This window comes from Carettochelys insculpta, chromosome 3 (assembly GCF_033958435.1).
Source record: "Carettochelys insculpta isolate YL-2023 chromosome 3, ASM3395843v1, whole genome shotgun sequence".
Taxonomy (NCBI): domain Eukaryota; kingdom Metazoa; phylum Chordata; order Testudines; family Carettochelyidae; genus Carettochelys; species Carettochelys insculpta.
This window is the reverse complement of record NC_134139.1, coordinates 143,920,225-144,064,403: the sequence shown is the minus strand read 5'-3', so window position 1 is coordinate 144,064,403 and position 144,179 is coordinate 143,920,225. Positions and strand designations below refer to the sequence as shown.

At 42.8% G+C, this 144,179-nt stretch overlaps 2 protein-coding genes across 4 annotated transcripts; one reads left to right on the top strand and one right to left on the bottom strand.

Annotated features, from left to right (window-relative positions):
- The first annotated feature begins 1,369 nt into the window (after positions 1–1,369).
- On the top strand, positions 1,370–19,242 carry MRAP2 (melanocortin 2 receptor accessory protein 2). The gene is made up of 3 exons (XM_074988859.1): positions 1,370–1,496; positions 10,161–10,260; positions 18,700–19,242. Exons 1-3 carry the CDS (start codon positions 1,370–1,372, stop codon positions 19,091–19,093), a joined length of 621 nt encoding a protein of 206 aa, XP_074844960.1. The 3' UTR covers positions 19,094–19,242.
- A 17,337-nt stretch (positions 19,243–36,579) lies between these two features.
- Positions 36,580–115,009, bottom strand: CEP162 (centrosomal protein 162). Of its 3 annotated transcripts, none has more exons than XM_074990953.1 (27): positions 114,894–115,009; positions 110,172–110,281; positions 99,783–99,921; positions 91,417–91,569; positions 90,874–91,060; positions 89,579–89,640; positions 86,072–86,187; positions 83,872–83,899; positions 81,663–81,782; positions 80,598–80,792; positions 77,783–77,864; positions 76,899–77,196; positions 75,888–76,155; positions 74,616–74,764; positions 69,196–69,423; positions 67,053–67,190; positions 59,363–59,475; positions 56,807–56,912; positions 54,473–54,599; positions 54,006–54,169; positions 52,592–52,696; positions 51,644–51,871; positions 49,438–50,108; positions 48,012–48,153; positions 46,268–46,366; positions 41,379–41,513; positions 36,580–38,209 (listed from the first exon to the last, which is right to left on the bottom strand). In XM_074990953.1, exons 2-27 carry the CDS (start codon positions 110,229–110,231, stop codon positions 37,991–37,993), a joined length of 4,332 nt encoding a protein of 1,443 aa, XP_074847054.1. In that variant the 5' UTR covers positions 110,232–110,281; positions 114,894–115,009; the 3' UTR covers positions 36,580–37,990. The 3 variants fall into 3 exon arrangements, with proteins under 3 accessions (XP_074847054.1, XP_074847055.1, XP_074847056.1); XM_074990954.1 differs by having other exon boundaries at positions 80,598–80,789; XM_074990955.1 differs by having other exon boundaries at positions 89,582–89,640.
- Between the last annotated feature and the right edge of the window lie 29,170 nt (positions 115,010–144,179).

Here is a 144,179-nt window from a genome sequence, read left to right as displayed (position 1 = left end):
TATTTTCAGCTTATTTGGTTTTTAAGCAGCACCCAAACAATATGACTAATTTGAGTAACTGAAGAAAGGCTTTTTTTTTTATAACAAAAGCATGACAATTTAAAAGCTCCTCTCATTTAAAGAATAATTTTGATATTGTTCCTTGATTATATTGTTTGTTTTGAATATGAGTCAGCTCCCTACTTGGATTCAGCCTTTAGCTCCTAAAACTAGAACTATCTTATTCTGGTTTAAATCATGCATGGCTTACTGTTGGAGCTATAGATCAAAATGAACACACAGGACCAATTTTCTTTGGAATAACAACACTGAATCAATGTCTCGGAAGTCTACAGATGGTATCACTTTTTCTTTATCACAATAGGACTTGGCACTTGGATCTTTTTGTTAACATCCAAAATAATCTTTTTTGTGCATTTCTTTAAAATGTGTGGTTCTGTGAGCTTTAAAGGAAATACCTCACTTTAATTTGTTTCATTCATTGTATTAGGGAAAAAAATTCCAAAATGCAAATTCAGCACTCAAAAACACATGGTGGGCTTTGACTTCCATGGGACTTAAATTAAGCACTTTTTGTCATTATGTCCATAATGTGAAAACTGAGCCCGTTTTTTTTTTTTTAAAGGACCTTTTCCTTCCCCACCTGAGGAAGCTCCTCCTCAACTCCACAAAATTTAAAGCTAGCCAGGAATTTTCCTTCGGAATGATTAGTCTTCATCCAAATTTCCTTCTATGGAGACATACTGAAGACAAAGCCTGGTGCAATTCAGACGTGGTCTGAGGTGTGAAAAAAATAGTATAGCAACTGCTAGATTGATAGAAGACTGTTGCTACTGCTTCTTGAGGGGTAGGTTTCCTACAGTCACAGAGAAAAACTATACGCCACAGGGGCATATCTGCAACTGTCCCACTGTAATGCTCTAAGACTACACTCTCTAGCCTCTAGACTTTCATTCCCATGGCTGATGATCATTTATATTTACTGGATTCAGCCTAGGGGAGGCATGTTCTACCTCACGTACTCTTGGCAACTTTTGTGTGTTAATAGGAACATTTATGGAGATTCTTATATGTTCCACTTTTCTATTAAAAGTGGAATTTATGCACATTGGTGATTGGAGTTGAGAAGGGGTATGGCAGGGAAGGAACAAGATGAAACATGGTGGCTGTATCTGAGGGAGCACTGAAACTGGCTTTGAAAGACCACGTGGGATATGGCCCCTTATGCAAGTGTGAGGCATTGCCTGTGAAGAGCGTAGGGGAGAAGGAAAAGATGACAAATGATTTTAAAATTACAGCCCTTGTTAGACATATTTCTACACACTAACATGTTTTGTGTTTGCATTTCATGTATCTCTACAGGTTAGCGATGTCTGCCCACAGGTTAATTTCCAACCGAACATCTCATCAGGCTTCATCTAATTCTGATTACACTTGGGAGTATGAGTACTATGAGTATGGACCAGTTTCCTTTGAAGGACTGAAAGCTCATAAATGTAAGTCCTCTCTGGCAGTTCTGTACTTTAGCTGCAGTTTGTTCGGTGCTTTGAAGTTTGGATGTATTCTTAACAGAGAGCTTTTTTCTGCAAATTGATTATCCCACACACAGCTCCTTGAATGAAGAGCATCATTGAGTTCTCTTGTGGTTTTTCTTATTCATCTCAGTACCTTGGGATAGCTTGGATACCAGTTCTTTGGTTCAAACATAAATTTTCCCATGCTTTATGATCCCCTGCAGTATCTAGTTATCTCTAAGGAGAAGAAAACAAGTTTTCAGTGGTAAGAAACATGGCTGCTTTATTCTTGATAAAACAGATAACAAAAAACTTATTAAAAGGTTTAAAACATTGACAAAATCCTCTTTCAGGCAAGTCATTATGTGTTTGCTAAAAGTGGTGAGTGTTAAAACAAATGTGTATTTAAAAAAAAGAGAGAAAAGACCAAATAAATGGTCTCGAGGGTTTGGGAGATTGGTTATAGGATACAGCAGTCTGGCTTATTGTGAGCTTTCAGTGAGAAGTGTTGGTGGCCTGTCTCCAAGATACTGGTGGTGCCAGCTAGTTCCAGTTGTCTGCTAGCAACATAATCTGTGTTTCTTCTTATAAATCAATTAATAGAGGGAATTTTTTTTTAATTTGTATAATCAGTTTTGAAAAAATATAAGATTATAGTTCTTTAGATCGTAGATTTGTATTCAGTCAAATCAGAATTACCATATATGTAATAAACTATTGTAAGTGTAATTAAGTATGAGAGGTAGGGAGAGCAGCTCATTTCAGACAGCATGCTGGAACAATGTGAAATGTCATGTGTTTCTTATTTATTCAGTTTTTATCAGAATGAAATCAATGTCCTGTGTGCTCTACAGGATACCGTATAACCTCTTTTGAAATGTTATTTGATAAAAAGGAATATATCAAGGTAAGGACCTGCGTACCAAGCTATTGCAGAGATCTTGTTAGGTTTGTTATTAACATCTTCAGTGATCTGAAGAGGGCTAAACAATATGATTAGTCCGACATTTTACAGACGTGAGCATTGTTTGAGTTGCTGGCTGGAAAAAAAAAAGGTGTAACAAAGATGAATGAAAATGAGTTTGAGCTTGAACAAATATAAGCTAATACAACTGGGAAACATAAATCTAGTCAGTGGACTTGATTTTGAACTTTCTTTTGCTTGTTTTACAGTATCTGACTAATATATGAGCATTCTCTAATTCTGATGAGTTTAATATTATTGTGCAGACAACAAGTCCTAGAGGCTTTAAGTTCTACATATCTGTTTTACATGAAGCGAGAGTAGGTTTTAATGTCAACTCAACTATCTTCAGTAGAATTCACCCTCTGGCCAGAAAATCATTTGCAAGACAGGTAGAATTTTAAGGGACCAGCTCTGTATTACAGAGCTAAAATATGCACTACGTTCTTGCCCGCTGCAGGAAAAGCTTCTGAATAGGTACACCCATGTGCTGCAAAGCAACGTTAATGTAGGTCTGCATGCAGGCACCAAGGTAAGAGAAGGTGCTTTGGTACTCCAGTGATGAGGGCCACCTGGGTGGATTGATGCTCAAATTTCAAACAGAATTTGTTTGCCAGGGAATATAAGCAACTTTAAAGGGAGAGGCCAATATCTGAATTTGCATTTCAGCCTTCATTATAGCAATGCCTCACTGTGCCAGCTGTCATTGTCAGACCCTTATGGTTCATTTGCTTTTTTATTTGTAAAGAATTGTTGACAAAAGTAGGTTCTTAAAGTTTTCCCTTTAATGATATTCTCCTCAATTTTTAGTCCATTCAGTCAGAGACTGAATTGGGAGGTACTGATTTAGAAGATTTGCTACATTAGCTCATTTAGTCATGTATTAGACAAAAGTAAAAGAGGAAAAATGTAACTTATAATTGTCTCTGGGTCTCTGAGGCTGTGTCTACACTAGCTCCAAACTTCGAAGGGAGCATGGTAAGTAGGGTGTCAGGAGACTGCTAATGAAGTGCTGCGGCGCATATGCAGCACTTCATTAAGCTAATTCTCCCCTGTGGCAACTTTGAAGTGGCAAATTTTGAAGTACTGGCGGGTTAGCTGCAGCTACACACGAGCCAGCACTTAGAAGTGCCTGGGCTACTTCAAAGTCCCTTTACTCCTCAAAATTTTGATTGAACTTTGCATGTAATTCCACCTTTAGATCCAACATTTTGAGGAGTAAAGGGACTTTGAAGTAGTCTGGGCACTTTGAAGTACCGGCAGGTTAGCCACGGCTATATGCAAACCAGCACTTCGAAGTTTAACACTTTGAAGTTGCCATGGGGGAGAATTAGTCTAATGAAGATTACTTCATTAGTAATCGCCCAACACGCTACTTACCATGCTCCCTTCGAAGTTGGGAGCTAGTGTAGACACAGCCCAAGTCTAGCGGGACTCTGTTTAAGCTAATTATCAAGACTGGCATGGCAAAACAGCTAGTTTCACACTCAGATATTTTAAGGAGTTCTTGGGTAATTAATTCAGCTCAGTTCTAAGTTAACTTTCAGTTGCCATAGGTAACTGTCTTTAGCGTGCATCAGAGCAATCCAGTGTCCTGATATTACCAAATGTATTGAATAAGACTTAATCATGTAGCCCTGATTCAGTTGCAATGGTAAAAGATGAAATTCTTTTGAAATCATGATGAAAAGCGCACATGACTCCATTAATTTCAGTAGAATTATGTCCACTTTCTCTGGTTCTGATTTGTGTCCATTGCCACCAGAGGGAACTTTTGGAGTGACCAAGGATGGAAGGATCTTCTCTAACCCTTCACTTTAGTTGATTTTGGATACATGGCAGTACTGTGTGAATGCAGCAGGTTGACAAGAGTGCAGGGGTCCCCGTTACACAAGAGTTAACTTCAGCTCCTTTGTTCGCTTGCCCTGTGTAGGGCCTCAGGGAAGAGAGAAGAGGACAGGCATGATGCTGATGGTTCCATGTTCAGATGGTTAGTGTACCCTAGTCTGAGGAAGTTTTTGGTTGTGCATGTGTTTGATGATGGTAACTTGATTTATGCTAATAAAGATTTGCTCCTTCTGTTTCATTTGTGGTGACTCACCTTGTTTACAATCAGTTTATTAAGATTGTGTTCTGTTTTTATTTATTTTTCATCAGTGTCTTCCAGCGCTTACTAGAGGTAGGACCCAGTGTCTGACCCTGAACTTTGCTTACGTGCTTCCATTCTAACCTTCTTTTTCAAAGAAATAACTTTTGTATTTCAGGATGAAGTTTTCCCAGTGTTTGTCTCTGTCCAAAGGTGGAATTATATGCCAAGGTCAATCAACAGCCCACCCCCCAAAAAATCAGCCCATGTAGTGCTTCAGTATGCAGAAGTATTAATGGTGGCAGTTTTCAGAAGTATTAGAGAAGAGACTGGCTTAATACTTCCTCTGGCATCTGTCCTCATTAGTTTATTAATATAGAGAGTTGTTGGAATGGGTTGCAATGAGCCTAGTTATTGATTGGTGGAGGGGGGAGACAGGGACATTCTGGGAGTAATTATTAAATTCATATTAATGTTTGATTCCAAACAATGAGCATTACCAAATTAATCTAAACACCTTGGAATTATTAGCAGATAGGCTACACTTGAATACACTGCAATGTTGGATTACAAAAAATGGAAGCCAGCTATAATGGATGCCATTTTGCTTACCTGGGGTCTAAAGCAATATGGAATGAAACATGAGTTCTTTGCATAGAATATTATGGTGTCCCTCATGCCAGTAGCTTGTAATAACTTTGGATACTAATAACAGCGGATACTTATTACAATACTAATGTTCTTGCAAATGGTTTAATGGATCTCTTTAATGGTAACCGTAGTTAGGCAGAAATTGTGGGAGTTAACAATGCTGTTGTTAGATCTTTGCCAGTTCCTTTAGTAGGGACTGTGGTGTTTCTCTTGTAAGCTCAGAGCTTTTAAGCTCTCAAACACACACAACCCCATTAACTTCTCCCTCATCTAAGAAAACCTATTAATTTGATGACTGCCAAATGTATCCGTCTTTATAACTAAGATGCCTATCTTGCAATTCCTTGTTAATGCAGTCTGTTTTATTAATCCTTAATGCAGGCAGTCATCAACACTTGAATCAGGGGTATGAAAATATGACACTGAACAAAGAGAGTAAATATTTAATTAAAGCTGAGTCCCAGCACAAAAGCCTGGATTTCAGCACACTTCCACTTCAGAAGGTGGTAAAATGGGAATCCTAATCTGTGCCCAGATATCAGTAGCCCATCTCTGTAATGACCACGGCAGGAACCCTTCTGAGCATTATGGCTTTTCAGAGCACTGTGCCTTGTGGCAGGTGCAGCTAAGGAAGCAAATTTGGAACAACTGTTCATTCTCTCTCTCTCTCTCTCTCTCTCCCTCTCTGTCTCTGAATCCTGAGATTTAAGGTTGAAGTCTTCTCAATGGAATCGTACAGCATTTAGAGTATTTTGAGAGTGTAGGTAGGAGTCGTGGCTACAATGCACTTAACTTCTTCTCTTTGTGTGACTGAGGGGGATATCCTCCATTTTAAAACAGGTTAGCCTGCATTCATGGTGTATAACCGGGGGGGGGGGGCGGGGGGAAGCAAAAAAGGGAGAATATTGAATATAACAAGAAAAATCCTATCTAAGAATGATAATGCAATTGAGAGCCCTGCAGGCTTCCGAAGCAATTATTTGGTACTGCAATACTTTACACTACTCCCAGTTGGGCAAAGGGAACCATATATTTTTTCCAGCTACATATTAAATCTGGAAAGTGAGTTAAAAAAAAAAAATCCTCCAGGCAACTATGTTTCAAGCACTGTGCAGCTTTAAGTTTCCATAAATATTCATCACTTGCCCAACAGCAATTCAGGCTGAAGTTGCTTTTATAGAAATCTGTATTTTAAGTCCTCTGAACTGGAATCTGGTTTTGTCGCCACATGGGGTGTGTGTGTGTGTGTGTGTGTGTGTGTGTGTGTCCTAAGATACATCCAGTATTCACTAAAGTCAGTGAAGAGACTTCTTGTGATTTTTAGTAGCCATGGGATTGGTCTCTTGTGGCTGTGGCAATAAGGCTGTTGACAAAGTTGTGTCTTCCTGGCATGCACAGTTTTGTTTTCTGCTGAACGCTAGCAGAGTGGCCAGTGATGCCCACTTCAGTTTGCACAAGTTAGAACAGTCTGTCCTAAGGATCTGGGAGGAAGGAAGATGTGGTAGAATATCTAATAGGCCTCACCCCCTGCTTGGCACAGCACATTGCAGGATCTAGCCATCTTCAATCAATACCATTGAGGCCAAGAGCATGGTAGTATTCCAAAAAGGGTTAGACATTTACATGGATGACAACTTTTGCCTCATATTAGAAAGAATGACAGATTAAAATTTAAAAATCTTTATGCTTCAGGCCATAAACCATCTACTATTGGGATAGGTTCTTGTCCGCTGTCAGTGTCTTGCACTTTCCTTGGAAACATCTGGTCCTGGACACTGTTAGAGGAAACACTGAATGAGTCGGACCATTGACATCATCTGGTATAGCAACTCCTGTATTCCTTTGATATCTGAAGGACACTAGCTGTTTCTTGGGGCGATTCAGAGTGATACTGACCAATGTAACGCTTGGCTGCCCAGTTACTGGCACTGAAAAACAACAGGATCATGTAATTAAGGCTCAGAGTGGCAGATCCAGCATGGTGCATAAGTCGGCCCCTTTAGCTCTCAAAGGTTATGCCAACACGTTGCAGCTTTTATTGATGAGCCCATGTTGACACAGCCTTGTCACTAAAAATCAGCATGTGGGAATGTTGTCTGCTAGCATTTTTGTTGACAAAATATTTCCACCCCCCAATGAGCCAATTTCACTCTGTCATCAGGAGAGTACTTCTGCCAGCGTAGCAGCATTCACATGTACACCTGCTGTGGCAAAACTTGTCGTCCATGGGGGGCATCAAGCACCCATGAATGAAAAAAGTTTAGTCAGTCTAGTGCAAGTGTTGACATACTATTAAGAACAAGAGATGACTGTGTGATCAAAACATTCCTGAATGGGTAGGGATCAGTGTTCTACCTAACAAAGACTAATGCCAGGAGGGTGGTGTTACAGATTACAAAATTAAACCAGAGAACATCATGAGCTACTCCTTAAGTACTTGTGTCAAAAGAAAAATTGTGGGGTTATGTTGGACTTCCGTGTGAGATACATCAGTGTTCTGAAGTAATGAGTTGCACAACATCACTGAAGTTTCTAAAAATTATAGATACTGCACCAAACACAAGGTAACGCTAATTAAATTAATCAGTCAACTGAAAAATGGTGGCTATCTAGGGACCAACAATCACAATCGGTTTATGTTCAATATGGGCAAAAAGAGGACAGTCCCAGCAAGTGTAAAATATGGACAGTTGGTGCTTCAAAAAGGTGAATTTCCAAAAGCTGAGGAAACTCAGGTGAAATTCAGTGAATGAGAGAAAAATGTTTCACAAAATTGTGAATGAAAATTGGGAATTAAGATGAATTTATTAGATGGCTAAAAACTGTAATTCTGCAGTCACACAGTAGGGCAATTTATATTAAAATCCCATTCTGAATTAAGCAAATAGACAATATTTGCAAGTGTATGTGACTGCATTAGGCAGCTGTTTGTATCAGAAGGTCATTTGCGGATCGTGATGAAACATGAGTAAATCAGCGTGGAAGAATATAATGAAAAATCATCTGTTTGTTCCTTTTTTCTCTTTTGACGGCTGGAAGTTGCCCTTCATTCAGTGTTTTCCTGAGCTCTGGCACACTCAGGCTGCTGGTGAATAAGTCACAATGGTTACGTCTACATGAGCCCCAAACTTCGAAATGGCCACGCAAATGGCCATTTCGAAGTTTACTAATGAAGCACTGAAATGCATATTCAGCGCTTCATTAGCATGCGGGCGGCCGTGGCACTTCGAAATCGACGTGGCTCGCCGCTGCGTGTCTTGTCCCGACAGGGCTCCTTTTTGAAAGGACCACACCTACTTCAAAGTCCCCTTATTCCCATCAGCTCATGGTAATAAGGGGACTTAGAAGTAGGCTGGGTCCTTTCGAAAAGGAGCCCCGTCAGGACAAGACGCGTGGCGGCAAGGCGCATCAATTTCGAAGTGCCACGGCCGCCCGCATGCTAATGAAGCGCTGAATATGCATTTCAGCACTTTATTAGTAAACTTCGAAATGGCCATTTGCGTGGCCATTTCGAAGTTTGGGGCTCGTGTAGACACGGCCAATAAGACTATCTCCAATGTTAAAAACATAACTTCACGTTGTAATGTATTATCTGTGTTCCTTAAAAGAAGAATTAAATACAATTCAACAACCTTAAAATGTTGTTTTATGTGCAGTTTTGTTAAGCGCTTGAATGTTGAATTTCCTTGAATGTCAGGAAGAGCCACAGCCATTGTCTGCGTAACTTTAATTCTGCCTCTGTGGCATCCAGCCTATGCAATGAATGAGTCAGGGGTCTTAGAGAAAAAAGTGTGGTTGTGAAGTTATAAACTTTATTGTCAAGCATATGCACAAGGACTGAATTAAGTTTGTACAAGCCGGCAACAAAAAAAGGCTAATATGTTAAGATGGGAGGCATTACAACCATGTACTGAAGTCTGAGATGGTTGTGGGGAGCCAGTCTGATATACACATGTTCTTTACCCTCATGAGCTGTGGGGAGCACCTGCCCAATATCTTACCTCCATGGGAGATGAGGACCATTGGGGTCATGTGCTAGATCTGTAGGCTGGGGAGATCTCGGTCCACCTGTATTCCCCAAACTCCAGTTGCTCTTCGGTGTGTCAGTACAGCATGTGCTGGCGCTGCTGCTCCGGCAGTAGTGCAAACTCAGCTTAGAAAAATTGTCTTGTAGTAGTTATTCAGGCAGGTTGCCAAAAGTTTCCTACCGCACGCACGAGAAGGGAAATGACAGTGTCTTAGCAAACATTGAATAGACTTTGGGACAAAAACAGGAGTGTCTGTAGATTGAGGGCATTCCCCTTGTCAAATATCAAAGGCCTGCTGCAAACGAGGAAAGCGTGAGAGCTTCTTAAAGACGTGGTTGCAAGAATATTTTATAGTGGTGTGTGGTAGGCGAGGTAAATATAGGGATTGCTACAAGCATCTGATCCCATAAGGCTGTGCATTTAGTTCATTTATTGCTAACTGTTTTTGACCAACAGCATTTCCAGTTATTCCAATCAAATATAACTATTCAGTACATCCATAGTAACACATAGATTAGCTGTAAGTAAGCTCAAATGATAGCAGTACAGGGCACTTTCTTGAGACTGAGTGACTGAGTGGGTTTGTTGAACCTAGAACACCAAGCATTGGCCTGTCCTGAGGTTTTATTGTTATAAAACTGGAAGTTTTTTTTTTTTTTTTTTTTTTTTTTTAAAAAAGGTTTCTGCATTCACTGCTGTGCATGCTTGATGTTTTTGATGCTGAATCAGTCACTCTTATATCCATTGGCTTTTTTCCCAGACCCATGCCCGGTATATTGGCCAGTTAGGATGTTGAATGTGTCTTGTAATAAGAAACAAAGCCTTTCTGAACTCTGAGTCATGACACATTTTGTGGGATGGAACCTGTTTACAAGTGGAGGTGGAATACTAATCAGCTTATTCCCTCTCTTCTGCAGATTCCATTGTGATTGGATTTTGGGTCGGTCTGGCAGTTTTTGTCATTTTCATGTTCTTTGTGCTCACCTTGCTGACGAAGACAGGAGCCCCGCACCAAGAGTGAGTCTGATCAGTTTACAACGGCAAAGTGATATGCTGATCAAATGATTTCCTGTTACAGTGATGGTACTGTCTATTGAGTTATTTGTAAATGGGACTCTTGGGTGCTAAACTGGCCAGAATCTTTCTTGCTATTTAAAAAAGGGAAATTTAAAAAAAAACAACCTTTCTTCTTCAAAATGTCTGCCTAATGCCTGCCTGTTCAGAAGCCAGAGGAGCATAATTTTTAGTATCGGTTGTCTTTTTGTGGATTAGACACAAAATCCAGGGTGCTTGTTTCTGTGCAGTCCCAAAATGTGTTTTGTTTACATGTCTTTTTGTTGCAACCAGGTGAGTGGCAACAAAACATTCGAGAAGTGTTGTTTTCAGACACGCATGCCTTCAGCCTAAAAGAAAGATAGTCGGTTACATTTTAGGCCTCCAAGCCTTGATGAAGTTCCTTTGGAGGTTTGTCTACATTGCATGCCCCTTGGGATGGGTAGAAATACCAGTGCAGATAGGCAGGCTTAGGTGTTCCTGAACGTTGTGGGGATGTACCCTGCAGGGCTCTGTACTTGCCCAAGCAGTCTCTCCCCGTCTGCTCTGCCGTTCTTGGCAGTGTAGCACCCTCTCCCCGATGCCCCAGCCATTCACCCCTGCAGTGAAAGACTGGCAGGAGGGAAGCAGCTTTGAAAAGCTTAGGGAGTTCCCACTGCCAGAGCCTTCCACGGACCCATAGAACCAGGCCTGCTGACAGGAGTTCTGGCCCCAGGGTAGTACAAACAGTGGCACCCTGGCCGCTTCCCTTGGACAGAGCCAAAAGCCACCTTCCACCCAGGGAAACCCAAGCGCCCCACTCAATCAGAGGACCCCTTGGTTGGTGGCAACTCCATCCCCCAGCTGCCTGGAGGTGCCCATGCCACCCTCCTTCCTGCCTCTGCTACCTCAGTCACCCCTGCCCCCAGAAGTCCTGTGCCAGCTTGGCTCCTTCCCCTCTCTGCTCCCCCAGCCCAGTTCTGCCCCACAGCATTCCTGTGCCAAGCTCGGCCCTCTTCCCTCGCTGGCCCCCAGCCTGCTTTTGCTCCCCCCTGGCTCCTTTCTCCCAGCCATCTCTTCCTACCTCTGCCTCACCTCTCCCCTCTTTTCCTTTCCCAGCCCAGTTCCTCTGCCACTCTGAGCCCTCGCTCCCCGCAGTCCCATCCCTGGACCTCCTAGAGAGCTAAGCTCCTGCCTTCTTTTCCCAGCCTCACTGCCTCCTGGGTTCCCAGCCCAGCTCTCCCCTCCCTGCTCACTCACACGGTTACTACCTCGGAGCTCCCTTCTGCCCTGCAGCTCTGTGGATCCCGGCACAGTCCTACCACTCTGCTACAGTGGCAATATTTAGAAGGATCTGGGCGAGGCTACAGCAGCAGCGGTGGCAGCAGCATGGGCCTGCATACGGTAGCTACCTAGTACAAAACTGATGCAGCCTGCTCTTTGCTGTGGGGCGTAGCTGCATGTGCCCTATGGGCTACCGCAAGGGGCGTGTGGCCACGAGGCTACATGTACTGCACAGGGCTAGGGTTAAGTAAATGGGGTGTAGTGACAATAGGAGCATGTGGATGGTGGCCAAATGAAGCACCAGTAAAATGTAGTGCAGGTGTAGCCTGTGGGAAAATTGTTGTATCTTAATAGCGCCTTCTGAGAAGCAGAAAGTTACAATATGGCACTGAGGGTTTGGGAGTTGTGCTGCTTCCCAGAGGTACCAAGGGTTGCGAGATGCCTGGCAACGCATGCACTTAGCCTGACACAGCTTTGCCACTACCCTCTGTGGGTGAGTTCCACAGCCAGCATCTGGCATCACAAGCACCATCTTCCACTCCTTGCTCTCTTCACTGGTAAGCAGGAGGTGCACTCCAACCCCCAAGCATCCCTCGGTAGCCTTTGGCCTCAGAGGAGGAGGAGAAGCTTGCCCTCCAGAGGGGGCAATTAGATGAAAATCCTGATCCTGTGGCTTCAGATGGGAGAGGGGGCTGATTCAGTGCAATTTTTCAAATGTGGTCACCTGGTACTTGGCCCCTGTGTCTTGGACCAGCCATCCTAAGAAGGCATCACTCTCCCTGTGCTACCATGGCACAGCTGCAGGCAGGAGAGGTGCCTGTGTGAGGTTCCCATCAATATCGCCTGTCTGGCAGGCTGTTTGGTATTAGGGCCCGTGGATTCTTGAATGCCCTTTTTCCTGGATCCAAAAGGGCCTGCATTTGTTGATTGATGGTGACTTTGGGAGGACCCGTGTTCTTCAACCCTCTTCTGAAGAGGCAGAGAGATGCGGTGCTGGCCAAAATATGGGGTGATACCATTTGATTATGAACTCCTACGTGGTGAAAGCGGGGAGCTGACCGGCCTACTTATTTGGTTTGTAATTTGAAATATCTGGCTGGACACTTAGAGCTTGTGTCAGAGGAACATTATGTTCTAAACTGAAAGACTATGAATAGGTGGCCTGATTTTCAAACAGTGAGCTCCTGCAGACCCCATCACTCAACACCACATTAGGTTATGTGAGCTCCGCTCTCAAACCACAAGTGAGATAAAAAGCCCCCTCTGTGGAGTGAGGCCACTCCCAGACCTGCTGTAGTGGATGAGGGATTTGGCTGTGAAATTGTCATAGTGTTTGTCATCTCATCTCACTTGTCAAACTCTCTGGACAATTTCAGACTCATTTCTGTCTATTTGAAGGGAGCTGACGGGATTATTGAAACCAGGGGGGCCTTGTTGAGATTCGCAGAAGGCAGAGGAGAGGTAGTGACTTTTGTGAGTCTATCACCGGAGAGTTGGAGGAAAGGCAGCATGGCCTCATCCAGCACCCATGGGCCCATCCACCAGGTCAGGTAACTCATTGGTCATTGCAGCCCCACGGGAGAGGATCTAAATCCTGTCCCTCCAGTCCTGAATCCCCTGTCTCACCTTGATGCAGGTGTTTTGAGCAGTTACTCATTCAGTGAGGGGAGGGAGGGCAGTTCCCATATGAACTGGAATTGGACTTAGGAGAAGCCATCCCCTAAAGAACTTAAGTGATGGAACTGACGCTTTGAATATCTGGAGGAAACCAGTGTTCTCTGTAAGCTGTGGTTCCCGTGTTTCTACCAGTGGTGCACATTCACACATGCTGTAGTGCACATAAAACTTTATTCTACACATGGATGGAAAAAATCTGCACATGTGTGAAAAAGATTAGAGGGACCATTGGAGACAACTGTCTTTTCCCAGGCCTTAACTCTCAGATGAGAGGAGGTGCTTGAGCCGTCTTTTGAAGGAAGAGGGGCTGATGGCATCCCTGTCGGGCAGAAATGATGAAGAAATAGTGACCTGGATTGCATGAGTTGTGGCTGGATAGTTCCCAGATGAGTTTATAAAGTTGCAGAGTTACACTACATCCACCCATGACACAGTGGGCTAAGGACTGTCCCCCTTATAATACAAACAGGGGACACTTTGATCTAGAGAAGATCTTTTAGTCAATATTAAGTGGCAGGTCCCTTTAGTCTCTTTTATTTTTAAAATAATTATTTCAACTGCTGTCAGTGGGAAAAGTGCCTATTAGCCCCATTGAATAATGTAAATTATACAGAATTCAGAATAAAATTCCATTTTTCAGAAATTCTGTTTCATGTGAAATTTTGAAAAAACTCGTCTTCCTTCTGATAAGGAGTGAATACAAGTACTGATATGCTGAAATATCTCAGGAGATGGAAACTGTGTGTGTTCAGTGAAGGTGGGAGCTAACATACAGGAGGAGCATGAGTCTGACTACTGCTTGTTCCACCTTTACCTCACCGTCCTCCCCTTCTGTTTGTTCCATCTCCCTGCTCAGTTTCGTCACAGTACAGAGAATCCTCACCCCCAAAAAATCAGTGTCTTTGCTTAAATGGCTGAATAGTACTTGGCTTGCTGGAGCAGTTATCCCTGATTCGATCCTGTGTATGCTGCTGCTGCAGTCCAAGTAAATAGCAGGGGAAAGGAATGATTGGAGTGAACATGATGCAAATGAACATGTAATGATATGGGTGTGTCTCAGCACAAGCGTGCTATGAGAAAGGAATGCTTACAGAAGACACCTGAAGTCTGTATGTACCTATGTATAAGTGAAGAGACTTCCCCCAACCCTCTCCAGACATTGGTGCACCTAGTACTCCACTAACTTTTTAGTGGGAATCAGCTTTGATTAACAATTGTTAAAATTTACATGTATACATGTAGGTTTGGCTGCCTAACTTCTACCACCTAAACTTCAGTCTAGGTGTGGGAAGCTGATTGTGAGCTTCTCCTGCACCAGAGACGTATTATTAGCAGGTTGTTCTGTTTCATTGTAGAGGCAGTGTGCAGAGTGGTTTTAAATGACCATTTGAGATGTCCTGTATCAGTTGCTCTGCTCACTTACACTACAATGGTCAGTATCTTGTAAAGTCTTTAAGTTATCATTGGGCAGGTGTCTATTGCAAAAGTGATGGTGGTGAGTCATGGGAGCAAAGCACCAGATGGCAGCATGATACCTTTAATATTAATTGCTGTATAGTCTGGAGCCCAGATCTTTAAAGGGTCTTACGTGTCTAACTGCCTCTTCAGACACAAGTTCATTGTTATGCATCACTGACCTTTTCAAAACCCCGTTCAGCTGCTGCAGCGTCCTAAACCGATAGGTACCTTTTGTTTCTGCCAGCAGCCATGTGCAAAGCCACCTTAGTCCTGACACCACCCAACAACTAATGAGCTGCTCAAGCTAAAGCCCCAGAGATCCCCCAAAGTGAAAATGTTAAACTAGGCGGAGAAACACCTATTTACATGTAAAGCCTGATGCTGTAGGAATACTCTAAGCATGCCTAAAATCTGATGCCAGTCGGGTCACTGATGGATGGGGGGACAGAACTTGCATCCACAAAAAAGATAGCTGCAGAGAAGGTGAAACAAAGGTGATTGGGATATAAAGCTTTAGATTGGGAGATAGATAGTTTTGACTGCTGTTTTATGGGTTACATAAGCCACACTGGCTCTTTTAGGTGCCTAACTCTCTGAGCACATTCCTAGCTGAGGTTCCTGAGCAGAGGGAAGCACTTATCTGTGGCCCATCAGTCAGATACAGCAGGTCATCCAGTTAGGTGCTTAAGACTTGCTCCTCAGCATTTCACTCCTAGCTAGCTCTGCAGTTCCCGTCAATTTACTGGCTTCTGAAGATCCTTTTCTTATCAACTTAAGATTTCTATGCACTGTATGGAGAGCCTGGGAGCCTATCTTGGGGCTGAGGATTCCACTAGGTGGAAGGCTGGCTAAGCAGAGCAGTGCCTAAATATCAGAGTTGGAAAAAGTACCCAAAAAGTTACTTGAGTAAAAGCGCAGCATGTCGGGGAGGTGTACTTACATACAAGTTGCTAGTGTCCCTCTGGAAAATGACTTGAGTAAAAGTGCGTGTGCATAACCCCTCTCCCCCCCAGTTGTGATCCTACTGTGCTGGGGGCCATATTAGCACCTTAGCACCCACATAGGCAGTACAGTGCTCATGAATGTCATACATTGAGGATTCCTTAGAAATTAGAGATTGTAAAGACCGACAGATCTTGAGACATATATTCCATACCCCTCTCAATGCAGGATTACATAAGAATGGCCATTACTGGGTCAGACCAAAGGTCCATCTGCCCAGCAACCCATCTGCCAACAGTGGCCAGTGCCAGGTGCCCCAGAGGGGGTGCGCTGAAGACAATGATTAAGCAACTTGTCTCCTGTCATCCATCTCCAGCCTTTGATAAACAGAGGCTAGAGACACCATTCCTACCCCTGGCTAATAGCCTTTTATGGACCTAACCTCCTTGAATTTATCTAGCTCTTCTTTGAACTCTCTTATAGTCCTGGCCTGCACAGCCTCCTCTGGCAAGGAGTTCCACAGGTTGACTGTGTGCTGTGTGAAAAAACCTTCCTTTTATTAGTTTCTTTAGCCAGTTTCTTTAGCCTCTCCTCATATGGGACCCATTCCAAACCCCTAATCATTTTAGTTGTCCTTTTCTGAACCTTTTCTAATGCCAAAATATCTCTTCTGAGGTGAGGGGACCACATTTGTGCACAGTGTTCAAGATGTGGGCGTACCATAGTTGTTATAAAGGGGCAGTAAAACATTCTTTGTCTTATTTTCTATCTCTCTTTTAATAATTCCCCACAGTACATGCATAATATCTCTGTTCACTACAGCATGAATATCTGTGGTCTTCAGTCATATCCCTTCACTGCCAGACTTCAGCACTATAAAAGTTCCCCTCCTATCCAACCTTCACCATCCTGTGTTCAGTTTCCTCCTATTGCGCTTGGTTATACTTTCACTCTGGAACTGGCTTACCATTAAATAGTGCTTCGGGGTTAGTTTAGTTCAGTTTGCTTTGATGGAGCTGGGATTTCATCCAGAATCTGAGAAGTGTGAGTACCTTAACCACAGGGCCCAAGTATTGGAGTCAGTCTCTCATGTTGAAGCTGTTGCACTTTGTATAAATAATTAAATAGTATTTGGAATAGAAACTTGACTCTCTCAGGGGAGTGCCCTGAGAGTAGGTCTATAGAGTAGGCGCACTGTCTGGCACAGTGACTGTTTTTCCATAATAGAACAGCTTTGTCAGGAGATAGTGAGAGAACGAGCTACCCCAGAATATTTCATAGCCCAGGGGTTAGGATACTCTCACTAGAAAACTGAGAGATGTAGGTCCAAATATGGCTCCATGTCAGGCTGAAAGGGGCTTTGCACCATGGTCTGTGACATCTGAGGTGAGTGCTCTATTCCCTGGGGTAAGGTTGGTGGGGACCCCAGTGCCTGCTCATTTTTTTGGTAAGAAAGGCCTTAAGAACTCCGGGAGTGGGTTTAAGGCTGTGAACACAGAGCAGAGAGGCATTTTCCTTCTGGCTCAGACAAAGGCACCTAAGCCCTTTTGAAGGGATGGGAACTAGGCCCACACCCCTTATGTCATTTCCTGGGAGGAAGTCCTTTCGCTTTGGGTTTTAATTTTTTTTAATGTCCTGGGAATTTTCTGTTTTCTATTGTGAGAAAACTCAGCAAAACAAAACAAAGGTTGGTGGGAGGCTAGTTGCAGCCTGCGGGGAGGGTGAGCGTGGGTAGGTAGGCATCCTTCAGTCTATGTAGACTATGGATCGCGCCCTTCGTAGTTCCATTTGGGATCATCATTTGCAGCGTTGACTGTGACTGTGAAGGCCCACACGAGAGTGACAGTCCTTGCTGCATCTGTTGCATGTGTAGTGGGTGTCTGGCAGGTCCTTACTGAGCTTTCTGTGGGCTCGCTTCTCCTCTGCTAGCTGTCTGATCCAAGGGTGGGTGTACATACCATGGAACAGCTGTGGAAGCTTCTGCTCCCATCTTGCAGTTGTTGGGAGTCTTGGCTACAAGCTTGGCTCCTTGGGCATCTCTCTCTCCATCCCTGGCCTAAGTTAGGAGGGGAATAAAAGACTGTTTCCATGAGGTACTAGGTCCCCTTGCTGGGCAGAGATCCCTGCAAACTCCACTGCCCCTTTTTGTGCAACCCCCCTCTACTTCTCTTAGAAGACAATTCCTGGGTCTCAGAAAAATGACAATTAGGGTGAACAGCAATATAATCTGAATGTGGGCTTTAAAAAAAGAAATGTGGAATTTTTGGGAGAATTGGTATATACTAATAATGAAGATCCTTACCTGTTGCTTAGCTTAGGTGGTTCACTGCTAAGCATGCTGGCCTTTGTGAATTCCATTCTTAGCCACCTGACTTCTCCCCCTCACTGTATTTGCCTGAATTGCCTGTGCACCTAACTGAAGGCTATGGATTCCACTTGGCAGCAAGGTCTCCTAAACGTAGGCATTACGGTGTTGTGTATACGTCACCTTTTTAAATATCGCCCCTTAAACTTCAGCTTCGTACATGCCTTTGCTGACCACCAGCTAGTCAAGTGATTGTTAGTCACAAAAGACACAGAGGCCGTACCCATTTCATACATCCCACAGGTATCAGTAAATGCTGTGTAGAATACTCTGAAAAGGTTAAGTGCAGCTGTAATTATTACTGCTATTACTCATAATACTAAATAGTGAGAAGTATTTAGGGGTGGATTAGATGAAATGGGAAGACCAGGGTTTTCTAACATATTGTATATTAAAATGCAGTGTAGGAATGCTGATATTAATCATCTATTCCAGCACTACAACATCTATAAGGGGTGGAAAAACCTTCAAGCATTTTACCACAGGAAATATGAAGTAAACAGTTTGTCTTTTAAATGCATACACTAGGTAAATGAATATTTTTGCATTTGTTCCCAATTTTGATGCCTGTAGAAATTACATTTGTTGCTTGTTGAAATTACCTTACACCAGAGGTAATCATTTTAAAGTCTAATAGTTATTTTTATGTTCATGGTTATTTTAGTACATATATTTTTTTCTTTTTTTCCCCTTCCCAGCAATACAGAGCCACCTGAAAAAAGATTTCACGTGAGTAGCTTTGTGACAGACTTTGGAAAACCTCCAGAGTCAGACAAGGTCTTTTCACGTCAAGTAGCTGAAGAGTCCAGGTCTCTCTTTCACTTTTACATTAATGAAGTGGAGCACATGGACAAAACAAAACAAAGCCATAAAGCTCCAGGCGTGGACAGTAATACTCGCTTCCAGGAAGTAGCTAAGAACAGTGGAAGGCTGGAGGAGGAGCTGAATTGCCTTAAAAAATTTAACATCCCCAACTTCGTGAACAGTGATCAAAATTCTTTGCTGGGTGAAGATGATCTGCTGATTTCAGAGCCACCAATCATCTTGGAAAGCAAACCAGTTATTCAAACCTCTCGTCAGATCCTTGATTGAAAAACCTTGATTCCTAAAGAAAATGGCTTTATTATTTCTGTAGTATCAGGAATGCTTATCCAGCTGCTAGCATCAGATCTTTTTGCCTATATCAGTAGAAGGTATTTCATATCTTATCCTTGTGTTTTGTTATAAATATAGAGCTAAGTACTGACTTCATTTTCATATAAAATGAAATACTATGTCAGGAGACACATTTATGTCACTTTAAGTGTATCCTAAGGTCAAAAGTCACCTTCAGCGTTGCTACTGTTGCTTGCTACTTGTATTTGACTAGCCGTAATGCTCATCTGCCTCGGGTCAGAAGAACACAACTAATATTATGTAAGAGTTTCAATGCACTCAACTGCTTGTGTGGGGATTGCTGCCAGTGCAAGGAAGAGTATCACTTGATTCTTAAAGGAGTAGCGAGTGGACAGTCTACTCAAGTCAAGACTGAATGGAGGAATAAGAAGAGAATCTTCCCTCCAACTTCAAAGGGCAGATTATTTTGAAACATAATCAAGATAATGGAAATATGCCTGCCGTTAATCTGCACTCAAGACTCCTAAGCAGCTTTTAGGGATTGCTGAAACCCCATATATCAAAATTATACAGATGCCATTTTGTGCATTGTTTAGTTATGGTTTGCCTATAATTACTGAAGGGTCGATGAGCTGGAGGTTGATCTTCTGGGATTCGATTTTAGTGGGTCTAGTAAAGACCCACTAAATCAAATGCTGAAGGCGCCCCCATTGACCACAATACTCCTCACAGTTGACCTCCTACTGTGTGGATGATGTAAAAAATTGATGTAAGGTACATTGAGTCAAGCTGCACAATTCATATAGCTGGAGTTGTGTATCTTACATAGATTTTTCTCCCATATTGTAGACATGGCATTAGTGTTTACAAAATACTGTTACCATCTGCTTCTGGAGAAAAACAAAATTTGTAGCCATATTCTCGTTGTTTCAAAAAATTTCATGTTGCAGCAGTGGATGAGTGGGTACGAGTGCCCTTGAATGAATGTGTTCTGCATTCAATTAGTAACATGCAGTTTTGTGGACTTAAATCCTGTGCTCACATTGGACAATAAATAAAGAAAAAATAGGAAACAGGGTTGAAAATGTTCCCATTCTGCCCACAGTACTACAGCTATAGACAGTTCTTACAATGTATATTGATACGTGGTGCTACTGTACTTTACTCAGAGAAAGAAAGAAAGCAAATGGCTGCACAGTAATTGCAATTGTAGAGCTCTCACATGCTTTTCTTTTTTTTTTTTTTGAGTGGGGGAACAGGGAGAGGAACTTTTGCAAAAGCACTTAGATGCATATTGTAACAAAGAGTTTGATAAAGATTTAGTTATATTGGAACTTTTTGTTCAGACTTTTAAAACTTTGGAAGAGAAATTACTCTGAGTTGACGATTATGTAGAATCACAAAAAGTAATAAATAGCCGTGGGCCCAACTGGAAAGTGCTACCTAAATTTAAAATTTGTAGCATTGAACACATATATGATGGTATTAGTGTCTGGGTAGGAGGTAGGATGCAAGAGTGGGATGGGATTGGGGTGTAGTAGAAAAGTCCTATTTTAGTTTATGTATGAATGAGAATAAAAGAGTGTGATTAATAATGCAACAGGTATTAAATATATTGATGTATTTTATGATTATGATTTGTTGTACCATGCCATCCACCCTTTCTGAAAGCAAAAAAGTATGTCACTGGGAAAGATGCGTCAGTCAGAATCTTGTGTCTGAAGCTGATTTCCAGGCAGGAATAGACCCTGATGATCACCACTTTGTTTTAGGTTTGCAAGTAGCATTGTGACATAAGTAAGAGAGTGTAGTGACTGTTTTCTTTAAATGGTAACTTGATGCTCCTGCTTAAATGTTCATATTTCTGTGTAATAATCAACCCTGTTTTGTGGATAAATGAGGAGTATGAGTTGTAGAAGACAAGTGTGAAGGCCATCAGAGCAGATGTTCCAGGGAGGGACTGGAAACTGAGGGGTGCAGAACAACTATCAGATGTGTGTCCATAGCATTGGGTGACTTATGAGGGGTAGATTGGTGACCCTGAAGTTAGCACTCAGCACTCCCAATGTGTGAAGGTAATAAATCTCATCAAACTAGGGTGGGGCAACACCCAGAAAATTTCTCAGGAGATGGACATTAAACAACAATGAAAAAATCTAAACAAACGTATGTTGCAAACTGACTTATTACAACATGATGCAGCAAAATCCCTGGATTTGCATGAGGAGGGATTCCTGTAAAAATGTCTTGCATGGGTCTTTGGGTTCCATCCTGCCAAGAGCCTGGAGCTTGGGTTCGGACCAACAGAACCCAGCTACTTTCTACCCACAATCAATCTAGCTGGTCACCAGGTTGATCCAGCCCCTGGACTGGTAACTATAATATGGCCTGGTGGGACAGTGTGTGTTTGTCTATATGAATATGTGCTAGGTGCTTTATTACTGTATTCTTAAGAAGTGTTAATATTGCCTTATCCCCAAAAAAGATCCCATGCGCTTCTTATAAGCATAACAGGGGCACTTACTTGACACAGCTCCTGTTTGGCAGGGAGGCACAGGCGACTCTGTGCTGTTCTGTGCTTGCAGGCACCACCCTCCACCTCTCTAACTGGCCATGATCTCTGGCCAATGGGAGCTATGGGAGTGGAGTCTGCCGGTAAACATACAGAGCTTTCCTGGTCTGACATTCCCCCAGGGGAGGGAAACACCAGTGCACAGAGCTGCTGCTTCCCCTGTGCCAGGCAGAGCCAGACAGACACCCTGCTGCTTCCCCCTGCAGTGGTGAGACGGTATTCGTGCTTCCGTCATGTGGGGGATGTGGAGGCTCGGAGACTCATTGCGGGTCTGGAGCACCAGTGCAAATCTCAAGCCACTGGAGGTGGGTGACAAGTCCCATGCCTTGCTACAGGCTGGGTCAAGGCAAGCTGGGGTGCCAGATCCAGCCTGTGGGCCATAGGTTCCTCATCCCTGAACTGCGCCCTTGAGTTGTGTTTCATGACATCCTGAATAGCATTTGGGAGGAAGAAGAAAAAACAGACGACTTCAAAGATGCTATTATTGTATCGTTCAAAAACTAGGGCAGCAAAGCTGACTGTGAAATCTACAGAGGCACTGCTCTGCTCTGTACAAAAGGGAAGATATTAACTGAGATGCTACTGAACAAAATAACTGAGGAGAATTTGCCTCTAGCACAATGTGGTTTCAGACCAATTCGTACTATGGAGATGGTCTTTGTATGGCAGACCTGTGAAAAACATTTTGGAGCAGAACATGAACCTGTATGTGATTATTCACTGGTTTCACCAATGCTTCTCATAGTCAGAGAGGGTCTATGGGATAGTCTACGTGCATAGGGTGCCCAAGAAGGTTAATACAAATAATCCATCTGTTCTATGACAAGATAGTGCAAGTGCTCACCAGTAGTGACTTTTCTGATGCATTTGAAATCTGGAATGAAGTGAAACAAGGCTGCATATTCACTCCAGTGTTGTTTAACTTGTTCTTTGCCTGTGTCCTCAGTTAGGCTAGAAGGGACGTGGATCAGGAAATACCTTTCACTTCAGAGGGAATTGTAGACCAAGATTCAGTCTCTTCTGCAAAAAGGAATGGATACTTTTCTGTGTACTTCATGTTGGTTTTAGAAGAATGATCACATGTAGTGGTGTGGTCTAGGAGAAGAGCTCTGCCTGTGTGTTTTTTAAGAGATAAAGCCTGAAAGATGTACTGGTGTAAAAGATAAACTAACCCACGCCAAAGCATCTGGACTTGGACAACGTCAGCTGTACACACACTGACTGGATATAATTCAAAAGCAATCTGGCATGGTTTGCAAACTCAAGCCATGCAAGTTTATCAGGAAGAATGCACGCAAATTTAGAGGCATTGCCAATTTTGGCTAGTCAGTGGAGATACTTCTGCTGATTTCAACTGCGCAGGGTCGCAACTGGATTTGTTAAGGGATGCTAGAAGCTCTGAGCTTAATGTGGCTCTCAAAGGAGCCATTTACAGCTCCTTAACGCTGCCACATCCAGCAGCTATCTCTATCAATATAGAAGCAGTTACTCATTACAAAGACAGCCTCTCCACCTTTGATATTCATAGCCATCCCAGGGTAGCCACTTAATAAGACTCTTGCGGTACGTAATTTTTGCCCCCCTCCTCACTCGTCCCCTATTGGCCCCCTTCTGTTCTATGTAGCTGATCTATCAGTTTTCATTTTTTTTTGTTTGCATCTCCCCCCAGCTGTGGAGTGTGACCCTCCCAACCCCTCCAGCCTCAGAGTTTAGGGTTTAAGCTAGGGAAGTGGGGAGGAGCGGTTTGGGGATGAGGGTCTTCCCCCACCACAACTCAGATCCTATAATTAAAAAAAATTAACTATAATAAACATAGTGTTATTTTATTATTATTAATGTATTTTCCCTTTTTCTGTGAAATAACTACTATGAATATATAAATATGATGTGCAAATTTATATTGTTGCCTCAGGCAGAAAATTAGCTAGGGGTGGCACTGCTCCCTCACCCCCGGTTTTGAATTGCCTGGGGTCACCAAGTGTTCCTGAATTGTCCAAAATGGGTTCCCCATCTGGAAAAAGTTGGGAAGTGCTGCGATCGATAGTTCAGACTTAGACAGGTAGCATGTGGCAAATTCACTGAAAAAGATAACACTGTCATATTGCCCAGCGAGAGGCGGCCCATTGGCTAGTTGTGTTTTTTGCTAGCAGTGTGATGTGCAAGAGTCTATTTGGTTTCTAATATAACGAATACATTATTTGAAATTGTTGTCAATGAATAATTTCTGAATTTATCGACACAAGGTCAACACTCTTTAAATAATGACACTTATTTGTGTCAAACCATTTGGATGACTAACTTTTTTTTGTAAACAATGTTGTAGCCAGCTTGTTCCCACAATATTAGACAGTGGGTGAGAGTACCTTTTACTGGGCCATCTTACATGGGTGAGAGACAAGTTTTGTTTGTTTGTATTTAGTTGTGATGCACTATGTTCCTTTTCTCAGACCTGGGAGAGAGCACTTTGAGTTCTTTGAACGCTTGTCGTGCTGACCAGAAGTTGGTCCAATGACAGAAATTACCTTACCCACCTAGTCTGATTTTTTTTCTTGTAAATTGTTTAAATCCCCCTTACCTCTTAAGTTGTTGAGACAAGTTGAAAAAAATAAAGTACATTTTTGTGGCCTTTTCTTTTGCACAAAAGGTTGTTTTGGGTGGGTTAAAAAAAAATCATGCAATGGCATCTCTAGTTACCACCTTACAACACCACATAGACTCTAGAAAGTACTTATAGGATGTAGCTATAAAAATAATGCAGCTGTTTTCTGTACGGGGGAGCTATATCCCCAAAAATTTGTGTGGGTCCCCAGACAAAAAGCCTGGTCACTTGGAGATAGCATACTTAACTAGAATCTACAGGATTTCTTGAGCCCCAACATGCTGGAATGGGACAAGGACAAACTAGGTCATGTGTGCTCTATGCCTGTTTGTGGAGTGGAGTGCAGGGTGGTTTGGCAATGAGCTCTTTCCTCCATCTCACCTGATAAATGAAAGGTGAACTTGCTTTTCTGTTTTGCGAAGCTTATATTGGATGCAGAGGCTGCTTGTGATCTTCTGCGAATATTGTGTTTATTTGTACCAATGTTAACACCTTTAAACTATTTTGTTTGAATTAAATCTGTAGTTGTTAGATCAAAACTTTGTGTCTGGATTCTTCAGAGGTGGTGAGGGAAGCACGTTCCAGTGTTTGATGATCTCCTGAGATCTTTGGAAGATAGGCCATTTATTGATTTTTTTCGTCAAGTGGAATAATGAAATTGGAGTCAGACACACAGGGAAGGCTATTTAATGTACCAACTTCGTTGATGAGCTGTTTCCTAATATACCCAGATCCACCCCTGTACTAAATGATTAGTGTAGTTGTGCTGCATTTGGTGCATAAGGTCTTTTGGTATTAAACACAAAGTTTTTACATCCTGATATCCCCCATTAGACCACAATTCTGCAGTGAATTGTTGATAGTGGTTTAAGAAAATGCAACAGCAGCTAGATTAAGAAGTGAAGGAATATTCATCCCCTGGACACGTTTTTTTATGGGGAGAAAAGGAAACAAAGGGTTCTTAAACAGCTCAGCTACCACCACTAACAACTTGACTCATCTCAGCAGGGTAACTATGTTAGTCTGTAACTTCAAAAACAAGCAGTACTGTGGCACCTTAGAAACCAACAAATTCATTAGGTCATGAGCTTTCGTGGATAAAACCCACTCTGAAGTTCACTTTATGCACATAAGTTCCTGACCTAATAAATGTTAGTCTGTAAGGTGCCACATGGCTCCGATTAATCTAACCAAACTAAGCTAAAGTAAGGGGAGTGACTCGGTCCAAGGGAGGCTGAGAAGGGGCCGCAAAAGGCAGGAGAGGGGCTCACAGAATTAGTTAGCTGCCCAATCAGGAGGGGCACAGTGCTTGTGCAGCCAGCCAGGTACTGTCCCATTCTCTGACGAGAGGTGCAGGACACACAACCACCTGAACTGGGCCACTGCCATAGCTTGAAGAACCAAGGCTTATAGCTTTTCACCTGTGGAGCTGGAGTCACAAGTGCTGGCTTGCCGCACTGTATGGGAATACTCCTGTTCCACCGACCCCAAGTGAGTTGAATGTGTGGGGCTAACCATTAATTTTTTTTTGATTGGTTGGTGGTGGGACAGTGGCCTTTGAATCAAAAAGGGCTCTGCACTGCTCACATAGGGACTAACGTCAGCTGGATCACAAGCTGAACTACCGGGTATGACCTTTGATTGAATAATTCTGCTTGCAAAGCCAAAAACAGATCAGACCGATTAGTTTAAAATAGGTATTTTCAGTTTTTAAAAAGAGATGCTGAGAATTTAATGTAGTAGAACCCCTTTTAGCCCGTGCTTCATTAGCTGGCTCTGTGCATTGCTGGAATAATCAGCAAACACCTGTCCAGAAGTGGCTGATCTCTCCTGTGACTACTAGCCAGCACTGCAGTCTGACACTTTCCCATTCTCAAGACAATCTAAAGTTTGGCTTCTCTGATCTGGCTGGTTGTTTGTTGCAGAGGCTGCTGTTTCTGGCAAAATTAGGATGGCAACCTGAGGTTTCCACCACCAAATAGTTGATTAAGAACATCAGTTCAATGTTTGAGATGCCTCAACTCCAACAGCAAAAGGGGATGCAGCAAAGTATCTCTGCAGCATTTCTCTCTTTAAAGACTGCCTATTCTAAGTTCGGTCAATGAGTCATCAGGCCAGCTGTGCTACCTTTTCAAAACATTGCCAGTATTTGAGAAAAATTCAATCAGTAACACGGCAGCGGAAAGTTCGCTAGCCTATAAAAGTGGAAAGTGAGCCCTGGCATAAGGAAATGGGGCTGTGCTTTTATTAAAAAATGTAAAAATCTGGAAATTGGGAACATTTTTAAAGATCAGGGCAGCCAGAGATTGGGGATAGGATTATGTACTAGTGTCCAATGTTACTACAAAGGCCTCCACATTGTTAGTTTAATAGAGCTTCACTTGCAAGCTAGGGGGTCTTAATCGTTAACTGGTAGGCCTCACCCTTATTGGTTATGGTCAGGGGCCTGCAACTGAAATCATGAGAAGAGCCATGTTTTCAAATTCAATTACAAAAATCAATCCTTCAAGAGCCACAATACATGTGAATAGGAGACAGTCCTTAATAACATCAACCTGTGCGTCTTCTCACCCCTAGTTTAAGAACAGCCCAGGTGCACACACAATTATTTGTACCAGTTAGAAAGTTGTTTACCCCCCCCATCTCCAGGTATTACCCACCTCTGCCCCCAAATCTGCCCCTAAGCCCCAGGCTTTACCCCCATCCCACAAACCCCCTCCAGCCCCAGGCTTAGTCCCTCTGAGCCCCACCCTCCCCTCCACCTCCAGGATTAACGCCTCCAAGCCCCAATGCCCCCCCCCCCCACATGCTTAACTCCTCTGAGCCCCAGCCCCCCCGGCCAGCTTAACTCACCTCAGCGTGTAGTTCTGCTGCAGCTGTGGTCTCCTGCCACCCCCCTCCCCCCGGCCACTTCCTTGGCAGGGTGCGAGGCTGCATGGCTCTGGCAGAGAAAGGTTCTGCTGCCCGCTGACGTCCGCCTGCGTATGGCAGCTCCCTGCCCAGCTGGCATTCGCTCCTGGGATCCCTGCCCTGAAGCCCGACTGCTCAGAGGCGCTGGAGCTGCCGCCACTTAAACAGAATTTTTATTCCATTTAATTCCGTTTAGGGGGTGGCCGCCTCCAGAGCCACAAGCGGAGGACCGCAAGGAGCCACCTGCTGCTCTAGAGCTGTAGGTTGCTGAGCCCAGTTATGGTTAACCAGTGGGGGGCTGGAGCAGCCCTCTCCCCAGCAGGCAGCCGGCTGTTCCAGTCCTGAACAGCTGCCCTAGGTATGGGTGCTCCAACCTGGCCAGCACACAACCCCTCTGTGGTCATGCGGAGCATGAAAGCGTTTGGGGAGTGGGGGCTGCCACACATTTAATTGGTTAAACAGCATTTAACTGGTTAACTAATTAAAGGAGCTTTTACATCCTTATTGCATACACAAGCACTTAAGGCTACCGCTAATGTAGAAAGTAGAGGAACATAAGTACTTGCCCCCGCCCCAGCCCACACTGATTCCACAAAAGATTTTTAAAAGCCCATTAGCTTTGGTTTCACTCAGCTTTTGAGGCAATTTTTTTTCCCCCTCTTTCTCTCCACTCTGGAGGGAGCACTGCAATACATTGCACCAACTTCCTTTAATCTGGGGGCTGACAGGCCCCAGTTTAATGTAGCTGTTAGCATTTTTGGGGCTTTCAGCCTGTTTCACATAATAGTATGATGTGACCACAGATGGTATTGTACCTGGGAGATGGGCCATCACTGTACACTGAGCATGTCACATAAGTTTGTATGCAGTAGTGGGCACGTACGTTTTTGTGTCTCCCGCCACATGAAGTAGCAAGTGCTCTTTTCCTCGCCAAAGGAGCATTTCGATAACTCTGTAGTTATGACATATGGATAGGTATAATGCCTTTTTATGATGGACAACATACTCTGGATCTAAGTTCAAAACTAGATGCTTTCCAATAGAGCAAACGGTAGCAGTTTTGGCTCTGAACTACTTGCATGAAAAATTAGAATGTCTAGAGATACTGTAATTAAGACATTAAGGGTTTCCTCTCTTGCTGACCGAGCAGGCAGCAGACTTGAGCAGAGTTTTGTTGGGAGTACATACTGACAGCTTAGAGACAGGAGGGCTGCCACGAGCAGGCGGTAAGTACTAATTTGCCTCAGGCAAAATCCTGACTTGTCTTGTTCCAAAACATTTCTGTGTCAGTTACCATCCCCAGTGTAGATGATTCCAGAATCATACAAATACTGGCTCCCCGGAGGTTACGCCACAACACGTGAATGGCTGATAATATCTGAACCCCTTTATGTAATTAAAGCCTAATTATCTACCGGACTTAGGAACAAAGTGTCAGTGGTGCCACTGTAGATGGCCTCCAAGAGGTGTCCCACAATGTCCCTTCTGACTCCTCTGTTCAGCACTTCCACCCCTGGTGCCCTGTGCAGAGTTGTGCTCAACCCCCTTTAAAGACCTGAGAATTTTTGACCTTCCAGTTCCTTTTTTAGCATGGACAGCTCATGTCACATCATCCAGTTGACCAGGACAGCTCCATGCAGCACACAATCTCCCATTCGGAGCACACCTGAGTTACTGGGATCTGCTGGCTCTGTGGGGAAAAGAGGCTGTGCTGTCCTAACTCTGCACCAGCTGTAAGAACGTCCTACCTATGGCCCAATTTCTTGTAGCATGTTGGATAAGGACTATAAATGGGACACAGTGCATTGCTGTGTAAAGCAGCTCTGGCAGGTGTACCAGAGGCAATAATGTTAAACCATCCCTGTAGAGCTGTGCCAAAAACCCCCTGGTTCTACAAATGCTGGATGCCCTTTAAGGGTGACCCCCACCTCTGCTGTCATGAGCTCTGTGATTACTTAGGCCTGGCTGAGGACCTACACCAAGTCAGGTTCAATACCAAGTGTTTGAAGAGGTTGAGTTGGAGGACACAGTGGAGCACATGGTAGGGTCTTCTGGTGGCATAATGAATCAGGACTTCTTTTCCACACCCAGGATTGAGCCAGGCCCAGCAATCCCTTTCTGGTGTGCACCATGCAGGAGAGGAGAGCTTTGGTAAATGATCTTATTGAGCTGAAGTTCCTCTGTTAGCTGAGCTTTGCTCTTTATCTTCAAAGTGGAAGGGATGTACGCAATTAGCTGTCGTTACGTGTGCATCACATCACCATATGCAGCTAAGTGGTGCAGCAGAACAATTTTATAAGACACACCATAATTTCATGTGAACCCTCGAGAATGAGCTTGAGGTAACTTTCCTAGAGATACTTCGCAATCCACAGCAGAAAATTTCTACAGAGAGTTGCTCATTCCTCCCTGGTTGTATGAGAATGCCTTCTGTCACTCAATGACTACTTGGGCACAGACCACAGCGGCACATAGGTGACCAACATAGGGACCTAGGCTGTAGCTGCATGCATGCAGAAGATGCACGCTGGGGTGTCTGCAGGAGTAAGATAATGGCTTCAATGACATCCCCCCGCAATCCTGCCGCGCCCCACCCCCCGCCCCGCAACTCCCTGCCACTTGTGGAAAATGGTAGCAGAATTTACCGTACTGTCCCTCCCTATGTACCTGCATCAATTCCCTTGCTGCTGAAATTAACACAGAGTGGCAATCTGGTCATTTACTGAGCACCACTCATGGTCTAGAATAACTTGCAAAGCAGCAAGTTAAAGGATGGCAGAGTGCTGTACAGAAAGATGCATGATTTGGCAAGATGGTGCCTCAAAATCCCTATGATTTAAATAGCGCCACCCTCCCCCATTATGCCTCTTTAATCCTGCTATCTGCTCAAAAATCAGTTACCGGTTGATCCATCTCCACACTGCATCCATAGAACAATTTTTTCACCCTTACCTCACAAATATTATGGAGAGTACAATAGGCTGTTATTACAATATGAATGTTTCCTCATTTAGGTCTAACTTACAAAAAAGGCAGTACCAGCACACTTTTAATCTGCCAAAGGTATAGCCTGTGGTCATTCTGCACCTGCTCAGACTATTGTTGAAGTGTTCCTTGCTGCTGTCTATGTATCCCATGTAAGGCTTCATATGCCATGGAGTAAGAGATGCTGGGTCTCCTAAGATCTCTACGGGCATTTCAACATCCCCCCGCCCCACTGGAATTTTCTGATCTGGAAAGAAAGTCTCTGGTTGTGGCTTTCTGTACACTTGAGTGCTCCTGGCATGTGTGTCATACATCATCCTTAACCAGCCAACATTATTTCACAGATATCTGCCAAGGAGATCCACAAGCACCTGCAATGCCATAAATAAATTCTTCTACTTATGTACTCCATTGCAAGAACATCCAGGGCCAACACTGGGATGTGTGTGCCATCTATTGCCCCACTGCAATAAGGGAATCCCACTGCCACAAAGCTATCCTCTATTTCACACGTATTGCCAATTGTCACAATGCTTTGCAGCAGCGTGTGATTAATGGATCTTTACACTTTTGTTAACATAGCCCCAGTGGTGAGCCTCCCACCTCCACACTGATTCATTACTGCCTCATAGCAGTCTGGAGTTGCCACTTTCCACACAATCAAAACAAAAAGCAGTCAAGTAGCACTTTAAAGACTAGCAAAATAGTTTCCACACAGTGATTGCTGTACTCTTTAGCTATGTCTACAAAACAGCGATCTATCAATAGAAGTCTCTATTGAAAGAGATCTTCCAACAAAACTTCTGTTGACAGTGTGCGGCCACACATGAAAGCGGGTCACACTGTTGATCTGCTCTGTTAACAGGGAGTGTCTGGACTTCCTGGTCCTCTCTTGACAGAACGGCAGACCAGAAGCACAGCAGTCAGGACTGCCTGGTGCCCTGGAGTACCTGTCTGTCACAAGTGGCCCCCCTAGCATCCATACAGCTTTTTTGTCAACAGATTCTGTGGAAAAAAGGCATTCTACCTCATTGGGGAGGGGCAGAAGTTTGTTGATGAAAGTGCAGAGTTTCGTTGACATATTGTCAGCAAACTCCCTAGTGTAGACATAGGCTTCCGTAATGAGAGGGCACCTCTCATTTTAGTTTCCTTGCACCTTAGTACTGGGGCAAATTCCACACTCAGTTCCAGTTTCCACATGCAACAGTTCTACAGCCACTGTTCGTCATCCCACACCCACCATTTGACTTCTGAGCCAAAAGTGATGGTCCACTGTGAGCAGGTGGCTCCATGAGTGCCAAAAGTAATCTGTATCGGAGGGGTAGCCGTGTTAGTCTGGATCTGTAACAGCAACGAAGGGTCCTGTGGCACCTTACAGACTAACAGAAAAGTTTTGAGCATGAGCTTTCGTGAGCACAGACCCACTTCTTCAGATGCTGGTCTTGGAAATCTGCAGGGCCAGGTATAAATAAGCCAGAGCAAGGGTGGGGATAACAAGGTTAGCTCAGTCGGCAAGGGTGAGGCTGACAACCAGCAGTTGATCTGGAGGTGTGAACACCAAGGGAGGGGAAGCTGCTTTTGTATTTAGCCAGCCATTCGCAGTCTTTGTTTAAGCCTGAGCTGAGGGCGTCGAACTTGCAGATGAATTGTAGCTCAGAAATTTCTCTTTGGAGTCTGGTCCTGAAATGTCTTTGCGGTAGGATAGCTACTTTTAAGTCTGCTACTGCGTGGCCTGGGAGATTGAAGTGCTCTCCTACGGGTTTTTGTATATTGCCATTTCTGACATCTGATTTGTGTGCGTTTATTCTTTTACGTAGAGACTGTCCAGTTTGTCCGATATATATAGCAGAGGGGCATTGCTGGCACATGATGGCATAAATTATATTGGTAGATGTGCAGCTGAATGAACCCACGATGGTATGGCTGATCTGGTTAGGTCCTGTAATGGTGTTGCTGGTGTAGGTATGTGGGCAGAGCTGGCAACGAGGTTTGTTGCATGGATGGGTCCCTGAGTTAGAGTGACTGTGGTGCGGTGTATAGTTGCTGGTTAGGATTTGCTTCAGGTTGGCAGGTTGTCTGTGGGCAAGGACTGGTCTGCCTCCCAAGGCCTGTGAAAGTGGGGGATCATTGTCCAGGATGGGTTGTAAATCCCTGATGATGCGCTGTAGAGGTTTTAGCTGAGGACTGTAGGTGATAGCTAGTGATGTTCTGTTGGTTTCTCTCTTGGGCTTGTCCTGTAGTAAGAGGCTTCATGGGACACGTCTGGCTCTGTTGATCTGTTTTTTCACTTCCTCAGGTGGGTATTGCAGTTTCAAGAATGCTTGGTAGGTAATCTGGTGGTGTTTCTTTCCCTGGCAAATGGCAGGGCAAGCAACTCTGATTCCTTTTCAAAGTGTGTGCTCATGACATACTGCATAACCAGGTGTAATGTGTTCAAAACAGTAACTACAACAGTAAATAGCAGTTAAAAATCCATACCTTCAGATAGAGATGATGTATGCACAATGAACGGGTAACTGAAAAATGCAATTAGAAGGCTGTAGAATGATGGGATGGTAAAATGGCATCATGGGACACTGAACTCAAATCCATGATGCACTGTGATCCACTTCACCTTCCTAGAAGTCCTAGCTGCAGAACATGGCAAGTAGCACAGTGGGATAGCTACCCACATGCACAGCTCTCTTGGTCACTGCTAGAGCATCAAATATAGATGTGGTCTGCTGATAGAAGCGTGAACATGCACAAATGATGTAGTTATGCTGGCTTTTGATCAGCAGCATAACAAAACGCTGTAGTGCAGACAAGGTCTAAGACAGCTTAAGGATAATTTTGACTTTTGAAGGAGGGCATCAGTCTTCTCCAGGAAGAGTGTTATGCCGTAAAGGTAGACTGCACCTTTTTTGGGAATCCCAGCAAATGATGCCACGATGCTTGTCACATTACCATGGCTGTGATGATGGAACTAGCTGCCATGTTAGTAACAAAGAGAGCAGAGTGCAGTGATGTCTTTGCTACGAATTGAGCCCTTGGGATAATACCCTTGAAGTTGTGATGTGCCTCTGGCAACTTTTAAATCAAGCCACTCAGTTTAGAGAAATTTATGTAGTTGTACTTCACCATGAGTGCTTAATAGTTGGCAATATGGAACTAATATTTTCTGAGTAGGCTCTTTTGTCAAAAATAAAAAGGTGCTTTCAATTTCTATTTCAGGGAGTAGCCCTTGACTGGTGATATCAGTTACAGGAGTTGGATGGCATTCACCAGAATGGAACTGGGTGATGGTTGAGAATATAGGAATTCATATTCCTTGTTGGGAACACAATATTTTTGTCAGATCACAAATTGGCACCACCACTGCCAGGGTTTGCCACACAACTCTGCCATGTCTAAAATGGCCTTGTTAAGCAGGAGAGTGATCACTGAGCAGCATGAAGAATGGAAGACATCAAGAAGCTGATGGTGGGTGTCTGACTTCCTTCAATGGTATCTGGAGAATGTATGGAGCGCTTTTCACCAGCTCCTGGAAAACGCAAATGTAGGTAGTCCATCGTGTCCGACGATGACGTCTTGAGCTTGCACAGGCTTGTTGGTTGTGGACCTGCATGGGATTGAGGAGTCCAAGCTTTGAATGGCATGGGCGTTCACAGTGGGGGCAAGGAAATTGTCCTGGCTCTGTTGGTGCGGCTGCTGCTGTTGCTTTCTTCCTCTCACGAGCATCAATGAGGCATACGCGTCACTGCTCTTCAAAGTTGTCATATGCGTGTCGTACAAGAGCACGCCAGCCTGTTTGGTCTTTTGCATGCTGCTCTAGCTGATCTGGTTTTAAACCAGCATGAGCAATGTTGGCCTCCATGCAGTCTTTATATCTCTTGCGAGGCCTACCTTGATTCCTTTTGCCCTGGGAGAGTTCACTGTAGAGACATCTGCCAAATACAGTGTGTATGCATCTGTGTGGGGTAGGGGCATGACAACATCCTCCTGAAAACAGGAGGATATTGTCCTTGGTGTCACTTCCTCCTTGGTACCAGATTGCTGTTTCTCCGACTTTTCAGGCAGTTCCAAAACCTTGGATGCTGCAGCTGAGGGGGTGTGCCTGGAGGGGTCTCAGGTGAGCCTTGAAGCTTGAGAAAGCATGCTGTCAGTGCCCCACCCAAGGATCCCAATATGGCCATTGCAATGGCAGAAAGCCTGGTGATACCAGGGTGGCTGTAACAAGATGGTGATGCAGGTGGAGCCATCTGTGGGTACATCCTTAGGCTCTGTTGGTAGTGAGCACCATATGGAGCTTGGAAGGAGTACTGCGACACTACCTCCTGCCCATCTAGCCCCATCCTCCCTTGCCAAGCCACACTTACTCACCTTTGCAGGAGGAAACTAGCTCCATGTGGATCTTCACAAGCTGTCTGCTTTTCACAGTGGCTGAGCTGGATTGCCCACGTAAAATGACAGGGACTCAGAGCTGGAAGCAAAGGCTGACTCTTTTTTGGGGTGGAGGGTGTGGGGGGCTGGGTCGCCTCACACACCCCTGGAATTTCTTCATGCCCCCCCCATCAGAACCACACCCCCCACCCCCATTTGGGAAACCATGTGTTAGAGAGTGGAGCAGCATGGAATGGCAGCGGAGATGCTCCCATGGCAGGTAGATGCTCACTGCAAAGTGGTGGTACTGAAAGATAGGGACTTGGACACATCCAGGATGTAGAGACCTATGTACCAGTACCCTCCATCCCAGTGTTAATTAACAATGGTGCTGGTGGAAGGGAGTGGAGAGAGCTGTCATTGGTGAAGTGTATCACATGAATTCGTTAGAGTATTTACTCTTATTCTTCAGTACTGATGACTTGATGCCCGTTTCTGTTCGTCTGTGGGCCTGTCAGTGGTAAGAGTAGCTGTTGGTCTTCGTGAAGCATAGGTGCCACACCGAGTTGATCTTGATGCTGAAGATACTAAGACAGGTAGCTTATAGCTACGTCGGGATTCACTAGGATTTCCCACTTTCTTAGATGATTTGTGGTGGGGGTTCATGGCCTATTTCTTTGACCCACATCCCATATATGTAGAAAGATGTGGGGAAGACTCATTTCTACCAAGTTACTGCAGCTGGAAAGTTGCCTCCATGATGATTTTCTGGTGGAACTCTTCTGGGGGAATTTTGGCTGGAGATGTTGGCAAACACACTTCTGCTGCATGTGGCCTTCCCCAGAGCAGTACACAACCAGGATTGCCTCTTTACAGCAGTGGTATGTTTTGAAGTTTGGCAAACTTTGCATACCTCACTGAGGGGAAAGGGTCCCTGGTAGGTGCCGGAAGAAGGCAGGAAGTAAAATGAAGTTTCTTTACTTATTTTTAAAGGATAAAATAAGAAAGAAGACGGGGAAAAAACCACAACAACAACAAAAACCTTACGACTAGAACTAGAAGGCTAACTATAAAAATGTAAACAAGAAAACAGTAGACTTTGTGGATTGTTAAGGGCTCTGTCTCCAGCCAAGGAACTCAGGGAGGGAGGTAGGCATGTCCACGCTGACTAGCCTTTGTAGTGCAGCACAAAGGGTATGTCTATACTTAAGCAGCATTTGCCGCCCCGCAATTGACCTTTTGGAGTTCAATTTTGCTGTGTCTGTGAAGACACAGCAAAACTGATCTCTCTGGGCTTGGCTGTCAACCCAGGTACTCCATGCTACCACTTGGAGTAAAGGATGTCGATGTGAGCCCAACGAGCCCCAATCTATACTAGTGCAGAAAGTTGATTCAACTACATCGAATCTAGCTACTCTAATGATGTAGCTAGAATTGCGTATCTGGGATCGACTTTGTTCCCCGGTATAGACAGGCCTAGGAGAGACAGTACATGTATAAGCCCAACTGAAATTATTACTGAAGTTCTCCAATCAGCGCTGAAAACCATTTGAATGAGATAACCAAAATAATTATTGCACTAATTCCAATCTAATCACTCTCAATACATATTTTACATGCAGACATCATCTATAAACTCTTAGGGATTGTCTAGAATGAACAATTAGACTTCAGCCAGGCGGGATGTGATAATCTCACACACTTTCTGATCTTGTGGACCTGCTGCCTCACTGTTAACAGTTCATTAGAGTTCTTTGAACTTGTCCCTTTTCAAAGAGAACCACATCAGAGCATTCTAATGAAGAGTTAACATGCAGCAGCAGGCACAGCACATACTGACAGCCTAGTGCCCAGTAGCTTCCCACTCCTGTTTGCGGCAGTTGGTTTGCGTAGGCTAGCCCTCAAATACTGGGTGTGTATTTTTGCATGTATATGTATAAAATAGATAGCATAACTAGGAGCAAATATTGCATTGCATATCAATTATGGACATTTAAGTACATTTTAAAAGGTGCTTACGAGATAAACTGGTCTATAACTGCTTTTAATTAAATCATACACATTAATTAAATCATACACATTAATACATGCAGCCACATATTTTACTTATGAAAATATATCCTCATGAATACAGCCTCCAGAAAGGCATTGATCTGTAGTTATATATATGCGGCTGTAGACCTGTAAACAAAAAGTTATCCCAGCTTTTACTTAACTCTAACTTCATTCATCAATCAGATACCACCCATTACACTAAATAAAGAAGTAGCATGAATAGCAATGCTTTGTAGGAAATACCTTAAAACTGGAAGAAAAACAGTTTTATCAAGTTATGGTTGCACTGTGAGTACACTGTGTAGCTATGCCATAGCACAAACACTTCCTATACCAACAGGAAAAGGTTATTTGTTGATGTAGGTAATCTACTTCTCTGAGCTGCAGTAGCTAGGTTGACAGAAGAATTCTTCTATCAGTTTAGCTGTACCTAGACTGGGGATTAAGTTGACTTAACTACTCTCTAGGGTGTACATTTTTTCCAGCCTTCTTGGGTCTTTCTAAATTTTAACTGTACTCCAGGCTTAAGTCAAGGGTCATTGTTGTAATAGAAAAAATGCTGTCTTTTCCTCTGTCCTCGAAGCATTTTGAGATATTTAGGGGCCAAAAAAGGGAGGAAGGCCAGAAAAGAGCCCTAGGAGAAAAGGTGAGAGGAAAGAAGTATTGGAAAGATGTAAACAGGACTGTGTACCCTAATTATGAAGAAAGTTTATATCACTGAGTCAGAAATTTCTGTATAAAACAAGACTGTCTGTGTCTACACTACAAAAAATAACTTTGAAGTTGCTTACGTCAAAGTAAGCAACTTGGAATTTGAGCATCTATACACACTACTTTGAAGTAGGGCACTACTTCATTCCCAGGAATGGAATAAGGACTTCGAAGTTGGGCTCCCTGCTACATTCCCTTAACTTCCAAGTAAGGGAAGATGTGTGTAAACTCTCTGCTGGCTACTCTGAAGTTGTGCGTAACTTTGAAGTTAACTTCCAAGTTAGTTCCTAGTGTAGATGCACCCAGCATGTTATTCAAGATCTTCACAGACGAACTAATACAGGGGATAACAACTGAGCAATCGGTTATACTATATGAAACAGACCTGTACATCTTCTGTCAAAAGTATTCATTAATGTTCCATAGGCTATCAGAAGGCTATGGGGGAAAAATAATTGTTTGGTGCACAATTAATATTTTGCTCAAGATTATCTGAGACACAAAATAATTTATTACTATGAAATTATGACCCATAATATGATCAGTCAATTGTTCAGAAATAAACAGCATTTGTAGGAGTGAAATTTTTGATGACTTTTTGGAAAATATCTGAACCTACAAGAATTATTCACAGCTGCTTTGGTTAAAATTCTATTTCTCTGATCTGTTTTTAAGCCAGTCATGTTTTCCAGTAGCTTTCTGGTAAATTCAATCCACCTGAAACAGGTACTGGAATAACAACCCCTTGCTTCTGCAATTCCCGTAAAACATCTAATATTGAATCTAATTCCACTTGAAATTTTTCCAGCTCTTGATTCTTTAATTGAGCAAGTTTCTTCCACTTCTGAACTTCTTGGGTTTGCTGCACTTCGGCAAAATGTTGGGTTTGTTGCACTATCTGTAAATGATAAGTTGGTTAACAAGAAGTATATTGATTTCTAGCGATCAGTTCACTGAACATTTTTCTATAGTTGAGACAGTCCCTTTGCAAAAATGCACACTACTGTATTTTTAATTAAGTTTCTGATGTAAAATCCCAAAGCCCATTGCTAATTATTATATGGAAATTTTTATTTTGAACACTGGAAAACACTTTTGATAGCAGCAATAAATTCCTTTAGACTTTAGTGGGAAGGGGGCAGGGGAGGAGGCTTCATATTCAGTTCATTCTAGAAGCCTCAAAAGAAATTAATTTATTTTTTCTGAAGGCCCTGATTAAAAGTTTGAGCACATAAGACTTTACAACAAATATTTAACACTTATGAATATATTAGGCCTTTGAGAATTTTACAAAATTTGCTATAAAAGTGCATGTTAATTGAATTAATATTAGTCTGCAAAGACAGACCAAATCTTGATTCTCTTTATGCTACAGACACAGCACTATTTCTATACTTTTAAAGACTGCATAATGAACTCTACATAAAATGCACCAAAAATAGTCTACAGTGACTTTGCCCTGAGGCTGTTGCAGATATGGGTCTGAATGGGTTTTCACTCCGAATTTCACCAAATTCCAACAAGCTAATTTAAAGATGTTAGTGTCAAAGCATATAAAAATCTATATGTCATTCTGAAAATGTAAAGGCTATTCCAGACAGAGTGCTTTATTCTGGAATGTGCTGTATAAGGCAAAGACATTATTTCAATCCCTTGTAACAACAAGATACAAATTGCCAGTTATTTTTATTATTTATGGTGTATTACCATAGCACTGAAGGGTACATCTACTTTGCAAGCAGCAGCCCAAGGCAATGAGTCTCAGGCAATGAATCCCAGCTCTACAGACTTCAGTCACAAGGCTCACACAACGGTGAGATGTTCAGACTCGGGTTCAGGTTTCAAAACCCCAAATATTTGCACAGTTGTTTTTAACATCATGGTATGAGCCCAGTCTGCACACCCAGGCTCTAAGACTTGCTGCTCTCACACAGACATACCCTAAGAGCCCTAGTCATGGACTAGTGAGGATACCCAGGCTTCTTAACATTCAGTACCTAAGACTGTCCCTATTTTACATTTTTGTATTCATTTTTACTTATTGTTAGGAGTCTCACTGCAGATAATTAAATTTGCAAGTTGGGAAATCATTATTATAAAAGAGAAAAAAACTAACATAAAACAAACCCCACAACAATTTAGCAGAAGGAAAATTACACTATTTCTTATAGTCTGTGTCTACACTACAAAAATAACTCTGAATTTGAGAGTCTACACACACCCTACTTTGAAATTAAACTTCGAAGTAGGGCACTGCTCCATTCACAGGAATGGAGTAAGGACTTCCAGGTTGGGCTGCCTACTTCCAAGTTAACTTTGAAGTAAGGGAAAATGTGTGTAGACTCTCTACTGGCTACTTTGAAGTAGTGTCTAACTTAGAAGTTACCTTTGAAGTTAGTTCCTAATGTAGATGCACCCACAGTGTTACTCTTTTACTCCACAAAAAAACTCCTCGTAATAAATATTGGGTCACATTGTTTATTTCAATAGCCTTACATCAATAAAGAATTTAGCCAAATAGTCCGCGCAGCAAAGCAGTACGGAATTGCCAAAGAACTCAAAGGATAAATTGCACCTACCCACTTGTACTTGAATTGAGAAACTTTGCTAGAGTTTCAAAGAAGATACTCACTACCTGAGGTAAAAGAGGTGAGTGGATGATGACAGTGAAAGAGGGAAGATGAAAACAAATTTATTATGTAAACTTGTTGTTTTGACTTATAAGAACTGACAGCAATGCAAATAGGGCAGTCAGTGATGCTAATGAAGAAATAAACTGCTCCACCATCAGAGCTTATATATTTAATAGGTTATAATAAATTTCTTCTTCAAAGCAATTTAAGTGGAAAGTTCCACTTTCTCTGCCATGATGGAATTTCCTACCATAAGGGTAAAGCTTGTCTCTGCAACGGCCACGTCTTCCTTGGGGGCCTGTCCAAGACAGTGGAACATCATCCACAAAAACTAAAAACCATTACAAACTTTACCACCACTCTAAGTACAAGGTGCACTTCAACTTTGCCTTCTCCATTTACCAAAAAATATTTCTCAAACCAAATCTTCATTTCACATATAATCCTCTCCCTAGGATGGCATGAGAGAAAGAATCACGTGACACATGTTAGTCCTGCTGCTTAATACACTACTGAAAAGCCTTCAGTTGACACAGTCATGAGAGCAATAAAATAACTTATACAGAACAAAGCAGAAGTAACAGTCTGCGAATACAATGATCCTTATAAAGTTGACTGCACAGAGGCTAGATCTTCCTATAAAATGAGGCACAAGAATCATTTAAACATTACTTAGTTGAAATTAATATGGCTGCATGTTAGGTTTTAAAAAGAAACCTTAATTCGTGTACAAGTGGTCTGGAAGGGTTTATGCTTTGACATCGTTGGCAGTGCCTTGCTATCTGGGCCACAGGGCCAAATTCTGTTTTGCTACAACTCCAGTGAAATAAATGAGGATTTTATTTTTTTGGTTGCAGAGTAAAAGACAAGCAGTGCTATAAAAAGAAAGAAGATTGAACTCCACAAACCACTACTGGGTTATGCTATAGTCTGGTATTTTTGATTTCTTATTTGTGATAATACTAGGCACATGAGAAATTCTTTGCAAGTTTATTCTGTTTGTCTAATTAGAAACTGAACAAACCATATGTTGTTGAGCTCTACTTACGGTCTCACACTCAGCTCTGTCAATAGTACGTTGAGCTCAGTCTATATATATTTAATACAAACTGCAGGTAGCACACACCAATCCTCATTTCTAAACCTAGTGCTCCCATTTGTGCCCCTATATGGCAATCTGCCACCTACAAATGCTGTCACTTTGGATTTCTAAGAACCTCATTTCAGAACCAATGTACAAGTTACTTCAGTTGCTCCTGTAAATAACTGTGGGTACAAGATAGCATGAACATTTACATGCACTAGCAGGCACAAGAAAGAAGGACTTTGGCTGATCCTGTCAAAATGTACTTGATCCCTGAAGTATGGTCTGCAATAATATGTACAAATGCTGTCAGAATACATAGGAGATAAATACAGAATGCTCTGTTTTACCTGTTTAAGTTCTTGCTCTCTTTGTGCATATCTGATCTCCATATATTTGATCTTCCTTTCTAGACACAAGAAGTGTTTCATCTCTGGACTTTGCCTCTCTTTAGCCTCTCTCAGTTCTTCCAACAGCTTTGCCATCTAAAATTGAAGGAATTATTGTTACTTGTAACGAAGGTGTGCCCACTGTACGAAGAGCTGCATAAACAAACAGGATTCCCCATCAAAATGCATTTATGTTTCCTTTCACAGTATTTTAAATGTTAGCTCACAGTTATAATCCAAACTTATTTTAGAGTCCAAACCATATTACTTTCCTTTAAGCAGCAGAGGCCTTATCTAGTGGAACAGGGGTCAGCAACCTTTCAGAGACGGAGTGCCAAAATTTGACCTTTAGACCTCTACATACGGTCTGAGTGTCAGAGATGCTGTTTAATGTCACTAATAGTTCTACTTACAAGAGCTTCATTAATAACTAAGTTAATATACAGAACTTTACCATCTAGATGGTGGTTGGTAGCATTATCTGGTCTTTTGTTAATCCTCAAGTGACACGGCTTTGAACAAGCTCCTGGCTGCATTGGGGAGGAGGTGCAGGGGCTGAACTTCCCCCTCGCACGCTGTTGAAAATCGGCTTCCATGCCACTCTTGGCATGAGTACTGGGGGTTGCTCACCCCTGTAGTGAAGGATGGTTACCAGTGGTTTTCCTCCAAAATGCATCAATTCAGATTTAGATATCTTCCACAAAGAGGGCTGAAAGGCACTATTGACTGTCCAGCTGATGCAGCTTTTGGTGACCAGAAACCGTAGGGGCCTGGTCCTACAATCCTTACCTATACAATGGGACCACTACTCATCAGTAACTGTTTGCTGCGCTGGTGCCACATTCCAACCCTTTAGGTCAAGGACTTCTGAATGTATGACCTGAATGCAATATGCTTTGTGGCCACTTACCAATAGACCGCAGCACTAAAAATTACGGCAAACAAAAGTTAAGAAACATATCATAGAATCATAGAACACTAGGACTGGAAGGGACCTTGAGAGGCCATCAAGTCCAGCCCCCTGCCCCAATGGCAGGACCAACTACTGTCTAAACCATCCCCGATAGACATCTGTCTAACCTGTTCTTAAATTTTTCCAGCGATGGAGATTCCACAACCTCCCTTGGCAATTTATTCCACTGTTTGACCACCCTGACAGTTAGGAACTTTTTCCTAATGTCCAACCTAAACCTCCCTTGCTGCAGTTTAGGAAAACATTTTTAATTTGGATGCCTAAATCCCGTTTTAGGCTCCTAAACGTAAGTATTCTGATTTTTCAAGAAGCTGAGAGGAAGTTACAGCACCTTAGAAACCTACACAGGGATTTTGAATGCCTAGCTCTAGGACCTCACAATTGTAAATATTGGCTTATGTGTTTCATTTAATCAGACAATGAGATAACGTAGAGATTAAACTGACAAATTTGTCCATTTCTCCAACCCAATGCATGATTATTCTTAAAATTCCTAGCATTTTTGCTCAGTCCAAATTTTATTTTTTACTCTCAAAGCACAGAGATCTGTATTTACCCACAAATGCAGAAATAAAATAAATTAGTAATTGTATAATTGTACACTAAAGTAATTCTCTCTTCTTTTACAGAATAAAATAACGTACCGAGAAGTAACTTCTTAACAGTTTTCAGATACAGACTTTATATTACTTAAAAATGACAAATTGCAGAGAGACAAAATTGAGAATGCTCTATTACAAAAGGTTGTGCTGGAATATATAACACAGGGCTAATACGCTTAAAGTAATTTGCAGATTAATTACTTTCATCAATGAATTAAAAAACTTTGTTTGGGAGGGAAATGGATGGTTATGGGGTTCTCTCATGAAAATGTGTAGCAGGGGTATATTGATTTATTTGACCCTACAAATCACATAGGACAATATTCAGAAGTTTGAGAACAGGGACATATCTGCGTCTTGGAGCTTCAGCCCTGTGGCAGGGTAGAGGGGCTAGGGGCTTCTGCCTTGTGGGAAGAGGGTCTCAGGACCTCTGCCTTGCAGGATGCACCTGCCAGGGCTCCTAGCTTCGACTTCATGGGGTGTGTCTGTTGGGACTTTGAAAGCAGGCATAGGGTTTCAGCCCCACAGGGCACCACCTCATGGTGTGCAGAGATTCAGTCCTGCTGAAGCTCCGAGCCCTGGCAGGTGTGTCTTGTGGATATGAAGTCCTGAGACTTTCCTTGCCCACTAGCCCTTCTACTCTGTCACAGGGCACAAGCCCTAAGCTCTCCCATGTAAAAGGGCTGCATGGAACTGATGAGCCCTACTAATATTATAGGTCCCTACTAAATTCACAGTTCACTTTGGTCAATTTCATGGCTATAGAGACTTAAAATTGGCCAGTTTCACAATTTCAGATGCCTACTTCTGAAATTTCACAATATTGTAACTGTGGGGGTCCTGATCCAAATGGAGACTGTGTGAGGGTCCCAAAGCTGTTGGTGGGGAACTCCAGGAGTGTCATACTCATAACTGTGCTGCCTTCAGAGCCTAGCTCTAAAGGCAGCAGCTGAGCAGCTTCCTGCAGCTGGAGAAGGTTCCCAGAGATGAAGGTAAGTCAGTGATTTCCAAAGTACATTGTTTGCTTCACAAATACAATTGTTTTTTTCCTAACTGCCAGCCTGTCAAGCATAACCTAGAATCTGTAGTTCAAACAGGATTCTTTTCTTCCTATAGATCACCACCAGTAATAAAAGGACATAGTAGGAACAAATATTCTGGGTAAGAAGTTGCTATTTTCACACAGTCACTTTTTGAGAAGAGAACTGAACTTCAAGATGCATAGAAAATAAAGATTAAGCATCACAGGAGTAACTACCATTTCTAAAATAAACTAATTTAATAAAGCACAAGAACGCCTAGAGCACCTTAAAGACTATGGCTGGGTCTACACTAGAGAGTTTTGTCAACAGAGGGGAGCGTCTACACACGTAAAAGTATTCTGTCAACAGAACTTTGCATTTACCTCAATTGTATTATGCCTCAAAAATTAAGGCATAACAATCTGTCGATGGAGTGGTGTCAACAGAAGTGCCCTGTAGACACTTCTGTTGACAGAGAGGGCTTCCGGTTGTTGGGCAGCCCTCTTTGCAGAGCTGCCATTCCGCTTTCTGGCACCAGAGGGCAGTGCAGTCTGGCTGTTCTCTGTATACAGAGCAAGTTGTGTGTAGACGCAATCTGTTGACAGAGGTTCTGTCGAGATTACCCAGTGGACAGTAACCTCTGTTGACACATGCTTCTAGTGCAGACATAGCCTATCAGTATTATTTATTAGGTGATGAGCTTTTGTGGGACACACCCACTTCTTCAAATCTGGAGAATAACTGCTACCTGAAATAAAAAACATTTAAAAATAGAAAAAAAAATGAAAGAAAAAAGCTGACAAATCAGCTAGGTCAGAGGGATGGGGAAAGGAAGGGAGAGGGAGGCAGGAGAAAAAAAGCCTCTGCAAGTGCAAATATCAAAGGTGGGAATCTGTCCCTGTAAGTCGTAAGATAATTGAGACCTTTGAGACTGTGGTGATAGGTATCAAACCTGAAAATAAATTCCAGTTCAGATGTCTTCCTTTGTAATCTAGTGTTAAATATCTGGCTACATCCAGACAAGTGAGTTTTTTCGAGAAAGCTGGGGCTCTTTCAAACAAACCCACAGATTGTCGATATAAAAAAATGCATTCTTTCTATATTAAATCAGAAGAGATATACACATATCTCATAGAGCTGGAAGGGACCTCCAGAGGTTATCGAGCCCAGTCCACTGCCCTCTGGGCAGGATTCAAGCACCCTCTGTGATATATATATATATTTAAATCTGTTTGCCCCAGACCTTCTTAAGGATTGAGCTCACAACCCTGGGTTTACAAGGCCAATGCACAAAATTTTTTCCAGTGGCCCTCTTCCTCTCCAAGGATGAGGAGGAGGACCTTTTTCAGAAAGATTCTTTCAGAAAAGAAAACATGATACCACAGAGGCTCTTTTTGCAAAAGAGTAGTCCTCATGGCACCAGGTATTTTGATTTCTGGCCTATTATTTCAAAAAAATGGGGGCTGTGTATAGCTATCGAAAGAGAAAATCGATTTTTTCCATGCACTTTTTAGTGTGTGGATGTGCTCTTTCTAAGGCAGTTTTTTTATAAGAGATCTTCTGGAAGAACTTCTTTCGAAGGATCACTGTAGTGTAGACATAGCCTATTTGTTTTAATACGCACACCATTAAGTCTTCAACAGTGTGTCCTGGCAAACTGAAATTGGGAAGCACTACACTAGGTGACCTAAAAGTTTTCTATAAAAATCTCTAAGATAGTCATATTTTAATCTATATTAAAAACAACAAATGATAATATATTTAGATGGGAAGAAGTCAATTAAAATTATATTATTTGACTGTCCCATCAATTTCTGTTCCCACTTAGTTAAAAAAAAAACAACAAATCACAAGTCTCTTAAAATAATTAACTGCACATTAATCATCACAATGAAGTAGATTTCACACGTGACTCACTTCTAAACATGATTTCATAGAATCAAGTACCAGAGATCTAAGTGTAATGATCAAGCATTATATACATTACATTTTCTACAATAGTCTCCTTCCTTGCTCACACAATCAACTGTCCTATCTCAACTAATTTTTGCTTGATATAAAGAGCATTTATGAAACTTAAATTCTAACCAATTTAATTTACCAAGACCTAAAGCTGATAGAAGCTTGGATTTATGCAGGCTGCTTTCATTTTACATTATTGGAACCTTTAAAAAAGTAAACAAAAAGATTTCTTGCTTTATAAGCAGATGGATCAAACCTGAAATAAACAAGGAAACCAAACCTTCCATTTACCTCTTTTTGCAAGATTTCCTCTCGCATTTGTGAAACTGAAAGGGCTTCTTGATTTCTGTTCAGGTCATTGACTTGTTCTTGTAAATGTTTTATTAAGATCTAAGGAAATATTTTAAATATGCCTCATTAATGTTGACAGATTTCAAAACTTTCAAAATAAGCTCATTTTTGAATCTCAGTATTAAAATACACAAAAATATTTATTGAATCTTAATATTAGTGGTAATTATATTGTAATTTATATAGACAAAAGTCAATAGTGACACAATTAATTGGTCATGCAATGGGTTTGATTTTAAAATAGTTCCATTAAAATAGTTTTCCATTTAAAATAGTTCCTTTATGTCCATCTTTATTTTATGTAATATGCATATATTATTTTTGAGAAAGAGCCATTTCAGAAAGAATATGGCATAATTTAAAAATATTTAATTTCTAAATCATCAGAAATTTTGACCATTTTCTGTTAAAGTCATAGATGTTAATCCTTAGCATTCATTAGTAGGGCGACCATATCTCCCTGTCCCAAATATGGGATAGGAAGTGTGACAAAGTCAGTCTTATTCCTGGCCCTCTGGCCTCTATTCAGTTCACTGGACCCATTTAAGTGCCCAGTCTCCCTTGCTGGGGTGAGGGGTGGACTGGGGAGAACCCGGCCCACGCCCACTCATGCTGGGTTCCAGCCCAGGGACCCTGTGTGATGGCTAGTGGGAAGGGCTGACTCCCTTAGCGCTTGGTGCAGCAGCTCTTCTCCCTGGGCCATTTCCCCAGAGTATTCCCCCTGGTAGCTTCTCCAGGCTGCAGCTGTAATGAGTCCCCCTCTCCATCTGCTGGAGCTCCTCTCTCCCGCTCTGCGGTTTCTGATGTTCCTGTTCCTTTCTTCTGCTCCTCGCCAACCTGCTCTCTCCCCCTACTCCGGTCTCCTCTCCTCCCTCCACTCGCCTCTCTCACTTTCTCTGCCCTTCCCACTGTGAAGGGCTTTTAAAGGCCTCTTATTAGGCCCGCCTTGGAGTCAGCTGGCCCCACTTAGCCTGAGCCATCTCCTGCCCAGCTGGTGCTCTGCAGGCCGTTCTGCTTGTTTGGGCTCCCTCTGAGCAGACCCTCTGCCCTGGCCCTGCCACAGAAGATATGGGTGGAGGGGTGGCTCCACAAAGCCGCAGGGAGCTGAGAAGGAGGCAATAGCTACCAGTGCCTCCAGCAGCAGCAGCTGCCACCTCCCCTCCCACACCCACCCCCAGGGAAGCCACAGCCGCGAGTGCTCCCCGAGCCCCAGGGAAGCCACAGCTGCTGCCGCACCCCCCTCCGACCCCAGGGAACCGGGAGCTATAGGGAAGCTGTGGCCTCCTGGAGCCCCTGGGAAGCCACAGCTGCTGGCGCTCCCCAAGCCCCGGGAAGGCAGCAGCAATAGCATCCACCCCTCTCCCATCAGCGGGGAAGCCGCAGCCGTCTGTGCTCCCTGAGCTCTGGGAAAGCAGCAGCAGTCGCTGTCCCCTCCCAACCCCCACAGCCCTGGGGAATGGGAGCCTCTGTGAAACTGCAGCCACCAGCACTCCCCCAGCCCCGGGGAAGCCACAGCTGAGAACTCTTGGAGAAAGGATCAGCAGGGGGAGGGCCCAAATACTGCCTTTTTAAAAAATAAGTCGGGACATCTTTTCGGTGTCCCAAATACAGGACCGTCCTGCCCAATACAGGACGGATGGTCACCCTAATCATTAGGATCACAGGTGTAACTGTTTTATTTTACTTCTTGTCTTGAAATTTTGCTGTTTAGTTCAGCTACTTTAGAAGCAGAATGGTCCACTGCATGTTGGCAAAGAACCTTCTCTACTTCTCTCTGATGGGATGCTTTGAGAGCTGCAATGTATTCTGCCGTATCTTCTTTTGTCCTGTAAAAGAAAATTATGCCTCTGTTCCTCAAAATTGTAGCAAGAGAATTTATTATGCTTATACTTTTAAAATAATGAAATTATTGGCTCCATGACATCAAAACTGCACATAATTTGTTAGAAGTTACATATATTGCATATGCAAACGTGTATGTGCAATTACTCCAGCTGCATGCACAGTTTTCTTAAGTGTACATGAAATTATGTAAGTATCCAATTTTGAAGATTTGGACCATAAATATTAGTATTACACAATTAGGTCAGAAGACAAAGGCATTCATGGTGCAACAATGTGTACTGAATGACCTTGTTCTTACTCAAAACCAGGGTAAATTCTAGATTAAAAAGGATTGACCTGGACCTGCATGAAGGTTTACTATCAGTGATATACATGAAGAAGACCTATGTCCTCTTCTCAGCATATTGTTCTTATATGGGGAAAAGAAATCCTGAGAGGGGAAACACACTTAGCCACTCATAGAAGTGATTCCCTCACATCTTTCTGGTCCATTCAAAAGCATGAATCTCATCTTGTCATTTATGACCAGAAATATGTCAATTAACGCCAATTCAGGTGTCAAGTTTTGTGACACAAACCAGCTACGTCTAAACTAGAAGCATCTGTAGATGGACGTTACTGTCATCTGATGAAGCGGTTCTTTGCCTACGAAAGCTTATGGTCCAAAATATCTGTTAGTCTAGAAGGTGCCACACGATGTCTTGTTGTTACTGTCAGAGAAATCATGACAGAACCTCTGACAACAGATTGCTGCTACACACAACTTGCTCTGTTGACAGAGAACTGCCAGACTACACTACCCTCTGGTGACATAAAGTGGACTGGCAGTTCTGCAAACACAGATGCCCGGAGAACCAGAAGCCCTCTCTGTTGACAGAAGTATCTACACTGTACTTCTGCCAACAGTAGTATGTTGACAGAGTGTTATTCCTCATATTTTTTAGGGATAACTCTGTTGAGCCAAAAGCAGAGTTCTGTCAAGACTCCATCGAAAGAAGGCTTAATGAGTGTACACACTCCCTGAGTTTGGTCGACAGAAGGCCCCTTCTGTCAACAAAACTATCTACTGTAGACACAGCCACACATTTGTCTATGAACATGTGCACAGAAACCACTAAGTCAGACAGTAACATGAGAAGGGAGCAGCTTTTTGGTCCTTATTAATGTAAAGTAGATTAATAGGCGTGATTTATTTTGTCTAAAGCTGCCATGTCATTATTGATCTCCCACAAAAAGTTTTAATAAATACATGCAATGACTTTTACCTTCGTAGGTTACTTTCAGAATGAGCCAGTGCTGCTTGAGACTTCACTCGCTGCTGGCTCAATTCTAGAGACAGTCTTTCTAGCTCATCTTTTAGCCTTGCATTTTCTTGTAGCACTTCTGAAATATGGGAATCAGCAAAGTTATGTGGCTGGTATATTTTATCATCAAGGGTGTCTGGGAAGGGTTCACTGCTGCTGACATTCCTCTTGTTTGTTTCTAAAGTATCCTTTTTCAAAATTTCTGTAGACATTTCCTCATTGTCAGTTTTCTCACTTGAATTCTGATTTGACAACATGGTCCTCCTCTCTTTCTGAAGTCTCTCCACAGTTTTTGTTAAGTCCTGTATCTCTCTACTTTTGGTGATCAATTCTTGATTTAGTCTGACCAACCTAGCTTTAGCATGAGCTTGTTCCACTTCGTATTCTATTGTTTGTAAGTCTTCATCAACTCTTCCACATTTTTTGAACTCTAACTGAGAGTTTTGACTTCTGAGATTTTCAATTTCTGTTTGAAGATCTTTTACTATAATCTGATGTTTCTCCTTTACACTACGCAGTTCTTGCTCAGTTGCTGTTAAACTGGCTTTGCTGTCATGAAGTTTTTGTGGTTCATGTATCAACTTATAGGCAAGGAGTTCTTCAAGCTCTGCAATTCTCTGCTCATACTGAAGCTGGAAAAGAGCAATGCACAGAGTTGCACATCTCTTACTCCCTCTTTTTTGTATAAATTTAGGGATTAAACATCTTAAGTAAATGTTCAACACATCATATATAACAGAACCAGTAATATTTATAACATTATAGTTTAGGTAATTCAGAAAGCAGCCGCACAGATGTAATGAGTCATTAAGATTGCTTGTAACAAAAAAACACAGCACATAAGCAAACTAAGGAACTATTCTTAGTAAGGGTAGATGAGCACCTTAACAGTTATAAAGAGAATAAATAACTGAAGCCAATTATCAGGAAAAAATATTGTTTCTTATTCTATTACTGCCCTGGATTATTTTAGTCAGCTATCACTTTGAACAAATAAATGTTCCGCTCTTAGTTTTACATTAAGACCACATTGTCTAAGAAATTCTGAGCAGTTTTGTTAAACATAGCACTTCCACTGTTTCTGGTTTCCATTTTGCAAATATTAATACTTTGTGACCAAACTGCCTGTTGCCACATCCTTTGACATTCAAAATATTATTAATTATTTATATTATCATAGGGTTCAGGAACCCATATCATGGACCAGAATGTACAAAAACAACAAAAAGATGCTCTCTGTCACCTGGGTCTGTATGGGCCAATCAAGTTAATTAAACCCTTTTCTCTCTTAAGCACTGTCAGGACATTCTCTTTCAGGGGTACTACGATAGAGATGCACAAGTGAGCAGAATTGGATGGAGAAGATAAGCAGAATTGGATGGAGAAGATAAACGTTAGCAATGTATGTTCTTCCCCTGGTGTCATGAGCAGAAGACTGATAACTTATGCAGATGAGTGCCAGGGTTTTACTCAAAAAGGGCTCTCACCAACAGATTCAGTCCTTCCAAGATCATGTCCTCCATCCCTATAAGATAAGCAGTGACCAAAACTGGTCTTGTGTGACACAGCCCATGGTTATACCTGCAAGATTTCTCAACACAGAATTTCAGTTCTGATGCCAAGTTCCCGGCAGAAGGATTAATGTTCCCAGGCAATGCCAGCCTAGCCTAGCCTAACCTGTCATGTTGTAGATTGAGCCCAGGACTGTTTCGGCAGTGGCATCGTGGGGGCATCAGTTCCAGTTTAACATGCAGGAGACTGCAATTTGTAAGTGGACTATGTTGTTACAACTTGTACACTTTATTTAGCTTGCATGTGCAGCTTAGTGCAGCTCCTCTCTATATCCTGTTGGACCATGTCCCTTTCTCTATATAGGAAAGGATTTTAAAAGAAGACCCAAGCAATATGTCCTGCAAGTTTAATTCCTTCTCATTTGGTTTCAGAATGCTTTTACATGTCTATATTTTAACTGCTCAGAGCTTTGAAATTTCAGGCCCCAAAATCTTGTGCAATATTCTTCTCTCCAAATGTTATCTTTACCTTCAATTTGCAATGATATTGCCTTAAAGACAGATATCCTTACATTCAGTAAATCTCTGCTACTTGCAGAGTAAGTTGCTTTTCAACATGTGTAAGAACTTGACACTGATTGCTTTAAGTTAGTTACCTTTATTGTTTGAAACTGCTGTTCCATAGCACGTAGACTTCTTTTAGCTTCATCATCTTTACCCTCAAGTTCTGCTTCTAACTTTCTAATTCTTTTTTCCAGGAAATCAACTGTATTGGATTTAGCTGAAGCGTCACCACCATCTTCAGATGCCGCTGCAGCAGCATATATTAAAGCAGGTAAAGAATTTGGATGCCTTCTTTTCAGAATTGTTTCCATTTCTTTAATCTGTCAAAAAATATCCACCATCTTATTAAATAGAGATTTTATTAAAACAACCCCAAACATTATGGTGTTCACTGACAATAAAGACATAAGAATGGCCATACTAGGGTAAAGCCATTTTGCCTAAGTAGCCTGTTTTGTGACAGTAGTCCGTGCCAGTTGTTGCAGAGGGAATGAACAGAAAGGTACAGTTACTGAGTGATCCACTCCATGCCATCCAGTCCTAGTTTCTTGGGGTCTGAAGGTTAGGGGTTTTCCAAGCATGAGGTTGCATTCTTGACCATTTGGCTAACAGCTATTGATGGCCATAGCCACAGGCTGACAATGCATTGTGTGAAGGAGTGCTTCCTTATATTTATTTTAAACCTGCTTCCTATTAATTTCATTGGGTGACTCCTTGTGCTCTTTTTATGTGAACAGGTAAGCAGTATTTCCTTATTCACACCTTCCATGACACAAACAAAAATCTTTACACATGCAAATGAGAATTTATAAATGTACTGATACTATCACTTTTAGGTTTGAGCCATAAGAACATTTCTCTTAACTGAATTAGTATTTGTAATGCCAAGATAAGACAGTTCCATAAGGAAAAAAATGTTTTAATTATCATATCAGTTTTCCAATATTTTGATATTTCTGCCAAGATCTCTCGACAACAATTAGCATTTATTGCATTTTCACAAACTAATAAACACTGAGAAGAGTAATCTTATTACATACTTGTCGCTCAAGATCTTGAATTTTTTTTGCATCTGCTGCTCTGTCATTTAAACGTTTCTTCTGTTGCACAGACTGGTTCCCAGCTTCAGTTCGGAGATTATCAACCTGTTCAATATATGCAATTATTGAAAAAAGTATAAAAAAGTATATGCAACAGGTTCACTTCATTAGCACAGTTGAAAATATTTGTAATTTTTTCAAATTAACCATAATGAAAGAGTTCCATATTTGAACAGGACTAGTGCAGAAGTGTAATATCTGGAATTGAGCTCCCAGACAGCAGTGCAGTGCTAGAGAGAGAGTGGACCCTTAAATGAACGTGCATTCCCATTACCTACTGCATCAGAAGGGTTTTATTTTGAAAACATGGGTAATAAACAACACTACTTATTATTAATCACAGTTAACTTACATGACTAACTCAGAAAATTAATTGCGATTCACTGCTGTTTTGATTTCAGTGATAAACAGAATACCAACTAAAACTTATTAAATATTTTGGCTGTTTTTCTATGTTTTCAATTACAACACAGAATACAAAGTGTACATTGCTCACTTTATATGTTTTTATTACAAATATGTGAATTGTAAAAAAGATAAAAAAATATAGTATTTTTCAATTTATATCACACAAATATTGTAGTGCAAGCTCCTTATCATGAAAATGTAACTTACAAATGTTTATTGTTATGTAACTGACCTAGAAAAAAAAAACAAAATAATGCAAAACTTCAGAGCCTACAAGTACACTCAGTCCTACTTTTAGTTCAGCAAGTTGCTAAAAGAAACCAGTTTGCTTATATTTGTGGGAGATGGAGGCTTCCTGCTTCTCATTTCCAATGTCACCTGAAAATGAGAAGAGGCATTCATGTGGCACTTTTGTAGTAGGCACTGAAAGGTATTAACATGCCATCTATGCTAAATATTTGTATGCCCTTTGTGCTTCAGCCACTATTCCAGAGAAAATGTTTCCATCCTGATGATGCTTGTTAAAAAATAATGAGAATGTTGTTCTTTTAAGATTTCCGTAAGTATTCTCCACAGCTCATCCTGCTTGGATTTTGGAAGGCACTTTAGACTCAGACTTTGGCTCAAGTGCTATACCTATCTTTTAGAAATCTCACATGGATGCGTTCTCTTTGCTTTGTCAGATCTACAGTGAGAGTGTTATTAAAATGAATAACGTACTGGATCATCATCCGAGACTGCTATAATATGAAATACATGGTTGAATTTAGATAAATCACAGAGCAGGAGACCTACAATTCTTCTCCCAAGTTTCTGAGTCAAAAATTAAATTAACAGATATCCTGAAGAACCAACTTGTATTCTATGTTCACTACTTCTATAAGTATTTAAGTGAATAAGTGAATATTTTCTATTCACAAAATAAATTTTCAAAAATTGTGATCACCTGTAGCTTCAATTTCTCAATTTCTTCTTTTGCCTCTTTAAGACGAGTTGCATCTTTGTCCAAAAGCTCCTGATTTTCTGCATACCACTGCAATCTCTTTTTCAAAAGACAAATTTCCTGTTTGTATGACTCCTCCATAATTTTTATTTCATAAGATTTTTCACCTACAAAACAAATCTTGATTTTAATATACTCCTGTTAGAAAACTGTAACACAGCTATCAGTCAGATAGTGCATCACTCTCAAGTACATTTCAGGCACGTTGGCATTACTTTTTCTTTGCTAAAATTTAAATGTGTGACTCAAATTAAGTTTTCAAACATAAAGGTTTTTGAAAGCTCTTATGTCATGTTTATGTAAGCTGTTCTCTAATAGAAAAAATAAAGTTTTATTTATTTATTTAGTGAAAATACCAGTAAAGAAGAATTATTAAGTGGAATGACAGGCTCCACAAACAAGTACTTCACCTGAAGTAGCAACAATCTGGGCTCTTGCCAAATCCCTCTCTCTCTTCATTTGACCCAAATCTACTTCAAGAGCTTGTTTGTCTTGTTTAAGCCGTTTTATCTCTTCTAGCAATTTGGTTTCTTCCTTCTTAATTTTCCACAGATTACATGTTAAGAAAAATAAACCAACAGAACATATATTGCATACCGAAAACGAACAGGTATTTTTCCATCATAACAAGATGAAGCACAGCTGTTGCACTGGTCTCTTACCAGCCAATGTGATTGTTTATGTTGAATATTATCCCTTCTACAATACAGTGCACGAAGACTATATGAAGTTAGTCACAAAACAGAGGCCAAATCTGAGGTCTCTTATAACATGAAAGGCTCTTATTACATCAGTCGTAGAATCCAAACAATTCAGATTCAGTTCTTAAGTAGAAAACAGAGAAAATATTCTTAGTCTAGGCACAATGGCAAAAAAGTATGAGTCCATATATGTCAAAAATGCAAGTGTGTTCTCAAACTTCAGTCTAGTTCATTTGTATGTTAAAACCACCTGTTTGGTTTTAAGTCTCTGGCTTTCCCAAGTCAATGGGAAATGAATAAAAAAAAATGATGGTTTCTGAAAAATACAAATGCCACCCTGTGATGTCTATGCACACTTGCTGGCTGGACATGATTCTTCCTACAACCTACTGGCTTGCTTCCAAGATGCAAGGTGAGTGACATGTGGCCTTAAATTCTGACTTCATGAGAGTAAGACTTGTTCTATATCTCTCTTTCAAAACAAATCTTCCTGCCTCAGCTTCTCCATATTTAAAATGAGATATCTGCCCGCCTCATTCCAGCACACTGCCGATTATACAAACAGCATGGGGGACACCAATTTTACTGAGATAATGGGGAGTTTGGATAATCCAGAGAGCAGTGGCAGTGCAAGTTGCCCTCTGCAGTTCTGCTATCACAGCCTTGCTAACACTTTCACATGACAGCAGGACTACAGCAAAGTAGGGATGTAAGAGTCTAACCAATTCCTGCTAGTGTCCTGAGGGAGGTGTTGAAAGTGAGTGTCCCTGGAGAAGGGTCAGATGCCCAGACCCCACTGGCAGCTAGGACCCTGGCTGGGGACTGGCAGATGGGTTTCAGGACTGGGAGCTCATGGCGGGGTGTCGGGCCAACTATCGGGACCCCACCAACGACCAGGAGCCCAGTATTTAGGATTCCACTCTCAGACAGGATGATGCGGGGGCTGGGGGGGTGGTGGTGGTGGTGCAGGGCCAGCATTTGGGATCCTGGGTATGGAGTCTGCTACTAGGATCCTGCCAGAAGCCAGGAATCCTAGCACAGGGATCCAGGACCCTGCCAGTAGCCCAGACATGGGGGCACCCCTTCCTACCCTGAGTGAAACGTTTAAAAATGTACCCAATAGAATTCTGATTAGTTATAGCATTACAATTTTTGTACTTTTTTACATCTCTACTGCAGAGGGCTCCCTGTACTGCCACTCCTGACTTTTTGGATAATTGCAGGTGCAAGGTTCGAGGGGGACACTGAGGTCTGCATACCACTCTCACTGGCTGCTATCATTCTCAGAGAACACTTCAGGACAACCAATGATGCACCCACAGGGATGACAAGTGGCTAAAGTAATATTTGAGGGAAATCAATTTCCTTCTTGGAAGGAGGCTAGTTTTGTGGTTCAATTGGTTATTCATTCATGCTATTTGCAAGTATGAAAACAAGAAAATTTATTGACAAATAGTATAAAACGGTACATCATTTTAGTGCAAGGAAATATACTACAGAATTTCAAATTTTACTTTACACAGTAAGTCTATGGCATATTTGGTCTACACAAAGGCTACGTCTACACTAGCCAAAAACTTCGAAATGGCCATGCAAATGGCCATTTCAAAGTTTACTAATGAAGCGCTGAAATACATATTCAGTGCCTCATTAGCATGCAGGTGGCTGCGGCACTTCGAAATTGATGTGGCTCACCGCCACGTGGCTCATCCAGACAGGGCTCCTTTTCGAAAGGACCCTGGCTACTTCGAAATCCCCTTATTCCCATCTGCTCATAAAAATAAGGGGACTTCGAAGTAGCCGGGGTCCTTTCAAAAAGGCGCCCCGTCTGGACAAGCCGCGCGGCAGCAAGCCACGTCAATTTCGAAGTGCCGCGGCCGCCCGCATACTAATGAGGCGCTGAATATGTATTTCAGCATTTCATTAGTAAACTTCGAAATGGCCATTTGCATGTCCATTTCGAAGTTTTTGGCTCCTGTAGACACGGCCAAAAAGTTTATTATCTTAACAGGCATACACTTCTGGAACACCAAATCCACTTACCTGTGCTATTCGAAGTTCTGATATCAGTTCTGTGAAACTCTGGTCTCTTGTTGGTTTAGAATCTTGCTCTAAACATGACAGGAAGTTATTTTTATCCATCTGTTCTCTAATGTAACAACGACAAAAAAAAAAACCACTATAAAGTCTGGTGATTTACGTAGCTTTCTGCTTCATTAACATATTAACTATTTTCACATGTAAAGATCATCTCTACAAATTCTGGCAAACATTAATTTTAAATCATTAGACAAAAAAAAAAAAGGGCATCTAAATAAATAGGTAAAACACAAAGCCAAAAATTACTCCTGGAATATCAAACAGCAATCTGTCCATTTTCAAATGATGCTGTGTATAAGAAAGATGACCATTTGTATCATTGTTGCTACAACTGTTATGCAATTGCGACAAATTCCTTGCAAAATGTCATATAAAACAGCAAAACTTAACTTTTGCACTGACAAGAATGATTATCTTGTTTACATATATGTGTCATCATTGTATGTGAATTCATGATGATTGGCTTTATATTTATGTCTTACACATGTTGTATACCTAGTTGACATCCTCCAGAGAGAATTTACATTAGGGTTTTAATAAGCTAAGAGTTGATGATCTGTTAAGGACTATATACTCTAGTGGGCCAGTGAAGAAACTTCTCTTGCACAGACAGTTCTACCTTAAGATGCCACAGACATCCAAGAGTTAATGGTCAGCCACTGATGATTTAACTAAACTTATAAGTATCTCATGTCCTTCGAGGACCCTAGACTCCATCTGAGGCCTACAACTTTCCACATAAAGAGGTTCTGGGTTTGTTTGGGAAAGTAAATTTCCATGGCGATGGAAAAAGAAATAAAAGACTTTTGAGGTATCTCCATATTGCCTCTTTCTAATTCTCTAAACTACTGATTTAGAGCTAGAGAGCATTTTGAACTATGGGAGTGAGAAATCTGTAATCTTCTGGAAGTTACCAGAGAGATTTTACAAGACAGCAGTCTATTCCAACACTGCTACCAACCTGATATGAGTTGGCTATCATTTGTACGCTTGTGTAAGATTTGAGAATTACATTAATCTGGGGATGTGTGTTAGATCCTTTGCGATTAGAAAGAACCTCGCAGGTGATGAAGTGGGGTTTCATTAACTTCTCATGATATTAGATTGGCTTGGCTGGATAGGAGCAAAGGCCTGGAATACCTAGAAGGGACTGTCTGGCTTCTGGTTAACCAGCATGGTACAGAAGAGGTTCTTTTGTTACTGGCTTGCCCAATAGAATTATAGAACAAACCACTAGTCCTGGGGGACTGGCCTTTCCCCTTGCAATTACAAGGAGCATTGCAAACATTTAAGTAAAACAAAAGAAAACCACAAGTGATTATATGATCAAAATTAATCAAAGTGAAATTTATCCCATGCCTCTTCCAGAACAGATCACTATGTCTATACAATATAAACAAACAAAACCCCACTCGCGGTCATGAATTGTAGAGCTTGTGTCTTCAGACTTGGGCTCATACTAAATAAAGCCATGAAGATGATCCTGCCTGGGTTGAAGTGCAGATTCTGAAATTCACCCTTCCTCCCTGGTTTCAGGGCTTGAGATATGAGGCTGAAATATCTACACAGCATGAACCCAGGTTTGTAGCATGAACCCAGGTTTGTAGACCATGGCGCTGAAACTCAGTGATGTGGGTTTGGTTTATTTGCCAATGTAAATAGAACCGTAAACTTCAAATAATCTGTACCCCATTAATTAAGCTCAGCTGTGCACTCCTACACAAACATTTGTAAATACAGGATTTGTCCACTTGTTGACCCTCTACACTGTTACTGACGCAGATCCCAGTTTTACAGAAGGGGATATTCCTCCTATATAACTGCAGCTCTGTCACATCTCTCTCAGAATGGCGATTCTTCTGTACTGGGGCCTTCTGGGACCTGAGCTGATGGTGAATTACATCTTACGAGAATACATATGTATGATAATAACCAAACATTTTACCAAAGCAAATAAAATTATACTATCAAAGGCATGCTCTCCCTCATGCTTTCATTTAATTCTGCAGCCCATTCTGTGTGCGATCAAACATTCTGTCTTAAGATTCAGAATTCAACCATCAAACCTACAAGTCTTATTTACTCTACTAGGTCTCCAAGAGAAAAAGAAAATACTAAAAGTCCTCCCAATTTGAATGCTGTAGGAGCTTACCAGTTACCTATCATCATCTATGATGAAACAAACCGAAGAATGGGATATCCAACAGACTTGCTAATTCTGTTACATGGTTCTGCTTACTGAAGGACTGTACATGGTGAGTTAGTTGGCACCAGCATGTCATGTGTTAAGTGGCTTATGGAGACTCTGGTGTCCACTAAAAGTTCTCTAATGCAGGTTCATGTAGTCCTGTATCAGACAGTATTAAGTTACAGCACAGTGGGGAACTTTAAGTGCATGCCAACAAAGTCCGCATAAATACTAGTGAAGACAAAATTATCCCCTTTAGTGCAGAGTAACACATAAGCCACATGTCAAATTACAAATTTAAATGTACTCACCTTAAGGATACTAACTCAGCTTTTAAATGTTGATTTTCCTTAAACATATTTTCTTCATTTTTCTTGTTTTGTAACTGTAGTTCTTTCATTTGCTTGTATAATCTTTCATTTTCCTAAAACAAAAGGAAACTCAATTCACATTCATTTATTATTAATAATTTGATCTGACTCAACAGTATTTTTATTGTAATTTACATGTGTACTTTGCTCCCACCACATTCTTAATGCTTAGATTTAATAAAACAAAAACTCTTTTACCTTATCAAACGAGATAAAAAACAAGTCAGATCAGCCAGGCCCATTGTCAGAGTCTAATGGGGAGATATTAACACCTAGGGCTGAGAAGCTGCTTTTGTAAGCACATTAACACATGGTTTAAACCGGGATGGGAACTTTCTGAGTCACTATAGGGGCTCGTCTGCATACTTGGCTTTATCTAATTCTTGACCTCCCCTCCCCACCACTCTCTGATTTGCTCACCTTGATTATCTTTTTCTGATTTGTCCTCCTTGCTTACTGTTTTTGGTTCTCTGTGCCTTAAATATTGAGTCTGTTCTGGTCTGGCCATGGTCTGAAGAAGTGGGTCTGTCCCACAAAAGCTCACCTAATAAACTACTTTGATAGTCTTTAAAGTGCTACTTGACTGCTTTTTGTTTTGATAGTGTATAGACTAGCACGGCTTCCTCTCTGTTGCTTTTGTAAGGGTGTTAATATCTCCCCATTAGACTCTGATAATGGGCCTGGCTGATCTAACTTGTTTTTTCCTCTTTTCATACATACTACTGATAATGAGCCACACCCACTTTGCTGAATAGACCTTGTCAGCTCTGGCCCTCCCTGTTACCAGGACCCCACTCTTTAAATACCCCTCTGATACCCCCCACCCCCACCTATGCATCTGATGAAGTGGGTCTTTGCCCAAGAAAGCTTATGCTCCAAAATATCTGTTAGTCTATAAGGTGCCACAGGACTACTTCTTGTTCTCAAAGATACAGACTAACACAGCTACCTCTCTGATACAGAGGGTCAAGACTTTCTGGATAGAAGGCAACATACAATACTGCAGGAACAGCAGGCTGCTCAAAACAAGGAGGGAACTGGAAGCATGTTACCTCCAGGAGGAGAAAACCAGTTCAGCTCTCTCCAATTCCAGTGGAGTTAAGTAACCGTTTTCCGCCCCTCTCCACAGGTAATACTGCAGAGATAACTGGAGCTGATACGTCACAGGGACTGGATCTGAAGGAGTCCCCATGGTTTCTAAGGCACGGGATGCGCAGTCCTAGAGATGGGGGTTCTATGACCACTACCCCTAAGAGAAAAAGATGGGTGGTGGTTGCTGAGGACTCCCTCCTAAGAGCGACAGAGTCATTCATCTGCCATCCACATCTAGAATCTCCGCAAGTTTGCTGCTTGCCAGGAGCTAGAATCTGGGATATTACAGAGTCCCTGCCAAAAATTGCTAAACCTGTAGACTATTACCCCTTCCTACTTCTCCATGTAGGAACCAATGATACAGCTAAGAGCAACTTTGAAGAGATCCCAGTGGATTACGTAACCCTAGGAAGGAAGACAAAGGAATACAGAGCACAAGTGGTGTTCTTGTCTGTACTCTCTGTAGAAGGAAGGGGTTCGTGTAGGAATCGTGGTTGTGTAGGTGGTGTAGCAGGGCAGGATTTGGTTTCTTTGACCACAGAATTCTCTTTCGTGAACAGGGATTGCTGGGAAGAGATGGCATCCACCTAACGAAGAAAGGAAAGAGCATCTTTGCGGGCAGGCTTGCAAACCTAGTGAGGAGGGCTTTAAACTAGGTTTGTCAGGGGACAGTGACAAGCCCTGAGGTAAGTGGGTAAGGAGGAGGGAACAATCAAGAGGGTTTCCTGGATGAAGAGGAGAAAGTGGGCCAATCAGCCACTTCTCTAAGATGCTTGTACACTAATGCCAGAAGCCTAGGGAACAAACAGGAAGAATTAGAGGCCCCGGCACAGTCAAAGAAGTATGAGGTGGTTGGAATAACAGAGACGTGGTGGGACGATTTGCATAACTGGGGCATGGTCATGGAAGGTTATAAACTGTTTAGGAGGGACAGACAGGGGAGAAAAAGAGGAGGAGTTTTGCTCTATGTGAGGGAGCAGTATGATTGCTCAGCGCTCCAGTATAAGGAAGGAGGTAATCCAGTTGAGTGTCTTTGGGTTAAGCTTAGAAGCAGAAGTAACAGAGGTGATGTTGTAGCTGGTGTCTGCTATAGACCACCAGATCAGGGAGATGAGTCAGATGAGGATTTCTTCAGGCAGCTAAGTGAAGCTTCCAAATCACAGGCTGGGGTTCTCACAGGAGACTTTAATCATCTGGACATTTGTTGGGAGACCAATATAGCAGCACACAGACACTCCAGGAAGTTTTTGGAGAATGCTGGGGATAACTTTTTGGTACAAGTGCTGAAGGAACCAACCAAGAGCCGTGCACAACTTGACCTGCTGCTCACAAACAGGGAAGAACTAGTAGGGGATATAGAAGTGGGTAGAAACCTGGGCTGCAGCAACCACGAGATAGTAAATTTAAGGATCTGGACAAAAGGAAGAAAGGTGAACAGTAACATACAGACCCTTGATTTTGAAAGAGCTGACTTCGACTCCCTGAAAGAACTGGTGAGCAGGATCCCTTGGGAAACAAAGATGAAGGGGAAAAGAGTTCAACAGAACTGGCAGTATTTTAAAGAAGTCTTACTGAAGGCACAGGAACAAATCTTCCCGCTGCATAGTCAGAAATGCAAACCTGGTAGGCAGCCAGCTTGGATCAACAGGGAAATCCTTAGTCAGCTTAAACCCAAAAAGGATGCATACAAGAAATGGAAATGTGGACAGTTGACTAAGGAGGAGTATAAACATACAGCTGGAGAATTCCAGGGAGTAATCAGGAAAGCAAAAGCACAATAGGAACTGCAGCTGGCAACGGATGTGAAAAGTAACAAGAAGGGTTTCTACAGGCATATTAACAATCAATGGGTTATCAGAGAAGGTGTGGGGCTGTTACTGGATGAGAGAAGTAACCTAGTGAGACAGATGACATAGGAAAAGCTACAGTACTCAATGCTTTTTTTGCCTCAGTCTTCACGGACGAAGTCAACTGCCACACAACACTCCTAGATAAGGCAGTATGGGAAGGTGGAGGGCAGCCATCTGTGGGGAAGGAACAAATTCTGAGCTATCTACAAAAACTAGATGTACACAAATCCATGGGTCTGGATTTAATGCGCCCAAGGGTACTGAGGGAATTGGCAGATGTCATTGCTGAACCTTTGTCCACTATATTTGAAGACTCTTGGAGATCGAGGGAGATCCCGAATGACGGGAAAAAGGCAAACGTAGTGCCCATCTTTAAAAAATGAAAAAAGGACATTCCAGGGAACTATAGACCAGTCAGCCTTACCTCAATCCTGTGGAAAATAATGGAGGGGATCCTCGAGGAATCCATTTTGGAGCATTTGAAAGAGGTAAAAGTGATGAAAAGTAGCCAACATGGATTCACCAGGGGCGAGTCCTGCCTGACCAATCTGATTAGCTTCTATGATGAGGTAGCAGGCTCTGTGGACATGGGGATGAAAGTGGATGTGATATACCTTGACTTCAGCAAAGCTTTTGATATGGTCTCCCACAACATTTTTGCCCGTAAGTTAAGGAAATATGGATTGTATCCTTGGACTATAAGATGGATAGAAAGCTGGCTTGATGGCTGGGCCCAATGGGTAGCGGTCAATGGCTCAATATCTGGATGGCGGTCGGTTTCAAGTGGAGTGCTGCAAGGCTCAGTTCTGGGGCCGGCGTTGTTCAACATCATTATTAATGACCTGGATGAGGGACTGGATTGCACCCTCAGTAAATTTGCAGATGACACAAAACTAGGGGGAGAGGTAGATACATTGGAGGGTAGGGAGAGAATCCAGAGTGACCTGGATAAATTGGAGGACTGGGCCAAAAGAAATCTGATGCGGTTCGACACAGACAAGCGTAGAGTCCTGAACCTGGGATGGAAGAATCCCAAGCCTTGTTATAGGCTGGGGACCAACTGGCTCAGCAGCAGTACAATGGAAAGAGACCTAGGGGTTATGGTGGATGAAAGGCTGGATATGAGTAAACAGCGTGCCCTTGTAGCCAAGAAGGCTAACGGCATACTAGGGTGCATTAGGAGGAGCATTTCGAGCAGATCTAGAGAAGGAGTTTTTTCCCTCTATTCGGCATTGGTGAGGCCACATCTGGATACTGTGTCCAGTTTTGGGCCTCTCAGTATAAAAAGGATGTGGATGTGCCAGAGCAAGTTCAGCAGAGGGCAAGAAAACTGATGAAGGGTCTGGAACACAAGACCTATGAAGACAGGCTGAGGGATTTGGGCTTGTTTAGTTTACAGAAGAGAAGACTCAGAGGTGATTTAATAGCAGCCTTCAACTTCCTGAAGGGGAGCTCTAAAGAGGAGAGTGAGAAACTGTTCTCAGTGGTGTCAGATGGCAGAACAAGGAACAACGGTCTGAAGTTGAAGAGGGAGAGGTGTAGGTTAGATATTAGGAAAAGCTACTTCACCAGGAGGGTGGTGAAGCATTGGAATGTGTTGTCTAGAGAGGTGGTAGAGTCTCCATCCCTCAAGGTTTTTAAGTCCTGGCTTGACAAGGTCCTGGCTGGGATGACTCAGTGGGAGTTGGTCCTGCTTGAAGCAGGGGGCTGGACTAGATGACATCCTGAGGTCCCTTCAGCCCTATGATTCTATGATTTTTATAAGACTGAAAAGAAAAATTCAAATAAAAATGCATTAATATCAAATCCACAGTTCCAATTAACAAAACTTGATGTTAACACCACATAATGGAAACAGCTGCAGCTTTCAAATACTTCGGCTATCTTGTCTTATAATAATCCACAGCAACCCAATGACATTTTTGTTCAGTTTTTAAAGGGATACTCAGGGCAGGCGACATTAATCAACAGTTTTCTTTTTTGTATATATCTGCAACATATACATAATTCCAGAAATTTTTTAGAAGTGTGGGATCCAAAGAACTAGCTGGGGATAGAGCTTGATTGTTGTCCATAGTCTCAGCTGTCATTAAAAAGCTTCTCTGGCTACTTTGTTCAAGAGGAAAAGGGGATGTAAATGTAATGTTGCCTGTTTAAGACAACATCTAGGCTGTGAAAAGGTGTCATCTAAAATCCTGATGAGTTAATTTAGATTAAAAACATCAGTGAAGACATGGCAACTCAGTTTTAATTTGGATTAAGAGTTTGAAATCAGTCCCATTATAGGAGAGCAGCTCAAACTGAAGCTTCAGTAGCATTGAACTTACCTTGAGTGACTGCTCATTTCGGTGCCATGCCTGATGACTGTTGGAGAAAGAGGCTGTCCCCACTGCCACCTGCTCCACTCACATGGCAGCCCAGCCCAAAGCATCACAGTAGACCCTAATGATTTTCATTCCCTCAGTGAATTACAAGCTCCTAATTGTGTGGGGTGCGCTGTTATTTTCTGTTTGTTTTTTGTAGAAGTGTGATGAAATTCAGTGTTTTGATACAAATTAATATTGAATACTGAACAAGTCATTGTTTTTAAAAACATAATTGAATTATTTTATAATTCTAGAATATGATTAGTTTCCTCTACCATCACATGCCAGGGTTGAAGCAGCATAGTTAGTTTCATTTTTCATTGGCATCTGGGGGGTAGTTCTCAAAAGGTTAGGGAACACAATATAAAAACGAGGATTTCCACTATCGTCACGATGCCACACATTACAGCTAGCATTTGGGATTCTTTTACCTGGAGAGTGCCTCCTTAGAACTATACTCAAAATTTTATACACACACTTTTAATTTTGAAGTGCTAGTTAGTGCATTGTTTGGAGAATAGGGCCAAATTTTGTAGCTGGCAATGCAAGGTGTTTGCATGCTAGATATGCTAAATGGTTGTATGCTTCTTCATGCTTTGGCCATCATTTCAGAGGACAAGCTTCAATGTTGATGAGGCTCATTAAAAAAAATGTGCCCATTACATTTGTGAGTGAACACCTTATGGCAGAATTGTATGTTTCTGGCTCTGTTTCACTCCATATTTATTCTGCCATATATTTCGTGAGATGGCACGTGCATTTTAAGAATACTCTGATGGAAGCTTTGATGAAACAAAGGTGGCACCTATGAAAGATTTTTAAAGATAGCTAGAGCACTTGATCCAAGGTTTAAGAATCCGAAGTACCTTGCTAAATCTCAGAGGGACAAAGTGTGGAGCATGCAGTTGGAAGACTTAAGAGCAATATTCTGACAGAGAAACTACAGAACCTTAACACCAAAAAAGAAAATCAACCTTTGGCTATCAGCATCTGACTCAGATAATAAAAATGAATGTGTATCAGTCTGCTGCGTGGATCATTACTAAACAGAATCTATCAACTGTATGAATGCATATTCTCTGGAATAGTGGTTAAAGCACAAAAGGGACACATGAATCTTACTGCATCTGGCATGTAAATATCTTGCAATGCCAGGTACCACAATACCATGTGAATGACTTTTTTCACTTTCAGGTGAAAATGTGAACAAGTGAGAAAGTATTATCTCTTGCAAACCTAAACATTTACTTTTCTGAGTGATTGTCTGAACAAGATGCAGGATGGAGTGGACTTGAAGGCTCTAAAATTTAACACTGTTTTATTTTTGAATTCAGCTTTTTTTGTACATAAATCTACATTTGTAAGTTCAACTTTGATGATAGACTGAACTACAGTACTTATATCTCATGAATCGAAAATGCTCGTTTTATACTGTGCATATATTTTCAATAAAATAAGTAAAGTGAGCACCATACACTTTGTTTCCTGTGCAATAATTGAAATCAATATATTTAAAATGTAGAAAACATCCAAATATTTAAGCAGTACACTCTTAAGAGCATGATTAATTGTTTGATTAAATAGGACTAAAATGTAATTGCTTAACAGCCCTAGCTCGGATTCATACCCAACCCCTGAATAAGTTTCAAACTCCGTTCTCTAAATTTTCTACCTTTTTATCACTGCAGTCAAAGACAAAAGTTGCATCTCTAGGATGAGAAGAAGGTTAAGAGATGACATAGATGTGCAGTAACAGATCCAAACTTAACTCCATGTTCCTAATTGTTCCTGGGAAAACTAGTTTTCCAAATATTTTGGGGAAGGACATTTTGATTCTTTATTGGCCAACCAGTATTTCATCTGTTAATTTTCAATTCACAGGTCATATTCTTTTAATGCCAGAGAACAATATGTAACTTGGGAAGAGCTTACTTGAAACTAGAAAGATACAAGCTTTTATAAAATGTGTGTAATTTATTCAGGCCTAAACCTCTCTTGCTTTTCTCAGAAGAATCAGTTGGTAATTCATAGCTTTTCTGTTGACAAAAGGCCCCGGTAAGGCAGCTTTTGAAATTCTGAAAGCAGTAAAGGAAACCCAGAAAGTTTATTTGGTAACAATTCAGTTAAGTGTTTTTAAGTTAAACAACTGTGGATACAATGACCACGGTAGATGGGAGCCTAACTTCCTTAGGTACTTCACAAAAACCTAACAATACAAAATGATACCCTAATGATAAGAAACCAAAAAAAATTGCTTACTTGATCTTTTATGTTTTTATAGCTAACCAGAGTTTATACCATCACATTAAAATACTACTCTACCTGTTGATAACCCTGAAGAAGATTCTCTTGATCTTGAATTTCCTTTTGAATTTGCTTTAACTTTTCTTCAGTGACAGCATCTGTTGCCCCAAGATTCAGCCATTTATTTTCTTTGCTTAGCTCTTGCATACTCTTTACCTTTCAAAGTATACAGAGCACACATAATATCAGCAAAAAATTGTTAGATGTAGTTCTCTGGATAAAGCTTGGCACTAAGTCAGATGTCATCTATTGTCCTTTTTCTATGAAAACACATGGAAACAGAATACTTTGAGCCTCCAAAAATACAGAAGCGTTACTCAAAAAAGGGAAGTATATGCAAGACTGAAATAATATATACAATAGGCCCTGGTCAGTAGAAGGGCTTGCCTACATGCAGACTTTACCAGCAAAACTGCATCACTAATATATTACCCTTATTCTAGAGTAAGAGCATTCACACAATTACAGCAGTACGTTTGAACTGGTAAAGTTCTGGTACTAACTTTCCCTGAGAGACAAGTCTTATGCGTAATTTTGTAGAAAATACGTCAGAAAGCATTTATATTTTTGCTTTTATTTTACCATAAACTAACATTATATTAAATTTTATAGTTATGGCGTAAGGATTTAACCCTGCTAACATTCTGCTCTTGAACGTGTAATATAGACTATGTATACACTGTACACCACTGCGGGTGGCATGTAATATACATTTAGCCCCTATCTGTAGTTAATGGTACATTGCAGCATATAACTATATCCATCAGCGACATGCTCCACAGAGGGGAAGGTAGTGGGGAAAGACTTCAGCAGCTCCCTGCTATCAGGGCCTTTCACTGCAGTGAGAAGTAACTCTGGTGGGGAGAGGAAGTGGCGGAGCAGAGACTGAACTTTTGTCCACACCTCCTCCCCACAATAGCCTCTCTCCATTTCCTGAGGCAAAGAAAAACTCTAGCATAGAGAAAGGCTCAGCCTTTCCCAACTGCTTCTGCACTGTCAGAGCTTTTTCTGCAGCAGGGTTCTTCCTGGCTGGGGAAGTCTTTTCCTGAAAGGATGAAAAGCTCCAACAGCAAGGAGACTGTGGGACACTAGATCTCTAAAAATAACTGTAGATAGGCAGACACTGCTCAGTCCAAGAAGTGGGTGGAGTATGTACTCATATACAGACACACTCTTCAAGTGCCTTTACTCTTTTAAACTATGCTTCGCCAGCCACACTGCTATGTATATCAATATTAGGGGATGTGATAAATTTTGCCACATCCCATGCCAGGAAAGGAACAGTGGAGAAGTCCTCCATGTGGCCTAGTGTGGTCATGAGGAAGCAACCATTCAGAGAGGCTTGTGGGGCAGCCAAGTAGGGGCCAGGAGGACCACATAAAAAAAAGCTGCAGAACAGCACAGCACTTAGGTGTTGCTTGGAGCGGGAAAAGAATACATTATGTGCCTATGTGGAAGAGCAGCAGGACTATGGGCAGCTAAGTCTACTGGCAGGGACTGGGGGGAGTGAGAGGCTATTGGTTGGCTGTTAGGACTGAGTGAAAGATGGTCTACTTGCAAGTTCCCAGGGGAGGGTGCAGTGGGGGAAGCTGGGGGCGGAGAGAGGGAAGATGTAGGACTGAATCAAAAAGTTTGCTAAAAAGGAGCAATGAAGAAGTTCCTGGCTGGCTGCTGAGACTGAGTAGAGACTGAGCCCAAGAAGGGCCACAGGAGGACAGCATCTCCAGAGAGGAAACCTTGAGAATACCACATCTAGACTAGTTTAAAGAATGCAGACACACTGAATAAGAGAGAGGTGCTCCTGAGAGGTGGGTGCTGATCCAGCTACAGGGGGCTATGCAGATATGCATTCTACATGCTACCAAAAGAAATAAGCAGTGTATGTGTACCCAGACAGGAATCAGACAGACAACTGCTAAGTAGGACAGCTGGGAGTCAGGGAACAGCATACATCAGTTTAGCCTCTGGAAAAACTATCAACTTTATGACTGGTTTCAGATGGAAAGGCTACATTATGAGGGTACACCCTGTCCTAATCCCCAACTACTTATCTCCTGTTGAGTGGTACAGAGCAGAAATGACTAAATTAAGGAATGTCAAGGGCTGTTTTCAGATGTAAGTTTAAGCAAGACTTTGTCTGGTGAAAGGCAAGATACAATACCTTTGTCTGAAGTACATAATTTTCTTGACTCAGCTGAGAAAGCTCTTTATCATGTTGCATTTTAATTTCTATCATCTTATTCTCCAGTTCCTTCTCTTTCTGTGAAAATGTGTCTTGTAGCTGCTGAATTAAATCATGTGCTGTTTTAAACTTTTCCTCTGCTTCCTTAACTCGTTTTAGCAAATGAAGTTCTCTCTCACGATTTTTGACAGGGGAAAGTGAGGAATCCTGATGAAGAAAAATTACAAGGAAACATATTGAGATCATGTATTATTCATTGTCATTTCATTTCAACAAGATAAATTCAAGATTTAATGTCAGTCAATATTGCATCTTCTTTCTGTGAATTATTTCATTGAGCTCTGAAGATATAAAGAACTAAACATGAGTGTTTATACAGTTAAAGATAAAAATGTCCTATGCCAGCACACATCAGAGTGGACGAGAAAACCTTTAGGAATGATTTTCAATGTTAACTCTCTAATCTTTTCCATCCAAGTGTGGATCTAAATATTTATATTATGCTTCCGGTAAAAAATGGCACCAAATTTCAAAAAACTTCTCTTTGTATGTATGCCAAATCCTAGAATCTTACTTCAGACATAAAAATGAATTTTCTAACTACTTTTACTCTCCTTAGAATTATAGAGATAGTCCTGCTAAGAGAGGATCAGTTGGATTCTAGCCTGACTCACGCATCAGAATTGCTAAATTCCAAAAACAAAATTAACATTTAAAGGTTAACAAAGTTACTAATAACAAGCAGATGGTTTTGAGTTGTAATAGCTCGAGGGCCAGATTTTCCTATTACCTATACATATATGCAGTTCCAACCAACTTCTCCAGGAGATGAACAGAAACAGATGATGGGATCTTTTAATATATTTCAGTAGGGAAGACAAAAAAAAGTTCTGTGACTGTTGCTCTTCAAGTGATTGCACATATCCATTCCATGTGAGCCAAGTACACTGAAACCAGTGACTTCTTCCCCCCCAGTAGTATCCTTTGTGGTAGTGCTTATGCCCTGGCATGTGCTCCTACCCCAGGGTAAAAAACATGGAACCATCCTAACGCTTTTCAGCTCCTTTGCACTGGAATCCATAACAAGAGGTATTCTGTCAGGCTGTTTAGACTGCAGGTGCTATTTCGGGATAAAAAGGTATCCCAAAACAGCAACGTCACAGCTTTTCGTGCAGACCAAAATAGCCCTGCAATTTCAGGTGCACCATTCCATTTCCGCTATCCCTCATTATAAGAGGAACAAAAGAACTTTCAAAATAGCCCCTTTTTCTGAACTTTTGTGCCATTTGGAGAGCACCTATTTCAGAATGAGGTATTTTGAAAAATATTACACAATTTACATTGTGCAATTTGTGTAAATCAGTGCTTTCTTTGTGCTGGCATGGGCTGGTTTGCCATACCAGCACCTCAGCAGCCCCAGGTGGGATCTCCAGCTGGGTGACAGGGGGACCCCACCAACCCTGGGGCTGGGAGCCGGCTGGGGTGCAGTGCCCCTCCAGCAGCTCCACCCAAAGGGACCCAGCCAGGGGGCAGGAGTAGCTGTCAGCCTTGTGCAGGGAGCTGGCCGGGGCACAGAGCCCCTGCTGCCCTCTGCAGCCCTCGCTGTGGGAACCCTGGTTTGGGGAGGAGCCAGGAAGCCAGATGAATAACAGCTCCTCTTTTTTAAAAAAAAACAAAAACAGAAAATGCACTGGTGTAAATTATTTCAAAATGATGACAATCTAAACGTAGCCCCAGAGAGGGGAAGTAGTGGGGGTTGCGGAAGCGACATATTGAAAAAACAGTTACAAAACAGATAAATCAGTTTTTCCTTCAAGTGTTTGCACATGTCCATTCCACATCAGGTGACTCCCTAACAGTCTGAAATGGAGGCAGGCTCAGATCTGATCTGAAAAGAGATTGTAAAACTGCCTTTCCAGACTGGTATAAAGCTTGCCTTAGGAGCTATAGCAATAGCATAATACTTGGTAAAAGAATGTGTATATGTCAGAAATTGGGGTATTTTCCCCAAAGTCACTTGAAATCTTGTGGAATATGCAGAAATCTTTGAAAGAACTGTGGTGTCAGCAATCTCACAGCACACTGATACGCATGATACGATCTAAATTTGAAATTCTTTGTGAGGCAACTGCCACCTCCTTCATTCTGTCTGCAAAGGAGACAAACAGCTGAGGGGGTACACAGAATAGCTTAGACAGAACTAAGCAGCAGGCATCTCTACGCATACCTAAAGTATGGTGCCTCCAATCATCTTATGACTGTGGTTTAGTGAAGAAAGCTTCAGGTGCAGAAGACCATCTATAAAAAACGAGGGGTGAAGCCTGATAGAGACTGTAATTATTTTTAAAAAAATGGGTAGGAAGCCTGCAGATTCCCCATTCTTCTGGGTGACACAGTAGCCACACTGAAAGCCACTCTGTAGGTAAGTCTACGCTGATCGGAAGATTGATGTGCTGGTGGTCAATCTTCCTGGGATCCATTTAGTGCACCTAGTGGGCACACCCCAAATTGAACTGTCATGGCACCACCGTTCAGCCCAGTACTCCTGGCAGCTGCAAGGTGTAAGGGAAGTCAATGGGAGAGTTTTTCCTGTCAACCTTTCACTGTGTGCATGGTGGCAAAAATCAATTTTAGATTGGTTGACTTCAATTACACAATTCTCATAGCTGGATTTGTGTACCTAAAATTGATTTTTCCTCCAAGCGTAGATCAGACCTGACTGAAAATGATGTAAACAGGAACATGCAACCAGTGACTCAGCAGGGTGGGGCGTTAGAACTAATACGAGGCTCAAATCCCAGGGCACTGACAGTGAGAGACTCTCCAGGGCACAGTGTATGCCCAGACTTAATATAAAATAGATATAAGAAATCACTTGAATGACACTTATTTTCAACCAGGAGCAAACACAATATAAATTTCAGAACCCAGGCAAAACTGCAGCACTGGCAGTTTATTTTTAAAAATATAGTTTACTAGTGAACTGAACAAAGTTAATACGGAAGTCACCAGGAGGTGACTATGAAGCCTCACTACCCCATTTTCAGAAAAGAAACACACTTTTAAATTTTTGCTAAAATATTTTTTTTAAAAATTCTGTTTGTAGCTCTAAGTCTAGCTTCTCATAAACTCAGTAGAAGCTGCCTCATTCTCCTGTTACGCACTTAGGCTGGGTCTGCACGTGCCCCTTCCTTTCGAAAGGGGGCATGTTAATGAGCAGGTTCAAAAGATGCTAATGAGGCACTGCAATGACTATGCAGTGCCTCATTAGCATAATGGCAGCCGCAACAATTCGAAAGTGTGGCTTTTTGAATCGCATGCCGCCCGTGGAGACAGGACCTTCCGAAAGGACCCCCCCCCGGCCCAGTTTTCAAAAGCCATTCTTCCTATCTGGTGATCGGAAGAAGGGCTTTCGAAAACTGGGGGGGTCCTTTTGGAAGGTCCCATCTCCACAGGCGGTGTGCGATTCGAAAAGCTGCACTTTTGAATAGCCATGGCTGCCCTTATGCTAATGAGGTGCTGCATATTCATTGCAGCGCCTCATTAGCATCTTTCGAACCTGCTCATTAACATGCCCCTTTCAAAAGGAAGGGGCACGTGTAGAACAGGGAAAGGCTGTTTCTATACATGCCACTTCCAAAAGTGGCATGCTAATAAACGTCCCGAAATATGCTAATGACGCACATATGTAAATTCCCAGAGCCTCATTAGCAGAAGGTCACATGATTTGAGCCGTGTCTACATGTGCACGCTACTTCGAAGTAGCGGCACTAACTTCGAAATAGCGCCCGTCACGGCTACACGTGTCAGGCGCTATTTCGAAGTTAACATCAACGTTAGGCGGCGAGACGTCGAAGCCGCTAACCCCATGAGGGGATAGGAATAGCGCCCTACTTCGATGTTCAACGTCGAAGTAGGGACCATGTAGTTGTTGCGTGTCCCGCAACATCGAAATTGCGGGGTCCGCCATGGCGGCCATCAGCTGAGGGGTTGAGAGATGCTCTCTCTCCAGCCCCTGCGGGGCTCTATGGTCACCGTGTGCAGCAGCCCTTAGCCCAGGGCTTCTGGCTGCTGCTGCCGCAGCTGGGGATCCATGCTGCATGCACAGGGTCTGCAACCAGTTGTCGGCTCTGTGGATCTTGTGTTTAGTGCAACTGTGTCTGGGAGGGGCCCTTTAAGGGAGCGGCTTGCTGTTGAGTCCGCCTTGTGACCCTGTCTGCAGCTGTGCCTGGCACCCTTATTTCGATGTGTGCTACTTTGGCGTGTAGACGTTCCCTCGCTCTGCCTATTTCGATGTGGTGCTGCCCAACGTCGATGTTGAACGTCGACGTTGCCAGCCCTGGAGGATGTGTAGACGTTATTCATCGAAATAGCCTATTTCGATGTCGCTACATCGAAATAAGCTACTTCGACGTAGGCTTCACGTGTAGACGTAGCCTTGGAGTCCAGAAGATGTTCTTCCGGACACCAAAATGGTGTTTAGAAGCGTGGCCCCTGGGGGGGTCTTCCGGAAGGAGGATTTCCAGAAGACCCCGCAGGGGCTGCACTTCTACACACTGTTTTGGTGTCCGGAAGAACATCTTCTGGACTCCAAATCATGTGACCTTCTGCCAATGTGGCGCCATTAATTTACATACGTGCCTCATTAGCGTATTTCAGGACGTTTATTAGCATGCCACTTTTGGAGAAAGTGGCATGTGTAGAAACAGACAAAGGTGCCAGAGAAGAAGGAAGAGCAACATTCTGATAGTACAATGTCCTATAGTCTTTGGTTTTAAAATTTCCTCTGAAGGAAAGTTGGGATCTTTCATGAGCCTTTTTCATCTTGAAAAGGCCCATGCATAGAGGAGGGCAGAAGAGGGAAAGGCTGACACCACCCATGCTCTATGTCAAAAAAGCAGGAAGAATACAGGGATAAATACCAATAAATACAGAAAATGTCCTTTAAATAAAATCTTGCTTTCTTATGGCTGCTCACTGCATGCCTGAATAAAACAGAAGAAAAAACTCTTTGCTGTATTGTCAACCAAGTCATTTTTCTGTTGACATCAGAAGATTCTATCATACATTCGAATGTAACCAGCAATCCTAACACAAAGACAAATACAGGTACCAAGTTACATGCCAAATAATAGTTTTATTTAGAAACTTTAATTAAGTCTGTCTGAAACAGGAATACTAAATGTTTAGCAATTAGAAAATGCATAGCATTCTCACAATAACATTGACATAAGACTACCAAACAGGTTGATCTGGGAAGCTAAAGTGGCAATATAACTTTAGCGATATCTTTTAGAAGAAAATCAAAATCTAATTAAAAAGCCTTAACTATATTAGTATGCAAATTCTTCATCATAATTCTAGTTTTGAGCAATAATAACTTCAAATACTTCACTTACATGTTGAGACTGCACACAAGAATCTCCTTCCGTAATCTGCTGTCCAAGTGCATTAATAACTGACAGGTCAGACGTAATCATATTATTGACCTTTTTAGAAGCTGGCTCATTTACTGTCGATCTTATTATCCTAGTAGTAAACAATATTTCTTCAGTTTGAGAGGCAAAAACAAAAGAAAACTCAGTAAGCGATAGACTAGGAAAACACTGTGCTTCCAAGGTTATAAGACTAATAAAGGGCTTATTTTGTACATAGTAACAGAGAGATAGTTGTGTTAGTCTGTACTCCTGCAAAACGAAGCAGCAGAAATGTAGCACTTTAAAGACTAATGAAATGATTTATTTGGTGCTGAGCTTTCATGAGACGAAAGTGGGTCTGTCCCACGAAAGCTCATCACCGAATAAATCATTTTGTTAGTCTTTAAAGTGCTACATTTCTGCTGCTTTTTATTTTGTACATGTGAACAATATGCTGCACATGTACATACTCTCAAAACGTCAACTATATTTGTATGATCAACCTGCACTAAGCCTCAAGCTTCCAGATCACAATTCACATACACCATAGTTACAATCTTCAATTAATTCAAGAATGTCCACAATAAGATATGTGCAATATTATTGGAAATGGAGTAGCCATCACTTCCTATATAATTTTTTATTTATACTTAAATAACAATGAGAAGTATGACTCTAATAACCAAAAGGCCCAGCAAACCAAAGACCAGGATACTCATCCATTAACTGGACAGCAAACAAGCTAGCTCCATTCATTTTGTCAACTTTGTTTAAGAGGACCAAGCCACCAACTATATAATACCAGTCCCAGCAGAAATAACACGAATTTTAGACAGACACTGTAAAAGAAAGATTACATGAATTCTGGCAGGCTCATTCAAGCATAAACTAATTGATTTATTTTTCTTATTTTACTTTAGGACTGCTACATTTTGATCTCACTGACTTATGGATATAATCTGTTCTGTGTGGTAAACATCACACACTCTGATTGCAATGTGAAAATCTGACCTCTAGGTTCACCCTTCAGGAACATGAGGTAATCCTGGAAATCTCACACTGATTTATTCTTCCAGGAAAAAATAACACTGCTGCTAAGACTCTCATCTTTAAGACATGGAAAAAGTACATCACATAAAATCTAACACTATTTTTGTGTGTAACATCAAAACCAAAAGCTCCCTGAATTAAGCAAAAATGAACCTCTGAACTCTTCATTACAAATAAAATTATGTATATAAAACTACCACTTACCTTTTTGTCTTGCTTTATCTGGAGGTGATTTGACATTCAAACTTGTTTTTTTGAGAACTTCTTTTGATGCTCTCTTTTCACCAGCTGTGGAAAATTGTTTTAAAGGTGAATTGACTTTACCATATCCAGAACTCTTAACTAATATGTGTGGTCCAATGAGGGATTTCTTCTTATGTAAAGGAGCTGTACTTCTAGTGCTCTTATGTACTACTTGCTTATTAATCATTGAATCCACTTTCTTGTTCTTCCAAGGGCTAGAGTGATGTTCCTGTGTAGAATAAATATAGGCTTGTAACAACCACATTAGACTGAAATAAAATCTTCAGTTTTATTTCTATAAATATAATTCTAGTAACAAAACAATGGGCCATTACAAAAGTTATACTTAAATAAACAGTATAAAATTCCTGATGATGCTGAAAATAAACATTCTTAATCTGAACAAATGACTAATGTTTCATTCTACAAAAAGCTCTAGTGCTTTCAAGGTGGTGAAAAGATAGAACACCCAGAATGGAACACTGCTTATTAGTTAGCACGGACAATAGAGTACAGATGAAAAAGACCCACTGGGTTATCTTGGAAATTGCCATTCAGCCTTGGGGCCATGACTCCAAACAGTAAATAGCAAAAAACTTTTATTGGGGATCCACAAATTATAGATAGACCTGAGCTGCTAATGGCTGCGTCTACCCTACAAAAATAACTTTCAAGTTGCTTACGACAGACTTTGAAGTTGAGCGTCAACACACACCCTACTTCAAAGTTAAACTTCAAAGTAGGGCACTACTTCATTCCCGGGAATGGAGTAAGGACTTTGAAGTTGGGCTCCCTATTTGAAGTAAGGGAAAATATGTGTAGACACTCTGCTGGCTACTTCGAAGTAGCGCCTAACTTCAAACTTTAAAGTTAGTTCCTAGTATAGACAAACTCAAAATGTTTATAGCAAATACGTTTTTACAAAATCTTCAAAATGGCATTAAATAGATAAAAGAGCTAACTATTGCTTACTTGATTAATTTTGCTATTCCGGTGCAACACTCCAGAATCTTGGAGTATTTTTTGTCTCAAAAGGCAAAGCTGTGTTTTATCAATCTGGTCTTCATCAGTCCCTTTTTGATAACTATTTTCACTACCTTCATTTGCAGAGGCCTGGAGCAAAACACACTCTTCTTTACTATGTTTTTCAAACGAAATATCTAAACTTTGCTTCTCCAGAGCTGCACCATTCTTGTGTTCTTTAAATGGCAAATGACTGACAAATCCAGCTGCTCTGCTGTCTGTTTGTTTGTTTTGTAGTCCAATGAAACTAACAAACAAATGAAAAAACCAACAAGTGCATTTAACAAGTCTTGCAATTTATTTACAATTATTTTCCCAAAAATGACACACCCATGCAATGTTATTTCTATTGCCATGTCAACAGACAGCTAGTTTTTTAAAAAGCTATTAGCAGTACTTCTACACTGTATTTGCTAACGGAGTAAGACTACTGGAAATAGGTCTTATTTTCAAAGTGACCAGACCAACTAAGAATATATATTCACCATACAGATCAGCAAACATGACACACAATAGCACTAAATTACCAGCACAATGAAATCTAGATTCCTTGCTCAAAAATAGTCCTTGTTCACAAAGATGTTTTCACAAATAATTCGTTGGTAGTAAGCTGTTAAAACATCAACGAAGGGTCCTGTGGCACCTTATAGACTAACAGAAAAGTTTAGAGCATGAGCTTTCGTGAGTTAACTCACTTCTTCAGAAAAGCTCATGCTCTAAACTTTTCTGTTAGTCTATAAGGTGCCACAGGACCCTTCGTTGCTGCTACAGATCCAGACTAACACGGCTACCCCTCTGATACTGTTAAAACATGTATTTTTAAAATCATATACCTTACAGGTTCCAGGTCAAAGCCCCTGGCATGAGTTGAATCTGCTCTAATGGGTTTCATCAATTCCTCTATAGTGGGTAAATCTAAGGGGTGGAACAAATTATTAATTTTAAGCACAATATTTAATGTATAGTAATAAAAGCTATTTTTTAAATTATTGCAATCCAGAGTGGGTGACAGATTTAGAAAATAACGTGTAATTCTCTAGAATCTCCAGTGGTTCTAAAGTAGTAAAAGACTTCACAGAAAGAAAAGACAAACTAAGTCACAACAGAAAATGGTATAAATCAAAAATAATGTTCCTCAATTCCTCAACTAAAACCAGAACATAGCTTGCTTATGTCTGTCACTTAGAAAAAGTGGGTAGAGAAGAAAAAGTGTCAAGAGAAGATATTATTTCTATGATTTGAAAGGGGGTGTTACAAATACAAAGCAAATTAAAACCTTTTCTTAAAATAACTTTACATAATACCAATCTTTGTACCCCAAAACCCACCTTTGTGTAGAGCAACCTGCATTTTCACCTGTGAAATCTGCACCCTCTCTACCACTGGAAATCATGACTTGGCATAGCCCTCTCTACGGCTGGGTCTACACTTGCCTGCAACTTTGAAGGGGGCATGGTAATCAGGGCAATGGGAGATTAGTAACGAAGTGCTATGGTGAATATGCAGAACTTCATTAAGCTAGTTCTCCCCCACGGCAACTTCTAAGTGTCAAACTTCAAAGTGTCAGCATGCATGTAGTGGCGGGCACTTTGAACTACCTGCACTTCTTTGAAGTGCCTTTACTCCTCAAATTGGGCCATATTCACTGCAGCACTTTATTAATAATCTCCCATCATCCTGATTACTATGCCCTCTTCGAAGTTGGGGGCAGGTGTAGACAAGCCCTAAGGGTTTGAGTAGAGGAAACGAGGTGGTGCCACTGATGTGTCTGATCTCTCCCACTATGGGCGTAGAGATTTACGTGCTGATGATCTACTCCCTTATTGGATATCAGGGAGAAGATCTGGAGTCAAATGTTCAAAAATGTGTAATGGATTCAAGAGCTTAAGTTTCATTTTCAAAAATTTCTCATGAGCCCAAGTCTCACTGAAAGTCAGCAAGACAGACAGATTTAGGCACCTGGGAGAGAACAAAGTCAGAAAAATTCCAAACAAAATATTTCTGACACTTGGAAATCAAAATATTTCAAGGAAACAGTTTGAGTCTGACAAACTTTCAACAGAACCCATTAAGGTTCACTGTCACTTTATCCTCCTGGACTCTCAGCAGATGGGGCTTCCAGGCAGGATGAAGTGGAGCTCGGACATGGAAGATCCAGCTGAACTAGGAGCCTCAGAGCTGTCAACCCCTAGGGTTCCAACTTCAGAACACCAAGCATACTAGAAAGGAACCAAGGCTTCTCAGGTCCCAGCAGCTCAGCATATGGGCTACAATATAGCCTGGGACACTGGCAACCACAATCTGAAATTGACATTTTTTTGTTACATGCATAGGTGCCCTTCAGTGAATAAGAGCAACAAAGCTGACCAGACTTTTGCATAGTTAAAAAGTCCGCTCAGTTTTCAATTTCAATCTGCAATTGCCAAGGTGTCATGGATTCCCAACTTCCCTGAAGCCTGGCAGTGAAGCAGCCAAGGCTCCTCAAAGTGTATTTTGTTTCAGAAATACTAGGTTTTGGGATTTCCAAAATTAATTTTTTTATTATCTCAACCCTGTGAAAATTCTGGAGAATTTGATTCTTTTGTCCCAAGATAGGATTAAAAAAATCCTGAAAACTCTATAAAGTTTTCTCAGAACAGAAACTGCTCGATTTCCCATACAGAGCTACTTAGGAGCTTAAGTCTCTCTTGAAAATGGGACTCAGACACTTATGAAAATTTTATCCCTAGGCTCATATATTTTACTTGTGTATGTAATATATTATAGGTTTTTATTTTTTTTCCAAATTTTTGAATAAAGAGATTTGTTTTAGGCAGTTGAGAATATTGGAACCAATAGTAAATACATAAATAAGAATGGTCTGCTTTAAGTTTTAGTTCTTTTGTTTGAAATAACTTCTTTAAAGTACCTTGAACATATTTCTCACGTTACTTGAACATAACCCAAAAATGGATTTTACATAATTTGAACAAGAAAGAAAATATATAAAGTTAATACACTCAAGATTAGTGGAGCATGAACAATACAGTTCACATGACCAGAAAACTACAGCTCTTTTCATGTAGAAGAAATCACAAACAGCTGCACTTCACAATATTTCTATCCATAGAGATTGAATGTAGCACTTCCGTAAGAGGCTACGTCTAGACCAGAGAGTTTTGTCAGCAAAATAGCTGCTTCGTTGACAAAACCCATGTAGCGTCCAGATTCCAAAGGGCATTCTGTCAACAGTAAATTGATGGAATGCAGCACTTTTGTTGACAGGCGTACTCTGCTTGTCATGAGGAAGAACACCTCTGTCAACAGAGTTCTGTCAACAGAAAGCTAGTCTGAACATTCTGGGGACCCCTCTGTTGACAGAAAGGGCTTCCGGAACACTGGGCAACCGTGTCTGCCAGGCTTCCAGGTGTCCACTTTGCTGAGAGAGCAGCTGGGCAGTTTGGCTGCTCTCTGTTGACAGCCAATCACTCTTTCAATCTGCCTTGCGGTCTGGCCGCAATCTGTTGACGGAAGTTTTGTTGGAAGATATTTTCTGACAAAAACTTCTGCTGACAAATCCTTCTGGTCTAGACATAGCCATATAGTATACTTAATTAAAAACAACCAATAGGTAGAAATCACAGCTCAGCTTCCACTTGCAGTATCTACCTGATTCAGTAGTTGAGATATTTTTTGCACAATCTTCATTGTTTTGTGAAGCATCTTGGACTGGGCACTCTGCATTTTCTGTCACACTAAGATTAATTCTTTGCTCATCTGTCTCTCCTAGAGACTGATCGATATGACAGTAAGCCTGATGTAATGCTTCAATATCACTATTAGTTTGTCCATAGGAAACACCTGCTGAAAATTAACAATCATAAAATTCAGGAAACTGGAAATTCATAAGAGAAACAATTAGTAAATGCAAGACGTTGGAAGTGTAAGTTTCAGTTGCTAGCACAATCTATTAAAAAAAAAATCAATGTAGCACATCGGGTGCATCTACACTAGGAACTAACTTCGAAGTTAGGCACTACTTTGAAGTAGCCAGCAGTGAGTCGACATTTTCCCTTACTTCAAAGTTAACTTCAAAGTAGGGAGGCCAACTTTGAAGTCCTTACTCCATTCCTGGGAATGGAGTTGTGCCCTACTTCGAAGTAGGGTATGTGTAGATGCTCAACTGCAAAGTTGCTTACTTCAAAGTAAGCAACTACAAAGTTATTTTTGTAGTGTAGACACAGCCACTGTGACAAAGCAATGAGAAAAAGCAAACATCCAACTGACTCTCAATTTCAAAACCTACAAGGAACAACTATTGCTGAAAACAGCAAACTTCATGTTAACCTGGAAAGTGTTGAATCTACAATACTTGCTCTTCTCTACAGTCTTTCCCTGCAGTTATAAATATTTCTGTTTTTATATACATCTTTACTAAAACTCACACAAATCAGATTATATTTTGTTAGATTAAATACTGTGTGCCTATGACGAATAAATGAAGTCTTCATGAAGCTTTTCATCATTGTTTTGACTTATCTCCCACCACAGTTTAGAGTACAATTAAAATTATGGCTGCTCTGAATGTCTATTTCTAATTTCTAAATGCAATTCAATTGATAAAGCATTGGAGCACATGTGAAAGTAGCTTGCATTGATCAAGAAAGAATAAAAGAAAATAGTTATGCCTGAAAAGAAAAGTTAAAACAAGCAAACAAGACAAAGTAGTCTTACCAGTTCCGTTCATTTCACCTTCAGTGACTTCAGGTGTCTGATGTTCAGTCTGTGCTGCATCTTGCTGTTCAATAAACTTATGAATTTCCATAGTGGAGTCTTGTGAATCAAGCAACACAACTAAAAAGATTCATGACTTTAGAGAATACTGTCACTGATGCGATATTATAATTTATCTATCCTGACTCAATAGATGCAGAAAACAATTTTTATCTGCTTTGGATAGATTGGCAACTTGAGATCCATCATGCATGTGTGACAGTTCCTAGCTGCACTTGCACCAGTAGCAGAGCAGGCCTTGAACTGTGACTTAATCAAATTTCAGCCTCTGTTATCTTCTTAATCCATGCCAGAAACAAGCTGCTCCAACTCTTTTCCCACTGCAGCTTCAAGCAGGGACATCCTTTGGATTTATGGAACCTTAACCAGTTCTATTAAACTGGTGTCCCAATGGCAGGCAGGGGAAGGGTGTGAGATGGGTGGAGAGGGACAAGGGGGAATGATGTTTTTTTTAGAGATATTGTTTTATAATCTTCAGCAACACACTGATGAAATATACTTAACTTCTTTTAGCCTAACACAGTTAATTCAAGTCTCAGAGGGGTAGTTGGTCTGACCTGGCTATGGTCTGAAGAAGTGGGTCTGTCCCACGAAAGCTCACCTAATAAACTATTTTGCTAGTCTTTAAAGTGCTGCTTGACTGCTTTTTGTTTTGATAGTGTATAGACTAGCACGGCTTCCTCTCTGTTACTAGGGGTAGTTGTCTTCAACTGTATCTGCAAAAACAAGGTGTCCCGTGGCACCCTAAAGCCTAACAGATTTATACATTCTGAAACTGGAAGTATATACCTGGAGCTAGCAAATACCTGTTAAATGGCTTCATTACCATGTGAATGGCTCTTTCACAGGTTCAATAGTCTCTTAATAGGTCTGGCAAGCCTTTTCACTTACATTACCTAGATCCTCTTGGGAGGAAGCAGAATAGGAATAGGAAGAAGTGGATGGTTTAAAAGTTGGTACCTTTTCTCCCTGAACCCCAACTTTAGGTTCAAAGCTTATCAGTTGCTCCAGTCCTGATACATATGTTTTGCTGGAGAGGGAAACTGGGACTTTCTTAAGCAAGTGCTGTTAATAGTGATCCCCATCCCTAAGAAACTCATCCCAGTCCTAAAAATCAACGGTAACGTTGTAACATTTCTTCCTTAAAGTTAACTGCTGCCACCATCTCACTAATTCTAGGACACTTCTTAGTGCTCTAAGATGCAGCTTAGTGGGCCAGCACACTCCCAAAGAGCTGAAGTGACATTTCCTTGCTCTCCTCTCCTGCTTGTGAGATTACCTAGATCTAATCTCTCATTATTCACTCCAGTCTTAAAAGAAGCAACACTTCAGAGGCTGCTCTGCTCTGCTCCCACTTCCCCTCCTGCCTTGGAAAAAAGGTACTGGAACGCATGGTCAATTAGCAATCAAATGCAAATTTTCTTTTTAACAAAGACCTCCTCAAGAATACAAGGAGCTACATATGACTCTCAGGACACAGTTTGCATATACTGATGTAAAGGCTCACAGTAAGCAGAGTAACCTTACACTCAGCATGAGGCTAGGAGGGAATGTTTAGAACATGCCAAGGCTGTGGCAGGAATATTTAGTATAAGAGAGTGGGTCAGTGGTGAAGAGGGGCAGTGCATGAAGAATCAGACGTGGCTAGAAAAGCAGAGTAGGTCTAAAAATGAAATTATCAATGTGCTTTGGAGGACAATATTGGCTCAACTATATTAATTTATAATCCCAAAAATTTATAGTCCCAATTCCAATGATGGCATCATAGAAGTTATGTTACATCAGACCTGCCCATATTAACTGAGAAATATTTACTATATAGAAATCTCTACATTTCAACACTGTAGGCATTATTCTGAAACATGGTTATCGAGTCCCCAGTTCTCAAGCTCCACATGGGTGACTTCAGTGCCTGTACAGCGCTCACTGCAGGATCTGGCCCTATGTTTGCAGATGTGAAAATGTGAGCACTGACCTGTTGGTCCAAAATTAAAGACAGTGTTGATGTCTATTTAACAATAAGATATATGGATCATTTTAACTAGTTCAGACCACGATTATGAAGCAGTAGTTCTCATACAAAAATAAAACAGATTTACTTGTTATGTTTTACAAATATCTTCATAACATCACAAGTTTAAATTTTTACCTTTAGCCAGCATGCCAGTCGTGTCATCCTAAAACAATTGAAAGAGTGAAAAGTCGTAACTTTGTGAATTTTAAAAAACAAAATATTTATATTTACCAAGATTAAAAGTTTGCTTTAGTTCACGTGCCTTCTATCTTTATCGTAAGAGTTTTAATTGTGCTACTTTTTGGAACGCTATGGATTTATCATTCCAATACATGAACTGGAACCGCACGTCTTCCCCACTCTTTTACTCTGCTTCCCCCTTGGGGCAAGGTGAAACTAAATGCTGGTAATTACAATAGCAAAATATTGTTAATGAAAATTACAATACAAGAAAATGAGAAAATACCAAATTAGTGGTATCTCAGCATTAATTTTGCATTTCCTAACTGCTTTGCCTTCCAGTTTGAAGCCTTAAAGGGGTATGAATATGGGAGAAGGTGCCAAATACTTGTGGTTTTGCATTTTTTACAATTAACATTTCAACTAGTAGTTCTTTTCTAAAAAACAAATGAAAATAAAATAAGGAGCAACAACTGGAGATGAATGTGAGCTGTTTTAGAAAACAGAATGTAATGTAGATAAGCTGTAACCACATATATGGCATACCGTACTAAATGAAGTTAACTTCTACTATATGTTGCATTGCATTTTTAAAAAAACTTTGCTCAGAAATAAGAAATACATTGTGCACTAGTGTTTTGTTATTCAGTGTTAAGGGACCAGACCTATATGAAAATACATTTATCTCATTTTCAATAGGTCTGGTGCAGTATATGGATACCACACAGAACATCCTTGCAAAGACTTACTGCCTTTAATTTTGCATTGAAGGCTTACCTTTGCTCTCAATGTTTTGTTTAAACATGCACATAAAATACATTGGCCCCAATTTTTGGACCAAAAGGGTAGGGAAAGGTGACTATATACCAATTTTTTGGTTCCTGGGATGGTTTGGCCCCCTGCAACAGTCAGAGCAGCCTCAGAATTCTTCTAATCTACGTCAAGTTATCCCACAAGAGATGTTGCAGCAGTCAGAAACAGCCAGAGCACAAAGCCATTTTTTATCCAGAAGCTGCTGGGAGCATGTCTAGGGCTACTCCTCCACAACACTCCTCAGGCATTCCCTTACAGGTACAGAATTCCAGGTGGCCAGATCCATTAGGTTCATGAGACAGGTAGTCCTGACCAACTCTTCAGAAGTCACCCAGTAGATCGTAAGAAAAAAGGCTACGTCTAGATTACAGTGATTTGTCCACAGAAGTGTTTGTCGGAACATATCTTCCAACAAAACTTCTGTCAACAGATTAGGGCCAAATTGTCAAGTGGATCACAAGAGTGATCTGCTCTGTTGAAAAAGAATGGCTGAACTGCCCGGCCACACTCTCAACAAAACGGCCAACTGGAAGCACAGCAGACAGGGCTGCTCAGTGTCCTGGAATCCCTGTCTGCCAAGAGAGGGCCCTCTGGAACATTCAGACCGGCTTTCTGTTGACAGAAGGGAAATAAGACTGTTGACAAAAGTGTTGTGTTCTGTCGTATTACTGCCAATAGAATGCTCTGGAAATCAGGACATTCCCCAGGTTTTGTTGACAAAATTCCAGTTTTGCCAACAAAACCCTCTAGTGTAGACACAGCCTAAGTGTATGTACTGTATAGGTGGAAAGAAAACCTCTGACTCCATTTTTTCCATTCTCAAGTTCCATAGGACAGAGGTTTTCCTCTTCTTGAAAAGCTCAGTAGCTTCCTTGCCGCCAAGTCCTTCCAACAAAAGACAGAGAAAAGTTCTCCACCATTCTCAAGCTCTGAAGTATAGCACTTACCACCTGTGGCTGCTGACTCAAAGTACAAACAAATAAGTAGATACATCAAGGGCCGATTCTGGCCATCAAGATCATACCACCATGAAGAGTATAAATGTCACAGAAAAAATACCACAACAAAAAACTCTGTTCTTCATGTATCTAATAAGCATATTTACACAAAGTATAGTTACTTGTGTTCTTTAACATGCATTCTTGTGTATGTGTAGATGTCTATAAACCTCAAACAAGTAGTTAAAAAATTCAATTAGTTTAAAATAATAGATTTTTAAGAAAAAATTAAAAATTCGAAGTTTGGTTTCTGTTAGGACCGTGAAAATCTTGACAAGAGATAAGCATAGCAGCAAAGGTCTGATATCATAAAATTCAACATTTTAAATATTCAGTCATTATACCTGTCCTTGAACATTTCTATCAGCGTCTGATCTGACAATATGCTCAATGTGATTATCTTCATTTTTAGAAGGATAATTAGATTCAGTCTTATCTTCAAAATCTTCACTATATTTGTCTGAAATATAATTAAGCAGGGAATAAAGGTAATTATTTTAATGATACATGCAGTGTCAGGAAAACACTCTACTAACTACCAATATGGTGTTGCTCAGAGTTGATTTGTACTAATACCATAAGAAACTGTAAGACTACAATCATAGTCTATAAAAAGATATAGCTATAGATACTATATAGGCAACATCTAGTTTGCCAAGAACAGTTGGCAAAAGATATGCAAATTGCCACAAAATTTGCATATCTTTTGACGACAGTTCTGTCAAGAGAGGCTTTTCCGACATTTGGCCTTTCCACACAGAGCCAAATGTTGGAAAAAAAAAACCCTCTGTTGAGACATCCCTCCTTCCTCGTTGAACAAAGTGTGCAGGGATGTTGACAGAACGCTCCTGGGCAGCAGATCTCTTCCAAAAGTTCTGCAGTCTGGACATGCACTCTGTTGACAAAACTGCTGTCAACAGAAGCCTGAAGTCTAGACATAGCTGTAGTTATTGTAGTATATATGTATGCAACTAAATTGTTGCTATAAGATTTTCTATTCTTTTATCTTTTAAATGCCATTCTCTAGAAACTACACATTTGTTTTAAAATTTCTATTATAAAACTCTTGCACGACACCGCACCCATGCATTTTAAACAAAGAATATATCCTTTAGTTATTTAAGATTTGCAAATGCATATTTTACTTGAGTTCATGTTTAAGTTGGTAAAGCAGATTTCTTGACAGTTCAACTAAACTGTTTATTAAGTCTCAAAAAGGAATTTACTCTTTTATTATGATAGATTAAGAGGCTGGGATGAGATAAAATGGATAAACCAAGACCAACCATAAATAAGGGCAGGAGAAGGAGCAGCACAGTGAAAGGGAAATGCAAAGAGGGGCTAAGAAGAGCAGTGTGTCATTTTGCGTAATGTACAATTCATGAATTTGATAAGAGATTATGAACGCCCTGTATGTTAATCTTCATCAACCTGCTAAATCCATTTTGATTGTAAACCCCCTTTTCTCCTCCGTTATTCTTTTACTTCCATATTGGACCGAAATTCCAAGGACTGATAGAGAGCTGAGAACAGAGGGTCATTACACTGGAATCTGCCACTAGAGGACAGGATCTTGTTCTGATCACCTGAGGAGGCTAATCTGAGAATCACCTGACAGATGGATTATACAGTTATGAACAAAGCCCTTTGGAGACACAAATTTTTATTTGTGGAATCTCTGGGCTCTCTCAGGAATTGCACTGGTGAAAGGAGCTGAATGAGCGGCTGCTGCCCTTGGAGCCAGCACCCTGTGCTGGCAGCTTCTGTTACACAGCTGTACGGCCCTTAGGCTCACCTCATCCACTGGGACAGGCACCAAGGCTCACTGAAACTATCCCTGGTTGTGCTCAAGTGATGAGCAGACCCCCCAGATAGGAGATGCAGGCAGCCACATAGAAGGGATGGAGGCAGAAATAGGGGAGGGGCTGTGGGCAGTACAGATGCAACAGATAAACTTCTGGCATGGGGTGCTGGTTCCTGGGAGTGGCGGCTCCAAGTTCTGCTTTTTTTCATGCTACAGTTCCCAGAGAGCCCTGCAGTTCCACAGATACTAAGTTATATCCATTATATGTATATGCTGTATAAATTATATGTATTCATGTAGGGCTCTACTTACGAAAAGGGAGACCCAAAATCCTTATTAAGAAAATCACCTTAACATTCAACTAAAAACAGGTTGCAGCCATGGGGATGAATATTGGCGGGGAAAAAAGCCAGATGAACAATTATTGCTGTTTCCATTACACACCCATTACCCAACCTTTCAATGAAGTTGGTATACTTTCTTGTCTATTTGGAATACGGAAAGGAGAGGAGCCTCAAATTCTCTATCTCAAAGAAATATGGAAAAGAGGACAAACAAAAGAGCTTTTCATTTGTATTTTTTCCTTTCCATGTCTTCAAAACATGGTCCATTGAACATGTGGAAATCCTCCTCTGTTCTGATAATCCAATATACAATTTTCTGATAATCAAATTCATCCAATGAAGAAAAATTCACACACCACTCTTGAAAGGGAGACAGCCGAACTGTCTTTTATATTCAAATTTGGCACACTAACTCGTGGTTTGAACCGGGATGGGAATTTTCTGAGTCACTATAGGGCTCGTTTGCATACTTGGCTTAATCTAATTCTTGACCTCCCCTCTCCTCCTACCCCTCTACTCTCTGATTTGCTCACCTTGATCATTTTTTTCTGATTTGTCTTCCTTGATTACTGTTTTTGGTTCTCTGTGCCTTAAATATTGAGTCTGTTCTGGTTTGACTATGGTCTAAAGAAGTGGGACTGTCCCATGAAAGCTCACCAAATAAATTATTTTGTTAAAGTGCTACTTGACTGCTTTTTCATTTTAATTAATGCAAGTGCAAGAACTTCACTTTTTGGTAATTCAGCAATTTTGTAAAAATTCCTCCATTCTTAGTTTACACTATTGGTTATAAAATAATGTGAAAAAGAAGAGACTCCACAAATTAAATAAAAAAACTTCATGTGTATTATATGTAGGGTCCTATCAAATTCATGGTCCATTTTGGTCAATTTCATGGTCACAGGCTTTTAAAAAATCATCATCTTTATGATTTCAGCTATTAAAGTCAGAAATTTAATGGTATTGTAACTATAGAGGTTCTGACCCAAAAAGGAACTCTGGGGGAGGGAGTCGCAAAGTTATTATGTGTGGAAAGTGGGGGTGGAGTTACTGCTATTCTTACTTCTACACTGCTGCTGGTGGAGGCACTGCCTTCAGAGCTGGGCAGCTGGAGATTGGCAGCCACTGGAGAGGAGCGCCAAAGGCAGAGCCATTACCAGCAACAACACAGAAATAAGGAAGACATATTATGGTATTGCCACCCTTACTTCTGCATTGCTGCCTGCTGAGTTGTGTCCTCATGCAACAGCTGTGATTATCCAGCCACCTACCTCTGAAGGCAGCAGCACAGAAGTAAGGGTGGCATGGAACGGTATTGCCACTCTTACTTCTGTGCTGCTGCTGGCAGGGTGCTAACTTCAGAGCAAAATGCTTGGCCAACAGCTGCCATTCTCTGGCCACCCATCTTTGAAGGCAATATAAAAGGAAGGATGGCGATACTGCAACCCCCCTAAAATAAACTTGTGACTCCAACATAACTCCCTTTTAGTTCAGGACTCTATATCTTCTCTTGGTGGTCACTTGATAACAAGAAGGATGTCTTCATGTCACCCTCCCATTTGTGAGTCCGTTGATGGCTGACCAGCCTGATTCTGGAGCTGCAGGTCTTATCAAAGAAAGGGTAGGTGTTGACAGCTGTTAGAGTAGCAATGGACAGTTTGTATCACTCTTTTTCTCTTTATATGTGAACACAGGAGTATTACCACATTTTTCTTCATGTTTAGATTCACCGTCATTTTCCACTTGTTCCGCATTTTGTTCATGGCTGAAACAAAAAAAAAAAAGGGCAAAAATGTTAGTCTCTCATTATTCATAAGCACCAATTCACTTTTCATTTAAAAATCTATAAAATGGCAATTGCAATATGTGCATTTTTTGAACTGATCATTCTCACTCTTTTATATTCTACTTGTGAAAATTTCAAAATCAAGTGTTGCTACAGCTGTCTACACAGCTAGAATTTTCACCCCTCAAGCCTTTTCTTTCTGAATTGATTACTACAACTGCCTCCTCTCCGGCCTCCTTCACACCCACACAGTAACCTCAGAACAAACAGACCTATCATCCTTTTGCTTCTTGTTCTGACTTAGCCACATTCCACCTTTGAATTCCCATGTTGGCTCCCCTTTTCTACTCCACAGTAAAGGTTTTTGTCCTCACTCTTAAAAATGCTCCCTGTCCTTGGGCTGTGAATCACATTTTCATCTTGAAGGACAGACGTACCCTTCAATTATAAACATTTTTGAGTAACAACCACATTACTTGTATATTCATACAGAGTTAATACAATGATGCTGTAGTTGTGATTTGGACTTCTGAGCACCATTATAACATATACACATTATACCATACGCAATAAAGCCGAAACATATGCCATTTTGACTTGCACTTCACTTGCTCTTACCTCAGATTAATGCAAGTCAAAATCATGGGGTTCACAGGCACTGGGGAGTACAGATGCTCTGCCAGCTTCCTGCTCCCTCCAGCTGGGGGAAGCCGGGGGACAGACAGCCACGCTGCTGAGGCTTCTCCTCAGCTTCCCCCAGCTGGGGGAAGCCAGGCAGGCAGCTGTGGCAGTGCAGCTTCTCCCCGGCTTCCCCCAGTTGGGAGAAGCCACACCACCATGGTTGTCTGTCCACTCAGCTTCCCCCAGCTCAGGGAAGAAAGGGAGAAGTGGGGAAAGCTGGGGAGAAGCTGCGCCTGGCTCCCAGAGTGGCAGAGAGCTGGGAACCAGATGGCAGCCTGGCTCCCAGCTCCCCTGGGCTTGCAGAAGCTGAGAGCCAGGCTACCACCCGGTTCCTGGCTCCCTGCCACTCTGGGAGCCAGGAAACTGACCAGTGTTGGTACACTGGTCAATTTTCCAGCTCCCCCTGACATGCACAAGATTAGAGTCATGCAAGGGTGAGCAGGAGCGCAACACTTGCATAACTCAGGGGACTAGTATATATTATACTTTCAAAATATATTAATTCAGCTTAGGATCACCCACATGCATTACCATACAAATGCTGATAGTAATACAGAATCATTTGAGTCCAGCTCTTGGTTCAATCTTGAATAATCAATGGTAGATGAAGCTCCTTTCTCAAGTTTAGCAAAGAATCTCTCTTTTTCTTCTTGTTCTTCCAAAGTATCCAATCCAGTTCCCAAAATACTTTGATTAGGTCCAGAAACCACAACTGAAGCTAAATTTAAAAATATATCAGAATGTATTACAATAATATAATCTCAGTACATGGAATAATCATCATCATAATAATAATAATTATATATATATAATAACTAATTATAATAAGAAACACATACAGTGATAACGGTATTGAATGAATACTAAATAGCGTGCAAGATCCTGAAACTGATTCCATGAAGCTGAACCCGTATGCAGAATTAGTTGCAGGATCAGAGCCACGAACAATGTTTTAATATAACAGTTTCACCAATTTGTGTTTATTTTTAAAATAATGCATTTTCATTCATAATAACTGGCCCACAAATTTGCTAATAATCTGACTGAATAATTCCTCTCTCTGCTATTTCTTACCATCTGGTTCCAGGCTGTCTCTACTCAAGGATACAGAAACACCATCGCTTTTCTGGAGCTGCAATTTTCCTGTGTGAGCTTCCTCATCCACCTCCACAACGGGTTGAGAATTCTTTTGTGATTTGAGAAAGCTTCCATTTGTCCCTACTGTTCCTAGAAAGGCATTTTTGTACACAACAGAGATCAATTATTACAATGACAATTTGTATAGCATAGTTAAGTCTTGCAGTTAACTTTTTAAAATTAGTCAGGTTTATATTTTATTATAATTGCGAAGATCTTCAACTTGTTTGTGTCCCTGAGCTCTGATTAAGTACTGTGACAGCCCTCTGCATGTCGTGTTTAGCTTAGCTACTCTCTGTTTTATTTTTTTTCCCCCCCACAATCATGTTTTTAACATCAGATGCTGCTTCGGTGAACATATTTATGAAATACACAGTTTATTTTGTAACTGCTTCTCAAGAGCATTCCTGAAAGCCAAATATACCCAAAAATGTTCTAAATAGATTAATATTTAGCTGTAAATATAGTCGGCAGCCCACAGGAAGCATAGCCTGGTAATTTTTACTATATGCATGCTATTCAACAGTATGTCTTGCATCATCAACTTACATTATTTTATAACAAATTTCATTTAATTAAAAAAACTACGACAAAAGATATCTCAGGTTGTATGTAAATACTCGAAAGTCAGGAAAGAAGAAAGTCAAGGATGGACATTTACACTGTATGTATTACAATAGCCTTTAATTAAATAATCACATACTAATTTTTTAAGTAATACACTAAAACATACTTCCTCACCCCCCACACACAAAAACCTTAGCCCCATGTCCGTATCTTAAAATATTTCTTTGCTATATTTCTATTAAAATCATTGTGCCAGCAGTCAGTATATATGAGATTTTTATAGAAATTCTCTCTCAGACACTTAGGCTATGTCTACACTAGCCCCAAACTTCAAAATGGCCACGCAAATGGCCATTTTGAAGTTTACTAATGAAGCGCTGAAATGCATATTCAGTGCTTCATTAGCATGCGGGCGGCTGCAACGCTTCGAAATTGACGCAGCTCGCCACCTTGCGGCTCGTCCCGACAGGGCTCCTTTTCTAAAGAGACAATTACAGCTCTAATTAATAGCTTATTGCTGTGTCTGACAAGCTGCTGCTCAAGAAAATACATTTTTCTGTCAAGATTCTCTGCTGTGTAAAGCTATGCACTCTATCTCCAAGGCCACTTCAATCTTATGAAATGTTCCTCTTCTTGACATATACAAGGCAGCCATCTGAGCTTCTAACCTCATATTGTCCAACACTATGCACTCCTGCACAACACAGCAGCTGAACGGACAGAGCTGTTTTGTCTGCTGCATACACGCCCAATCCAAAGCCCCTACTGCCCTGAGGAATACTGCTTACACAGTCACTTACCTGAGTGGAGCACCCACAGAGACATCTTTTGAAGGAGAACAGGTTACTCACCTGTGGTTGCTCCACTACCTGCCCTCTTCCCCTCTTCTTCAGATCTCAGGTTCATCCTTAGTAGAGAGGAACTGAAGAGCTCAGACCAGGTGCATGTTATTTATACTCTGAGTTTGTCAGGCAGGCGGTGTGCCCTCACAATTCAGGAAGGAGAGGTACTGCTGTAGAAATCTGTGGCAAGGGGACGCAGCTTAAGCTGAGTGGAACACCCATAGAGACATCTCTCGAAGGAGAACCTTCAAATGGTACTTGCTTAAGTGCTTTGCTGGAGCAGGACCTAAGGAGCTGTTTGTTGTTGAACTGAGCTTGAGCTAATCAAGTAACTACAGTTCAGTTCCAGATGATCTTGCCATAGGTAACATTTGCAAATCTCCTGCAAATCTCACAGTATTTGATGTTTTTCTTAAACCCCAAGCACCTGAAATCATGTACACAAAGCTACAAGCCTTTGTTTAAAAATAAAGTTTCTATCCAGGCTTCCTCCTTTGGCCTGGGGACACAAGTGCAACCAGGCTCACCTACCCAGGACCTCTGGCCTCTCTATCACTGGGCTCCGCCCAGCCCTCCCATTACTAGCCTCCCAACCCAGGGCCATCTGGTCCTTTTAACATCTGTAGTTCTGCTGGACCATGGATGTTGCCAGACCAGAGAATCTGGGTTTTGGGAGATGCACTGCACTGCACTTCAATGAGAGCGTTTGGATCTGTTGAAGTAACACAGCAGTGAAAAAGCTGTGATTTAAAAAAAAGTAGTAATAGCCTTGATGTTTTACCATCTTGATTAGCAAAGCTGTACATCTACGGCTCCCCTGAAGTCTCACAGGATTTTTTTTTTAAAGCCCAGTAAAGAAAATGGGAATCCCTCTGTTGATTTTGATGTGCTTTGGTTCTGGCCAACAGAGACCCAATAGCAATAATGAAATTAAATCAGACCTCGGATCCCAAGCTAAAAGAGACAACAGTATCCCTTTCACTATATCAACTCACAAACATCTCTTTTCAACTTCCTTTCCTTCTTTATTTAAATAAAAAAGGAAGAAAAATATCTTCCATGCTCCCAAATTTTGCCATTGCAGCTTGAAAAACTTTGATTTTTAGTGCTTCCATCTGCCAGACCAGGAATGTTTTACAGTTCACCACAGATGCAGAGGCTGATCAAACAAAGAACAGCACATACTTATTTAGGAAGCTAGGGCTACGTCTACACGTGCACCCAACTTCGAAATAGCTTATTTCGATGTTGCGACATCGAAATAGGCTATTTCGATGAATAACGTCTACACGTCCTCCAGGGCTGGCAACGTCGATGTTCAACTTCGACGTTGCTCAGCCCAACATCGAAATAGGCACAGCGAGGGAACGTCTACACGCCAAAGTAGCACACATCGAAATAAGGGAGCCAGGCACAGCTGCAGACAGGGTCATGGGGCGGACTCAACAGCAAGTCGCTCCCTTAAAGGGCCCCTCCCAGACACACTTTCATTAAACAGTGCAAGATACACAGAGCCAACTAGTTGCAGACCCTGTATATGCAGCACGGACCCCCAGCTGCAGCAGCAGCAGCCAGAAGCCCTGGGCTAAGGGCTGCTGCCCACGGTGACCACAGAGCCCCGCAAGGGCTGGAGAGAGAGTATCTCTCAACCCCCCAGCTGATGGCCGCCATGGAGGACCCCGCTATTTCGATGTTGCGGGACGCGGATCGTCTACACGTCCCTACTTCGATGTTGAACGTCGAAGTAGGGCGCTATTCCCATCCGCTCATGGGGTTAGCGACTTCGACGTCTCACCGCCTAACGTCGATTTCAACTTCGAAATAGCGCCCAACACGTGTAGACGTGACGGGCGCTATTTCGAAGTTACTGCCGCTACTTCGAAGTAGCGTGCACGTGTAGACGCAGCCTAGATGTGTAATAGAAGTGAGATTTCCTGTAGAACTGAGGAGTCATCAAACATTATTCAGAAGACCACCTAAGAGACATTTCACTTGCTGTGGCCCTCAAATTATTGATAATATATGAAATGGTTTAATTTGGATATCAAAACCACATTTAGGACTCATCTATATTTTAAAAACTACCTATGTCAGTTGAGGTTCTGATTTTTTTTTAACCAGGAAAGCTATAGCAACAGAAGCCCTACTGCATATATAATGCTATGCTTACATAAAGATGACTTACAGTTACTCCTCTCCCCATACAGTTATAGCTATGCTGTTATAAAGCACTTTTGCTAGCAAAACTGTGTCCACACTAATGGCGCTGAACTGCTTTAACTATCAGTATAATCAAAGCAGTACATCTTTTATGTGTAGGCAAGGACTTAGCCTATTACTTGCCAACTACTCACTGCCATGGTTCAGCCATCATTAATTGCAGCAATGTAAAGTAACAAGTTTTCCCTGGGACTTTTCTTAGGGTGGCAAACCATGTTGCTCCATGTATAGGTCTGTGACTGCAGATGTAACCTAAACTCTGCAACTCAGCTTGATTCTTCCCCAGTCCTCTGTTGCAGCCATTTTACGCCATGCATGGAGTAACTTTTACTTAACATGACTAAGGGGAAAGAAGTAGGCCCATAAAAATATAAGGAATGTTGTCTGGATTAGAACCTCTGAAGTGATATAAATATATTACACGTGTTTTATGTATATCTGGAGAGCACTACATGCACAAGCCTATCCCATGATTTCTATGCCAGCTTACTGGTCACAGAGCTATTAAATGTATTTTAATGAAAAATGACATTGTTACAGCATTACCCTATCACGAAGTCTACTCTTGTTACTTTTGGCAATGCAAATGAAATAAAGGGTGACGATTTCCTGAGTATGTTGAGATCAATTGGAAAACTAAGGGAAGAAATTTCTATTGGTAGTACAAAAGTAGCACCAAATTAACATAAATGCATATAAGAAAACTTGATTATTTCAAATATCAGACTGAAAAACCGAACAAGCTGTTATCTCCTGCTTTCACAGCATTACTTTCCATTTCATTCTTCTCCTTCACCAGTTTGACAAATCTTATCTGAGTCCCTTTGAAACAAGATAACCAGCAAGAATAGACGTGCAAACTGGACTTAGAACAGAGAGGAGGCTCTGCCTATGTCTAGATTGCCAAGAACTGTCAGCAAAAGATACACAAATAGCTACAGCTATTCAGGCACAGTTGCAGAATGAACGACAAGTGAAAAGTCAAGATCCTGGTATTTGGCATAATGGACTGCTCAAATGGGAAAGACAGACCCATAAGGAATGGATAGATGATATAGTAGATAGGTGCAGAGCTAGTCTATAGAAACAAAGCCACTCGGCACTGGACAGGGAAAGGTGGAAGGAAACAGTGAGGGAGGTATTGGACACCAATGGGCACTGAACCCACTGTTGTTGATGATGAAATGTATACAAGGAGTGGGAGAATAGCCCACAGAAATAAACAGTGTCTACCAAACATAAAAATCAACAGCTGGAAATATACTCCATGAATCAACCCAACCTTAGTATAAAGCCAAAGGAAAATGAATTAAAATTGCAGCATCTGGGTGTGCAGCAGTGGCATGCAGAGCTTATCATCTCAGGCAGGTTAATCCTGGGGATGCGGGGGTGGGTTTGGGGTTGAGAGGGATTAAGCCTGGGGACGGAGGGCAGGCTTGAGGGTCAAGGGGTGCAGGTAGAGCCTGGGAATGGGTGGGAGGAGCATGGAGGGTTGATGCGAACCATGCACAGCATTTTCCTTGTCCTCATTTGCTCTCCAATCTGGGGTGAAAGTAACTTAAATCTTCTAACTGGTAGAAATCACTGTGCATGCGCTGTTCTTAAAATAGGGGTTACAAAAAGTATGGTTTGACGTTATTTATTAAGGACTGTCACGTATTCACTTGCATTGCGGCTGTTGAAGCTAGTTTGGTTCAAGACCCCTGCCTTAGGGGTATGCAAGAGAAGTCTGGAGGTACTTAGTTTTTTGAAAGGGGTATTTTTTAAAAAAGAAAAAAGTTTGACAAATACTATGATGGATGACAGAAACACTCAGACTCCTACAGAGTTGCATGTGAATTTGTTTGCATCACATTGACGAAATACTTTTGACACTCATTTTTGAAAGAAATAATGCAATTAGCAGAGTACCTAAAGCACTATAAGCTTAATGATACAGATCTCATGCAGGTACCTCTTGTACTTTAAAAAGAGATTCGTTTGCAAATGAACTGCAAGATCAGGCCTAAGGGAACACAAAGCCTCACAGAATTTCACGGAACATTAGGTCTAGATTTCATATGTTAAATTCAAAGTTTATTTCCACATTTGTTACTTCTGATTCAACAGCATTTATTTTTCAGCAATGCTAACCATTACTTTGTTCTTTATGCTGCATGTTAATAAGGGTACACCTGGTCTGCAAAACAGGAGATAGGAAACTAAGTCACTAGTTCAACTTATCCTTGCAAGATTTTAATACAGGTTGAACCTCTCTAGTCTGGCACCCTTGGGATCTGACCAATGCTGAACAAGAGAATTGCCGAACCACAAGCAGTAAATATTGTCTAGCAGCATTGCCAACACTTCCATGGCTTACTGGACTCTTAGAAGACATTTAGGGATAAATTAGAGCTAAACAACAGCAAAGAATACAGAGACAGGACTGAGGACTGTGAACAAACATTATGGGACCATGTGAAACTTGGCCATGCCCATGGTATGTGGACATCCAGCTAACTGAAATCATTCTGGACAATGGATGTTGCTGGACCAGAGAATGCCAGATTACAGATGTTAAACAGGTACAGCAGCATTATTCAGGTACTACTCAGTTGTATAATATGACAACATACCAGAAAACCTATATAAGAATACAGGCCTGGATCCTTGGCTCTTGCTGAAGTACATTTGATAAAGGATCCACAAAAGATGTGAAGGGAAGAAAGATGGCTATAGGTCATCTCCATGGTACCCAAGTCCCACAGATACTGGGCCAAGTTCAGCCTCCAGTACAAACTAGAGCACCCTCAGCATTAAACTTCAGCTGTCTGATAGTGCCCATTGCTTTAAACATAGTCCCATACACTGAGAAGGCGCTCACAGACAGACAAATGCACTGCTTTATGCCATCCAGAAATTTCTCTATACCAGGGTAATGCCCAGTTAGAGCAGCTTTATGGCCTCTTTACAATGCATGAACAAAAGGGGAAAAGTGTGAACCACATGGAAGATTCTGCATTGGAAAAACAGACCTAGATCAGATATTATTTTCAGCTTTTAAGTGAAGTTCTACTCTTAAAAGTGACCCGAAAGTCTGCTCAGTTTGTAATATTTTTTTTTCCTAACTGCCTGCCCTGCAACCTGGTCTTTAAGATGACATCTACTCTAGACATTGGAACTGTTCTTAACTGAATCATTGTGACAGAATTGATTTAAGCAAATATGGCTCAGTACATCCATACTAATTGATGGCTTGTGCTGCTGTTCAACATCATTTGGTTACACTATTCTTTGAGTACCTATCCCACAAGTCCCCAGGCAGCTCCCAGTGGTGGTGTCAGAAAAGTTTCAAAAGGCTTTTGTGGATTACCTGAAAGACCCCAAAATATTGTAAGAGAAGTCATCAAACTTCATAATCCCTTAAGAAAATCTATTAAATCCTTGGCGTTAGCATTGTTTCAAAGCCATTTTTGCAAAAAAAAAAAAAAAAAAAGAGTGAACTAGGAGAATGCTCAGCTTGCACTCCTTGCTCAGCAAGAAATTTTTCTCTCAGGGCTTTTGAAAAGCTATTGGAAATGTCAGAGATAGAGTTTTCCAACAGAACCTGTGAAAAGCAAGACCAAGATGAGCAACCAGTGGAACTTATCACATAACAGCCACAAACTTCTGGAATTCATGTCTGCATACCGTGTTTGTGGATTAAATGAATATGCAGAATTGGGGTCTGGACTATGATCACAGATCAATGGGACAGAGTCCTTCTTCAAACCCAAGATGATCAGCAGCATTTTCTTAATTTCCAGGGGATCCTTCCTGGAATTTTCTGCTACCTGACTCCCACCTACATTGTTGCAGTAGATCACTGTGCAAAAGGAAGTGGTAATCAACCTGCGAAAAGCTGGCTCCATAGCTCATTATTGGGCAGTGGGGAATCAGACTGAGTCAGGAAGTCAAGGTTTGGAACTAATATACATTTTCTTGTACGAGAATATGATAATGATAATTTCCGCATAAGAAATTGCTAGGCTTGCCAAGTCCATAGATTTTACCAATAACCTATAGGTATGTGAAAATCCTCTACCTAATTGAGGATGGGAGAATGGTAGCATGTTTTTGCTTTTTGTTATGGATTTTTCCCTTGCACTTGCCCCACACCTCCCTATAAAGAACTGCGACTATAATTATTATGAATATGGATCTGATTTTTTTCCTCCAAAATTAAGTTTCCCCCCTTCCCTTTTTAAAAAGGGAGACCTACAGATATTGAGTAAGAAAGAAAATTATTATAAATTAGTAATGACTTTATAACCTCTATTAATATTTGAATAGGTCTAATTTATACACCAAATATTTAAATCTATCTTTTGTGAATCTGAATTTATTCATCTGAAATAAGAGCATATTTACATTTTATTAGCATCAAGTTAACCAAAAAGTAAACTCAATATAATGCATATATCTTGACAACCTTGAATTTTCCTTCCAATGACGATTTGAATAAAAAAAAATTCAATGAATTATTTTCATTTTGTATTCTGCAAACAGTACTTGTTATTGTGCTAAAAATTGTGAACCACTACACTCATATTACCAACTTTTCTCTGCATGCAAAACAGATTCTTTGAAAAAAGATTTTGAGTGACACCCTGTAGCCAGAAGACCTGAAGTTATACAGAAATTTATGGTATTTACCACCATCATCAGAATCATCCTCGGATATCCACCATGGCACAGGATCTTTCTTCTTCAGTTCCCTTTTCCTTGGATGTCCCAGTGTGTCAAGAATGGTAAACTTTTGCTTTGAACTTTCGAATGAATCATCTGAAAGAGACTGAAACAAATGTGCACAGAATCAAAAATACTTGTCTGTATATTTTAATGTGATTTAGAATCACAGATATGTAAGACTAGATGGGACCTTGAGAGGTCACCTAATCCAGCCCTTTGTGCTGAGGCAGGATGATGTACACCCAGACCATCTCCCTAACAGGAATCTGCCTAACCTGTTCTTAAACACCAATGGTGACAGCGATAGTTTACCTTAACTCTCCTCATTGGTATGCGGAAAAACTTTCTACCCTAAATCACCATTGCCATACATTAAACCCATTACTTCTTGTCCTGCCTTTAGTGGACACAGAGAACAACTGATCACTTTCATATCTATATAACAGACCTTAACACATTTGAAGACCGTTACCAGATTACTACTCAGTCTTCTTTTCTTAAGACTAAACATACCCAGTTTTTTCAAGTTCTCTCTATAGGTCAGAGGTCTTCTAAATCTTTTATAATGTTCTATCCTTCAGATTCTTTCCAATTTCTCTTCATCTTTCTTAAAGTGCACCACCAAAAGTACAGCAGGAAAAATATGTCCTGTGTCATGCACACAACCTTTTCATTATACACTCTAGAATTATATTAGCCTTTTCTGTAAATGAGGCACATTCCTAATTCCATTTTTGATTCATTATAACCCATAGATGCTTTTCAAAAGTACTACCACCTAATTATTTTGTAGTTGTGCTTCTGTTTTTTTTTTAATTCCATAATGGAGTTCTTTGTATTTTCCTCTACTGAATTGCATTTTGTTGAATTCAGACCAATTTTCCAGTTTGTCAAGGTCATTTTAAATTTTAATTCTGTCCTCCAAAGTGTTAGAAACACCTTCCAGCTTGGGGTCATAAACAATCTTGAATATTTCCAGATCCCAGATAGACCCCACTAGACATACACCCATCTAGGTTGACAACCAACTGTTGTTAACTACTCTCGAGTACAGTTTTTCAACCAGTAGTGCACCTATTGTATAGCAATTTCACCTAGACTGTATTTTCCCAGTTTCCTTAACGAGATTGTCACGTGAGACCATGTCAAAATCCTTACTAAAATCAGGATATAGCACATATACAGCTTCCTAACCCACTAACTCAGTAAAAGAAGAAAATTAGATTGATTTGGCATGGTTTGTTCTTGACACATCCATGATATCTGTTACTTGCAACCCTACTTTCCTAAAGGCCTCTAAAGCTGAGTGTTTGGGAGGCCGACCAGAAGAGATTCTGATGCTGTCCAACGTTTTAGCAGAGCGCCCACAGCACCCACGGCCAGCAGTATGCATTTTTATTGGTAGTGCACACTTGTACATACCTCAGTGCATTTAACAAAATGGAAAAAAAAAATAGAGGGAACTCTGCTCAAGAGCAGTGATTTTCACGTGTACCCCTAAGGTTCTCCTAGGGGGTTCCTCACCTCATCTAATTATCTGCTTAGTTTTTTAAAAAAAAGAAACAGCACTAGGAAAGTCAATGAAAACCAAAATTTCATACAATGATTTGCTAATGATATATATACTAGCACTGAAATAACAGTACAATATTTATATTACGTATCATTAATTTTATTATATGGCAAAAATGAGAAAATAACCAATTTTCAGTGTGTTCTGACACAGCCTTATTTTCAAGTCTGATTTTGTATGTAAGTAGCTTTTAAATTAAGTGAAACTTGGGAATATCTATGATGAATCAGACTCCAAAGAGGTTCAGTAGTCTGGAAAGGTTGAGAGCAACTGCTTTAGATACTTAAAAATATAGGTACTTTTACATTTTTCTGGATTAATTTTTTATTTGAGGAACAGACTATTATATCAAAAAGGCATGATGAAATGTGTTTTCAACAGGACAGACAATTGAACCATGATCTTTTGGCAGATTGTCCAAGCACTTCCCTTGATCACACACAATCTACTCTTTTGGCTTTTCACATTTGTAACATAAAGTTGTCTAAGAAAACAATAGCTATACAGTGATATGGAGTAAGACTGTGCACTGTATTTCTAGCACTGACATTGGCACTGCATATATTACCTGCTCAGCAGTTCACACTTTCAATTTAATAATGTAATCAGATTATTTTACTTTTCTTTTGTGTGAGAGTGTAAGAACCTATGTACAGTAATTGTTTTAAAATAAAACATTTGGTCCAAATACTGATCAGACACCCCCAGACCACAGAAGATGTACAGCTTGGCCTTCCCTTGTACTTGAATCCCAAAAGTAAGTTTCCATTCCCCCTGCCCCACTATGCTTCCTTCTGAAATAACCAGTGAAGCCATCCTCACCTCTCTGACATTTGGCAGAATTCAGAACTCCACTCTGTACTTTCCATGCTCTTGTGAATTAAGTCGGAGAGGTAGTATGCCTTAGCAGCTTCTCCCTGACTATCAAATTGGTGTCCACGTATTACTACCAGTCAGCCAAAAGGTATCAACAGGGAGTCTGACTGGTAGGTCCAACTCCACGCTTGTCAGACTACTGGAGCAAAGTTCTAAACCCCCTACTGTGTTAACCAGGAAGGACTGGGAAGAAGAAAGACCCATAACCAGTTCACCATGTCACAAAGTTGTGCTGAAGTAAAGACCTGAGCCATTCCCACAGATCCAATTTCTGCTCCATTCCTTCAATTCCCAGGACAGCTCTGAGGGAGTAATGGCAGAATTAGTGTCCCAGTGAACCCTTCAGATGCTGAATGGGGGAAGGAGGGCAGGAGGCACAGGCTCATGTATCCCTATCCCATGAGAACCTCATTTGCATGAGCGTTTCTTATCTACACTACCCACAAGAAGTTCCGCAATACACTCCCAATAAGGAGACCAGACAGCAAGTGTGGAAGATCAGAATGGAGGTGCAGAATAACTGATGCCTACACAAGAAAAAAAAACTGGTTATCAGGAATGGTCCCAATTTTTATAGGAAATCTGGTCATCCTACTTCCAATCAGTTGACTTAGTGCAATGAGGATTTTATTGCTATTTCATAGTCTCAAACAATGAGCTCAGTCAATTATGATTTTAAAAAAAAAAACCATTGAAGCAAACTTCAGGTAAATGTAAAACAAAAAAGAGACATCAGTGTTAAGTTTATACCAGCGGTCAGCAACCGCTGGCATGGCTTTCAAGAGTGGATCTCAAGCCAATTTTTATCAGCATGCAAGGTGGGAGATCAGCCCCACTCCTCCTCCCCCATGCAGCAGAGAGCTTGGAGTGGAACAAAGAGAGTTAACACCACATTATGCTGCTCCATGTGCAGGCAATCTGTCTAATATATCACAAACACAGTAATATTAACATCTCCAAAATGCGTAATCATTTCTGAACAAATTTTTCAAATAAGTTTTACAAAAATAAGCCTATCATCTTTTCAATTAACAAGAGAGAGAATATTTAAGTACTAAAACCATTGCAGCAAGAACACTATGAAATTTAATAAAAACTAGTAAATTATGAAGTTAAAAAATGACAGCACACACTATAAACTCTTTTAGCTGAATTGCTCAACAGGACAGAGTAAAACACAGTTTTACTTTTTAAATATAGTATATCCTTTAAATAACAAAGTCAAAATCATTTCCTTACTCTAATCACATGTATTATAGTGACCCTGTCCCACAAGCACTGAGCGCCTCTCTGTAGCTAGGAATTATCGACAGGTGCTTGATGTAAGTTCTGTTTTCACTTGCTGTTTCTTTTATGACTAACTGTATCCTTTACTCAGCAAGCAGGACATGCATGATGCTGAAACTCCTTTGAGTATCATAACTGAAGAAACTGAAACCCCCAGATGTTAAGATTCAGATCTGGACACTTTCTTTGTCCAGCCATCTTGTCAACTACAAATAGTAACACCTGGCATAGAAAACTCTTACACAAAAATCAGTGTATTTTCCTCAATATGACATCTGTCTAATCACCAATGAAAATGTTTATTTGAAAAAAAAAACAAAAAAAACCCCTTTTTTTCCTCAGATTCTCTATACTAGTTTTAATGGTTAACCAAACAATCTTTCCTCTGAAAAATACTGAGAAAGTAGAGATGTCAAGCAGAGTCCATTCTTTTATTTCCCACTAAACAATACTGATACTTATTAACAGACAGATAAAGCAAATTTAATTTTCAAAACATGCATAATTTCAGATCAATTCTTTAGATATTTCAGCACCAATCCTGAAATCATTTAAGCATTTGCTTAACTGACAACCATGAAGCAGTCCATCGTCAATGGGACTACACACAGCAGTAAAATTAAGCAAGTGCAGAAGTGAGTGCAGTCTCAGACCGTTGCTCTGTAGTGTTAAATGCCAAAAATGTACCAGTCATTTAATAACACAGAAGGTACTGTTTTCTTGAAATTTTGCCCTAAATCATGTGTCTTAGCACCAGCTAGTATTACACAGCATTTTATACATCCAACCTTTTGAAAGGATAAAGGATTCTCTCAATATATACTAATAATCTTTCAAACGTTATTCTGCAGGTTTTCCAGTTCAGTGAATAAGCCTCTCCTTCTAAATCATTCTCTTTTAACTGCCCCCAAGGATCATTTTAAGGCAACGATTATCAATCTACAGAGCTGCACTTGCAAGTGTCACGAAGCCTCAGGCAAAGCAATGGAGTTCTGATCATGGCAACATTCCTCATATTGCAAGACGCACAGAAATCTCTGTAAGGGATACTGATATTAATTTTCTCAGTGTACACGGAGAGGCTTGATTGGAAGTAGGGATGTGGTGGCGGTGGGAAACATTAAGCAGCAAAACTCTGTGCGGGGCATGGAAAGAAGCAGGTCTTGTGTGCAAGAGTGATGAAGAAACCTAGTCTGTTTATAGGAGACTACTGGGTTGAAAACAAGTTTCTACAAGACCTGGAGAATGAGTACAACTGTGCAGTTACCTGCACAGGTCACTGAACTATATGGGGAAAAAATGACAACATATGAAGAAGAATACATAACTATTAGCAATTACCCATTTGAATAACTACAGCTGATAAAACTTCTTTCAACTTCGAAAAATTTCCCCAAAAGACTTCACTGAAGCAGCTTTAAGTCACTCTTAAGGGCAGGCACAGCATAACAAAAAAATTAAAAAAAAATCATAACTTCATGCAACCATTGTGTAGCAGACTGTTCACTCCTCTCTAGGAAAATATGGGTGAAACCCAGCCATGGAAGAGGGCTGGGACTGTGTGCCAATCAAAAGAGGGCTAGAGACAGTCAATCAGGGCCCGGGCAGGACCTATAAGAACAGCTCCTAAAGAGGGGGGATACACACTCTTGCTCAAGGTGTGGAGCAGGCAGAATCTGACTGCTAGGGCAGGGAGAGTGTGTACCTGAGACATAGCACTGCTAGGGAAGGGCAAGCAGAGCTCGGGAGCTCTGACTTGACCCAGCTCCCAGGCTGCAAGACCGATAACAGGGCCCTGTGGAGCACTAGGGCTACAGGAGGAGGCAACAGGTCCACACAACCCTTGCCAGTGATGAGTGGCCATTCAGACTGAAGCTTGCCTTGAGGGAGGGACTACAAAATGAATGGCAGAAGGTCACTGATGGAAGGTGGGTATAGTGGCCTATAGGTGGGGTTCCTCATGTGGGGATGACCCGAGAGTGTGGGTGCACTGCTGTGGGGCAGTACCGTGAGGAAAGGGGCACTGGGGGCTGGGAAAGATACAGGACCTGAAGTAATACAGAAGAAAATGAGTAACTAAGGACAAGACACTGGCCAACAGGGGTGCCCCAGGGCTGGAAGAGCTAATTTCCAGATAGACCACCACTGTGCTAGTGAATGCTCAAGCCTTTACATCTTGCAATTATAAATCTTCTCTTGTCCACGCTCTTTCATTTATGTCTCTGCTTCCCATCAGAAAATGAAGCCTTAACTCCAGGCAACCATGAGTTCTGAAACAGCAAAACAAAAATCACATTTCTTCAGATGATGAGCTTTCATGTAACAGACCAACTTCTTCAGATCTGGAAAATTCTGATAAAGATAAACTGACACAATGAGAATTTAACAGAAAGAGAAAAAAATTAAATGAAAACTGATGAATCGGCTGCATAGGACAGAAGGAGGCAGGCGAAGGGGAGAGGAGAAAAGTAATTCACATTTCTTCAAAAAAGCACAGATTCATAGGACTGAGAAGCAGCTCGAAGTGTCATCTGGTCCAGTCTCCTGCTCCCATGGCCAGACTAAGTATAATTTAGACCAGTGTTTCTTAAACTTTTTGAGACCAAAGAACACCAAACAATAATACCTTTAATGTAGAACACCTATGAAAATTTTCTTTAAAAAAATTATTGTCAGGCCAAGAACAAACAAACAAACAAACACATACAGCAAAAACAAAATTAAGTAATTTAATCAAGTATCATAGCAATGGAATAGTAACAGTGTATCTAGTTTTAATAACAGAAAATATAGCCTTATTGTAAAGCTTTGAATTATTTTTCCAAACACTTGCAACATACCTGCAAGTTGTTCACAGAACGCCAGTGTTCTGTGGGACATAGTTTAAGAAACACCGATCTAGACCATCTATGACAGGTGTTTGTCTAACCTGCTCTTAACACAAAAACTTTAACTAGGAAGATTCCACAACGTCCCTGGGCAATTTATTCGAGTGCTTACCCACTCTGACTATGGGGAAATTTTTCCTAATGTCCATCCTAAACTGCCATTGCCGCAATGGAAGCCCATTGTTTCTTGTTCTATCCTCAGACACTGAGAACAAATTTTCTCTCTCCTTGCATTTTATGTACTTGAAAACTGCAACTTCAATTCTCCAGACTAAACAAACAACTTTTTCAATCTGCCCAGGTAAGTCAAGTATTTTAGACCTTTAATCTATTTTAACCAATTTTGTTGCTCTTTTCTTGACTTTTTCCAATTTATCCACATCTTTCCTGAAACACAGTGCCTTAAACTGGACACAGTACTCCAGCTCAGACCTAATCACTGTGGAGTACTCCAGCTCAGACCTAATCAGCTGCTGAAAATCAAAACTTCTGAGCCATCAGGAAGGAGCCTACTGACTAATGCAACTCTAACATGTGATGTAATTATGTAGATGAATGTTTAAAATATTAACATATTGTGTGTTGTTTCACTCGGTGCTCACTGTCTTGGAACTAGAAAGTCATACTAAGATTACCTAAATATGTATTACCCAAAATAGAGATGTATTCCTTGCAGTAGCCTGGTTTATTCAATATCACTTATGCCCCATGCAATATGGTTGCATCTATAAATAACTGTGGCTCAGGTCCTGCTCTTATATACACACTGCTCCAATTTTCAATAAACCTCAGAGGGAGTTCCAAAGTTGCAATCCCTGAATCCAGACATCAGAGCCTAAGAGATCATCCTTAATTGCACCCCAGTAGAACTCAATTACCAAAAATGGCAATAGAGAAAAAGGCAGACAGAGACACTCCACATCCAGACTATTCAATAACTTAATTCAGTTAAACAGAAGCTTGAATTATATTCATAAAAACTGGAAGCCAGTGGAAAGCAGTAACATAATGAGCTCAAAGTCTTATCTTCCCTCCTCCACAAAATCCTAAATCCCTACCTTAGTATCGGTGTGGAGGTAAATGGGGTTTGACAGCGAAGTACAGCTGACTATATGCTCTAGACCGGCAGGTCAAACTCAAAGCCTACTGAGGGCTGCACAAACGAAAACTGATAGCTTTCAGAGGCACCAATGAAAATACATTTCTATAGGAAAGTGGTAATTATAGATTAAGTTTTAGGTATATTTTTTCAGGTCTTGTTTGAATATCCTACAATAATTTTAGATGAGAATTTAAAACTTAATACTAATTTTATTGTTTTATAATTTTATTAATAGTTCATAAAATTTGATGTGTAAAATTATTTGTTTACAAATAATTTCTAATTTAAATATAGATTTAAGGTAATCTGTGTCCCATCCAGTTCTCAGTCCTGGCGCTGAAAAACAATTTGATTGGCATGTTTCATATGTTTGTGTCTAACAGAACTTACCAAGCAAAGAAGGTGTCAATTTAGCATCCACCATAGTAGGGAGTTTGAGCATGCTCTACGGGAACCTAGCCAAAGTAGAGCAGGTACTGCAGTTGGAGGGCACAAGACCCGCACCCCAAATACATTACTGCAGAATTCATCTGTCATACAAACCACACAAAACAGAATAAACCTTGAAACTGAGCACAGACTCTTGCATCTGCCTGACCAATGCTCAGAATCTGGGATAACACAGGACACAGAACAGATGTATGGCTAAAAGAACAGTTCAATTATTTGCTGCAAGTCACAATATAAAAACACTATCATCTGCTCTTGTTCATTGATACTTATATTCAAGTCACACTCTATAAAAACGGACATCAGGATATGCAAAACAAAAATAAAAGACCTCACTGCACAACAGAGAAGTGGACGGACAGCAAGTTTTCCTAGAAATATCATTCAACAACAGAGCAAGGACTGTAGGGGTTAGATTCATTGTCAGGAAAGAAACCATTCTAAGTATAATCAGCTGTGCTATTATATCAACCAGGATAGCAGTTCTCATGCTTCAGATAAAACAAAGGAGAATGTTTAAAATTATTCAGGTGTATGTTCTCATGCAGAAAGTGGAGGTTATGAGATAGAACATTTACGAAGAGCTGAAGGAAGTAATGTAGAAAATATCCACCACGAAGAAAAGGAAAGAACTGTTTAACTCCACTGTTTTGCCAGCTATGGTACATGAGTGGAAAGAAGGTCAACAACAAAAGCAGAGGAGGGAAGATTCACTGTCACTCAGAGTGTAATGAAAAGGCAAACGTGTAAGAAATTTCTCCATGAGATGAGAAGAGAATGAAAAGATCAGAAGGTGTACAGAAGTGACAATGTAGCGCAGATCATTTATATGGTAAAATGGAGATGGGCAGGTCTCATAGTCTGCAGGCAAGATAGATGGACAACTCACGTAAGTGACTGGATCTGAAGAGACTACAAACTACCACTGGGCAGAATGAAAAGTTCTAAGCCAATACCATGACAAAACTCTTTGGGCAGAAATAGAAAGAATGTACTTGCAACAAAATGGAATGGCATGGCATCAACTTGAATTCATCAAGGGATGGATAAGTACAAGCCAGACAAACGTGACAGTCTTCCCCTCTTAAAAGCGAGGGAAGAATATTTTCCATTAATCAAATCTTCCAAACATCCTTGAAGAGTGTTCAACAAACATACTAGTGTTGATGTAAAACAGAAAAATGCAAGAAAACTGTAACAAGATCTGCATCAGAAATAAGGCCACAACCACTTGGCCAGCCAAAGAACACTCAGAGCTGCTAACCAGAAGCAGTGATGGATCTGGCAAAATAATGATAAATTATAAATTGTTTTGAAAGTAGATTGGCATACATCAACGAACTGAGCACACAATAACTGCCAAATCTTCCAGATGTTTCCCCACTATTAACAAGATGGAAGAGATGCTTATCTGGACCAACTATAAGACAACTGGTTATCATTCATATGCTGGGAAATGCAACGGACTAAATAAGATAGCACCAGTGAAAGAAATGCAGAGGTGGAGATTTATAGTGTTTTGATTTATCAGAACCAAAAGTCTGGGAAATCTGGACACTTTGATGTGACTCTTGAATAAACAGTGAGTATCATCATTGATAAAACCCTTCAGCCTAAGGCTTTCCAACTATTACAGCTGGCTCCCCTTTTGTTAGGTTTACTGTACAGTATTGAATTTTATTAGAATTTAGCATAGCTTTTAAGTGAAATTATATATTTAAAATAAAATAGGAAAAATACCCAGTGAAAGTAGTTTTAAATGCACACTGCAATTTTATATACCTATGGAAAAATTGCTCTGGTGTCACTCCATGTATTTTAAGTTAAGCAGATCAGTTTTACACATCTGCTACTAGTGGAGAGTATGGCTCTCAAACTTAATACCTCGATTAATGTGATCATAATATCATGTAACAAATGAGCTTTCTGAGGCCCTAATCCAGAAAAAAACATGCACAGGTTTAAAATTAAGCATAAAAACATCCCAGAGTCTTCACTGGCACTACCAGCATGTCTGAAGTTAAGTAGCTCTGTAAGTGATCACAACCTAAGAGAATTTTCAATTTAATACCCCTTGGGTCATGTCACTCCCACTGTACTGCAGCCAATCATCAGTGCCTCCACATTTTAATGGAGTAAAAGATATGTAATCAATCTCTTGGTAAAATTAAACTTACCTCCTTCAGGAATTGTTCAAACTGCTCATCAAGTTCTTCCTTTGAAAACCGATGAGCCATAGTCAGCAGCTCAATCTTAACTTGCCAAACAGCCCAAGTACTGAAAAATACTAACATTAAAAATAATAATGCAGTTTATGAGGCAGCACTTCTGAAATCACAAACGTCCTGGTGATATCCCAATAGTTTTTCATACAGGTAACAATAAAAGTTGCCCAGCAAGACCAGACTACGAACTTGTTCCCCACTCCCACACCAAATACTATATTTACTTATAAATGAATAACATACCATATATTTTACAAAGATACAAGAATCACACCTGAATGACTTAGATTCCCTGGAACCACAGGCTTGAATACCAACAGGACTGGTTCAGCCCTTAAACAATGTACAGTAAACTCCTTCCTATCTGGCATTCTATCATCCAGAATCCTCAAATAACTGGCATTTAACCATAGGCAAACTTTTGCCATAAGTACAGTATAGTAAAAGTATATACATATAAACACAACAAATACAGTACAAGTTTACAGTGTACAATACTACTGTTGTTGGTAAATAAAGTGTTCTGCATACATTTATGTTTGTTTCTTAATATCTAATCTTGTTTTTCTTTAGTGTTATACATTGCCACATATACCTCTATTATTCACAAGATTAGAAAATCTGGCAACCTCCCAGACTCGGGGCTGCTGGATATGGAAGAGTTTACTGTAAATTGATAAATAAAGAGTTTCCTCTCATCCTTCATATTCCTCTTCAAAATGAAGTTCTTCTACCAATCTCATCAGGAATCAAACATTTCATTTATAATGAGAAGGGAGAAAAACTACCATAAGCACTAGTCTGGATCTATCCCATATATAGCACTTGCACAATGCCAGATGTATTTTACTTGCTGTCTGCACTTGTTTTCAAAGATTGTGAATCCTATGGGGGCAGGGAGACTTTAAAGTTTGTTAAAAAACATGGAGCGAGATGAGTAGCAATTTTTCCATTTCTCTATAAAGTTGAAATGTGCATTTAAAACTATATACTGAGCACACAATTATATATTTACATATATATAAATATATATTTATATATATAAATATATATTTATATATATAAATATATATATATAAAAGATTTAATCTATGAAAGTCTCTTAAATTAAGCCTTAAAGACTAAATTCTGCTGCTCTGCATTCATACTGAAAAGCCAATAGTGTTTTTGTGATGATTTTTGAGAGTAATTACTCCCCAGCTTATCAACCATATGCAGTTTTTAGATATCATCCTGCAGACTCAAGATGGCTGTTTTACAGTGGTGTCATGCATAGTTTCAAAGTTCTCTGGGATTCTTCAGAATGAGAAGTAATCTAATAAATTCAAAATAGACTGAAGGTTTGCAGATAAGGTATTAATTGTAATTATGAGCTTTTCCAAATATACATTCTTTTCAGAACATAGAACTGTTACCTAAATAGTAAACTGATTTTTGACAGGTGAGCTCTGATAACTGTTTCTTGCTTTAACTCTTACTTCAGCCAAAGATTACCCAACAGTTTGGCATTAGTGAAGCAAACTACTGTGAAGACAATCCAGCCTTTGAATTAAATAAGAGACCTTTAGGTCAGGACTTCGAAAGAATCTCTAAGGACTAACAGTGTTATCTCATGACATAGACAATTCACTATGATTTCACAATTTTAGACCAAAGCGTCTTGCAAGCTGCAACATTTCAATATTACTACTTATTCCAATTGCTTACACAAACAGAAAATATATGCAAGCTTGCTTAGAAAAAAAGAGTCCTGATCAAATAACTTTATATTTATGCCATTAATATAGAACAGGGGTTCCAGTACATTCACCGCTCGCCACATGTGACAAATATGACACTGCATTGTGGTGAATATGGGGTGGCCAACCCACAGCTCTCAAGCTGCATGCGGCTCCTCCTGAGAGCCATACACAGGGAGTGATGTCTGCCTGTTTTGCTCGTGTGCCCCACTGCTTGATGAGAGAAGCACATGGTGGCAGCAGCCCCAGTGAGTCACCAGCATTTAATTATAAGGGGGTGGGGGGCTGAGGGTTCCTGACTTTGGGGGAGGGCATTTAGTTACAGTGGAGGGGGATGGGTGTGCCTGGCTCCAGGGGGAGAGCATTTATGGTGAGGGGAGGCTGTGAGTGTCTGCATTTGGAGGAGGGCATTTATTTAGAGCAGTGGGAGAGATGGGGCTGGGAGTACCTGGCTTTATAAACCACAGTGTCCAATATGGTCTCCACTCGCCACAGGTGGCGAACAGGACACCACATTGTGACGAATGGAGCTCTTGGAGCGTGGGGCTGGAGTCAGGGTCCCTGCCAGAGCATGACACTGGGTCCAGATCAAAAGCCTCTGTGGTGGGGCCCTCTCTGGAGTGCAGGGCCTAAGCCCCTGCTGCATGGACCCCCTGGAGCATTACAGCAGGGCCCCACTGGGGTCTGGCCCCTGCACTGGATGCCCTGCTGGTAATGGGGGATGCAGGGCAGAGGGGTAGGGAGGCCTAGGCAGGGGTCTTGAGGGCTTGGAAGTCAGGGCACGGGGGGTGTAGAGTGTGTGGGAGACTATGCTGCCCCGGGCCAGGGCTCCCTGGGGACTGCTCTGTCCAGCTGCCCAATCACTGGAGCTGGCTGGAGACCACAGCTGCTAAGTCTTTGAGCACCAGCACTGGAGCCTGGATGTGCTGTGACCACACAGCAGAGGGGGCTAGCAAACATCCAGAGCCCCATCCCTAGCCAATCAGCCTATCATAAGTGTGCTGCACCAGGACACACATATGGAGAAGAGGGAGACTCATGCATATAAAATCCATTAAATCCACAAGTATTTACCAGGGCTTCTTGTACAAATTAAGCAAGCATGTCTGCAAACCACTGTTTAGGTACTAGCCACCTGCTAACAGAAATATACAATTTATTTCTTGAGTTGTGGTAAATATGGTATGTGAATATTGGTACAACTTTTACTATGATTTTCACATACAAATCTGGTCTCCACTTTGAAAATTCTGACGAACCAGAAAAAACAGGTATGCATTCTGTAGTAATGGCAAACTTACATGGTACATGGCAAAGCTCTGCATCTTAATTTATTTATTAATGAAGCTGTTGTAAGTACGACTATTAGTGACTTTTAAAAATATCACTGGCACTTGGAATGTACATAGAGGTCAGAAGGTCAAATTTCAGCACCCTGCCTCAGAAAGAGTGCTGACGCCTGGGCTAGGGAATGCCTTTATTTGGGGGTGGCGGGGAGGACAAATGTGGCAAATATGGAAAGACGACAACCATGGGTATGGTATCGGAGGGGTAGCCGTGTTAGTCTGGATCTGTAACAGCAACTAAGGGTCCTGTGGCACCTTACAGACTAACAGAAAAGTTTTGAGCATGAGCTTTCGTGAGCACAGACTCACTTCATCAGATGCACTGAGTCTGTGCTCACGAAAGCTCATGCTCAACACTTTTCTGTTAGTCTATAAGGTGCCACAGGACCCTTCGTTGCTGTAACCATGAGTATGGTGATCTTTGAATTCCAATTGGACACCATTGATATAGAAGAATCCCAAAGTGCTTTGAAAGTCATGTACATATACACACAGTATCACAAAATACAGCCACCTGTGGAATGGAGCGTGCTTGCCTGCTAGCACACAGCATCATTACTGGAAGGGGAAACTTTACCTAGATGACTGTAAAAAGCTTTATTTTCATGGCAAATGCAACAACACGTCTAATATCTCATACTGACAAGCTTCCTGTAAGCTGTGTGCTTGTGTGGCCACTGGGAGAGATTCAAATGCTGTCATGTGATTGGCCCACTGTACCCACAGCTAGGCTCCCCACCCTGCCCCCCCATTGGTGGCACACAGGCACACATACCCCGGTGCACATAAAAATCATTCCATGCATAGATGGAAAAGATCAGAGAGAACACTGTTTAACACTGTTAAGCACACACAGAGTACATGGCCAGGAACTCAAATGTATCTTCCCAGGAACAAGGAAAACCTGACCATACCCCTGTTGGGATTTGAAGCTGTGATGCCCTCTGCACACACGTATGAACAGCCACCCAGAAGGGCGAGTTCCATCATCATCAATAACAACCATGAGCTCAGTGCCCCTTGGTGTCTGATGCCTCCCTCAGTATTTCCTTCCATCTTTCCCTGTCCAGTCTGGAGTGGCTTAGTTTCTGCAGACTAGCTCAGCACCAACCTGCTAGATCATCCACCCATTCTCTAAAAAAACAAAAAGCAGTCACGTAGCACTTTCAAGACTAGCAAAATGGTTTATTAGGTGAGCTTTCGTGGGACAGACCCACTCACCTAATAAACCATTTTGCTAGTCTTTAAAGTGCTACTTGACTGCTTTTTGTGTTGATAGTGTATAGACTAGCACAGCTCCCTCTCTGTTACTACCCATTCTCTGTGGGGGCTGCCTCTCCTATTCGAACCACGGCAGCGTCATACACCATCCCACCAGGAGCCAAGCGCTCAGCAGAGGAAACTCGCAAAAGCCCCAAAAAGCTCCCGTGAGCAGCGGGCTGGGCCCAGAGCAGCGGGAAAAACTGAGCCGCAAAACCCTCAGCACAGCCTCGGCCTGCCAGTGCTCTGCAAAGAGCCGCACAGACAAGTCGGCCGGCTGCGGTTGGAGCTCTGCTGCCGAGCAGCGCCGCGCCCAACCAGACACCTACCTCTTCTGGGCCGAACCGAACCGCAGGGCACAACCGGCAACCGCGTCCCCGGCCAAACTGGGCGGTTACCTCGGTAACAACCGTAGCACAGCTCGGCCACCGTAGCCGCCCGCGAGAAAACGCCGGGTTAGGGGTGGCCGGGGTCACGTGACTTTCTCGGGTTTTCCCCCGCCCCCGGAGAACCTTGTGATGAAACAGGTGCCGCGGCTGCCACTGCTACCGAGGCGAACTCGCCCTGGAACCCAGGGGAGACATCACCCCCTCTGTATTCCCAGTACCCGGGTAACCGCTGTGACGTGGGAGGGAACGGTACCGCGACCCTGCAGGGTCACGTGATCCAATCCCACTTCGCAGCGCGGGAGCCCCGAAGCGGGTCATGTGACTCGCGGGGGCTGATGCCGTGGGGCGGAGCGGAGGCACCTGAGCGAGGGAAGTGGGGGCACAGCGTCCCCTGGCGCTTGGAGGGCGAACCCGCTGGGCCAGAGGGAGGAGCGCTCTGGGCTGGGCGTAGTTCTGGGCCGCGCGGACCTGTTCCACCTGCAGTAACCGCGGCGGGAGGCGGAGCCGGGCTGGGCTGCATCTGAGCCGTTCGCTCTGCAGGAAGCCGGTGGCTGCTGCCCGGTCGGCGTAAACAGCCGGGAGCGCCTGGGGCTCGCGTTCCTTCCGAGGAAAGGGGAGTGGGCTAAGGGTTGTCACAAAGCAGCACCACCGCAGTATTCCCCAAGCAAGCGGCAAGACCTGACTTGTAAACCTTAGGGTCCGTCCACTGACTCCCCCTACCAGCGCCTTACCCGGGCGTCTTTGTTGCTGGTGTGCTGTAGCTACTGTATTGCCACTGACGAAGTGGGTCTTTGCCCACGAAAGCTTATGCTCCAAAATATCTTAGTCTATAAAGTGCCCCAGGACTTGTGTTTGAAGATACAGGCCAAGTCGGCTACCCCTCTGATACTTGTGTTGCCACAAACTTTCTCTTACAAGAAGCTGACTGTAAAAACAGAAAAAAGGGCTTTTTCCTTCGTCACCTCAACAAGTCTATAGTTATGCTATCGAGTTTTGCTGACTTGAGGAGGCCATTTATGGGTCTGGGGCAAATAGATTAAAAAAAATCTGCCAGGTCTGGTGCTTGGTCCTGCCAAGAGGGCAGGGAACTGGACCTGATGACCTCCCAAGGTCCTTTCCAGTTTTATGAGATGTGTATCTTCATATATTTGTATTTTATTATTTAGTTGACAAAATCCTGGTTTTGTCAACAAACTGGGGGACCATCCAACACAAAATGCATTTGGTCGATACTTTGTTGACAACACACAGGGCTTTCACCAGCAGTGTTCTGCCTCTCAGCCATGAGGCATAAAGGTCCTGTCAATAAAAAAGCTGCATGGATGCTTGGAGGCAGACAGGGCATCCAGAACAATGGGTAGCCCTGTCTGCTGTGCTTCCCAGTGCCTATTTCATCTAGAGAGTGGCCAGGCAGTCCAGCTGCTCTGTCGATCAGCTTTTGTGCATGGTTGCACTCTGTCGACAGAATTTTCGTTGGGAAATCGCTTCTGACGCGACTTCTGTCAACAGACTGCTGTAGTGTAACTATAGCCCAAGAGTATACAACATAATATAACTGAGCAGTAATAAAACTTGACTCTGTTAACCAAGTGCTACTTTTAAATCTTTTGAAAATGTAGCCATATGGTTTTGTTTTCTACTGTTTCTGCTGCTTTTATTCCATGGGTGTGAAATTTGAAGCTGGGGTGTAATTTGTGATAGGGCAAAGGAGGCAGTTGGTTCTTCACCCTCCCTAGACTTCTCTTAAGTCTGCATGCTCCACTTCCCCCACCAACTTTGTAAATGTAATTGTAGCTCCCACAGACAGATTTGAACCTGGGACCTTTAGAAGTTAATGCAGGCACTTCTACAGTTTGATCTAAAAATCAGCTGATGCTTAACTCAGACTGTAGAGGAGACTACTTCTTTCTGTGTGAAGTGGTCTAGGTGCCACTACACAGGAAAGTGAAACACACATAGGTGTGTAGGTTACATAATTACATATTGGGTGCATCTACACTAGCCCCCTTCTTCAAGGGGGGTGTGCTACGCAGGCAGGTCAGAGGAAGCTAATGAGGTGCTGTGATGCATATGCAGCACTTCATGAGCCTAATGGCCACTACAGGAAGTTTTGGGAGTAAGGGAACTTTGAAGCTTGGCACGTACTTCAAAGCGCATGCAGCTACATTGCCTGTCAGTGCTTTGAAGTTAGCAGCTTCAAAGTTCCCACAGTAGCCATTGTGCTAATGAGATGCTGCATATGCATTGCAGCACCTCATTAGCCTCCTCCAACCTGCTTCAAAGAAGGTGGTCCATGTAGACACACCCATAATGTTCGAAATGCTGAGAAACTGTGGCCACTGTCCACTCAAATGTTTCTGAAATGATGTCACTTGAGTCCTACATAACGACAACTAATTAGGTTTAATACAACTGTACTGCATGGGAGTATGAAATCTGTTCCCCCAGCTGAGGTTAGTGCTCCCTGTACTGCTGGAGTGAGTGTGGTCCACAGCATGAAACTGAAATCTGGTTTTCGTTGAAGATGTCCATCACACACACAGGTATTTCTGTCATTATAGTGTAGCTCATGAATACGCTACTGGGTTTCAGGCAATGATGTTATCTTAAACAACAACTGTTTATAAAAAACGGTACTAATGGCTTTCGTAAAAATACACAAAAAAGTTCAAGAATCGGGGGAGCCGTGTTAGTCTGTACTGCAAAAGCAAGAGGTACTCTGGCACCTTATAGACTAACAGATTATTTGGAGCATGAGCTTTCATGGGTGAAGACCCACTTCATCAGATGCATGTCAGATGCAAAATGTGGGTCTTTGCCCATGAAAGCTTCTGCTCCAAAAAACCTGTTAGTCTGAAAAAATTCACATTTAGCCTACCGACTTCCACACTGTTCGATGAAAGAAGACTGTAGTTCCTCACTAAGAAACTCTGTGGGACTTACACTGATCCAAAAAGAATCCGTCTAGGAACAATAAACCTGACTGAGGTTGCAGAAGATTTGGTTGGGCTTTCTGAGGCTTAATTTTGAGACTGTAGGTGTAAGGGAAGGAAGGCACTGGCAGAGAACTACTGACAAATGAGTTAAAAAACAGTCAGTGCTCAGAGCAGGCATCTGAGAATTGTAAAAAAAATGAGTTTCAGCACAGATGCTCTGATGTCAGTTCTCAAAGCTGCTTCATCTATCTCTGCTTGTCTCAGCAGGGACAGAGATGGTGATCCTTTGGCAAATTTCCCTATCTAGGCTGTCCGAAGCCAGAGGCTGGAACAGAGCAGCGGGAATAGAGATACAGGACTTTAGCTTTGTTTTTCATTCCACTGCTGGCCGGTCTTCTAAGTACAGAAGTTTACTGTTCCTTTTTTTGCCTTTATTCCAGAAGCTGTGCTGGAATCTGGTGTTGGTATACTCAGCCAAAATGGAATTTAGTGCACAGTTTTTCATTCAGTTGCCATTTCAGGTCTCTGCTGAGACCCTCATTTACTTCCATTCAAGTCAGTTTGTGGCCACTACTAGTGAAGGTACATAGATAGATACAGCATTTTAAGAATTACTTTGCTATTGTTTAGCAAAAGCAAAACAAGGTAAATTTCTTGGTGTCCATAGTGACAAAAACAAGCAACTCTTTCCTGCATCCACACACAATCTCTTTCTAAACTTTCCCAACATTTCTTCTTCAAAGTTTGGTTACTTTGTTTTAAATACACTTAAGTACATATCTGCAAATGTGGAATTAATGACCCATGTCTCCTCAACCACTGACTCTCAGATAACTTTAGAACAATGGCAGTCTGTGCTTGCATATGCTGTCCAGCTAAGGGCTGTCAATTGTGTTTGTTGTAAGAGTCACATTGTTTTAGGAATTTTTATGCCAAATATATATATAGTAAATGGTAAACTATAATAAAGGTCACTTAAGAATACAAATATACATGGTTCACACACATGCTTTCTGGTCCTCTTGGCTGAAAACTCTTGAAATAAAAACATCGTAAGGCAGTTTCTGTTCAAAGAACACTAATGCAGGTTGAACCTCTCTAATGTGGAACTCTCTCATCCAGCAACTCCATAGTTTGGCATGATTTTAGTTAGCTGGAGGACCAGTTACCACAGGTGTGGCCAATTCTCCCGTGGTCCCATAAAGTTTGTTTACAGCCATCACTTCTGGCTCTCTGTGTACTGTGCTATCGTTAGATGTAATTTACCCCTATATGTCTACTAAGAGCCCAGTAAATAGGGAAGTCTTGGTAATGTGCTAGAAAATATTCACCTCCCATCGTCTGACAAATTCTCTTACCTGGCACTGGTCAGGTCCTGAGTGTGCTGAATGAGAGAGGTTCAACCTGTACTATAGACCAAAAAGTTACCACTCACTTGTTTCACTTCCTATTTAATCTCAGGCGTAAATGACCCATAATGCCACGTATTCCAGATTGTGTTAGACAAGTATAAAGTGTATTCAAAGTTAGAAGGAGCAGAAAAATATCGGATGGTAGAGTCTTCTTCAGGTTACACTAACGTCCAATGGAGTGGAGAGTACTTACACGCCGTGAAAGGTACATTAGCGTCCCTTGGGATTAGGCTATTTATCTACACATGGGTGTTACAGTTCTAGTTACATATATAGGGCTATTTATTGAATGTCATCTACATTTACAATGCCTAATGATAGCCATGGGAAATGTGCAAACCAGGTTAGAACGGTATCTGGCCTTAAGAGTTAATATATTAAAAAAAAAACAGTTTATTAAATGTGACAACATTCCTTCATAAAAAGTGTGTCCAGCTCTCGTGCTCTTCCTTCCTTGAATAAGAATGTGAGGCAGAGCACCTGAAGATAAAACAAATTAATTAACAGATACAGGATTGGTCCCTATTCCAGTTTAAGCCAACAGGTTTTGTTATTGACTTCAGTGGGATCAGGACCGTAGTGATGAATGAGACACCATTCACTGACAGCAAGACTTATTTCGTTAGCAACGCACAGTACAAGCCAAGTGCTCTGTGCTGCAGCCTGCTGAAAAGTGTTTCAAGCTGAAGAAATTATGCTAATTAACTTCCCTGTTTGCTTAATACAGTATTGGCTTGTTTACACTAGCCCTCTCTTTTACAGGGGGCATGTAAACAAGCCCGATTGGCGACTAGCAATGAGGTGCTGTGCTGCATATGCAGCACCTTATTAGCATAATTCTCGCCACGCGAACTTCAAAGTTGCTAACTTCGAAGCACCGGCAAGCAGTCTAGCTGGGGGCAGTTAGAAGTACCCACGCAACTTTGAAGTTCCCTTACTCCCAAAACATACTTTGAAGTGCCCGTGGCTACACTGCTTGTTGCCGCTTCGAAGTTAGCAACTTTGAAGCTCGTGCGGTGAGAATTATGCTAATGAGGTGCTGCATATGCAGTGCAGCACCTCAATGTTATTCACGGATTGAGCTCGTTTACATGCCCCTTTGAAGGAAGGGGCTAGTGTAGAAAAGCCCTATCTATTTAGAGAAGCTCCTACGTTGTGTGGAGAAATGTTTGTTGAGCTCAGGACTGTGGAAAGCTCTGCACCCACATAAGTAATAAGCACAAATGATGGTGGAGGTGAGAGAAAAGTTATGCCCTGGCTTAGGTGTTTAATTGGCATAAATGCTAATGATTTGCACGCTGGCCATTCAAAGAATATTCATTTTCTTCTAGCAGCAATCACTCATAGCCACATTCTTAAGGGTACTTAACTGCAGCACTTAACTAAGACAATAGGAGTAGCCATGAATATTAGCTATTGCCAACAAACTATGTTTTAGGGTTCCAAGAAATTATAGTTGCTCCCTATCCACTGTGATATACACCCTGGCAGAAGTGAGCATCAATTCATGGGATGAAATTCTGGCCCTACTGATGGCAATGGCAAAGGTCCCATTTACTTCATCAAAGCCAGCATTTCACTTATAATTCAGTGGTGGCTTCTTTTTTATGCATACACTTTTTCTCAAGATAGCAAAAGCATAAGGCTTCATTTAGTTTTATAACAACAGTGTCAAACTATTGAATATAAATTAAAAAGCATACATTTTCCATACTTTGTATGGGAAAAAGGTTCAAATAAAAAAAAGTCTGCTGCATCTAGTTTGGCTGAGGCATTGGATTAGATAGTATTTCAGTACTTGAACTTGCAAATATGTGAAATAGGAGATTAGGATAATAAATATTTAACTATATTCATAGTTGTGTTTTTTTGAGGGTGAACAATTTCATACTGGATGAAAAGTACATAAACAGTGGTGAACTTAGAACTTTCTTTAAACTTATTCTCTGTTTATGCCCACTGTAATAACACTTCCTTACATGACTGTGCAGCAACAATCCCATATAGTGTATACATCAGAAAGAAAAAAAAAAGAGTTTGCCATACAAGCAGAAGTTGTGGAGCAAATAAAAACTGTTGTAGCTGTATGGAAGACATTTATTTTATAAGACTGAACAATCTATCACAGTTAAATAGCAATATTTTAGTTATGACATCTTAAAATACATCTTGTGGCTTTCTGCTTAAAAATACAGTGACATTTTTTTAAAAGTTCTCATTTTTGTTTCACTATAGACCACAAAATGATCCGCACATAATAAATGATAAACCTCAGTCTTCAAAACCCCACAAATACCGAAGGGCCACATTCTTAGGTAGCAAAATGTTTATATACATTGAATTTAGCAATTCTCCCCTCACTGTCTGTCTTCCCCCTTGTTCAATCACTGGCCAAGTTAATTAAATTTGGCATGGTATTTAAGATGATGATGTGGACTTAAACTATATGGGGTAGGCTGTGATTTATCCTGATTTCCCATGGCCTGTGCTGTAACTTTTGAAGCTAATCCTACAAGGTACTCTAAACTTCCACTGGCTCATTGTACATCAGGTTCAGTCCCTCATGCCTACAAGCTTGGTCTACTTCTAGTTAGTGGGGCAGGATTTCTCAGTTAAGAGCTCTCTGTCTTGGCGAGCCTTGGCCAAATCTTGGTTTTTCCACAGAAGTAGTCCCTTTGGAATCAAGAAAGGCTAAGACAGATGTGGCTCATTATCTTGCTGGTATCACCTCCCATTGCAGTTCTTCCTTCCCAATTACAATTCTCAACAACATGCAGGCGTAATCAGCAAAGTCCAGACAACTGGGCCCATAGAGTATCATCATCCAAGATGATTCCTCTGGTGAGATATTTTTAAAAGTTTCTCAGCTATAAATAATTTTCTCCTTTGCTTCACAAATGTCAGAGAAAAGTATTGTGGCAAAAGTTTTTGTGTATGTGAATTAGAAAATATGTTTAACTATGTAGAACAGAAGGATCACAAGTAATAATGAGTGAAAATTAATTATGTTAATATAAAAATCAGTCAGATCTATGCACTCTTTTGTTAATCCTAACATCTAATGCTGGCAGAAATACTTGGTTTTCTTTTCAGATTTTTACTTGGTTATTTTTAGTTCTTCTGAAGCCTGGGAAATAAGAAATAGAACTGCTTTGAACAGTCTGAAAGAGCCAACTATAGCAGAGCCTCTGAATCTGATTAGATAAAACAACAAAGAGGTTCTGTAAGGGCAGAGGCAGGAAGAACTAAGGTGGGTGGCAATTTCTGCCATAACTCAGGGGAAATGTAGCCTCAAAGCACTCAAAAGTGGGTGAAAAAATAACATAAGCAATAGACAACTTTCCCACATCTTAGGTCACTCTCCAAATGGAGTTTGAAGAATTTCTCTGCACTCAACTTTTTTTTTTGTATTTTTGAAGTAGAATAAACACATGAATGTGTGTTTATCTTAAAAATCTTACAGAAAGGCCATCCTTTTTCTGTAGCTATCACTGCCTCAGTAACTCAATTGCTTCAGATTAGTAAGGCCAGTTCACTTACTGTTTCAGGAACAGAATTAAAAAATCCAAATTCTGTCCAAATCACATTATAATTATAGAATTTTCCATTTTTAAATCATGTTACTTTGGGATTACTCAGTAGCTCTCCCCACAAAGTGTTATCGATATAACATTTTGTCATATATTAATTCCAGTTACTGCACAACACAAGGTGCTGTGTTTAGTACAGCTAGGAGGTCTTCAGAGCTGGATTTTTAAAAGATGAGCTGTAATTAAAACTGGGAGAACTTGGAACACCTATTTGGCCAAGAAACTGTCTTTTCATTTCTTTTCAAAATAGTTGTTCTAGGTTATGAGCTCCATTAAAGTGAGGAGACATGAAGGGCCCGTCCACCCTACCCTTATGTCTAGTAAAAGTGTTTTCAAAGCTAGTTTAGTACATTGGCAGTGTTGTGATTTTCTTTTCCATTAGAGCACTGAACCATTTCATGTTTAAAAACTGCAGCTAAGAATTCTAGCATGGCTTAGGGACCACATCCCACTGTCATGGTGTTTTGTTTGTATTTACTTAAACGATCACTGCACTTGCTTACTAGGGTGCATCTCCCATAATTCCAGGCATATCTACATTGAAATAAACCTAGAGCACGATTGTGCATACAGATGCACATAAAATAACATATTTTCATCTATTAACAACATTTAATTTGTTCCGACTGTCTTGTCCTGATTGTGGGTCCTTCTATATGTCCCGAGGGTTAAGAACTATGCCCTCACACAAATTCATGCATGCACAGGGACAGTCACTGGCTGCTGAACAGCGCATGCCTGAAAGGCCTAAGATGCCATGCATGCATGCTCTAAGTGACACAGTAAAATGCTTTTATTCTTTTTTATAATTCTTTATAGAATGTTTTTAATTGTAATTGTAGCCGATGGGAGTCGAAGATATTTAGCACCCTTCAGGAAAGGTCTCTTGCCTAATGACTGACTATTGATAAATATGGTTCGATTTGTACTATCCTTTGGTGAGGAAGAAGTGGGATCTGAGCACTAGAGTTCAGGGTTGAAATCCTGGCATTGACTGGAGCCAATGGGAGCATTGCCATTGATTTCAGTGGGGACAGGATCTCACTCCCACATTTCTGGCACAAAACAAGCTGCATCTACAAAACTGATTTTTTCTAATTTCAATGTGTAGAGTTACAACTGGATAGAACAACTTTTTGGATGTAAAGGTTGTCATCTTGCAAATGCATTATGTGCTTTGCCATACACTAGGCTAGATTTTTAGACTAATTTTTTGGAAATGACATTAGCCTGTATGCTAGGAGTGTGACTAAACTTCCTTCTAAGGATGTCAATTAATCACAGTCAATTCACACAATTAAATCAAAAATTAATTGTGATTAAAAACATTAATAAAAATAAATTCCCCAAAGTTTTAATTGCATGTTTAAACAATAGAATGCCAATTGAAATTTATTACATATTTTGGATGTTTTCCTGCATTTTTACACATATTAATTTCTGTGTTCACTGCATATTATTTTCATTACAAGTATTTGCACTACTAGATTAAAAAAAGAAATCGTAGTTTTCAGTTCACCTCACACAAGTTTTTAGTGCCATCTCTTGAGCATGAAAGTGCAATTTTACAAATAAAGGTGTTTTGTTTTTTTTTGTTACAGTGCACCCAAAACCAAATTAATATGAAACTTTAGAGCCTACAACAGTCCACTGAGCATACAAGTCATTTCAAGGTTTGGCCACCATTCCAAAGGGTATGCTTCCATGCTGATGACACACATTAACAATTAATTAATATTTTGACTGAACTCCTTGGTGAGGGAGAATTGTGTGTCCCCAACTCTGTTTGACTCATATTCTGTCCTACAGTTCATGTTATGGTAGTCCCTGATGATGACTCAACACGTGTTGTTTCCTTTAACAACACTTTTACAGCAGATTTGACGAAACACAAAGGAGGTACCAATGTGAAATTTCTAAGGATAGCTATAGCACTTCATCCACGGCTTAAGGATCTGAAGTGCGTTCCACAATCTGAGAAGGACAAGGTGAGGAGCATGCCTGCAGAACCCTTACGAAATAACATTCCAGAGCAGAAATTGCCAAAAAAAAACCCAAAACAGAAAAAAGAAAACCCCAACCTTTGCTGGTGGCACCTGACTCATATGATGAAAATGAACACGTGCCAGCCTGCACTGCTTTTAATTTTTATCAAGCAGAACCTGTCATGAACACGTATCCTCTGGAATGGTGGGTGAAGCCTAAAGGGACATATAATCGTTAGCACTTCCAGCATGTAAATATCCTGCAACACCAGCTTCAACAGTGTGTATGTCTGTTCTCAATTGCAGGTGATACTGTGAACAAGAAGCAGGAAGGATTACCTCCTGCAAATGTAAACAACTTTGTCTGAGCCAGTGGCTGAAGAAGCAATAGGTTAGGTGGACTTGTGGATTCTAAAGCTTGGCGCTGTTTTATTTTGGAATGCGCTTATTTTTTGTACAATATTCTACATTGTAAGCTCCACTTTCATGACAAAAAATTGCAGTGCAGTACTAGTTTCAGTTGATTTGAAAAATATCATTTTTTTAGGTTTTTACAGTGCAAATATTTGTAATACATAAAAAGTGAGCACTGTGCATTTTGTATTCTGTATAGTAACTGAAATTTATATGTTTGAAAATGTAGAAAACGTCCAGATATTTAAATTATTGGCATTTAAATGGTATTCCGTTGTAGTTGAACAATGCAATTAATTGCAAGATTACCTGCAATTTTTTTAATTACAATTATTTAGTTACTTGATAGCCTTGTTTTCTTACCAGTAAGCTATTCTGAAGTGCTCCTCCATTCATGTCTATTATAAGTCGGATCTCTGTGAACAGTGAACAAGATGTCTTGTTTTTGGTATTTCTCTGGTGTTTCAAGAAGACTGTAAGCAGTCATCAGTGTGAAAGAACTTTAGCATAACACTAATTCTGACTCCTTTTTCACTCAAGCTTTTGCTGCATTATAATTTCCCTATCACTTCATCTGCTGTATACGTGTGTATATTTAAACTGTACTATTGGGTCCAATTTTGAATTCCTGGACAAGGGACAGAGGATTGGAACTGTGAGATAGAGAGGGGAAAGAAAATCGGTAAATGCAAAATCAAAATGGAATAGTTACAAATATACACCCCAATTCTTCAGATTGATCCATTGTGGTAGATTTCCACCTAGGGCTGTATCTACACTTCGAAGTTGCTTAGTTACACACACCCGACTTCAAAGCTGAACTGCAAAATAACAAATAACAACTTTTGAAGTTGAACTTCAAAATAACAAAATAAAGTCAACGTCGAAGTAAGGGAAAAATGTGTGTAGACTCTCTGCTGGCTACTTCGATGTAGTGCGTAACTTCGAAGTTAACTTCCAAGTTAGTCCCTAGTGTAGACACACAGTAAAGGTGCATCTACACTAGCAACTACATTCAAAATCCAGATCGAAAGAGCGAGTTCTTTTGAAAGAACCCGCAGAGGGTCTACACACACAGCTCTCTTTCGAAATTAACTTCGAAAGAACACCGTTTTTTCGAAGTCGGTCCTCCGTTCCCGGATTGGAAGAGTGCCCTCCTTTGAAAGATTATTTCAAAAAAGCACATGTGTAGACGCTCCACGGCCCGTTCTTTTGAAAGAGCGGGTACTCCATGGCTGCGATCAGCTGGCAGGCAGCAGCGCCGCTCGCAGCACAAGCGGAGCTCTATGGTTCCAGCGTCCGGCCGCGTTTCAGGACACAGGCCCCCAGAAGCCCTCAGGCAGGAAGCTGAGAACATGCAGGCAGCAGGGAGCCCATGCTGCTGCACAGCCTTCTCCCTGGCACGACGCACCAGCCAGCCCTGAGCCCTCCTCGGCACCATGGCCAGCGCCCCCAACCTCTGCCCACCCCTGGGGCCCCCCAAAGAAACCGGAGAGCCCTCCCAGGAGGGGAGCCAGCCCCCCCCCCAAATGCTGGGCCCCCTCCTGGACCGACGCTGAGGTGTGGGACCTTCATCTGGGCAGACGAAGACATCCTGCACCAGACGGGGGGTTGGCACAGGAATGCGGTGGCGTTACAGCGCCTCGCCATGGGCATCACCAGCCAGGGTCACCCCACCCGGACCCCTGACCAGGTGAAGGAGCTGCGCCAGGGATATTGTAGGGCCTGGGACACTGCTGGGCTGGGCAGTCAGGGGCAGCGCCCAGCAGCTGCACCTACTATAAAGACCTGGACCGCCTCCTTATGCCCAAGGAGGTGGGACCCCCGGCCGTGCTGTTGGACACAATGGTCCTGGCATCAGAGCAGGAGCCCGAGATGGGGACAGAGGAGGACCATCCTGGACCTGCGCTCAGCACCAGGCGCCCAGCACCAGGTGCCCACGGAGGCTGGAGACCACCAGCGATGACGATGGCTCAAGCGAGGAAGTTCTCGTCATCGACATCCCATCCAGGCCATCCAGCTGGGCCCCATCTGTCTGTACCTCACCCGACTTCCTGTAGGGACTCACAGGTAGGTGCCCTGCACACCAGCCACCCTGGGACTGAGGAGGGTGCATCTGGCCTCACCCAGGGTTGCCGCAGCCCCCCAACATGCCCGCCACCCTGGGGCCTGTGGACTCCAGACGGCCACATTCCCCAGGCCCAGACAGGGGGCTGACATGCGCCGCTCATCACCACGTGGGCGGGACAGCACCACAGAGCAGTGGCTCTGAAGGGACTGGTGGTGGGGCAGCATGGGGCAGCTCATGCCCTTGGCATCCCCATAGGGAACCCCAGGATGTTGGGGGGGGCACAAGGTTCAGTGCTCGGGACTCATGGCCTCCCTGCCCTTCTCTTTGGTCTCCACAGCTCCCGTAGCCAGTGGCTGGACCAGCCCCACCACCGAGGGTGAGGGGGAACTACCCAGACCCTGCACTGTCCCTGCATGTGCCTGCCCCTGGGCCGTCCACTGGCGCCACCTGGGTGGGGAGTGAGATACAGGGGACGCTGCCCACACTGCAGCACTGCAGGACCTTTCCAGCGTGCTGCAGGAGTGGCTGGAGATGGAGCGGTGGGCCTGGGACCTGGTGGTGGCCAACCTCGACACCCTGACTCAGGCCGTGGCCAGCCACCCTGCCCTGACCTCTGCCCCATCACCACCCACTCCCGCAGCCGCCCCTCCTGCCTCCACCCTACTGTCCCCCGTCTGGCCATCACCCAGCCCCCCACCTTGCCCTCTCCCACCTTCCCTGTCCCCCACTTGGCCTCCCCGCTTCCAACCTCCCCTTACTCTCCAGTCAGCCCTCTGACCCCACCACCTGCAGTGAACCCCCCCACAAATGCCCGACCTCGCTGCCCTGATCCCGACCCACCTGCCCCCGGCTGACCTCATCCAGCTGGCCTACATGATGCTGGTGAGGGCCAGCCAGGGGGAGGCCACATCTCCCACCCTCAGCTCTCCCTGCACCGATCCCGCACAGCCCTTAGAGGCCTCGCTCCAGGCGCGCCCCTACCTGCTGTGGCACCAGCCCCGACAGGGCCCCTGGACATGGGAGGGCCAGGCAGGGTGTGGGCGATGGGGGTTACGCCCGTCGAGCCCCCAGGAGCACTAAGCTGCTTCCCTCCTGGGATCCTGCCTGGGGCCTCTCCACCCCTGTAAATAGTTACCCCCTGCCCCCATCACCCATTCCGCACCCCTGTAAATAGTTGTCAAGAAGACTTGCTTTGTTATTTATATAAAGCATTTATTTTTGTGTTCCACCCCGTGTCCACTGTGCATGTGTGGTGGTGGGGGGAGTGTGCAGTGTGGGTGCGTGCATGTGTGTGTGCCTGTGCAGGATGGTGGTATGTGTGTGCAGGGTTTGGGGGCTCACCAGGCACCTTGCTCAAAGGCCTGGCACCGGGCGTCCTGGATCCACACCCCATCCTGCTGAGCCAGGCGGCATGGGGTGGCAGGAGGCTGCTCGTACCTGTGCCCTGGCTGGGTGGCCCACCCCTGCAGGGCTCATTCTTGGCCTCCATGAGGTTATGCAGGGTGCAGCAGGCCCCGACCACTGCCGGGACATTGGCCAGGCCCACCTCCAGCCCACTCCATGGTCTTGTGGGCCCGGTTCAGCCACTCATTAAAATGGTCCTGGCTCGGCTGGATGTGCCCCGTGTATGGCCTCATGAGCCAGGGCTGCAGGGGGTAGGCTGCAGCCACCATGATACATGGCGGCATTGTCATGTCCCCGACGGGCAGCTCCCGCCAGGAGAGGAAGGTCCCCTTGGCCATGCTGCGTCCCAGTCCCGAGTTCCTGAAAATCCTGGCGTCATGGGTGCAGCTGGACCAGCCTACGCAGATGTCCTGGAACTGGCCATTGGCATCGACGAGCACCTGCAGGACCATGTAGTGGTAGCCCTTCCGATTCACATAGGCGCCGCGACTGTGCTCCGGGGCCCTGATGGTGATGTGGGTGCTGTCCAGGGCCCCGAAGCAGTTGGGGAAGCCCAGCTCCTGGAAGCTCCGCATGGCGTCCTCCAGGTCCCTGATGCAGATGAACTGCCGCAGGAGCACCTTATTGATGGCACAGACAACCTGCAGGGCGGTGAGGGGGTGTGCTCATGAGTGTGGCCTGGGCTGCAACCTGCACACCCACCCCCCACCACTCCCTGCCCTTGTCCCCGGCAGGGGATGCTACACCTCTCCCCAATATGGCTCCTTACTGGGGCACTCCCTGCTCCCTGCTCCCCTCATGCAGTGTGGGTATGACCCAGCCATAGCTTACCTCGATGAGGATGGCCCTCACGGTGGCCTTGCCCACCCCGAACTGGTGGCCAATGGATCAGTAACTGTCTGTGGTGTCAAGTATCAGAGGGGTAGCCGTGTTAGTCTGGATCTGTAGAGCAACGAAGGGTCCTGTGGCACCTTATAGACTAACAGAAAAGTTTAGAGCATGAGCTTTCGTGAGTTAACTCACTTCTTCAGATGCTGGTCCTGGAAATCTGCAAGGCCGGGTATAAATAGGCCAGAGCAAGGCTGGGGATAACGAGGTTAGCTCAGTCAGGCAGGCTGAGTTGTATTGTCATCAGTAGATCTGGAGGTGTGAACTCCAAGAGAGGGGAAGCTGCTTTTGTATTTAGCCAGCCATTCACAGTCTTTGTTTAATCCTGAGCTGAGGGTATTGAATTTGCAGATGAATTGTAGCTCAGCAATTTCTCTTTCGAGTCTGTTCTTGAAATTTCTTTGCTGCAGGATAGCTACTTTTAAATCTGCTACTGTGTGTCCTGGGAGATTGAAGTGCTCTCCTATGGGTTTTTGTATATTGCCATTTCTGATGTCTGATTTGTGTGCATTTATTCTTTTACGTAGGGACTGTCCAGTTTGTCCGATGTATATGGCAGAGGGGCATTGCTGGCACATGATGGCATAAATTACATTGGTAGATGTGCAGCTGAATGAGCCCACAATGGTGTGGCTGATCCGGTTAGGTCCTGTAATGATGTTGCTGGTGTGTATATGTGGGCAGAGCTGGCAACGAGGTTTGTTGCATGGATGGGTCCCTGAGATAGAGTGACTGTGGTGCGGTGTATAGTTGCTTGTTAGGATTTGTTTTAGGTTGGCAGGTTGTCTGTGAGCAATGATAGGCGTGCCTCCCAAGGCCTGTGAAAGTGGGGGATCATTGTCCAGGATGGGTTGTAGATCCCTGATGATGCGCTGTAGAGGTTTTAGCTGAGGACTGTAGGTGATGGCTAGTGGTGTTCTGTTGGTTTCTCTCTTGGGCTTGTCCTGTAGTAGGAGGCTTCGTGGCACACGTCTGGCTCTGTTGATTTGTTTTCTCACTTCCTCAGGTGGGTATTGCAGTCTCAGGAATGCTTGGTGCAGATCCTGTAGGTGTTTGTCTCTGTCGGAGGGGTTGGAACAAATGTGGTTATATCTAAGTGCTTGGCTGTAAACGATGGATCGTGTGGTGTGTCTGGGATGGAAGCTGGAGGCATGGAGGTAGGAGTAGCGGTCAGTGGGTTTACGGTACAGGGTGGTACTGATGTGTCCATTGTGTATAAGCACGGTAGTGTCAAGGAAGTGGATCTCCTGTGTAGATTGGTCCAGGCTGAGCTTGATGTTGGGGTGGAAGTTGTTGAAGTCCCGGTGGAATTCCTCCAGAGTCTCCTTCCCATGGGTCCAGATGATGAAGATGTCGTCAATGTAGCGTAAATAGAGCCGGGGTGTTAGTGGACGAGAGTTGAGGAAGCGTTGTTCTAGGTCAGCCATGAAAATATTGGCATATTGAGGGGCCATGCGGGTACCCATAGCTGTGCCGCTGATTTGAAGGTATATATTGTCACCGAATCTGAAATAGTTGTGTGTGAGTATAAAGTTGCAGAGCTCAGCCGCCAGATGTGCTGTAGCATCATCAGGGATACTGTTCCGGACAGCATTTATTCCATCTTTGTGTGGGATGTTGGTATACAGTGCCTCTACATCCATGGTTGCTAGGATAGTGTTTTCTGGTAGGTCACCAATGTATTGCAGTCTTCTCAGGAAGTCAGTGGTGTCGCGGAGGTAGCTGGGGGTGTTGGTGACATAGGGTCTGAGGAGAGAGTCCACATAACCAGACAGTCCTTCAGTGAGAGTGCCAATACCGGAGATGATGGGGCGTCCAGGATTTCCAGGCTTGTGGATTTTGCGTAGTAAGTAGAATAACCCTGGACGGGGCTCTAGAGGTGTGTTGGTGTAGATCTGTTCTTGTGCTTGTGTAGGGAGTGTCCTGAGCATACGGTGTAGTTTTTTAGTGTATTCCTCGGTGGGGTCTGAGGAAAGTAGCCTGTAAAATCTGGTATTGCAGAGTTGTCTGGAAGCCTCCTTCTGGTAGTCAGACCTGTCCATGATGACAGTAGCTCCTCCTTTATCTGCCTCTTTGATTATAATTTCAGGGTTGCTTCTGAGGCCGTGGATGGCATTGCGTTCCGCACGACTGAGGTTGTGAGGTAAACGATGTTGTTTCTCCACAATTTCTGTCTGTGCGCATCGGCGGAAGCATTCTATGTATAGGTCCAGACTGTTGTTTCTGCCCTCGGGAGGAGTCCACGTGGAGTTACTCTTCTTGTGCTGCTGGGAGTTTGTCTGTGTAACGGTGTGTTGGTCAGTGTTGTGTTGAAAGTGTTCTTTGAGTCTGAGACGGCGAAAGTAGGCTTCCAGATCACCGCAGAACTGTATCATGTTTGTGTGTGTGGTGGGGCAAAAAGAGAGTCCCCGAGAAAGGGCAGACTCTTCTGCTGAGCTGAGTGTGTAGCTGGACAGATTGATGATATTGCTGGCTGAGTTAGTGGTACCACTGCTGTGGCTCTGTGTGGCAGGCAGGAGTTTAGAACGTTTGCAGTCCTTTTTCTTCTGTATAGTAGTGAAGTGTCTAGTGTAAATCTCTTGTCTTATTTTAGTAAAGTTCAGCGGCGTGGAAGTTTGTGTTGAAGGTTGGTTATTGATGAAAGACTCCAGATTGGAGAGCTCTTTTTTGATGTTCTCCTGTTTGTTGTACAGGACGCTGATCAGGTGGTTCCTCAGTTTCTTTGAGAGTGTGTGGCATAATCTCTCACTGTAGTCTGTGCAGTATGTAGATTGCAAAGGATTTTTCACCTTCAGTCCATTCGGTATGATGTCCATTCGTTTGCATTTGGAGAGAAAGATGATGTCTGTCTGAATTTGTGCCAGCTTCCTCGTGAGATTGATAGATTTCCATTCCATACGGCTAAATGCAGTGCCTTGCATGTTGTCAAGTATCAGAGGGGTAGCCGTGTTAGTCTGGATCTGCCTGGATCTGTCTGTGGTGGCCAGCTTCCATAGGGCGTGTCATGGCTCCTTCCTCACTCTAGCAAGATAAATGCAGAAGTGGGGGGCACCAAAAGTACCTCCAAAACCTTATCCACCAGGTTTTGGTATAAACTTCCCCCCCAGAATCCTAAAAACCTTAGATTTTGGGGATAAAATTTGCTGCCACCACCCAAGTAATAATAAGGAAACCAGGGAGAGACTACTTGGGAAATCTCAGCCCCAAAAGTAAAAACCAGGAAACAAACATTAACCAATACCAAGTTAATAAAAAGAAAAAGAAAGAACTTTTATTATTACAACAATATTTGTGTTGCAAGCCTCATGACTAGATGGAAGAGTCACAAAGTAAAACACATAGGGAGTCTCCACAATGGGCCTAGAACTTAGTTACAATGAGAGTAAAAGAACATTTCTAGAAAGTGTACAGACATCAGACCCCACTTCCCAAACCATGAGACAATAAAGCCTAACGGATCTATCTAAACTTTACCCTACTTACAGAAGATTGGAGGGCCTGTTCTTGGAGGGAGATATTCTGTATCTCTCTCCCTCATGGCTGGAAAGAAGAACAGACAGAGAACAGAAGAGGGAGGAGGCAAAATTCAGTTCTTACCTACATTCCTATAGGCCAACCCCACCTGGCTAAGGAGGTTAACCCTTTTACTCCCAGGCTGCTGGCTAACCCTCATGATCATGACACGCTCCCCAAATCACAGATGGTGCTGGACAGCCTCTGGCCACACTGGCTGTGATTTCTACCTGGAGGTCTGAGATAAAACATAGAAAATAAGTACATGCACACATTACATTCTTAGCAACTACATGAGAAATAAAAAAATGCTTCCACATCCGTGGGGTACCAACACAGATATTGAGAATGTCCTATGTAATTGAGTCCAGAAATTCCTTTTGGGAGAGGGCATCAGCTGCCTTGTTAGAGGCTCCTGAAATGTGCTGAACATCAAAGTCAAAGTCTTGGGCTACATCTACACGTGAAGCCAACATCGAAATAGCTTATTTCGATGAGTAACGTCTACACGTCCTCCAGGGCTGGCAACGTCGATGTTCAACTTCGACGTTGCGTGGCACCACATCGAAATAGGCGCTGAGAGGGAACGTCTACACGCCAAAGTAGCACACATTGAAATAAGGGTGCCAGGCACAGCTGCAGACAGGGTCACAGGGCGGACTCAACAGCAAGCCGCTCCCTTAAAGGGCCCCTCCCAGACACAGTTGCACTAAACAACACAAGATACACAGAGCCGACAACTGGTTGCAGACCCTGTGCCTGCAGCATGGATCCCCAGCTGCCGCAGCAGCAGCCAGAAGCCCTGGGCTAAGGGCTGCTGCCCACGGTGACCATAGAGCCCCGCAGGGGCTGGAGAGAGAGCGTCTCTCAACCCCTCAGCTGATGGCCGCCATGGCGGACCCCGCTATTTCGAAGTTGCGGGACGCACAACGACTACACGGTCCCTACTTCGACGTTGAACGTCGAAGTAGGGCGCTATTCCTATCCCCTCATGGGGTTAGCGACTTCGACGTCTCGCTGCCTAATGTCGAACTTAACTTCAAAATAGCGCCCGGCGCATGTAGCCGTGACGGGCGCTATTTCGAAGTTAGTGCTGCTACTTTGAAGTAGCGTGCACGTGTAGACACGGCTTTGGAGTGCCAAACTCCATCGAAGGAGTTTCTTGTTGGTTCTGTTGACTGAATGAAGCCATTGAAGAGCAGAGTGGTCAGTCTGAAGATGGAAGCGTCGTGCCCACACATATGGTCTTAGTTTCTCTAGAGCATATACAATCGCATAGCACTCTTTAGCTACGTCTACACGTGTATGCTACATCGAAATAGCTTATTTCGATGTAGAGAAATTGAAATAAGCTATTTTGATGAATAGTGTCTACAAGTTGTCCAGGGCTGGTGCCATCGATGTTCAACGTCGATGTTGGACAGCACTACTTCGAAGTAGGCACTGCAGGGGAGCGTCTACACACCAAAGCAGCCCACATCGAAATAAGGGTGCCAGGAACAGCTGCAGACAGGGTCACAGGGTGGACTAGCACTTCCGGGGCAACAGCTAGCCGCTCCCTTAAAGGGCCCCTCCCAGACACACTCAGCTTGCACAGCACGCGGTCTGCAGAGCCACAGGTACGCACACCCGTTGAAGCAGTATGGACCCCCAGCAGCAGCAGCAGCAGCAGCAGCAGCCAGAGGTCTACACAGCCGCCCCTGCAGGAGCAGTGCTTGCCCTGCTCAATGCTATGCAGGAGGCAACTGACTACCTTCTATTCACGGAAGAGGAGCTGCCCCCAGGGGAGGAGGAAGCAGCCCCAGACCTTGCTGCCCTCCGACCCCACCCCGCCGCACACGCTGCCGGCTGTGGAGCTACCCCATGAGCACAGACTGGTGGGAGTGGCTGGTGCTCGGCGAGTGGGACAACAAGCACTGGCTCCAGAACTTCCGCATGAGCTGGCAGACATTCCTGGAGCTCTGCCAGTGGCTCACCCCAGCAATGAGGCACCAGGACACCACCATGCGGCATGCCCTCAGCGTCGAGAAATGGGTTGGCATCGCTGTCTGGAAGCTGACCACTCCAGACAGCTACCGATCCGTGGGGCAGCAGTTTGGTGTGGGCAAGGCCACCATCGGGGCTGTCCTCATGGAGGTAAGGGGACCCGGGGGGAGGGCCTGGGGGAGGGAGCCCTGGGGTGGAGGGCAGCCCTGGGGGATGGAGCCTGGGGGGGAGCCCTGGGGGGGGGAGCCCTGGGGTGGAGGGCCAGACACACCCAGCACACCCCTCACTGGTGCTCTCCCATGTCCTTCCCCTGCAGGTCGTCCACGCCATCAATGCCCTGCTCCTCCACAGGCTCATGCGGCTTGGGGACCCGGATGCCGCCATCGCAGGGTTTGCCAGCCTGGGCTTCCCAAATTGCTTTGGGGCTCTGGATGGGACCCCTATCCCCATCTGTGCTCTGGAGCACAGTGGAGGACGCTTCCTCAACAGGAAGGCCTACCATTCGGTGGTCCTCCAGGCCTTGGTGGACAGCCGGGGCTGCTTCCTGGACATTTATGTTGGCTGGCCTGGCAGCACCCACGACGCCTGGGTGTTCAGGAATTCGGGCCTGTGCCGCCAGCTGGAGGTGGGGACCTACATCCCCCAGCGGGAGATCCCTGTGGGGGACACCACCATGCCCCTCTGCGTTGTCGCAGATGCGGCGTACCCCCTCCGGCCCTGGCTCATGCACCCTTACACGGGCCATCTCTCAGCCAGCCAGGAGCACTTCAACGTGCACCTGAACCATGCGCGCCAGGTGGTCAAGCACACTTTCGGACGCCTCAAAGGGCGCTGGAGGTGTCTCCTCACCCGATTGGATGCAGGCCCCACCAACATCCCCCAGGTTGTGGGCACGTGCAGCGCACTCCACAACCTGGTGGAGAGTAAGGGGGAGGCATTCTTCCAGGGCTGGGCTGTGAGAGGAACTCTCTCAGATTGAAGTGACATTAGAGGAGGTTTTGGAGTTAATTGATAAGCTGAATAGTAACAAGTCTCCAGGACCAGACGGTATTCACCCAAGGGTTCTGAAAGAACTCAAATGTGAAATTGCAGAGTTATTAACAGTGGTTTGTAACCTATCCTTTAAATCCACTTTGGTACCAAATGACTGGAAGACGGCCAATATAATGCCAATATTTAAAAAAGGCTCTAGAGGAGACCCTGGCAATTATAGACCGATAAGTTTAACATCAGTACCAGGCAAATTAGTAGAAACACTAGTAAAGAATAAAATTGCAAGGCACGTAGAAGAGCACAAATTGTTGGGCAAAAGTCAGCATGGTTTCTGCAGAGGGAAGTCGTGTCTAACTAATCTATTAGAATTCTTTGAAGGGGTTAATAAACATGCGGACAAGGGGCACCCAGTGGACATAATATACCTAGATTTCCAGAAAGCCTTTGACACGGTCCCACACCAAAGGCTTTTATGTAAATTAGGCGGTCATGGGATAGGAGGAAAGATCCTTTCATGGATCGGGAATTGGTTAAAAGACAGAAGACAAAGGGTTGGAATAAATGGTAAATTTTCACAATGGAGGAGGGTAACTAGTGGTGTTCCCCGGGGTCAGTCCTGGGACCGATCCTGTTCAACTTGTTCATCAATGATCTAGAAAATAAGGTAAGCAGTGAGGTGGCAAAGTTTGCAGATGACACCAAGTTGTTCAGGACAGTCAAAACCAAAAGGGATTGTGAAGAACTACAAAAAGATCTCAGCAAACTGAGTGACTGGGCAGCAAAATGGCAAATGAAATTAAATGTGGGTAAGTGTAAGGTAATGCATGTTGGAAAAAATAACCCAAATTACATGTACTACATGATGGGGTCAAATTTAGCTACGACAGAGCAGGAAAGGGATCTTGGAGTTATAGTGGATAGTTCTCTGAAGACATCCACGCAGTGTGCGGCGGCAGTTAGTAAGGCAAATAGGATGTTAGGAATTATTAAAAAAGGGATCGATAATAAGACAAAAGATATCATACTTCCCCTATATAAAACTATGGTACGCCCACATCTCGAGTACTGCGTGCAGATGTGGTCTCCTCACCTCAAAAAAGATATATTGGCATTAGAAAAGGTTCAGAAAAGGGCGACTAAGATGATTAGGGTCTTGGAACGGGTCCCATATGGGGAGAGGCTAGAGAGACTGGGACTTTTCAGTTTGGAAAAGAGGCGATTGAGGGGCGATATGATAGAGGTATATAAAATCATGAATGGTGTGGAGAAAGTGAATATAGAAAAATTATTTACCTTTTCCCATAATACAAGAACTAGGGGACACCAAATGAAATTGATGGGTAGTAGGTTCAAAATTAATAAAAGGAAATTTTTCTTCACACAGCGCACAGTCAACCTGTGGAACTCCTTGCCCGAGGAGGCTGTGAAGGCCAGGACTCTATTAGAGTTTAAAAAAGAGCTTGATAAATTTTTGCAGGTTAGGTCCATAAATGGCTATTAGCCAGGGATAAAGTATGGTGCCCTAGCCTTCATAACAAGGGCAGGAGATGGATGGCAGGAGATAAATCACTTGATCATTGTCTTCTGTTCTCCTTCTGTGGGGCACCTGGCATTGGCCACCGTCGGCAGATGGGATGCTGGGCTGGATGGACCTTTGGTCTGACCCAGTATGGCCATTCTTATGTTCTTATGTTCTTATGGAGGGTGGCAGGGCCGACGTGCAGCCACCCGTTGCCCCCAGTCGCCAGGTGGACCCTGAGGGGATCCGGGTCCAGGAGGTCCTGCGGGCCCATTTCGACCAGGCCGCAGGGTGAACGCTGGCAGGCCACCCACTGCACTCCCCCATCCTCCACAATACTTCCTGCCCCCCACACCCACACCACAGAGCACCCAAGAGCACCCCCCTACTTTTCTTGCAAATAAAAATGGACCTGTTGTTTTTGAAACCAAAAAACAGTGAATTCTCTTATTAATACAAAAAATATATATATAGTAGAACAAAAGGGGGGGAACTATTTACATGGGGGGACAGGTACCATAAAAGAACAGGGGTTCAACATAAACTATATACAAATACAAATAATGGGGGATATGTACAAAGGGGGGCGGGCATGTCCTCGGCCCCGCACCCTCTGCTGTCCGGCGCCCGGGGTTGGAGGGCACGACCCTCGCCTTGGCCTGATCCCTGGCCAAGGCTGGGTGGGGGCCAGGTGAACTGGCAGATATGGCTGGCGGGTGTCTGCAGGCCCCAGGTCCCCCTCGGCGGAAGGCCCCAGGGTGGTGGACAGTGGTGGGATGGCAGTTGGAGTGGCGGGTACAGTGGCGGGCAGAGCGGCGGGCGGCACAGCATGGGGGGCCAGGTATTCCGCTATGCGCTAGAATGTGCGCATGAAGGCCCCCCATGCCTCCTGGCACCAGGCCAGCACTCACTCCTGGAGCTCCAGCCGCTGCTTCTTCACCCGCAAGCGCCGCTCTGACACCTCCAGCTGACGCCGGAGGGTCGCAAGCAGCTGGGGGTCCGTCGCCGTCCTCTGGTGGCTCCTCCTCTGTTGGCCTCGTCCTGGGGCTGGCTGGTGCTCCGCCGAGGGGCTGGCCTGCTGGGATGGCCCCGGTGGGCTCTCTGGGACCACTGACACCTCGCCGGCGCTCTCCGGGCCCTCCGATGGTGCAGCTGCGGAACACAGGGGGGAAGAAGAGTGGAGACAGCCATTAGTGTGGGCCCCAACCCGTGGCCCTTGTCCCCCCACCCCTCTGCTGCTGGTTCCCCATTCCTGTCCCTGGGAGATGCTGCTGCTGCTGATGGGTGTCCCACCCCCCAGGGGACCCTAGGTTCCGTTCCCCCCATCCCCAGGGATGGGGCATGGCGCTGTCCTGCTGGGGGGCAGGGGGTGATACACTCTTCTGAGGGACATGCCACTGCTGTCCTTGGGGCCATGGTCATCTGGGCATGTGGAGGGCCCTGGTCATGTCTGTTACCCCCGCCCCTCAACCCTGGGGGTGTGCGCCGGGGGGGGTACATACCTGACGGTCCACTCCCACGGTTGGGGGACACCCTCTGGGCGGATGCCCTGCTGGAGCTCCGGGATGGGAGGGCGATGTGGAGCCCCCCGTTGCTGGAGGAGGATTCCCCCTCCTCTTCCTCCGGCATCCCAGGGGTGGGCTCCTGGGGGGCGCCCTGGGGTGCACGGCTTGCCTCTGGGGCGGACTCCGCCTCCGGGGCCTGCTGTGGCTTGTCAGCCGAGGTGTCAAGAGTGGCCGGGGGGGAGGAGGTGTACCGGGGGCCCAGGATGGACCTGAGCTCCCTGTAAAAGGGGCAAGTGGTGGGGGCAGCCCCAGATCAGCTGGCCGCATCCCGGGCCTGGGTGTAACCCTGCCACAGCTCCTTCACCTTACTCCTGACGTGGTCAGGAGTGTGGGCAGGGTGACCCCGGGCAGCCAGGCCCTCGGCCAGCCGAGTGAACGCAACTGCGTTCCCCTTTTTGCTCCCCATTACCTGGAGCACCTCCTCCTCGCCCCAGAGCCCCAGCAGGTCCCGGATCTTGGCCTCCATCCAGGAGGGGCCCCGCTGCCTTTTCCCAGGCTGGCTGGCTGCCTGGGAGCCCTGGCTCCCCTTGGGGGGGTGCCCTGGGGGCGCTTGGGGGGCTGGCAAGCGGCCATTGCTGCGGGGGTGGTGGACTGGGGCTGCAGAGGGGCGTGCAGGCTGGCCGCGTGGCTGTGCTGCCGCCTGCACGTGCTCTCAGCTTCCTGCACAGGAACGCAGGGGGCGGGGAGCTTTAAGGGGCTGCTGCATGCAGCGACCATAGAACTCAGGGGCTGGAGAGAGCGTCTCTTAACCCCTCAGCTGATGGCCGCCATGGCGGACCCCGCTCTTTCGATGTTGCGAGACGTGGATGGGCTACACGTGCCCTACTTCGACGTTCAATGTCAAAGTAGGGCGCTATTCCCATCCCCTGATGGTGATAGCGACTTCGACGTCTCGCCGCCTTACGTCAATTTCAACTTCGAAATAGCGCTTGCCACGTGTAGAGGTGGCGGGAGCTATTTCGAAGTTGGCGCGGCTACTTGGAAGTAGCCGGCACGCGTAGACGTGGCTTTTCTCTGAGACAGACCAGTGGCTTTCTCTTTCAGACAATATTTTGCTGAGAAATACAACAGGGTGAAGTTGTTGATCTGGTCCTTCCTGCATCAGAACTGCTCCTATGCCCCGCTCAGAAGCATCTGTGGTGACAACGAAAGACTTGTCATAGTCTGGGGTCCTCAGCACAGGCTCAGACATCAGAGCCGTCTTGAGCTGGTTAAAAGCTTCCCAGAGGCGTTTCATTGCCCCTGCCAGGAAATTGGTCCCAGAATCAGTGAGGATCTCTGAGGACTAACCTACCCTGGCAAAGATATCTGTCAGTGCCTGGGCCACGTTCCTAGCTGTCATGCTGCCTAGGGCCACGGCTTCCGGCCATCGGGTGGCAAAGTCCACTGGGGTCAATATGAACTGTTTCCCTCTGGGGGTCTTCTTCGGGAATGGACCCATAATATCCACAGCTACCCGCTGGAACGGGACCTCTATGATGGGAAGGGGCTGGAGGGGTGCCTTGATCCGGTCTCGGGGCTTCCCCACCTGCTGGCATACCTTACAAGTACGGACATAGCCAGTGGCCTCCTGGCCCATCCCCTCCCCCTAGAATGACCTTCTCAACCGGGCTTTGGTTTGGCTCACCGCAGCATGGCCACTAGGGTGATCATGGGCTAAACTGAAGAGCTTTTCCTGGTACTTAGTAGGGACCACCAACTGCCTCTGAGGATGCCAGTCTTCTTGGTGTCCATGGGAAAGGGACTCCTGGTATAAAAGTCCTCTTTCTACCACAAACCTGGTTCTGTTTGAAGGGCTGAGAGGCAGTGGTTCATTTCTGGCAGCTGTCCAGGCTCCTTGGAGGCTCTCATCTGCTTCTTGTTCTGCCTGGAACTGGTCTCCGAGAGCTGGAGATGTCAGATCAGGTCCCACAAGAGGCAATCTAGGAGCAGAGGGCACCTGTTCAGGGGCGGGATCACTTTCTTCCGGGGTATGGGGAAGCATTGTAGATTCAGCTGTCACTGCCGACTCCCTGATGTCCCCCGTGGCCAACTCTGACCCTGGCACTGGCTGTCCCACCCCCTCTGGTTCTGGAGCCAGCCTTGCCTGGGGCTCAGGAACTGGGTCACAGGCCATGTTTGCAGCTACTGGTCTGAGTTCAGGCACCATCACTGCAGGGTCCAGGGTGTCTGGGTATACAGCCTGATCCCTGTTCGGCTCAGGAGAGGTTTTAGGTGTGGAGGTCTGGTTAGCCTTGCTGCGGGTGACCACTCCCACCCTCTTAACTTGGTTCACATGGTTGGCCAAATGTTCCCCCAGCAGCATAGGAACAGGGTAGTCATCATAGACTGCAAAAGTCCAAGTCCCTGACCAGCCCTTGTACTGCACTGGTAACTGGGCAGTAGGGAGGTCAAAGGGGTTAGCCTTGAAGGGTTGAATGGTGACCAGAGTCTCTGGGTCAATGGCCATGGGGTCCACTAGAGATTGGTGGATCGCTGACACCTGTGCTCCAGTGTCCCTCCATGCAACAATCTCCCGCCCTCCCACACTCACAGTCTCCTGCTGCTCTGGGGGGATCCGTGAGACATCGGGGCCTGAGGCTTCTGGGGGCAACCCCGGAGTTATGAGCTGCAGCCTATTGGTCCTCTTGGGACAGTTGGCCTTGATAGCAGCCAGGACTGCAGCCAGTGTGCTGGCCACGGCCTCAATGCTGGGGTGCTGCTCGTCAGGGTCCATGAGGGCCCAGGATGCCTGCTCTGCGCTCTCTCCTCTCTCTCTCTTCTCTGCCTGGGGACAGGCCTCTGGGGGGGCCCTTTAAGTGGATGGCTGGTGGCGGGCAGCAGCCCTGGAAGGGCTTGTCTGCCATGCGACCCTGCCCGTGGCGCTTTCTGCCCCTGCTCTCCGAAAGAGCGCCCTGGTGTGTGTGGACGCTCTCTTTGGTCCCCGCTGGCGTGCGTGGATGCTCCATTTCAAAAGAGCGTCTTCTGATGTTTCTCTTTCGGAAGACGCTCTTTCGAAACAGAGCTGTAGTGTAGACTCACCCTAAATGAAGTAAGGAATAAGCAAGGCTTAGCTAGGGGGAACAACTGGATAGGTATAGCAGGCTGACTCATGTAAGGAGGGAGGTATACCTCAGTGGTTTGAGCATTAGCCTGCTAAACCTGCAGTTGTAAGCTCAATCCTCAAGGCCATTTAGGGATTGGGGCAAATAGACATTGGGGTGGTGCTTGGTCCTGCCAAGAGGGCAAGGGCTTGGACTAGATGACCTCTCAACATCCCTGCCAGTTCTAGGAGATGTGTATCTCCAATTATATTTAAGCTGAGAGAAGCATTGCGCCTTCCCAAACTGTCTGCATGTTGCTGAGGTTTGTGTGCACCAGCAGGAAATCTGTGAGGTATTCAGGAGAGCTATTATGAGTCCATGTTTTTGTGCAATGCAGCCTGAAATGTAAGAAGATTCCCTGTCTCTCTGTTAGTGGGCAACAGCTTTTAATCAGTTGAAGATAGCTGTTATAGCACACGTACCATTCTTTGCCCTCTCTCTTATGGAGATTTTGCTTCCAGCCCCAAAGGCCTACTACAATTGCACTTGGTACAGAACTGGAAGCTGGGTGTATCAAAAGTTGCTGTAGTCCAGGTCTGTGCTTCATGATCCTCAGGATTGCCAGTGGCTGGCTCAGCACTGGATATAAATTAAAATTAGCTCAGGGCTGCTTGCAATGACCCTATCCCCTCTCCCAGAGCTGACTCAGACGCCATCCCAAGCACACACGACAGCTCTATTGCACACATATATTTCTTAATACCAGCTTGCAAAGGCACCTTGTTGGCACCAAGATGAGGCCCTTACATTTGTTTTCTATTTGTTGTTTTCCATAACCTGCCATAAAGGTCACCCAGCCTCTAAGTCCACATGTGCTGTTTGTGCAGAGAAAAAAGACACATCAAATAGAGTATAAGAAAAACCAGTACAAGGCTGTCAGATACGGTCTGCCAACAAGTCTTCTAACAATAGGACCTGTGTTAGGGAGACGACTTGTCATTGTTCAGGGATTTTCAGCAGCTGAACATCTGATGTCAGGCTGCCTTCCACATCGTGCAAAAAATGCCACCACTGAGGAATCTTAGCACCTAACGTACAAGAAATAAACACTGGCAGAGGCCTGTGTATGATAAGACCTGTGAAGTCTTCCTCTCCTCAGCATGTGCCTTTCCTCAGCATGTAAAAATAATGCATAGATTAAGGATTTAAAACAGAGTGGAGTTCTTTATTGTTTCAGGCTTTTGGAAAGTGGTGTTTCTCCTAATGTGCTAATAAACCAAAACATTTTCAAAGAAACAAAAATTTTAGCTGTGCAGCCACTGTGAATTAGTAAGAACAGAAGTGGCAGTTAAATGAATACCTTGGCTATGAATTATCTTTCTCCTTTAGTTATTATATTTCCTGAATACATCACTTCACTACTGCTTTGGAATATCTATATCTACAGTGTTTTTAATGTGTACTAAAATTACTTGAGCCCTAAAGGTTACTTTGCAGCCTAACAAAATTTGATTTGGCAAAGTTAGAGCTCTTACAATGCTTGGATTTTTCTTCTTCTTTTTTTTTATCACAGCTTCCTCAGAGTTCAAGAGGAAAAAACCCAACACTGAGGCCTCATAAGGTTCTGGAATATTACTTAAGCACTGTGCCTGCAACTAATAATAAAGACCACGCAACATTGTATGAAAATATGTCTAATTATCATGGCAATGAGAAGATGTCTGACTCATCTTCAGCAGTTTGGGTTACATGTGTGGGATTGTGTTTTGGATGAAGCACTCCAGAATAGCAACACTCCATCAAAAACACAATTGTACACCTGTATTCCAAATGGCCGAATAAGGAAAAACACATGTCGCCAGAACACTGGGAATCAAATCTGAAAAAAAAAAATAGCTGGAAGAGAAATAAAGAAATGCACCATAAC

Coding starts and splice junctions, on each gene's coding strand:
- CEP162 (XM_074990953.1), bottom strand. CDS start 110,231: ATGGCTCATCGGTTTTCAAAGGAAGAACTTGATGAGCAGTTTGAACAA. Junction 80,793..81,662: donor AGGTGAAATGAACGGAACTG/GTAAGACTACTT, acceptor GTTAATTTTCAG/CAGGTGTTTCCTATGGACAA. Junction 46,367..48,011: donor GCAAAATTTCAAGACAAGAA/GTAAAATAAAAC, acceptor ATATTTCCTTAG/ATCTTAATAAAACATTTACA.
- MRAP2 (XM_074988859.1), top strand. CDS start 1,370: ATGTCTGCCCACAGGTTAATTTCCAACCGAACATCTCATCAGGCTTCA. Junction 1,497..10,160: donor AGGACTGAAAGCTCATAAAT/GTAAGTCCTCTC, acceptor TCTCTTCTGCAG/ATTCCATTGTGATTGGATTT. Junction 10,261..18,699: donor ACAGGAGCCCCGCACCAAGA/GTGAGTCTGATC, acceptor TCCCCTTCCCAG/CAATACAGAGCCACCTGAAA.